This window comes from Pleurodeles waltl, chromosome 7 (genome assembly GCF_031143425.1).
Source record: "Pleurodeles waltl isolate 20211129_DDA chromosome 7, aPleWal1.hap1.20221129, whole genome shotgun sequence".
In the NCBI taxonomy this organism is placed as follows: domain Eukaryota; kingdom Metazoa; phylum Chordata; class Amphibia; order Caudata; family Salamandridae; genus Pleurodeles; species Pleurodeles waltl.
In genome coordinates this window covers 762,050,296-762,194,474 of record NC_090446.1, presented here as the reverse complement: position 1 = coordinate 762,194,474, position 144,179 = coordinate 762,050,296, and the positions used below count along the sequence as shown (strand labels likewise).

The 144,179-nt window shown below is 44.2% G+C and overlaps 1 protein-coding gene across 2 annotated transcripts; it reads right to left on the bottom strand.

Moving 5' to 3' along the window:
- Window positions 1-27,797: 27,797 nt before the first annotated feature.
- On the bottom strand, window positions 27,798-121,017 carry PITX1 (paired like homeodomain 1). 2 transcript variants are annotated; one of them, XM_069199239.1, is made up of 5 exons: window positions 120,750-121,017; window positions 113,661-113,715; window positions 51,789-51,935; window positions 46,373-46,578; window positions 27,798-29,676 (listed from the first exon to the last, which is right to left on the bottom strand). In XM_069199239.1, exons 2-5 carry the CDS (start codon window positions 113,704-113,706, stop codon window positions 29,128-29,130), a joined length of 948 nt encoding a protein of 315 aa, XP_069055340.1. In that variant the 5' UTR covers window positions 113,707-113,715; window positions 120,750-121,017; the 3' UTR covers window positions 27,798-29,127. The 2 variants fall into 2 exon arrangements, with proteins under 2 accessions (XP_069055340.1, XP_069055341.1); XM_069199240.1 differs by lacking the exon at window positions 120,750-121,017 and adding an exon at window positions 118,796-119,160.
- Window positions 121,018-144,179: the final 23,162 nt, after the last annotated feature.

Below are 144,179 nucleotides of genomic sequence, written 5' to 3'. Positions count from 1 at the left end.
CTGGATCGCCAATCGGTGGCAAAGTGTTAGCTTCCACCTGGTGAGAGAAAGAGCGAATCACATCAGCCAAACCTTTGCAGTAGTCCAACACCATATAATCTGTAATATTCACTAGAGCATTTGCAGGTACTGCTGGTAATCTCATAGCTCTACCCATGAGGATTTCATGGGGGGACAATCCAGTTTTCTTATCTGGGGTGTTTCTCATTGACATCAGCACTAAAGGTAATGCATCTGGCCATTTCATATTGGTAGCTGCGCACATTTTTGCCATTCTTGACTTTAGAGTACCATTCATTTGTTCTACTAGTCCCGATGCTTTAGGGCGATAGCTACAATGTAGCTTCTGTTTGATGTTAAGTGCGGCACACAGGAGTTTAATCACCTCATTGTCGAAGTGTCTGCCCCTATCTGACTCTATAGACACCGGAAACCCGAACCTTGGTATCAGTTCCCTAAGTAATAATTTTGCAACTGTAAGACTGTCATTCCTACGTGTAGGGTATGCCTCAATCCAGTGACTGAAAACACACACAATCACCAACAAGTACTTCAATCCTCCACAAACAGGCATCTCAATGAAATCCATTTGCATCTTGCTAAATGGACCGCCAGCTCTCCCAATGTGGCTCAATGTTACTACAGTTCCTTTTCCGGCATTCATCTGTTGACAGATGATGCACCTGTGACAAATGACCTCGGCAGCATGTCTGAATTTTGGATTAAACCAATCGATTTTAAATGACCTTATCATGGCGTCTCTCCCAAGGTGAGCTTGTCCATGGTATAGCCTGGCGAACTGAGATAGAAGACTGTTTGGCAAGACTAGTTTCCCCTCTTCTGAAACCCACAAATCAACTGCCCTTTGTACACATTGCATTCTCTGCCAAGAATGTTTTTCCTCTTTGCTTGCACGACTCTGTAATGTTTTAAGTCATCTAAGGTGTCAACTACCCGTAATGGAAGATTCAAGCATATGTCATTTTCAGTTTGTGTTAATAGTTCCCACTGTTCCTTGAATGATATACAGTTCAGTGCGCAAAACCTTGCGACTTGATCTGCATATCCGTTTCCCATGGACACAAAGTCTTGAGATCTAATATGAGCACTGCATTTCACCACAGCAATTTCAAGAGGCAACTGAATTGCATGTAACAAATCCTTTATTTGTTCACCATTTTTCACAGGAGATCCAGATGAGGTCATGAAACCTCTTTGTGACCAAAGTTGGCCAAAATCATGCACAATTCCAAATCCGTATCTGCTGTCTGTATAGATAGTAACTTTTAAGTTTACTGCTGCGTGGCATGCCTTGGTAAGGGCAATTCATTCTGCCACTTGTGCGGAAAACACTCTCTCGAGCCAGGAGGCTTCAATGATGCCAGCTATAGTGCATACCGCATAGCCAGCTCTCAGTGTTCCAGCAGAATCTCTTAGACAGGACCCATCGACAAACATGATACAGTCATTCTCCTTCAATTGTGTGTCCTGAATGTCTGGACGAGGTTTGGTACATAACTCAGTTACCTCAATACAATCATGTTCAAATTCTTCCTTATTTTTGATTTCAGTGTTTTCAACAGGAAGTAAGGTTTCCGGGTTCAATACATTACATCGCTTACGGGAGACATTTGGTGACCCCAGTATGATCGTCTCATACCTAGTGAGACGTGCATTTGTCATGTGCTGAGTTTTAGTTCGAGTCAACAGAATTTCAACTGAATGCGGAACCATTACTGTTAGAGGGTATCCCATGACTATGCCTTCACATTGTGTAAGGCTCTGACCAACTGCTGCAACTGCGCGCAAACAACCCAGTAAGGCTGCTGCAACAGGGTCCAAGGTGGCTGAAAAATATGCTACAGGGCGATTTGCATCTCCATGGACCTGTGTTAAAACAGACAAAGAACAAGCATCACGTTAATGACAGAACAACAGAAAAGGTTTTATATAATCAGGCATTCCTAATGCTGGTGCCCTGCACATGCATTCTCTTAACTCCATAAATGATTCGATTTCTTCCTTAGACAAAGCTATGATATATGGCTCGTCCTTGATTTCTTTGCCTGTCAGTTTTATCAATGGTTTTGAAATGATCGAGAAGTTGGGTATCCACTGAAGACAGTAGCCCACCATTCCCAAAAACATCCTGACATCTTTTTTTGTCGTTGGAGGGTTCATTTGTAAAATGGCAGTTATTCTTTCCTTTAATATTCTCCTGGAACCTCTTTCAATTAGGTGCCCTAGATATTTCACCTCTTTCTGACAATATTGCAGTTTCTTAGGCGACACCTTGTGTCCATTCTTTCCCAAATGATTTAGTAAGGCAATGGTATCGTATTTGCAGCTGTCCCTTGTTTTAGATGCAATCATCAAATCGTCAATGTACTGCACAAGAGTCAAATTAAAAGGCAGTACCAGAGTCTCCAAATCTTTTTTCAATATCTGATTGAAGATGGACGGTGATTCAGAAATGCCTTGAGGGATTCTGCACCAACTGTACACCTTATCCAAGAATTTGAAACTGAACAAAAATTGGCTATCCTCATGAAGAGGTATTGAAAAGAAAGCTTGTGACAAGTCTACCACAGTAAACCATTCAGCATCACTGGGAACCTAGAACATTATTACTGCAGGATTGGGTACCACAGGGCAGCACTTCACCACAATTTCATTTATTTTCCTCAAATCCTGCACAATTCGAACTTTCCCACAGGGCTTCTTCAAACCCATTATGGGAGAGTTACATGGACTGCTCAAAGCTTCTTTCAGAACCCCCTGCCTGAGAAAATCTGCAATTATTTGTGACACTTCAATAAGAACGTCTTGAGTCATGTGGTACTGTGGCACTTGAGGGAATACCACATTTGGCTTTATCTGGACTTTGACTGGTTCCACCCCTTTTATTAGTCCTACTTCTTTTTCGGTCAGATCCCACACTTTCTCTGTTACCGTTCCCTGCAGTTCAACAGGTAGGTCAATCAAGGTAAGCATTGGGAACAGGGTAATCAAAGGGTAATCTTCATTAGCTGTTCCTGTGTCTTCTTCTGAGAATTGCCCTTCATCTCCCTCATCGTCACTATTTGTCTGCACCTCGATTCCATCATTGGAACAAGTAATTGAGTATTTTCTCTTGCACAGTAAGTCCCTTCCCAGTAGGGATACCGGACTCGAATCACAAACTACAAACCTATGTAGCCCCTGGAAGTTGCCAATCTCAACCTGCACTGGATCTGTAATCGGATTTATCAAATACTGGTTTGCTACTCCGACTACTCTTTTGGTACGCCTTGATAGTGGCAATTTTGGAACCTCAGCACTTCTGACTGTAGAGCGTGTGGCTCCTGTATCAACCAGGAATGAAACCTTGTAACCCATCACCTTTCCTTCCACATATGGACCCCTCTGATCCACCTTTAAGGATGCTGCAAGCCTGCACTCTTCACTGTCTGAGCTATCGTCTGACCATTCATGCCATTTTCACCTCGTAATGGGAACTGTTGTACTGTATTATTTTGACTCATTACTTGACCTGTGACCTGTTGAGGAACCATCACCTGTTGCTGTCCCATCGTAGCCATTGGTAATTGCATTTGCTGTCTAGGTACCACAGGAATCTGCTGTTGCGCTGGTTGCATTTGCCTTGACTGAAAACGCGGCATTTGCATCTGCTGCATGGGCTGTACCCCTTGCATTTGTATCAGGTTGTTTTGAAAATTCGGGTTTTGATGTCTCATTTTCGGACCCCGTCCATTTTGTAATGTACCGACGTTAGCACTTTGCTGAACAACACCATCCTGCACCATATTCGGGCACTCCCGTTTCCAGTGCCCCACGCCCCTGCACGCGTGACATGGTGACATCTTTTTTTCCCTTTGCACGTCGTTTTGTACCACAACAGTATCCAAGTTTGGACCGCGATTTACAAACCCTCGGCCTCGACCTCTTAGCTGTGCCTGAAACACACCATTCATTTGCGGTTGTTGCTGTATCATCTGTTGAACTCCATTTCCCTGTATTCCTGCCTGAGCAGCCCTTATCTGCATCACCATCACCTTCTCTTTTAGCTTTTCTGTTTTAACTCAATCTCATCACTACAGTATTTTGCATACTGTAACACTTCATCGATTGGTTTAGCTTGCCAACAAATCAAATGATTCTTAATCATCTGGTTAACTTCTGGCCTCAACCCTTCAACAAATCTAAACACAAGATGATTCATGTCCTTCGGTTCAATAGTCTCAGTACTGCTGTAATGTTTAAATGCCTTTAACAACCTTTCATAGTAAGCATGTATTGATTCTTTAACCTCTTGAGAGGTCCGGTCGATTTTCTGCCAATCAGTCACTTTCGTGACACCTTTTGTTTCAAGAATTCAATCACCTTATGATAATATTTCATTACCTCTTCAGAGGGTGCCCCTGTCACCTTATCCCTTGCCGGTTCCTTCGTTGGCCAATCTACCCCTCTCTTGCATTCAAGCCACAAATCAGGCAGAACAATGATCTCAAACAAGGTATTCAAGTCTTCCCAAAGACACTTTGCAAGTTTCACAAACCTGTCTGTTTGTTAATACCACTCAATCGTTTTTCCTCTCAATCTGGGATAGTCATTAGTAAAGGATAGGATATCTCCTCTGGTCCATGGTACATGTGCTAAGACACCACCAGCAGTATCTCTCATAGGTAGTATCTTTACTGATTCTAAATCAGGTGAGGCTTTAGCTTGATTGGACCCTGGACTGTCACCCTTTCCTTTATCTCTTTTCTTTGCCCACCTGCCTTCCCATTTTTCCAGTGCACCCCAGATTTGCACACTCTGCAACAGTTCTTTCAAATGTGCCTTCATTCCCGCAGACCTCATGTGCTCAAAATCTTTTGAGTCAAAATCTAATCTGTAACTTCTTTTCAGGTGTTTAGTGTTTCCAATATCACTATTGTATTTATCTGCCAGGTTCGCTAATCTCTGATGCACCTTGCCTACTTCTCTGGTAATCTTAGGGCACAGGAATCTCAATTCTGCTTCCGTGTATGACTCCAATCTATTTACTCCCATTTTACCTTCCACTAATTCAGCAGCTTCTGCCCCTAGCCTTACAAGGTTCAGGTATTCGTCTTGTTTTTCTTTTTCTGGTTCGACCGTAACCACTGCAGCCTTTTGTGAAGTGTAAGTCTTTTCTAGCCATTCATTTAACTGCTGGACTGTGAAACCCTGTAGTGAAATGTTCCCTGCATGCACCATCGGGGAACGTGAAGTGTTCGTACTCATTGTCTGTGGAGTTAGAACCCCTAGCCCTGCTTGTCACATTGCTTCCATGAGTGCTCCCACTGGACTAAGGTCCATTAAAGACCTCGGCTGTTCAACTGCTTGCTCTCCTGGAGCCATTATCTGAGGAGTTCTCATGGACCCTCCTCTTATCACATCTTGAGTCATTACTCCCTGATCACATACACCAGGTTTGCTTTGCACATACAATGGCACTGGTGGACCGACAGTAATTGGCAATGATATGGCAGCAGGTGTCTGACCTGAACCCAAACTCCGTGGAGCAGCGACTCCATGGGTCTGTTCTAAAGTACCCGGGACAGGTACTAATGATGGGCCAGCTACTGGGTTGTATCCTGATATCAGCTGTGGTTGCGGTTGGGACATTAATTTCGGAGTTGACTCAATCTGCACTAACTTTGATTTTGTATATATCGGATCTGGCGGCACTATCAGATTTGTAGTAGTCTCAAGTACTGGGACGTCTGGGTATATTCTCTGTATCTGCGGTGGAGGTTGCAACTGTATCGGTATGTCTGGAGCAGTGGGTACACTGACACCATTCTATAGCGGAGCCATATCACTAGTCTGTGCCGTATCAGTAGCTCCCTTTTCCTGCGTCTGGTTTCCAGGATCCGTGCTAGTGCTTGGAGCACTGTCGCTCACCGCATAGGGTGGTGGGCGATCGTGCAACAACCTGTCCATGAATTCCTCATCGTCTGAATCATCTTCCTCTTCCCAAGATCTTTTATTTTCTTTAGATTTGCCTGGATCTTTATCTGTTTTACAGGAGGCTTTCTTTCCCTGCGTTTCTTCTCCCTGTGCTATTGCTGGAAACAGTTTTAGTCCGTCAACAATTCCCCTTCTTCACATTTTGCTCTCATCATCCCATCTAGCTTCTGCATAGGATTTTTCTGCCCTTCTCAATCTTTTCTGAAACTTTTCTTGCCTCTGTTTAAGAGCCATTAGATCCCAAACCGCTAACGCCTCATACTGAGCTGGCCTCGGAGGTGGTTTCTGTTCACTTAACATCCACCTCAATCTTGCAAGAACCCTCGTATTGAATGTTCCATATTCCGGAAACGCTAAACATCCCTCCTTTTCTGTTAATTTGCGCCACTGTTTCATCCATAAACATGGAGCAATACCTTTTTCTTCCATGACTATATAAGCTGGAGTACCCTCGGTGGGGTAGGCTCCCCATTAGTTGCTATGATATATGTATCTCCTTTCAGAGCACTTTTGAATGCCTTAACAAAATTCATTTTTCGATTTTCTCTTGCTTTGTATTTTAACCAGAAGTGACTTAGTTCCCAGGACACCCTTCACCCACCTTTGTCAACCTATTGCCTCTCACGGACGGCAGCCAATCCGTGCGCGACCCCTCTCGACAACTGACCTAGCTCAGCGCGGCACCACTGACGTCCCACTCACACACACTGCAGCTGACAAAGTCTTGCGGCTCGTCCGCTCCTCACTGAACCCACACGAACCCACACAACTAATGCAATTATTGCAAGCACCTTAAATAAGAACACAAATTTGTCGGTTTACTACAGGAAAGGTAACACATTCGCTTCAGAACTTTACAGAGATTTCACTTGAAGCCTCAGCCGCTACTTTCTCCTTGTCAGTTCCTGCATACGCAAGCAGAATTCGACCCGCAAATTCCACTCTCGACTTGTCAATGGCTTATTCTAGTGCACTTTAGAACTTACCAAATCTCCATCGAAGGTTTCACACACACATGTCTATTCAAACTTGACCTGTCAACCGCGCCAGATTGACCTATCAAACCGCACAGATTACAACATAAACCCAAGTGTCTTCTACACTTGTTAACATACTCCGGAGTCTTAGACCTCGACAGGTCCGTACATAACAACCAACCACGTGCATAATTTTGAGCATTAAGCGCCACAATCATATGAAGTACGCTGACTTCCCTACTCCCATACTGTGGAGTACGCCCACTCCTACTAAAAAACACATACTTGGCCTAAATACACACAATTTTCACAATCACCTGCAAAAAGGCATAAGCTAAGCAAGCGCAAAAACCCTAAACCACACACATTATGACACCAAGAACTTTCCCAACTTACTTAGGCAGGCTCCGAGATCCCGGGAAAGTCATGGTGAACTTAGAAACCCATCATACCTCCGATTTGCATTATCACAGAAAAACAAATTAAACAATGGTTCTCCGTCCTAGGGCCCCCAAGGGCCAAACCATCCTCTGCTACCAGAACTGTTAACGCGTCCGTTTATGTCAATTTTATACACATTAGGACTCGTTTTAGGCCAATGAATCTTGTGAGCCAGTGGTGAGACACCGTAGGACGAGCTAACTGATCAGTATGTCAAGCAATATATCAATAATTTCATCAATATTCATCACCACAACGTACCTTACGTTAGAAAAATACATTAATGAAGTTGTCGACGCAACCATGACCTTTCAGTCCTGAATAACCACACCTGTTGATAGAATTTTATGAATTCTATTCCCTATTGATTACAATCTACGAGCAGCAGAGTCAATCTTAAAACCAAGAAGCATAAGAGTATAGTCACAATATGGCCACTGTGATAAGATTTCATTAATGCAAGAATCACAAACTTAAAAATGTAGCACAGCGTGAACATAGATCAGACTACAAAGAATATCACTTGAGTCTTAGTTGAGCATAGTGTAACATCAATCATTTGTCTATTGCGTCAGTCAGAGTGAACTCCTAACCTAACCCCTAATTAGCATCAGCATGTTGGGCTTCATGCAAAACAATTTAAACACAAATTTGGAAAAACATCTGGCTATGGCCACTATTAAAAAATACAGCAGTTGGTACCTAGAAAGGAAAAGCAAACAGACAAATTATAATTTGCATTGTCATAATTACCCTCCAGAAATAGGTCAGCACACAGGATCAGTCTTCATCTTCAGGACATCAGTCAAATCACCATCAGTCTAACTTCGTCTAAAGGACAGGGGACACTTCCCTCATAAGGAGGAGAAGTGTAAAGGGCAGTCTATGGGTGAAGATGGTTTATTGAGTCTCAAATCACCAAACAGAGTGACAGAGTTTCTGGATGAAATCAATAGCATTCCCTACCTAGTTCCTGCGTCCCTTCTGTGACATGCGTTTTCATCCCTTTTTCGTAATACCTTCCCCCAAAATTCTATTGGACATTCACTATACCCCACTATCTTTAACCTATCAAATTATACATTAGGTAATTCCAATTGTCACCCCACGATAATTTATAACACTTTGATTGGTCTTCATAATTGACGTCTTCGGAGGTGGCACATCCGGGGGGTTTCATCACCATTTTGGCACGTTCCTCGGGTCATGAGTTCCTTTGTCCATGGTCAAATGTCGTTGTACATTTCTTTAATCTACTTTTGTTTCAAAATTGTATAAAACTCATACTAAGGCAGCTAGCATGCGGATGAGAACTGAATTGATATGGTTACATGAAACGGAGAAAAGGAACAAATGCAGGGTCATGGCCCTTTGTGAGTCAGCACACTGAAAAACAGAGAAAAATACTTTAATATGAGAGCTAGGTAGCTAAATCCACAGCTCACGCTAACTTAAGACCTATAGGTTTTAATGCAAATGCAATATCGTAAACGCTAATATAAGCTTGATTAATCATGGTGCAAACAATTCATTTCTCATAATTGGCATTAGTTTGTGTACACAATAGTAGCTGCACGTTATCATAGTTATAATTCGAATGCACGTTAAGCAAATCACTATTTATTGTCGTTTTCTATACAGCATTGCTAGGCACTTATATAAGCATTACACTTCTAGTATATGTAATATTTAAACTACGCTCTCTCAGCTCCTTATTGGGGTCTACTTTCATGTCCTTAATTTGCCTGACAAAAATATTGATTTCTCAAAAATGACTGTAAACCCCATAAGGTAATCCATGTAAGTGATGCGATCCCTGGTTACATTTTACTTGAAACTTCATCCCCTATTCCCCTGAAGTATAGTTTTTTTCAGTAGTTTTTTTTGTAATTTGTTTCATACAACATTCATTGGGGGAAAAGAGGGAATGACACTGTGCTGTGTGAAAAAGTCTGCTTTATTGAAGACACCTTACAATGACATACCCTAGTCCTTTGCCTTCACAAAACAAATGATCTCACTATACAATCATATATCTCTACTGCTCCCCCACCCCTACCCTACCCTCATGCCGCTTCCTTTCTCACAATTCTGAACTTCTTATTAACTGCATAGTTGCTGACTTACAACTCCTCTCACCTGCAATAACTCTGTAACTGTAACTATCATAACTTCAAGCTGAACATTGTACAAACTGGCTCGTCCACACACAGGCCAATCTACCCTTCTCCTTTTACCTGTGCTGCGGCTTAAAAGCCTAAAACTCTGCAAGTAAAGTTAACTGGACCCGGTACCCGCCACTGCACCTGCCTCCAAGCGACTGCAAACACTCTGAAATCCCTGATGCACTTGCCCCCAAGAAAACTCAACCTATTAAATAGCCAACAAGCACTTACCCCTACTCCTTCCAACCATAAGGGCGGGAGGGTGGGAAGAAAAGTTTGTAAGGGACACCCGCTACCATTGCCAATTAAAATGGTGGCATACCACACAAAATGTAGGGTTATATACCTGCAATACCGCCATAGCCCTCATAGCCTAAAGTAGCCCAAGCAGCCTCTGTGCTGCTTCACTTCCCTAAAGACCCCAGGGGGAGATTTCTCCAGGTCGGCTCCCCCCAAAGCTCCACTGTGCATATTTTTAACAGATTTTTTTCTGGGTGTTTGAGCTCAGGCTGTTGGTTATTTTTTATAATGGCACATAAAGGTTGTGCAAGTTTCTCCCAGGGCCTGTTGGTGGGCCACAAAGGAGTGCAGGCGATATCCACATCCAATCATTGGTCTCACTGCAGTGCACACAGAACGATGGCTGCATATATGCCAATTGTGAGAATGTGTGAGATAGGCAGCTTGAGGATCTCTGAGATTTGTGGGAATAAAAAGTGTGTGTCTCATAGAGTTCACATAGTTAGACTGCAGAAAGAAGTACTGTGACGCAGAGAACAGGAGTGTCCTAGACACCCTGTAGTCTACTGTACCTTCCACAGACCTTAGTAATGTTTAATTAAAAGTCGCTCATTTTCAGATTTGAACATTTGTAATTCTACTTCTTCACAACAAAAACATTGTTACTTATTATTTATTTGCTAAAGCTAACAAACACTGGGAAAGTCAACAGGGCTGGCTTGTATAGTGTGCATTTTTTTTTTGTGTTATATGCAGGGCCACTGAGAGGCAGGGGAGCACCAAATTATGCAGCAGGATTGACTAAATTATGCAACAAGCAAAGGTAAATTATGAGAAATAATCAGCAGTGGCTCGCGGTAATAAATAGGGGCGTTGTGGCACACACGCGACTTGGGAAAGTTCATTAAAAAAAAAAACTTGCCTGTATCGTCGCCACTGTTGCCGTCACCACTGTGCCACTCCTCTCCTGCGGGCAGGCTGCAGGCACAGGCTCCCAGACTGCTCTGTGGCCAATCCTGACGCTGCTCAGAGCAGCATTAGGATGGCTGGGATCACCCAGCCAGGTCGTTCCCAGGCAGACTGGGAGCCTGTGCCTCCTCTCTCCAGCCTGCCAACACAGTGCCGAGCTGGAGAGAGCCAAACATACATGCACAGTGAGGGGGAGTTCCGTGCACTCCCCCTCAGTGCCCATCACAGCCTGTGGCCCCCACCCCTTTTACAAAAAAAAAAATATTAAACTATGTTTATTATCTTTTTTTAGTAAAAGGTTTGCAGCTGCTGCTGATGGCCGGGGGGCGACACCCTTGCGGAGGAGCCACTCCTGGAAATAATGCAGCACTTATTTATAGTATTTCTTCATTATGTTGTAATTTTTACACATAGTACTACTGTCTGGGAAAAGATTTCACCCCATTAGTTACAGTGTGACAAAAAATACATAAACAACTGAAATATGACAAGTTAATCTTTGCGAAGGGTCCTCTAAACTGTGCAAACACTCATTGCCATTTTTTAAGTACATTTTGATCCATTGGAGCTAGAATAAATTGTGTTTGTTGGATTATGGAGATTATGCAACAGAGGATGGATTATATGGCAAATGTGGTGAATCCTTAATTATGCAAAAAAAAGCCACAGCCGCAGAATCGCATAATTCCAGTGACCTTGTTTAGATGTCTGGATTCAATAACAGAGAGGTCACTGAGAGACACTCAGATACTATTTAAGTGGCACATTGTGTGAAGTGCAGAATTTTAGTTTATGTGTTTTAAACCACAACCTCAATTACCAAGTCCATATTGTAGGCGGCTGGCCTGACTTATAGTGGGTACCAATGGTACTTACACCTTGTGCCAAGTCCAGTTATCCCTTATTAGTAGAGTGTAGTGGTGTTCTAGCAGCTTAGGCTGATAGAGGTAGCTATAGCAGAGCAGCCAAGGCTCAACTAGGAGATATGCAAAACTCATGCAATACCACTTATATCATATAGGTACTATATCATTAGAAAGACAATACTCATAGTTACTAAAAATAAAGGTACTTTATTTTAGTGACAATGTGCCCAAAAAGTATTTCAGAGGATATACTACCTTAGGAGGTAAGTAACATACACAAAATATACACAACTAACCAAATCAGGTAAGTAAAACAGTCAGAATGTCGTGCAAACCCTATAAAATACAATAGGATGCAATAGGCCTAGGGTCAACACAAACCACATACTAAGAAAGTGGAATGCGAACCATGAATGGACCCCTAGACTAGTGTAGTGTGTAGAGGGTCGCTGGGAGTGTAAGAAAACACTAAGGGTGTAAAAGATACCCCACCCCAAGAACCTGGAAAGTAGGAGTAAAGTACTACTATTTCCCCAGAAACACTCTAAAGTCGTGATAAAGGATTTTGCAAGGATCACAACAGACTGCAAAGCACTGAAGACAGATTCCTGGACCTGAAGACCTGCAAAGGAAGGGGACCAAGTCCAAGAGTCGCTAAAGTGTCCGGGGGGGCAGGAGCCCACTAAACCCCTGATGAAGGTGCAAAATGGTTGCTTCCTGTTGGAAGAAGCTGCAGGTTTTGCAACAACGAAAGGGGGTAGGAAGTTCTTCTTTGTGCAGAAGATGTCCCACGGCATGCTGGAAGATGCAGAGTTGTTTCCTTGGCAAAATACCACAAACAAGCCTTGCTAGCTGCAAGAGCTGTGGTAGGGGAAAAAGGGTACTGCCTGGGCCCAGGAAGCTCCAGTTCGTCACCACTTGGGAGAGGAGACAGTGGGGGCCCTCAGCAACATAGAGAGCCCACACACAGGCAGGAATCATCCACAGAAGTCCTTGGACATAGATTAAGAAGACTGAATGCGGAGGTCATCTCAACACTGCAAAAGGAGGTCCCACGACACCGGAGATCAACTCAGGGAGCTGAGCATTGCAGGACAGAGTGCTGGGGACCTAGGCTCAGCTGTGCATTCAGGATTTCTTGGAAATGTGCACAGAAGCCCTTGTAGCTGCAGAACATGAAGTGCACAGGATTACTGTCTGGGGAGGGGAGGGGAGGCAAGGACTTACCTCCTCCAAATTCAGACAGACTTGCAAGTCGTAATCTGAGGAAAAGCCCACTGGAGATACCCTAAATAGCCCTCAGGGGAGGATTGGCCACCTAGTCAGGTATGCACCTATCAGGAGGGTTCTCTGACATCACATGCACACACTGGCCATTCAGAGGCCTCCAGAGTTCCCTCACACCTCTGGAAACAAGATGGCAGAGGTCTGGGACACACTGGAGGAGCCCTGGGCCCCACCCCTGGGGTGGTGATGGACAGGGGTGTGGTCACTCCCCTTTCCTTTGTCCAGTTTCGCACCGGATCAGGAATTGGGGGTTCCTAAACCGGTGTAGACTGGCTTATGCAAGGAGGGCACCATCTGTGCCCTTCAAAGCATTTCCAGAGGCTGGGAGAGGCTATCCCTACTCCCCCTTTAATACCTATTTCCAAAGGGAGAGAGTGTAACACCCTCTCTCAGAGGAAATTATTTGTTCTGCCTTCCTGGGACTGGGCTGCCCAAACCCCAGGAGGGCAGAACCCTGTCTTTGGGTGGGCAGCAGCTGTAGCTGCAGAGAAAACCCCAGAGAGCTGGTTTGGCAGCACTGGGGGGTCCATAGTGGAGCCCCCAGGATGCATGGAATTGGCTCCCCAATACCAGATTTGGCATGGGGGGACAATTTCATGATCTTAGGCATGTTACATGGCCATTTTCGGAGTTGCCATTGTGAAGCTACATATAGGTATTGACCTACATGTAGTGCACGCGTGTAATGGTGTCCCCGCACTCACAAAGTCTGGGGAAATGGCCCTGAACTCTGGGGGGGCACATTTGCTAGTGCAAGGGGGCCCTCACACTTAGTAACTTAGCACCTAACATTCAGCAAGTGAAGGTTAGACATATAGGTGACTAATAGGTTACTTAAGTGCAGTGAAAATGGCTGTGAAACAACATGTGTGTTATTTTACTCAGGCTGCCATGGAGGTCCTGGGTTAAGGTGTGTCAGAGCTCCCTATGGGTAGCAAAAGAAATGATACAGCCCATAGGGATCTCCTCGAACCCCAATACCCTGGGTACCTAGGTACCATATACTAGGGAATTATAAGGGTGTTCCAGTATGCCAATTGAAATTGGTAAAATTGGTCACTAGCCTATAGTGACAATTCTAAAGCCAGAGAGAGCATAAGCACTGAGGTTCTCATTAGCAGAGCCTCAGTGACACAGTTAGGCACTACACATATATACACATTCAGGCCACAAACAATGAGCACTGGAGTCCTGGCCAGCAGGATCCCAGTGAGACAGGCAAAAACATACTGACATACATGTACAATTGGGGGTAACGTGCCAAGAAAGATGGCACTTTCCTTCACAACCCCCCCCCCCCAAAAAAAAGAGACAATAAGGCTAACCTTGCCCAGATGAGTCTTCATTATTTAAGCGGAAATATATGGAGAGTCCATCTGCATTGGAGTGGGTACTCCTAGGTCTATGTTCCACTGTATAGTTCATTCCCAGTTGGGAGGTGGACCACCTCAACAATTTAGGGTTTTCACCTTTCATTTGTTTAAGCCATAATAGGCGTTTGTGGTCTGTTTGAACAATAAAGTGAGTACCAAAGAGGTATGGTCTTAACTTTTTCAAGGCCCAGACCACAGCAAAGGCCTCCCTCTCTATGGCAGACCAACGCTTTTCTCTAGGGGTCAACCTCCTGCTGATAAAAGCAACAGGTTGATCCTGGCCCTCTGTGTTTAGCTGTGATAGAACTGCCCCTACCCCTAATTCAGAAGCATCAGTTTGAACTATGATTTTTTGGGAGTAACAAGGGCTTTTGAGGACAGGTACAGAGCACATGGCCTGTTTGAGCTCATCGAAAGCCTTTTGACAGCTAGCTGTCCATAATACCTTTTTAGGCATTTTCTTTGATGTGAGGTCATTAAGAGGGACAACAATAGTGCCATAATTCTTGATGAACCCCCTGTAGTACCCAGTGAGGCCTAGGAAGGCTCTCACTTGGGTCTGAGTTGTAGGGGGAGTCCATTCCATAATGGTTTGGATCTTCCTCTGCAGTGGTACAATCTGTTCCCCTCCTACCAGGTGCCCCAGATAAACCACTTTCCCCTGCCCTATCTGGCACTTTGAGGCCTTGATAGTGAGGCCTGCCTTTTGCAGGTCCTCCAAAACTTTCCAGAGGTAGACCAGGTGATCATCCCAGGTGGAGCTAAAGACAGCTATATTATCTAGATATGCTGCACTAAAGGCTTCCAATCCTTGGAGGACTGTTTTCACCAACCTCTGAAAAGTGACAGGTGCATTTTTCAATCCAAAGGGCATAGCTGTGAACTGATAATGCCCTCCAATGGTTGAAAATTCTGTTTTTGGTTTAGCATCTTCTGATAACTTAATCTGCCAATACCCTGCAGTTAACTCAAAAGTGCTTAGATGCTTGGCAGAAGCCAGTGTATCTATCAGCTTACCTGCCCTGGGTATAGGGTGAGCATCAGTTTGGTTACTTGATTGAGACCCCTATAGTCTACGCAAAACCTCATTTCCTTTTTTCCATCTTTACTATGAGGTTTGGGGACAAGCACCACTGGGCTGGCCCACGGCCTTTCAGAGGGTTTAATCACTCCAAGATCTACCATTTTCTGTACCTCTTGTTTGATACAGTCTCAGACATGGTCAGGCTGTCTATAAATTTTACTTTTGACAGGTAAACTGTCTCCAGTGTCAATTGTATGCTCACACCAGGAAGTTGTACCTGGAATTAGTGCGAAGAGGTCAGAGAACTGATCAAGGAGATTTATGCAGTTGTCCTTCTGCTCAGCAGTAAGGCAATCTGCTAGCACCACTCCCTCCTCTAAGCCATCAGCTTCAGTGGTGGAGAATAGGTCAGGGAGAGGGTCACTCTCTTCTTCCTGCCCTTCATCTTTGGCCTTGAGCAGGGTTATGTCAGCCCTGTCATATTAAAGTTTAAGGCGATTGACATGAAGCATACTAAGGGGGCTTCTGGCATTGCACAGGTCCACCAAATAGGTGACCTCACCTTTTTTCTCCACAATGAGATGGGGTCCTCTCCATTTGTCCTGGAGTGCTCTTGGTGCCACAGGCTCCAATACCCACACACTCTGTCCTGGTTAGTACTGTGTCAGGACAGCCTTCTGGTCATGCCATTGCTTTTGGAGCTCTTGGCTGGCCTGAAGGTGGGCTGACCTGAAGGTTTTTACTCACCTTTTTCATGTACTCAGCCATCCTTGATCTGAGGCCAAGCACAAAGTCCACAATGTCTTGTTTGGGAGCTTTTAAAGGTTGTTCCCAACCCTCCTTCACAAGAGCAAGGAAGCCTCTTACAGGGTGTCCAAAGAGGAGTTCAAAGGGGCTATAGCCCACTCCTTTCTGGGGTACCTCCCTTTAAGCAAAAAGGAGGCAATGCAACAGGACATCCCATCTCCTTCTGAGTTTTTCAGGGAGTCCCATGATAATGCCTTTGAGAGTTTTGGTAAATCAACCATTCAATGTTTCTGTGGATGATAAGGAGTGGTGAACTTGTAGGTTACATCACACTCCTTCCACATTTCTTTGAGATATGCAGACATGAAGTTACTACCTCTGTCTGATACCACTTCCTTAGGGAAACCCACTCTGGAAAAGATTCCTAGGAGGGTTTTTGCCTTTGCAGGAGCTGTAGTGGTCCTTAAGGGTATAGCTTCAGGATACCTAGTGGCATGGTCCACTACCACTAGGATGAATCTGTTTCCTGGAGCTGTTGGAGGGTCAAGGGGGCCAACAATGTCAACCCCTACCCTCTCAAAGGGCACACCAACCACTGGAAGTGGAATCAAGTGGGCCTTAGGTGTGCCACCAGTCTTGCCACTGGCTTGGCAGGTCACACATGAGCGACAGAACTCCTTGGTGTCCTCTGACATATGAGGCCAGTGAAACAATGGAACAAGTCTGTCCCATGATTTGCTTTGGCCCAAATGCCCAGCCAAAGGAATGTCATGAGTCAAAGTCAGAAGAAACTATACTGCAAAGGGATGACCAATCTCCTGGCATCTCCAGGTTTAGGGTCCCTTGCCTCAGTATAGAGAAGGTTGTCTTCCCAATAGACTTTGTGGGTATCAGTGACATCCCCATTTTGCTGTTTGACAGCTTGCTGTCTTAAACCCTCTGGTGTGGGACAGATCTGCTGTGCCACACTCAGCTCTTCCCTAGCAGCCCCCCTGCACCCAAAAGCTCAGCAGTGTTAGCCGCCAGCTCCTCTGGTGTAGGTTCTGCACAGGGAGAGGATTAATCTTCCTCAAAAGGGGAATCTTCTGGAGAGGGAGGGGTAGTGGGCAAGGACTTACCCTTTTTACCCCTAGCTTTTGGGAACACTTGTTCCATTTTTCCAGGATCCAAGTTTCCCTGTCCTCTTCGCTTCTGGGCCTGAGCCCTTGTGAGAGCAAAGATATGCCCTGGAATGCCTAGCATTGCTGCATGAGCCTCCAACTCCACTTCAGCCCAAGCTGATGTTTCCAAATAATTTCCTAGTAAGCAGTCTACAGGTAAATCAGTGGCTACCACAACTTTCTTTGGGCCATTAACCGCCCCTCCCCCACCCCCCAGTTGAGATTCACAACAGCCATGGGGTGGCTAAGAGTGTTGTTATGAGCATCAGTCACTTGGTACTGCTGACTAAGTAGGTGTTGTTCAGGGACAACCGGTTTCTCTATCACCATAGTGACACTGGCTCCTGTGTCCCTGTAGGCCTCAACCTCAACACCATTTATTAGGGGTAGTTGCTTGTACTTACCCATATTAAGGGGACAAGCAACTAAGGTAGCAAAATCAATACCATCATCAGAGACTAAAACAGCCTCTGTGGTCTCCCTGACTAGACCAACCCCCACTACATTATCAATGGTGAGCCCAGCTACACCCTTTGACTGGATATTTGTAGTGTTTTTCCCACCACCACTTCTATTACTAGGGGCACTAGTGGACACAGCTGGGGATGTGGTGGTGGGAGCCTTAGTGTTTTTCCTTGGAAAAGTGGGATCACTTGCCCAATGGCCTTTACTTTTACATAAATAACACCATGGCTTATTTTGATTGTGTGGAGAGGATTTGGACCCACCTCCCACTGAGGATTTTTGTGGGCCTGATGAAGACTCTGGATTATTTTTGTCTTTGTCCCCACCCTTGTCATGAGACTTACCATCCTTCTTCTTGCCATCCTTGTCACCCCCTGTATGAGCTTTTCTGCTCATTCTTGTTCTGACCCATTTGTCTGCCTTCTTTCCCAATTCTTGGGTAGAGGTCAGATCTGAGTCTACCAAGTACTGATGCAAAAAGTCTGACACACAATTATTCAAGATATACTCTCTCAAAATTAGATTATACAGGCTTTCGTAGTCAGTCACCTTACTGCCATGTAACCATCCCTCCAAGGCCTTCACTGAACAGTCTACATAGTCTGTCCAGTCTTGAGAGGACTCTTTTCTGGTATCTATGAACTTTATCCTGTATTGTTCAGTGGTTACGCCAAATCCATCTAAGAGTGCATCCTTCAGAAATTTGTAATTGTTGGCATCACTCTCCCTGACAGTAAGGAGTCTGGCCCTACCTTCGCCAGTGAAAGATAGCCACAATATCGCAGCTTGCTGCCTTTCAGCGACCAACTATACCATACAGGCCCTCTCAAGTGCAGAAAACACTTGTTTATGTCATCCCCCTCCTTGTAAGGGGGGACAATCTTATGCAGGTTTCTTGGATCTGTTTCTCTAACAGGATGACTATCAAGATTGGTGCTGTTGCTGCCACCATGAGGAACCAACCCCAACGTCTGTCTCCATTTCTCTGCATCTAAGAATTCCCTATCTAAGGCCAACTGCTGCTGTCTTAACCTCAGTCTGGCCTCTTCCAACCTCACCTTTCTGAGTTACCTGTCTAGGGTGTTATCCTCAGGATGGGAGGTTTGGGAATTCTCTGACACAGAGGTGATGTGAGAATGGGCAGAAGTGGGCCTTTCTCTAACTACCTGAACCCTAGTGACCTGGACTTTTGGAGTGAAAGGTGCCCTATTGGTGTGTGACCACCTCCCACTACCATCTTCACTAGGTGGCCTGACAAGTGAAAAGTATTAAGAAGTACCCTCCCCAGAGTTCTCAGGACCCTCCCCTGAATCTATCTGGGTACCCCCCTCCTCTTCCTCCTGATCCTGGGTTTGACCAGTCTGTCTCTGGTCCTTTTCAAGGAGAAGGCTAAGAAGGAGATCCTTAGTAGGGTTCTTTCCAATCCTCAAACTTCTTTCTATACAGACACCCCTCGAACCTTTAAAGTTTAGGGTCTCATAAGTTGTTTTCACAACTTTAGGAGTGGCCACTACTACAGACATGGTGAAAAGAAAGAGGTTAGGAGTGAGAGAAAAATGTTAAAAAACTTTTAAAGAAAAGGAAAAAAAAAATCAAACTTTTTGGAAACTTTTCAGAAAGTTTTTAGAGGGAAAGTAAGACTGTTAGGTGTACGTGTGTATATTTCTAAGTATTTGGAATATGGTTTTCTTATGAAAAGCACCAATGACAAAGTGGTAAAGCAGTTAGAAAGTACTTATCCCACCGCTGCACCACCAATGTAGGCGGCTGGCATGGCTTAAAATGGGTACCAATGGTACTTACACCTTGTGCCAGGTCCAGTTATCCATTATTAGTAGAGTGTAGTAGGGTTCTAGCAGCTTAGGCTGATAGGGGTAGCTACAGCAGAGCAGCCAAGGCTGAACTAGGAGACATGCAAAGCTCATGCAACACCACTTATATCATATAGGTACTATATCATTAGAAAGACAATACTCATAGTTACTAAAAATAAAAGGTACTTTATTTTAGTGACAATGTGCCAAAAACATATCTCAGAGGCTATACTCCCTTAGGAGGTAAGTAACATACACAAAATATACACAACTAACCAAATCAGGTAAGTAAAACAGTCACAAAGTAGTGCAAACACTGTAAAATACAATAGGATGCAATAGGCCTAGGGTAAACACAAACCATATACTAAGAAAGTGGAATGTGAACCCCACCCCAAGACCCTGGAAAGTAGGAGAAAACTACTATTATTTCCTCAGAAGCACACTAAAGATGTGATAAAGGATTTTGAAAGGACCACAACAGACTGCAAAACACTGAAGATGGATTCCTGGACCTGAAGACCTGCAAAGGAACGGGGGCAAGTCCAAGAGTCACTAAACTGTCCAGGGGGGGCTGGAGCCCACTAAACCCCGGATGAAGGTGCAGAATGGCTGCCTCTGGTTGGAAGAAGCTGCAGGTTTTTCAACAACGAAAGGAGGTAGGAAGTACTTCTTTGTGCAGAAGATGTCCCACGGTGTGCTGGAGGATGCAGAGTTGTTTCCTTGGCAAAATACCGCAAACAAGCCTTGCTAGCTGCAAGAGTTGCGGATGGAGAAAAAGTGTGCTACCCAGGCCCAGGAGGGATCAGAATGTCGCCACTTGGGAGAGAAGACAGAGGGGGCCCTCAGCAACGTAGAGAGCCCCCAAACAGGCAGGAAGCTCCTGCAGAAGTTCTTGAACACGGGTTCAAGAAGACTGAATGTGGCCGTCGTCTCAACACTGCAAAAGGAGGTCCCTCGACACCGGAGATCAACTCAGGGAGCTGAGCATCACAGGATGGAGTGCTGGGGACCTAGGCTCAGCTGTGCATGCAGGATTTCATGGAAATGTGCACATAAGCCCTTGTAGCTGCAGAACAAGTGGTGCACAGGATTACTGTCTGGGGAGGGGAGGCAAGGACTTACCTCCTCCAAATTTGGACAGTTGGACCACTGGACAGTCTGGGTCACATGGGTCCACCACCTGTGTTCCAGGGGCCAAGCTCGTCAGGATAAGAGGAGACCTAGAGTACCAGTAAAGCTGAAGTTCGGTGCCTGCTGAAGCAGGGGGAAGATTCCGTCGACCCACAGGAGATTTCTTCATGGCTTCCAGTGCAGGGTGAGGGCAGGCAGCTCTCAGAGCATGCACCACCAGAAAACAGTTGAGAGCTGGCAGGAAAAGGCGCTACAATGTCGCTGGAAGTCTTCTTGCTACTTTGTTGCAGTTTTGCAGGCATCCTGGAACAGTCAGCGGTTGATCCATGGCAGAAGTCGAAGAGAGAAATGCAGAGGAGTCCTGCTGGATTCCTGCAAGTCGTAATCTGAGGAAAAGCCCACTGGAGAGACCCTAAATAGCCCTCAGAGGAGGATTGGCCACCTAGTCAAGTATGCACCTATCAGGAGGGGTCTCTGACGTCACCTGCAGGCACTGGCCACTAGGAGGCCTCCAGGGTGCCCTCACACCTCTGGAACCAAGATGGCAGAGGTCTGGGACACACTGGAGGAGCTCTGGGCACCACCCCTGGGGTGGTGATTGACAGGGGAGTGGTCGCTCCCCTTTCCTTTGTCCAGTTTCGTGGCAGAGCAGTTACTGGGGGTTCCCTAAACCGGTGTAGACTGGCTTATGCAAGGAGGGCACCATCTGTGCCCTTCAAAGCATTTCCAGAGGCTGGGAGAGGGTACCCTTTCCCAGCCTTTAACACCTATTTCCAAAGGGAGAGGGTGTATCACCCTCTCTCAGAGGAAATTCTTTGTTCTGCCTTCCTGGGACTGAGCTGCCCAGACCCCAGGAGGGCAGAACCCTGTCTGTGGGTTGGCAGCAGCTGTAGCTGCAGAGAAAGCCCCAGAGAGCTGGTTTGGCAGGATTGGGTGTCCATAGTGAAGCCCCCAGGATGCATGGAATTGGCTCCCCAATATCAGATTTGGAATGGGGGGACAATTCCATGATCTTAGACATGTTACATGGCCATATTCTGAGTTACCATTGTGAAGCTACATATAGTGTGGTACACATGTGTAATTGTGTCCCCGCACTCACAAAGTCCGGAGAAATGGCCCTGAACTCTGTGGGGGCACCTTTGCTAGTGCAAGGGTGCCCTCACACCTAGTAACTTTGCACCTAACCCTCAGCAAATGAAGGTTAGACACATAGGTGACTTATAAGTTACTTAAGTGCAGTGAAAATGGCTGTGAAATAACATGTGCATTATTTTACTCCGGCTGCAATGGAAGTCCTGTGTAAAGGTTTGTCTGAGCTCTTTATGGGTGGTAAAAGAAATGCTACAGCCCATAGGGATCTCCTGGAACCCCAATACCCTGGGTACCTAGGTACCATATACTAGGGAATTATAAGGGTGTTCCAGTACACCAATTGAAATTGGTAAAAGTGGTCACTTGCCTATTGTGACACATTTAAAGGCAGAGAGAGCATGAGCACTGAGGTTCTGATTAGCAGAGCCTCAGTGACACAGTTAGGCACTACACAGGTATACACATTCAGGCCACAAACTATGAGCACTGGGGTCCTGGCTAGCAGGATCCCAGTGAGACAGGGAAAAACATACTGACATACATGTACAATTGGGAGTAACAAGAAAGATGGTACTTTCCTACACATATCTCTTGGTAAGGATTTGTACTTATGTTTATTTAGTCACACCCTTTCTAGATAGATAATCCACCCCTTAATCATCCCACTTAAACTACTGATTTTAGTGGTAAAGACATTAAGGTACTGACTCCAAAGACTGTAGTGCTCCAAAAATATCCTTGATAGAAGCATCATTCAGCTCACAGAATCTATTTGCCAATAATAATTGAATCATGTTTTGGGTGCGAAGACAGGTTCTGGATCCATATAAGTTCCACTTATGTCACTGCCTCCCTGAAGTAGCTTTATTTTCATGTCTCCTCCTTGAAGGCAAGGGGAGGCATCGAAATACAAATATTTGAAGCAGATCATTTCCTAATTTAACTTCAGTCTGAATATTTGGGAAAAATATTTTCAGATGTCCTTGCCATAGTCTCAGCAAGTTGGGATAGGAAAACTACATGCATACAGGCATTGTGTCAACAAGCTCAGTAAAGGTGGTTGGGCAATACATGGCAGATAGTTTGGATATAAGGAACACGACCAGCTCTGTTTCTGGCCTCTGGAGCTGACATTTCTGTTCAGATGAGGCTAGAGTTTTCCTCTAATATGTCAGTTTCACAATGACATTATCTTATTCAGTGAGATTCGAGGGGAAGGGGGTTGAAAATTGCATTTCCTGACTAAAAGTGTAATGAGCAGCATGTGGAGTGGTGAGACCAAGGGGTACAGTGCCATGAGGGGTTGGAGATCTGTTGGTGCAGCTTCCTGTTTTTTTAATCAGACACATGGCTTTTCATCCACTAAAAATGTTTGGAAATTTTGGGGCATATTTATACTTTTTGGTGCAAAACCGTGCTAACGAAGTTTTGCGTCAAAAGGTTTACCGTTGGCTTGTGTCATTACAAAGCGTCAGCCGGGCGGCAAATTAATGGAATGCCACAAATGGAATGCTAGCGCCGAAATAAAGACACTAGCCGGGTGAGGGTGGGGATGGGGGTGGCGGTAGAGGGGATGGAGGTTGAGCGTCAAAAAATGACACTAGGCTGGTTAGAGGCAAAAATAAATGCTACTAACCAACCTAGCGTAATTTCCTGTCGCACAACCATCGATAACACATGACTCCTGTATTTTGAAAGACAGGAGTCATGCCCATCACCCCAGTGCCCAGCACAGGGGACCAGTGTCCAGGGGGCCCCATTTCAGGACCTCCAATGGCACTTAAGAAATTCTTTACAAATACTTACCTATACTTTCCCTACTTACCTGGGATGGGGTCCCCCATTCTCTGGTGTCCCTCTGGTGTGGGTGGGGGTGTTCCTGGGGCTTGGAGTGGGCACCTGTGGGCCCATTCCATGGAGTTTAGCCATAGAAAAATGGTCCACAGGTCCCCTAATGCCTGGTCTGACCATGGCATTAAATAATGGCACAAAGCAAGCTTAGCCCCATTATTTGGGTCCGCCTCCCACCCACGCGTCATTTTAGCACAGAGGGATAAATATGGCGGTATGGGGATAGCGTAATTTTTGGGATTGGAACGCCTACCTTGCATCTCATTGATGCAAGGTGAGTTCACACATCCACGAAATGGTTCAAACTCCAATATTTTGACACTATACGTGACTAGCATCAAAATATAAATGTTGAGTTAATTTTGCACCGCATGTGCATATAAAATGACGCAAATGCGGTGCAAACAAAGTATAAAAATGCCCCTTTGTTGTCAAAAGAATTGTCTACGTCCAAATTTGTTTCAGATTTTGTTGATAGGACAACCCTGACCTTTGTGGAAAGGGCCGAATTGCTGGCTGGCGGCACTTCCTCAGTGTGAAAAGGGACTGAGGTTAAAACATTTTCGAGGCTGCTTTTAGCTCACACTTTCCCTCTGTAATATTAAGCATAAAAATACTGGGATGGTTGTTGTGTTCTTTTATCCTGCTATTGCTTGTTACACTCCCTCTTCCAATTAAAACAACTGAAATCAGAAATGGAGGCATATATTTTTACATTGCGCTTCTCCATCCCATAATATGTACATTTTGTAGCCCTAATTTACAAAGCCAAATTTACAGCTGAAAACGTTTGTCAGTTAACCCTCAAATGATGCTTAGCATTTCCTACTACACAACAATCTGGTACAATTAAGCAGTAGTAAACCCCATGCGAGGAGCGTGGAGATGGCAGATCAACCATGATCTGCCTTATGAGTTTGTGAATGCTCACCAGTTTGTGACTTTGTGGACATTTTCAAACTCCTCTCTGACTTTTTTCCACATTGGAAATCGTCAGAGTTTTGCTCCAGGAAAGTGAGGAAGTAAATACCCTTCCACTGTGGAAATGAGAACAGAATATCCTAACATTGCGGGACACATGGAAATGGGTTTCTCCATGTGGAAAAATATTTCCCCCCTGAAGAAAGAAATAGTACAATTGCAAAGCGACCTTTCTCGATGAGAATTCCACAGCTTCAACCTGATATTAAATGGTGGGTTTTCAAACGATTGCTATTTTTACAATCAATAATACTAGACAAACTACTGGCCAGTTGTGCCACTCCAAATGTCAAAGCACTTTATTCACAGAGCTTTTTTTGCAAGTCTGTGTTGTTAAGGTATGTTCATAGTTACAGTCATTCCGAGCTATAATATCTACACGAAGAAGTGTCATGTTTATATGTGGTTCAAAATTGAGTACTGAACTGCAGTTGATTTCTGGTTACACATTTGACTCAGGGGCGTAGCTTCAGGGGACATATGGTGTGTGACACTCCCCAAATAAATACATTCTTGGTGTGGTAGTTAAGTCTAGAGGTCACCAGCCAGGTCTGTGATGCCTTCGTTGGTTTTTCTCGTTGATCTTAGAAGTGGTTTTAACTTGTTACGTTTTAGGATTGGGAACTTAAAGATATACAGTGACCATTTCACAAAAAAGTAGTCAATCGACACCCCCAGAAGTAGTCATTGAATGGTTACAAATCTACTACTTTTGGGAATTCACAAAAATTGGCAGTAATAGGCTTAGAAAACTGCACCAGTCGCAGGTTTGCAGGCATATTACTGGCAATGTCATGTAACATTTTTGGCTCTTACTGTTTCCAAAACGTATATTCTTCAAACAGTACATTTTTCTGACTGTCTCATGCTTAGAGACCAATTTTCTTAAACTTAACAACGTTTGTGAATAATCAAAATATAAAAGCAGCCTATCAAAAATAATCACTGTCTCTCTATAATTTTGGTTTCTCCGCGTGAAAGTTAAACATAATAAAAATATTACATAAGTCAGGATATTGTTGTCTGACGAACATTGCAAAGAGTAGTTGCAAACCCTTCACTCATAAAGACAAAATATTATTTAAAAGAAGCAACAAAGAGTTCTCTAAACCCGAACCAAATAGCATAAATGTGCATTTCTTTTTATCATAGCCAACCAAAGTAAAGTATTCAACTTATTTATTCCAATAACCCTTTACTGTCTGAGAAAAGCACACTTTTTCATGCCAAAGAAACCAAAACAAATTATATATTATTAAATGAGGAAAATATCTCGTACAGTGTTAGCCTTCAAACACATTGTTTCAACGCACACTCAGTTTATTTTTCATTGAATATCTAGGGCTTTATTGTGTTATATTTTATTGCCACCCCATACTGCCCATCACATTCAGCAATGTGCATTGTGGAATGGTCACAAACAATGGTCATAACCTGAGCTCATGCTCCCTATAGCACACTGCATACTGCCTATGTCGTGTACTGTGATGGTTACCTCCAGGGCCTGGCCTGCTGATCAGGCCCTCCACCCAACCTGCTGCAAGTGCCCAATCCCAAAGTACACACCTTTGCCCGTGCACGGTGTGGGTTGTATACGTGGCCTGGCTAATGGCACAAACTGCTGCAGGCAACCAACTTCTTCAGCCGATTAAGATATAGGGAGTTGGCCACGAGGCCTGGCTTACAGCCAAAATGATACCCAATATTATGCCCGGGATCCGCAGTTCCTGCACAAGTAGTGCAGGCCTCAGGCACCATTTTGGGTGTTGTGGTACTGAGGCTCCCAAAATGATCTATGGACATCACAGCATCTTTTCAATTGGTCTGTTAAATCATGCAGTGGGCTTTGAGAGACTCTTGACCAAGGCCTGTGGTCATTGTGTGGTCACACTGCCCCAGTATGAGTCGTTTTCATTTCTTTTTCAGAGTTCCAAGTGCCCACTAGAGACATTTTTCTCCTGCGGCCAGCTGATCCGATCACACCTATACCCAGATCCAACTTTGAATCTGAGGATCTGAAATGGATGATGGGAAAATAACTCCCTTGTCCAAGGGGAGGTCTCTATTTTTAATGTAATAATTTGTGGCTGTCCGTTGATGAAGTCTGTGGATCGTCCGTGAATAAAATGGCCCAGATACAGTAGTGCGAAGCTTTTTAAACCCACCTTCTTTAAATGCTTCTGTCTAAGACAGGACTGAACAAATTGACATCAAGCCAATAAAAGTTCTAGTTTCGTGTTTCAGAGGTTTTTATTGTAGGTGCGAGAAAAGTTTACTGTGGGAGATAAACTTGGAAAACACAATTTTTGCCCACCTACCGCCTTAGTTTTTTTCCCTGCATGGAACTGCATAAAAATTGGCATGCTGGACCTTATCTGATTACACTTTTGAACTGTCATTTCTTTTGTAGCTTGGTTCATGGAAGCCATGATGTAGGCAATGCCATTGGAATTATGCGATAAGGTAGGACCAAATGATGCAGCAAAAGTTACTAAATTATGCATCAAGAAAAGGCAAATTATGTGGCATAACGAGGCATTTTGTGACAATATTACTTAATTTTTTATAATTTTTACATTCTAACACTATCTATCTTTAGTACTAGTGTGTCCCCCAAATACGCAAATGCAGCAAAAAGCGATAAAAATATGACCAGTCAACCTGTACGAAGGACGCTCTACTGCAACATTTTTGTTAAAGCTGTAGAATATGCAGCTGTTGATGGAATATGTGACAACTACTACAAATCATTAATTATGTGGAAACCACCGCCGCTGCAAAATCACATAATTCCAGGGCTCTTGGTTAAAGGCAAATCAAAAATATATTTTTAGTAGAAAGTGAGGCTGGACTATAAAAACACAGTGACAACTGCCGCTGTGATCTGTGTATATAACAGAGAAATCATGTTTTGTTCCTCATCCCCATAAATTTGCCTACCCCAGACCAATTTACACTATACTTTAAACCATCAAACAAGTGAAAAACGCTGGTTTCGTGAAGTTTCAGTAAGATATAACACGACACCAAAGCACTCAGCAAGAGAAAAAATGATTTTCCTATGTAAAGTGGGATTGAACGATAACTGGGTAGAAATGTTTGTCACCTTTAAGTGCGTGTGTGTGTGTGTGTTTGTGGGAAACGAGAGCCAGAAAAAGGGCACATTTGAAGGGCAGAGCAACATTCATACCACTAAATGAATATATTGAAATATTTTTGAAAGTCATTTTATTTCCCATGCTCTTAATTCCGAAAAAATATTCACAAAACATTAATCATAATTTATAGGACAATTACACTGCATCCTTAGCCACAACAGCATTAAACATCCAGACATCAACATAACGTTTACCACAGCTAAGAAAGGGTGCCAGGTGCATCTTATATTATGGTTCTTTGCCGTCAACATGTAAAACGCAGCAACAGAATAAGCAACATATATGCCTGCAATTAAACTTCATATGCGTTTTGTTTGCATGTTAATAATTAATGATCATTTAAACACATGTTTTTAACCAAAACCACTTGTAAAAACATGTCTAGCTTTACGTTGTAACACAGTGTGATTTTTTTTTGTTCCTTTTATTTATTTATATTTCTATTTTCAAACAAGCAACTCAGCATCCTGAGCTTGGCTTTCCTTTATAGATGCAGTGTCAAGAAATTTTACACAGGCGTCTACAGATATTGATTTTATTTTTACATTGTCATCTACATAGCATATTCCGGGGGTACAAGGGAAGAATAAAACTGCAGATAAATAAAAAGCGACCATACAGATCGAAGCATAAAATACAAATGTGTGTGAGGATCATCTGGGGTATAACACAGCTGTAAAGTTGTCCTTGAATTGTTGTTGTCTGCTGTTTGTATGGTTCCCAGAAGAACTGCATGGTCTGAACAGGCAGAGGTAGGAACCTTCTAGCTGCTGGACTAAGAATGGACAAATAGTACTTCTTTCACTGAAAAACATCAACAATCATGCATTTTCAAACAGTTTATCCAACTGTTGAGCACAATCATCCGGCACAACGTAATATGTACAAATCACCTTGTTAAAGTGGTTGACCCTTGTCTTTTCCTTGTTCCTATCTTGCAAACTTAGACCCCCACCCTCTTCTCCCCTTCTGGATTTCTATTTTGCAACTGGCTTTTAAGTGGCAAACATTATCCACACACGGGTATGTAGGCTGCTTCCCTGTGTCCCAAAATGGCCGCTATCCAGTCTTTATTTACAAATGGGTAAGCACAGGCAAGGAGGCGTGTGCGTACATCACAAGACTTTCCCGTCCATTGATGCCACAACACCATCCCCATATCCGTGACCACCAGCAATAGCTTCCAAGCATCCCGGACACTCACAGTCGACCGAGTGGGCAGGGGAGGCTCCTGTGCAAGTTCAAGTAAACACATACAACCCGCATAATCCAGAGACAGTATTGCAGCTCCTCCTCTGGTGAGGTCTGTACCGACTCCTGCTCTGTCCCCCTGGCCCAACATCCGACTAAGGCCTGCAGACACCCCCTCGTGGTGCAGGTGGGTCAGCTGTTGTACTGGCAGGCATTGAGACCGGAACCTGGGCTTTGCAGGCCGCTGTAGCCAAAGGTTGAGTGCTGCTTGGACTTGAGCCTAAGGCTAGCTAGGCTGGAGTTGCACGTGTCCCTGTACACTGTGTAGGGTGAGCCTGTGGGCCCATAGGGGCAGGCAGAGGAGGACATGGCTGAGTTCAGAGACGAGCTGCTGATGTTGTTGAGGTTGTTAATGTTATTTAGGCCGGAGTTGGGCATACCAGGCACAGCTGAGTGGCCCATGCCAGAGGGCATGCTCATGGAGGAGATGCTGCTGGGGGAAGAGAACATGGACTGCGATGAGAGTGGGCTCATGGAGTTGAAGAAGGTGAAGCCTTTAGTTGACAAGGGCGCTGGCGTCAAACTCTTTGTAGCCCAATTGTTGTATGGATAACCTGCATACATGTCTTCGTAGGGTTGCATTAGGCCACTAAACTGTGGCACATAACCATTCTTGCACAGGTCCATCTGCTGGTTGCGCTCCCTCTTTCTCCACTTGGCTCTGCGGTTTTTGAACCAGACCTATGAAGAGAAGTAGAGTAAACCATGAGGAAAGAACTTAGGGAGTGGAGACAAAAGACACACTCCCCAAGCAGGTCACATCCACACCTCTGAAAATCAGGGAACCATAGCATTTACTGCACATAAACCTGAGAACAACAAGCTACCACATATTCATCTCCAATCACCAGTAACCCACATGTAACAACAACAAGTACTGCTCTGCTTAGCAAGGGCTCCAAAAGCAAGAGCTTGCACCAACAATGCGAACATGCATTGCTAAGCAAATCAGAGGCCCACGAACAACCCGGGAACCACCATCCTACACACAAGTAAATGTCAGATTACCAGATACTGTATCACTTTGCCACTATAGAACCACAACAGTCATCACGGTTTGCACCAGGATACCAGCAGCCTGGACATGCATTCATGCCAAAGAAGTCAAACTACAAAATTGTAAACAAAAAGATAAGAGGACAAACTGTGCAATAAAAACCCACCTCCCAGTTTTGCATGCTTTAAATATCAGTTAAAAAATACCACACCTACATATACACCAATTTAAACCAGGCATAACACGTTTCTTATTGACAACTATATTAACAGTCACATCATTGTACGCCTATTAAAACAGTGATGCTGTTTTCTATGTCTACTTTGCTGTGTATTTTGGCTTGAGAACATATTTTAGTAAGCTTTAGTAAAGATTAATGAGGAGACCATGATAAAAACGAATGTATTTGAAAATATCTGTTTTGTGTCATGGAATTTGTATATATCTCTATAAATCCAAAAATGTCATAAAATCATTATCAACAGAGAGTATTTTGCCATATCTGGGTCTCAACTAAATATTTAAAAACTGGTGTTGTACAATGACTTAGAAAGGGATTATAATGTGGGTATGTGGTATTTGCGAAGTTGCCTTGCCAACTTTGCGACTTTTTGAGCAACCTTGTCAAGTTTCCCCATCATTAAGTTGACAAATTAAAAAAATAGCACATGAAATATGCAGTAAAAAGCCGTATTTGTAGGGGAAAAACAAGCACAACCTATTTTTATCGGAAACTTTTCATCCAAAAAGGGATCGGGGGGGTGTGGGGGGGGGGGGGGGGGACACTACCACAAAAACATTGTTGCCGGAAAAGTCACCTAGAGGTGAAGTTTGTGGCATTTGCTGGCAAAATTATAATTTCCATGAAGCAAATTCAGAAGGATTGTGTTGATTATAAAAAGGGAGTATTATTATTTTGGTACCTCTGTTCATGAAATCTTCTCCTCAGAAGGAGTTGGAGTTGGTGTATGTTTGAAAACATGTGTGAAGCCATTTTGCATGTGATTTTCAGCTGGTCTGGCTATGACCATGTTTTTCCATGACTTTTGCTCTCAACATGAGAACTTGTGCACTCCTTTACTTTCCTGTTCCCCCACACCATATGTATAATGTGCCTCAGAGAAGTCTCAGATGTCACCATCCAGTGATCATTCTATCGGCCTGACTTAAGAAAAGTTGTGCTGCACCCAGTGCAGCGCCGCTTTACTTGCGCCCCTTAGCGCCCACAAACTCCACCACCTGTACGCCGTATCTAAGATATGGCGCACAATGGCGGTAGTTAGGAAACTAGTGTCAGAATATTTTACTCTAGTTCGAGGCTTTACAGGATTAGCATCAAAAATGTTGACGCTGATCCAGCAAAGACCAGGAGGCACATTGTAGATAATGGTGTGCCTCCTTTTAATGCCTGCTCTGAGCAGGCATTAAAAGTGCTGAAAAAAGTGACGCAAAGAAATCTCTTAGATTTCTTTGTGCCATTTTTTCACCTCCCCTAATGGGGGAACGCCCCCCTTGCATACATTATGCCTGGCGCAGGCATAACGTAGCACAAAGGGTTACAAAGTGGAGCAATGCATGCATTGCTCCACTTTGTAAATTTGGTGCAAATTTGGTGCTGCGATTTAGTCCTCATTGGGTCACATTAGCATCAAAGAAAAATGATGCTAATGTGACCCAATGAACAGGGATGAAGGGCTGTCAGGCCTCGATTTGGGAACTAAACTCACAAGCACTCATGTGCCAAGGGTGTTAGCATTTGCAAACCCCCACATGCAGTAAATCAGAGGGTTTGCGAATGATAAAACATTTAATTTAATGTACTAAAACCATTTAACGGTTCGGAAAAGTTTTTCCCGAATCATTGGCACTAATAGCCATTGATTCACTGGGTAGTTAAAAATAACTCTGTCCAATTCCGCTCTCTCTTCTGTGCATACACTCCACCATAGACTGCGTATTTCTGAATCACTCCCGTTCTCAACTGCATCCATCCTTTTTGTGCTTTCCTTGTAGCCCCTGTTCAGAACAACAAAGCCTCTCTAGATGTTTCACTGAGTGGCAATCTGTTATTCCTATAAGATTGTTTTATGTAAATAGGGCCTACCACCAATCTATCCACTGTGCTATATAAAACTGTTAAATAAATAAAAAAATATCATAGCTGCCTGGAGTGTATTCAAATTCTCACTGTGGGATAACAGAGCCAGCACTGTATAGGGTGCTTGGAGACCCTACAAATAAAAGCATGGTCAATTTTCCTCCAACTCAACCAAGAAAATTTAGGGGAGGGGTCAAAAAATCTGTGAACTATGTTAGAAATCAACTTGGGGAATTGTGAATTTGCAAGACTCGTCTTCTAAACATAGCTGTCGAGATTTCCTATATGGGAAATGTAACATTTGGTAATAAGATCATTAAAGGCAAGCTGGTAAGAAATGCCTGTATTCCACAAAAGCAGCATAGGCGACTTTACATTGGTGTAATGTTGTCTATTGACCTGATGGGAAGAAAAGAAGCCTACTGTGAATGAACCAGCTTTAATGGATGAGAGTTGTCCATGTTCTTTAAGTAAAAGGAAACAACTCTTGTTTGGAATATTTTGAGTTGTTCAAGGTGAGGGAATATGGCTGTGCGATGTTATGATCCCTCATCTCCATCAAGACTATGAATAAGTGCACATCTATGTTAGGACTGTGTCATCTTCTCAGTTTCACACATCATTCAGGGTGACGAATCTAGATAACAGGTGAAATGCGCTGCGAATCTGCTCATGCGGCTGGACTTGCCCAAGGCCGGATAATAAGTGCTTCTGGAGCAGTTAGTTTTGCGCTGCCGCTTCTCAATATCAATCAGTGCTTAATGCATTGGTCCTTCCTTCATAAACGTGGCCTTAAATCGGATGATTTTTGCTAGTGCAGTAGTGAAGATATATATATGCAAACATATATATAATGAAAAGCTGTTATAACAAAACAGTACATTTTTTCCACTTGCTGTATCAGTTATTGTAAAGATGCGCGGATATAAATTCCAAGTTTGCCAAAATTAATTTTCTAGGGACTGTGACGAAGTGGAAGGTGCCATAGTCGTCTGTCTTCTGTTTTTCTTTTTTCTTTTCCTTTCAACCCCAGTTATTCACAAAAGTGTATTTGCCAAATGCAAGTGCGTTAAGTATGCTAATGTGCAGGTTTCTGGTTAATCAATATAGTTTTGTGAGTGGGTGAGGAAGGATTAGGCAGTATAGGGATGCAGAAATGTGTTGCCATTATTCTCCTCTGTATGCATTTTGCATTATGTTCGTTGTAATTGGTTCTTTATATATACAGTGTGCTTCGTTGGGTAATATTCGGATTCTCCGTTGTGCTCATTTGCTGGTACTTAATCTAAAAAAATGAAACTCATTATACCTCTGTTGATATAGACCGGGAAAAACGTCAAATGGAAACACCTAAGGTAAAGATTCAGACTGTTCTCCGAATGTGCGCTTCTCTTGTCAACTGTTTGTGCTCGTCCATCATTTAAATTAACTGCAAGCAAGGGAACTCCAGCCTGTACCATGTGAGGCGCACGGTATTTAGAACTCCTGGATGTTGTGCACGCGAAGCAGTGGTATCTAAGAGACCTGGTGGAGCCACGTACTGAGAGGGGGTATCTAAGGGGCCTGGCTGAGCCGCGTACTGGGAGGAGGTATCTAAGGGGCCTGGATGTAACGCGCACAGGGCGGTGGTATCTAAGGGGTCTGGGGTGCCGCGCACAGGGCGGTGGTATCTAAGGGGCCTGGTTGTGGAGCGCACAGGGTGGTGGTATCTAAAGGGCCTGGCTGTGGCGCACACAGGGTAGTGGTATTGAAGGGGCCTGGCTGTGGCGCACACAGGGTAGTGGTATCGAAGGGGCCTGGCTGTGGCACACACAGGGTAGTGGTACCTAAGGAACCTGGCTGTGGCACACACAGGGTAGTGGTACCTAAGGAACCTGGCTGTGACACACACAGGGTAGTGGTACCTAAGGAACCTGGCTGTGACACACACAGGGTAGTGGTACCTAAGGAACCTGGCTGTGGCACACACAGGGTAGTGGTACCTAAGGAACCTGGCTGTGACACACACAGGGTAGTGGTACCTAAGGAACCTGGCTGTGACACACACAGGGTAGTGGTATCTAAGGGGGCTGGCTGTGCGGGCACAGGGCTCGAGTGTCTGTCTGGTTTGACTGTGGCGCACACAGGGGAGTGGCTCCTGTGGGAGGTGCTTAGTGAGATCGAGTGGGACACTTCACACTCCCGTCTCACCGCCTCCTCTCAGAGGCCGGGATGTGTTTGTAACCCAGTGTGGGCTGTATTGTGCTCAGTTTATAGATTTGGGAGGGGGCGAGGGCTTGCGGACCGGGTCGCTTTTATTAGTGGAAGGGCCGGATCCTGAGCATGTTCATTAGCTTCATCATCAGATATTTACTTCCCTGCCCCAGGCTGCCCCTACCATCTGCCCACACACATGCGGATACCTGATCCATGGAGTGACTTCGTGAGCCCTGGCCACGGAAACCTCAACCACCAAAGAGCACATTGTGCCACTGGGGGAGTACAGTCCCATCGCGTCCCCTCGCACCTAGTTCTCTGCTCTTAGCCAATGCCTATATCTCTGCTGGTGCGAGACGCCCTTGTCTTTAGTGAAAACATTCAATGCTTTGAAAAGTAGTCTTTGCCCTGCCGTTGTCTGTGAGTGCAGAGAATACGCGATGCGGTGGTGTTAACCGACTTAAGCGTGTTGGAAGAGTGTGTTATTACAATATCAGAAGCCTGGATACTTAGCAGGAAGGGCCACGTTGCAGCTTGAACTACCAAAGGAACTAGCTAATAATATACTATAAATGTTCCCCCAAAATTCTGGAAATAATGATGACAATTTCAATATTTCCGTGTACAACACATATAATGACAAGAACAGGAGCACTCACATACACGATAACATACAGACAGACACACGCGTACACTCTGCAGATTAAAGTATGTTTACCTGCATGTGTATATGAGTGTAATCTATGACAATAACCACAACTATTGATATTACATATTATGTATATGTAAATGTTGTTAGAAATGGTTCTCGTAAATGTACTGGAGTTGCTGACACAGTATATAGCTATATTCAATCTATTCGAGATTATAGACGGGCATCATAAATACGATATGTGCACGAATATTTCACAATATTTTTATCTATTGCTGCAGTGCAAGCTTGTCAGGTTGGCAGATTTGGGACTCGTATTTATTTTATCTCCCGTTGACCAACCAGCACCGAACTTCCATTTTGCGGTTGTTCCCGACAATGGCGCACGTAGGACACGGCGTGGCTTGGAGCAGCGGCGGAATGCACGCGCCTGCCTTTGTCTAAGTGGACGTATGACTCTAGGTGGACGTATGTCAGTCCTTATATGAGGCTCCGTGTGTGTCTGCCTCCCGCGCCTGTCGGTGTGTGTCTGTAAAGACACGAAGCTCAGTTCACAAGCTTGGTTGAGGAATACAACGTACAGACAGTTGTTTTAATTTTTCTGTTGTTAACAAATATGTTTTAAATTTAAAACAAAAATAAGAATAGCACAAGAAAAGACCTTCATTCACTGGGGAGAAGGTATGCTCGAGCTTAGAGAATGCATATTTATTCCACATCAACCTCCAACCGTGGCCCAGCAGACTGGAGTGCCGAGAGCGGTTGAGGGACATGTACAGTTGTTGTGCCCCTTTGCTTCCAGGGTCTGCTCACTGCCCCCTGGTGCCCGGGAGGCGCTTCTCCACTGACAGGCTGAGATAAATACCCTCCATCCTCAGGAGCTCTCTGCGCCTCCACAGGTTGCTTTGTGCGTGAAGGGGACGTGAAAAGGGGAACGAAACACCACAATAACAGCAAGAGGCTGGATACAGAATCCAGCCAGACAAACAGACACCAGAAACCAAACCCCTCGGCACCTCCTCGACCCTGTGGCTTCCGTGCTGCGCCTTTACTGACCCGTGCTGCCCGTGCCTAACTCTGCTGCTGTGCTTCATCTGCCCTCTTCTCTCTCAAGGGCAACCTGTACGTACATTTTAAACACACCCACCCGGACCCTCAATGACCCGGCGCCAGGCAGCAGCCCTTACAGCAAACGGGTGCCATTGTTCAAGTGCAGAAGCCGGCCGCACGCACTGGTTGTGTTGATAATGTTCCCTCAGACAAACAGGGCTCACGAGAATTATGTGCACGTGCCCTCGAACGTACAGGGGCTCTAGGTAGGTGTGCCCTCGGGCTCACGGGGTGTGCGCACGCGCCCGCAGTCAGGCAGGGCCCTGCACGTGCGCAGAGAGACTCGGTGCTTTTGAGTTTATATGATGAAGCACAGAGGGGCCTGTGCACGTGCAGGAGGGGGCTCTGTACACGTACGTCAGACACACAGGAAGTCTGTACATCTACCCTCGCGCACACAGGCGCTCCATGCGTGTGCCCTCAGATACAAGAGACATTGGAACCCACGGGCACTCCTCACTCAAGGGGTGCCCCCAGGCATACCGGGACAAATGCTTCAGCGCCGGGCACAGGGGTATTAGGCAGCGCCCTCTAAATGTTACACTACAACACAAGTGCTCTGAGGCGCAGGGCGCGCATTTGTTCAGCGCCCCCGGAGCACCTTGGCACAGGCCGTAGCTTAATCTCATCTACTACATATGGTGTTCGGCACAGGCCAAGCAGAAGACTATTACATTTTAAAATCCCACTACGCCTCTCCATCGCCCCGTGATCTTGAACCGACGTCATTAACCAGAGCACCCGGCCCTCGGTTCTGAGGCATTTAACTTTGCTGACCTCACAATAAACTCCGTTCATAATCCGAAATGTGGCAGGCTCACGCCTTCTTTTTGTATTTACGAAACCATTAACCAAAGCTTTACAAGGTATATTTTTAAGATATTCTTGGTTGAATTTCTTAACCCTCTTTCATTTTTCCCATTTATTACGCTGGGTGACATACTGACCCCAGCCGCTCTCATGCTGTCACTCGCAGTGGACACAATGTACTCCAAACACAGACATGTAGCGGGCAGCCCTTCAGCTTTCTGTCACTGTTCTGGCAATACGTGACCCGGAAGAACAGAAGCTGTCGTCAGTGGCACGAGGAGAGCCCGCCCCAAGCTCTGTCAGTCTCGCCCTGTCTGTCTCACTCTCACCTTTCTCCTGGTCCTCTTTCTTGCTGTCTCTCACTCCGTGTCCGCCCCCCTTTCTGGCCCGTCCCTCATTGTATTCGTGTTCAGACCCCCCCACCCCGCTTTCATCAAACTCCATCGTGTTTCCCTTGGCCCCTTCTTCAATTTCTTACTCTCTCCATCGTTCTCCTTCTCTTTCGCCTTTACTTTTCCTTCTTCTTCACACTCTTTCCTTCTCTCCACCTCCTCTCTCTCGTTCCTCACTTTTTTTTGCTCTCTACCTCTTTCACTTTCTCTTCTGTGTCGTTCACTATCCCGGTCTCTCTTTCTCACTGTGTCTGTTTCTCCTTCTCTCTCCCCGTCTGACCCACAAACAGGGGGAAACAACCTCTCAAGGGGTCCGTGTGGCTCAACAGGGCTGCGGATAGCGCGAGACACCGGTAAACGTTTTGCTCGACAGAAACCGCCGCACACTCATATTCAGTGGCTAGCAAGGGTGTCCTGGGCCCTGGGAAGCAAAAAAAAAAAAAACTGTGATCCGTATTTCCGGTTTATTACTGAGATTAATCGAGGCGCTGCAGGAATTCAAACCCTTCGGTGGCACGGCACCTGCTGCACCACTGATAGATGCGCCTCTCCCCACCTACATTAAAGAAATGAGCAGACCCTCTCCTGGGCGGGGAAACGCCAGTCGAGTATTGCATCCTTCACGCGGTTACTCTGGTGTAACTCCCACGGACTATCGGCCGTTTCACGGGGCTTTGTGGGTTCTCAGTCACGTGCTGAGATTGCAGCGCTTGAGGAGCGACACGCAGTAGACATTCGAGTGATCGTGAATGTAGCCGAGTGTCTATCTGGCTGCTTATCGCGGAGCACAATCCAAGCCTGGCCTTATCGGCCGTGTTATTGTACGGTATGCAAAGAGACCCAACCACGGCAATAAAGATAGAAGTGTTTACACAACCGGAGCAGGGCACTGGGCTCTGTCTGCTGCTCTGTCTGGGTAACATGTTTGTGCGAGTATATATATGTATATATATATGTGTATATATGTGTATATATGTGTATATATGTGTATATATACATATACACAGACACTTCGTTTAAATCGACACGTATACGTGTATACCTATAAATATGTGCGTGTAGATTTAATACATGCTTTTGTGTGCGTATGCATGCATATATGTGCATCTTAGTCCGCGAACCCAGAGTGTGTGTACAGGTACAAGAAACTATTTGTTGCCTTTTTTTTTTTTTATTTCAACATTCTTCGAATTCTAACCAAACCCTGATTATGGAATTTATATCTTTGCATTTCCACAAGAGTTCCGGTAAGTTTTAATTCTTCTTCCTTTTCTTGCAAATATTGCACGTTTTATCCGTCTTTTTGTTAAAAAAACAACGTGCAAACTAAGGTTTACCAAGTGTTGTCTCCAAATAACGTATTTCCCCTCCCACTCCTGTAATATTAAAGAATTTAATTTGGAGCGTGTTTAAATTATATATATTTTTAAATCCATATCACACTGAATGTACATGCGCTAGTGTGCCTGGCACACAGTTGGACTACAGATCCGCGGGGCAATGATTTGGAAATCAGTGCGGTAGAACAAGGTGGTCCTAATGTGAAGCAACTATTCTACCCCGGGAAGGCATGCTTAATTCCCCCATTATGATCAGTAAAATGCAACTTTTCAGCTTTTGCGCTTAGGTCACCTACATAAACGTAAGGTATTGTTGTAACTTTATTTCTTTCGTACGTTTTGTATAATTTATTTTTTTGTTATATTTTAAGCGCTTTTCTTCAGATGCGATTTCTCATCGTTTTAGTTTAATTCTCCTAAGCATATTTTTACAATATAACTGCTTTCGATTTTAAGTTAATTTCCATAAATGTTATAAAAGGTGTAACTGTTTTTCCTAATTCTCTTTGTATTCTTAAACAATGTTACAGTTTGACTTTCTAAAAATGTGACTTCTTATTATTTTAAAGATTTATTTTACAAAAAAAGTTTTAAAATCAATGTAGTATAATCCCCCCGTATTTCCTTAAAGATGTTACGTTTTATCAATTTTACTGAATTCCCCAATTCAATCTGTAATAGTTTAACTTTTATCATTTTAGTCTACTTATCTGAAACAACATAACTTTTAAAACCATTTTCGCAAATACTTTTTGCATTTTTCAAGTGTCATTTTTTTATCCTTACTTGTTGAATCCCATGTGTTTTCTTTAAAGTGTAGCTTCTTATCGTTTTAATACGGTATATTACAGCAAGCTGACTTTTTATAATTTTACCTTAATGCCCCTTCGCTTCTGTAAAAAACATTTTTTTTCACCTCAAATAGTGTATTTTCAAATTCATTTTTAACAAGAAACCTTTCAGCGATTTTCCCTTAATTCTTAAAAACGCATACTTGTAAAATATACCTTTTTATTATTTTAGTTTAATTCCCCGAGAATCTTGACAGAAATATTTTATATCATTTTAACTGATTTTTCTCACACATTTTTAAAAAATGTAAATACTTTAGCTAGCTCCAACTATTTCTTTTTTAATGCATCATTTTATTCTAAATTATTTGTGCATACTTCTTCTATAATATCTTTAAAATGCTACTTATGAGAACTAGGTCGAATTTAAAAGGTTTTCAAAGGGTAACTTATTCTGTAATTTTGTTGTTTGTATCTGGATTTCAGATAAAGCCGTCTGCAAACTAGTCATCTTCTAGACTGGCTACATTTATATTTGGGTCTGAGTTTTCGTTCACGCCTATCTGTAGAAACCTAGATTTTGGAGTTCAAATTACCAGGGGCAGCCTACGGAAAGAGAGACTTACAGCTCACTGTACCTGGGGGTTATGAAACAGATCGCCCTCTTCACCTGCTCGCCCTCCCTGTCTTTTATTTCGCGTTGCAAAACGTCCGACCTCGAAAACTAATCTCGCTGTGTATAGCAAGCATGGGCCGAGGCCAGTGTTGGTTTGAGAATCTGCTCCCAGCCCCTCTGCCTCTCCCGGAAACGAATGATGCCGGAGAAGTCCGAAAAACCTTCTTGGAGTCTAACTTTGGACACTAGACCCCTCGTCTATATTTCTAGCTCCCAGAAACACTATAAAGGCGTCATGAATCACGTCAAACTTATTCGTACAAGTCTTTCAAACATTAGCAACATTTTTAATTTTATCAGTAGGAGTGTAGAGGAATAGCAATATCGCCTATACTTTGTGGTTTTAAATTAGGTAAAGAGGTTACATAAAAAGTAGAACCTGTTTCCTTTGCGCCCGGATGCAAATACTGTGCATGCAAATATGCTACGGCCGGGGTTTGCCTTGACCATTACCCCGCGTTATCAGCAGCACAGTTATTATAGCTGGTTACAGGAAAATAACCCGCGCCTTGTGCTCAACGAACGCGCCCAGTGACGCCACTGAGCGCGCGGCGAGGAACGCATCACCAAGTTAAAATGTCATTTGTAATTAGTCATGATAGCACAGGTACAGACGCAAATCTCTACAAAGTCATACATGCAGGGGGCCATATTCAAAAACACGGTCAAACATCATGCACCCTCACGCCATACAAACACACAGAGTAACTACACTCCCACACTGACCATCACAGACGCACGCCGTAACAAAAACACAAACACCACACACATACACCACATGTTAACTCACACGTACCGCACACACGAACGCAGAAGATGCACATGCATGCATATACCATAAACACGACACACACACTAACAGGGGTGCACAACAAACGCGCACAGCAGACACCACGCCCAGACTACTAAACACACACACACACAGACTGCCTAACATGCACACACACACACAGACTCCCTTACATATTGCACATACAATGCACACAGACACATAAAACACACACTCACATTTACACAGAGAAACACACCACATGTAAATACTCACGATGCCAAATGTTTGCATTGAATATTTGGTGATGTCGCTGTTGGTCATATAGTTGCTTCTAACATGTATGCACCATGAGCAATGAAGTAAATACTTAAAGCGTTGGTTTAAATGTGGTTCATACTTGTAAAATACGGCGTTGAAGTGTAATGTACACTGCGGTGTTTCAACCCTGGTGTACCCTTCCAGCTAGTGAACTTACTAGGATGATTGTTATTGGGGGTGTCTTCCAACAGCGTTTCTACTGTGCACCTTATGTGTGCGAGGCCGCCATTGGTTGACTCAGAAGAATGCCACGGATTTTTGGTTTGTTCGGGGCAGATCATTGTGCTACTTTATTTGACTTCGTACATAACTGCATGGTTTGTATTTAATTATAGTGCATTGAAGTGGCATACTCCTGCGTTACAGTGAATGGTACCTCGTCCCTGTAGCCCCTCACTGAAGCCGCCGCTCTGCTGTATTGCTTCTGTGGTAGGCCTCAAAGATCCCTCCCCGACCAGTCCTCAGCCCTCAGCCTCCCTCCCTCCTCGTGTTTATAAACAATGCATTTACAAACAGCGGCGTCTGACCTCATGTCACTGCGCCCCACCCGTCCTCAGCTCACTAAACACACATTTCACAATACAAGGCCTTTACGGCCGGTCATTGCCCTGTTTGACCTTTGTACATTTAAAGCATCTGCACTACAGTAAGGCTGCCATTTGTGCACTGTGCAAATAATGAGACTTTTAATGTTTGTTAAAGAAATATACTTGACAGATTAAATGTGAGTACCTTTGCTGTTTGCTGTTGCTACATTCGGATGAAGTTAACACCTTTCAAACTTGAAAACAACTCATTTTCACAAGCAGAGTCATCGAGCGTGTGTGCGTGTGCCTTCGTGTTTGTGTGAGTACACCTCGAGAACTGTGGTGGGTGCCATCATGTCTGCGAGTGCGCCTGTCAAGATAGAATACTGACTCAGGGGGTCGTGTTCGGGAGAAATCCACACTGATTTGCGGAGAAGAATCTTTTTCATCAATGGTCCGTTTATATAATTTTCTGTGAATACTGAAACGGGGCAGCGAGCAACCATCGGAAATTAGGATTAAGGCACTGTCTGAGGACAAATCATGTTACACGCCAGCCATTGAGAGCGCTTTTGTGTCTTCTTGCATGTTTCCCCTTGTGCGCAGACTCTGGCAGTAAATCGGAGTCTATAAAATCTACAGTGGCTAATAGCATTCTGTGGCCCTGGCGGTTGGGGGGGAAGAGGGAAGGAGGGTGTCTGTCCGTGTGTCTGCTCCGCTCACTGTCTCTAGTTTCTTTCTGCTATTCTAGGTGACCGTGTGAGGCATCAGCTTCCCAGCCTCACCTGGGACTGCTCCATGGTTTGTGTCTCATCTTGTTCGTAACTATGGTGCATGCTTACTCCTTTTGTGTCTCCCACACTCAGTGGATGTTGTGTGTGCCCAGTTTGTGCTTAGGAGTTGTTGTTTGCACCTGTAATTTTAAAGTGCCTGATGCTGTCCGTGGCTCAGGATTGTAACCACTGGGGCCTGTTTCCGGTGTTTCTGTCTGCTTCCCTCTGAGGACCTTGTGTCTGTTCCAGTTTGTGGCTATGGTTGTGTTTGCTACAGTGGTTACTGTGTGCCCGATGCTCTCCACGGGGGTGGATTGCACTCCTTATGTGTCTTTCTGATGTGTCTGTCCTCTCTCGCTGCAGTTTGTATTTGTTTCACTTTTTGGATGCATTTGCCCGTATTATGTGGGCCGTATGATTGGGTCCGGCTTCGGTGAGTGCCTGCACATCTGATGGACTGTTTAGAGTGTCCGCCCCTCTCAATAGTCTGGTGCGTGCCTACTCCTTTGTGTGACTATGGGATGAGGGCATTTGAGTATATCTGTCAGTGCCTGCTCATCTGCAGGGCGTCTGCCCTCTCTGCGGTCTCAGGTTTAGGTCCTTCTGTGGTTGAGTGGGGCCCTGCTCGTCTCTGGGCCTGTTCCTTTTCTTGGCTTCAGGGAATATACTCACTTCCTGCTGTGTTTTTGCCCAGGATATACTCTTCTCTCCAGTTTACTGTGAGCCGCCCCAATCTGTGGCGTTCTTATTATGCATCAGCACATTAATTATTTTAATTTATGCTTCATCTCTTTGGAAATGGGCTGTCGGTAGTCATTGTGTGGTTCGGAACCTGTCGTTACTCTCTGTTTAATTCTGGATTCAGTCACTTGTACCTTGTCTCTTTGTGTCTGAGATCTGCTTCCTTGCCCTAAATATATTACTGCTGTGCCTGAGTTACCTTCACCACTCCTACAACGAGTGGTTCCACAGTGTGCGCGTTTTTTATTTATGTAAATGGTTACTATTTCAAAGTGGCTCTGGACTTAGTGAACGTTTCTATTATGATCGTCTGCACTTTGTCTCTCTTTCTGGTCTGATTATGGGTTGTGTATTTATTTCTGGTTTGTTTTGGGGTTATGTGTCTATTCGTATGGGTTGTGCGTTTTGAAGCACTCTCCTATCCCTTTGCGAGGATGATTTACATTTACAAGCTTCAAAGTCACTAACAATTTGTGATAAAATGTGGTCACAAATCTCTTACTACAGCTATGCATTACCCAGCTTGGTATCTTGAGCTGCATTTAAGGAACCATTGCTTCATTTTAGAGTTGCGAATCTACAACCTGTTTTAACCCCCAAGAGTTAAAGAGTCTGAAGAGTCTGTAAAAGTATCACCCAATTTTTTAGTATTTCACTAATAGTCTAGTGCTAGTTTTAGTGCTCAATCAAAAATATCATGATTTGGCGCAAGTGACTTTATCTCTACGTGCCTCATGTTGTAACTAATTTCTAATGTAATTCATAAAACAGCAATACATTGTTCTATTTAGTATGACCCCGAGTGTATAATCACCTGGTTTCTTGTTGAAGATCCCTATTAACACTTTCCTTTTGAGCAAAACTGACAGCCACAACCTAGGTATCACGTAAACACAGATGATATCCAGGTACACACCAGGGTACACAAGCAATCATATACTTGGCTGCACATCATGGCATGCCACACACACACTTAAAGGTCTCTAAACTAGCTTTGCTTGAATCCCTCGCTGGGACCTTCTGATCGTATCTATTTGTGGTTTGATTGACCTTCCTGTCTACTTCTACTTCGATACCAACTCCAAAGACCCTGGCCTGGGCATAGTTCAGAACTTAAATGTCATTATTATTTCAGCTCAATAATGCTTTCTTTAATCGTTTGCTAGATCCTACCTCTTCCACTCATGTTTAACCGTGCACCTCTTGCACTCGCTCTCGCCGGCATTGGTTGTTTCAATCATATCTACCCGGGACTCCTACTTAAGACAATGCCCTAATAAACTCAAAATCATGTTGTCTGGGTAATAATTAGCCCAAAGCAAATGGATATTACTCCACATCAATCAGGGAACAGAATTCAAACCCCTCTGTCATATCCTTGAAATGCCGTATGAGTATGCCTCTGTCTCAGTTGTCCCTCTGAACTTCACAGAGGGACAAAAACCTAAGGCTAGCTGCTCCTAATGAAAGACCCTCCTTGTGGAAAGATAGAAATATGTTGAAGAAAGGACAATCCGCTCCAGGGCTCTGTCCTCTGAAACTGTTTTCAATGTTCCTTCAACGTCAAGGGAGACTTGTTTTAATTCTGACATATCCTAAATCGCCACCCATCCTGAAAGGCGTTTTGATTGAATGCATAGTACTTGGTTTCATTCCCTTATTCGTTATTTTTTCTCCTATGTCCTCTCCTTCCTCTTCCAGTGGAAAAGCTTAAAAGAGACTACCTGGCTTTATTGAAAGTTTAAAAAAACACAACTAATAAAACAGTTGTTCATCCCCTCTCCATCATAGCCTGGTGGCTATATAATTTGGCACTCACCTGGACCCCCACACACTGCAACATCCCATGTACAACACTTCATGGATGAGATGTTCATGGTGCGATAAAAATATTTTACATAAGATGCTCATGCACATTGGCGCTGGTCCTGTACTACATCAAACAAAAAAGGAAACCCGATGTATCTACCATTGGTATAGGAAGGGATTCCAAACCGTCACGTCTCCTGAAGCAACATATTCCTGTCAGCAAGTTTTTAGCTGCCCCTTGTTAGTTAGAACTCAGATTAACTTAGAAAAATGTAAAATGCTTTACTGCGATTCTAGGGCACCCAAAAAAGTTATTATGTGTGTGTAGGGGGAGAGGCTGGATAGTGGAGATGAACTGCTTCAATTACATGCTTGTGTGAGTTTTTGAGGCCAAAACATCCAAAGGAAATCATGTAGTTGTATATTGAAAATTATGTCTATTATTTCGCAGATGTGCTAAATACATTTTGAATGTTGCTATTATATACGTGTCTTAAGTACAGGGATTTCTGAGTTTTATGTGTATGTCAAGGAACGAAATATATGTGGTTATGGTGAAACTAAAATGTTTTCTTATATATAAAAAAAAAAAAAAACAGTTTTGCTGTGTGATTATTATTTCTTGCCTTGTGTGCTTAGTAATACGGCTCTGTGTGCTTAGCAATACGGCCCTTCTGCTCGAGTTTGTAAGTGTCCCCTTAACCCCTGCAGCCAAACTCTTGTTAGGGTACCTAGCTCTTTACAGGTCAATACCGACACTGCTCCCAGTTTTGGACTTTTGCGTCCAAAAGTCGACGGCGTAATGCAATCTCGTTGTATTTCATTAATTAGACTGAATCGCCTGAAAGCAAACACTTGTAAGCAAAAGGTTTATTACTGAAGACATAATCTGTAATAACGTGGAGTGCAGCATTCACCCTACGTCCTGATGTTTTGTTAAACTTTGGATCGTCCCCCCGGACTCAATTACATGTATGTTACTGTTTCTACCCGCTAAATACATTATGTAATTTGAATCCCATGTGCCCTAGTTTGTACTACATAGAACTAGAAATATTAAAGCCACAAAATCACTATAATTGTTGTAAGTACGCGCTTCGGCCAGTCGAGCGTGTAAAAAGTCCTTTGTGCTGGCCACACATGCTAGTAAACCCACCCAAGTCTGGCGGTAGAAATAAATGCGTCCCATGACCCCACAAGTACGTCCAAAAACCATCGGTCAACAAGGTCTCACTGATGACCACAGGAAGTAGAGACAGCAGGACACGCGCACGCAGGCAGTCACGCTGGCAGTCGTACGTTACGCGCAGACGCAGGCAGCCAGATCTCGCGCACGCAGCACGCACGCACACAGCTCCGGCAGCGTCGCTCTCACCCGGACTCGCGCCTCGGTCAAGTTGGTCCAGACTGCGATCTCCTCCCGCATGCTCATGTCCGGGTAGCGGTTACGCTGGAAGGTGGCTTCCAGCTCCTGAAGCTGCTGGCTGGTGAAGTGCGTGCGCTGCCGCCGCTGCTTCTTTTTCTTGGACGGGTCCTCGCCGGCGCCATCTTCTAGCTTCTGCTCCCCGCTCCGCTCCTTCTCTGCAGGCAAGGGAGGAAAGCAAGAGCACCAGAGAGTCACTCACTACCCGTCTAACACCAGAGCATAGGCCACAAATCCTGTTCCATGAGGGGCTGCGGGGGCAGGGAGGGCGGGGGTGGTCAGGAGGAAGTGAGGGGCCCCTGTAAAATACAACCCAGAACAGCAGCCGGCCACACTGAACCCACAGAGGGGGTATAAAAGTGGGACCAGCCTCTCGTTAAACGCGGACCAGATCCGTTTCTGCATCCTCCCCTGTCCTCAACAAGACCTCAGACAAAAGTTACTGTAAACACTGCACACACCCTGGCATTCAGCTGGGATTGGTAAATGTGGAACCTACATAAAGGAATTCCCCAGATGTGTGTTTTATATAAAACGTAATAACGGTGGCCTTTTGGTTAACCCTTGTATTAATATAATAGCGTGTGTATTTATTTAGCATGCAACACAAATGGTACTGTTTGTTTGCGCTTGAATAATGGGCGTTATTGTCCTTTAAAAAGACACATGCTTTTTCCGGTGCACCTTTCTGCTACAACAACAACTTTTTGCCTTGTATAACCAACGTGCGAGGCTATATTAACACAAACAAACACACACACGTAGAACTAAATGGACACACGAAGGTGAAATCGCGTAAATGGAAAGGAAAAGCTGCTCCGCTGTAAATTGTTAGTTGTTTTTACAAAAATTAAAATGAGCGAATAGTCTGGAAAGCAAGAATGTGCGGTGCTCTGAATGTTTTTGTTAAGATTATGTTTTTCAGAATATTCGAAAAAGGATGACTAAGTCGTACAGCCACCATCACGCCTGTTCACCGTTGGTACCATGAACAAGTTACTTTTTCGCATTTTATGCGTTTTCCATCTGAACACCAAAAGTGGATTACATGGGGACAGTTCCGCGCTGCTCAAACTATATTTAAAAGGTTACAGACTGTTAAAATACAAAATGCATGATTTTAGTTATTTTCTTTAAATGCGCATTTTGCTGGATTTTGCACATACTATATGTGCTGATATTTTGACTTCTCTTTTTCGTAATGTCTAGGGACCATGGGATCGCTGCGCTCTAGAATTAATGTTTCGCATTTGAGTGACTCAATAACTTGGTTTACTGCTTAATGTTCCTCTGGTTTGTTAAAACTGATAGATCAGCGTTTTTAAAGGAAAAACTCTATGATTTCAAACGTGAGTAAGAGTCCCCAGCAACCAAACTGAATTCTCAAGGACGATGCAGTCGATTATCTATCTATCTATCTATCTATCTATCTATCTATCTATCTATCTATCTATCTATCTATCTATCTATCTATCTATGCAGTGAGAATGATAGGTTACTGTTACTCAATGTATTTCTCACACACATGTTAATATAGGAACATCAATCAGGCTGACAATGTTTTGCACACCTATCAGATGCAGACGACAGAATAAACAGTTGCTATCAAAACTGTTAACTCTTTTGACCTTGTGTACAAGCTGTTAAACAGTTCAGTGCTCACTGAATAAGACCAGAGATTGTTACATCTGAGAAATGCTCTATACAGTGCTATATTTGCGTATGTCAAGACGAGTGCTTTGTGCACATTGAGCTTTAATACTTGAATTTTAAACCTAAATTTAAGATTTGATTGCGACTTATTATGGTTTTACTTATTCAGCGATGAATGTATAATCTGACTTTATTTATAATGCACGTTATTTCATAGGCCTTCAAGAATGCAAAATTAAACCCGAGGCCCCCGTCACTTTTGTATGGGCCAAATATCAGCGGCTAATGTGGAAACCAACATCCCCGGGCTGGGGGCTGCTTGTCTGCCAGGAGTGGGTGCAGGCTCGGGGATTCGGAGGGGAGATGAGAAGTCCGTGGGGCATAGGAAGACGTTTCAATCCAGAGTTGTCGTTTCCGCCGCTCACCAGTGTGTACTAGGTCTTCCTGTTTCAGCAGTAAGGGGCACTCCGCGGGTCCGAGGGCGGCGTGGAATGAAAACTTCTCAACTAGTTACATACACGAATGCAAGAGATCTTCAGATATTTTGTGAAATCGCTGATGTATCCTTTAATTTCTGTGGCGGTACTCAAGAAAATGCTGGGTGAAAACATATTTTCACAGTGTGATATAATTGCACTTCCTAGTTTTTCGTCTTGTTTTATCTTCCGAAATGCTTCACTTGTCGTCTTAATATTTCGCTAAAAGGGACTGTAGGAAATTACCTCCGGACACGTGTTTTCTAAAGGTAATGCATCGTCATTTCATAGATAGAGAATGGGAGGAGGCTTTAAGCGCTCCGAAGGTAGTCGAAGAGCTTGTTGGAGAGGACCTTGTCACGTGCCAGCCGGTGTCTCGCCACAGCAGAGCCCGCAGTAAATATACTGAGGCATATCCTCGTGAGCTGCTCACCACGGGAACCTATACCGGCGGACTCAACGGCAGTGCATCTTACCACTAGGGGTCGTACCGCCATGTACCCTACAGATGTTGTCCCTGGGGTGCCATGGCCCCAACAACGGTGCTTAATGCCACTGGGGTCCTGCTGCTCTAGACCCTACAGCTATGGTACGTTGGTACATAACACTAGGGGTCCTGATGCTCTGGACCCTACCACTGAGAGCCCTGTCGCTACGAACCCTACCATTGAAGGCCTTATGGCGAGGGCCCTGCCACCATAGACCTGCCTCTGTGTCCCCTACATGTGTGGATCTTTATTCCTTGGACCCCACTTCTGCTATGGGTCCTTCCATTGTGGACGCTTCACACTGCTGTTTGCAGGACCTTTGTGGGGAACGTTATCCAGAGGCCTGGACCCCTTTCTTCCCGGCCTTGCGTGTATGTGGTTAGCCGAGCCGAAGCGGACAGTAATGCCGCTATCCGTAAAAAAGGTACCCCACGGCGGAGTGAGAGGCCGACAGCCGGGAGTACTGTCCAGGGATGTCCTGATACGTGTCCAGCTCGTCCCGGTCGTCACCAACAGGCCTAAATAAAGTTTATGAATTGTCCCCGCTTCATACTTGTGAAACGGCGAATCCATCGTAGGGCTTCGCAACAAATGTGAGCCGTGGAAAATGAAATATTAAAGGGAATAACTCACATATGAGTACCACAGCGCTCCCTCAAGCTCGACTTTATTACACATGGATTTTAAATATGGCTGGATGAGTAACTGCAGTGCTGTCTGTCAAAAGTCCCTCCAGTGCTGCCGAGGGGCTCCAGTATAGGTGCAGGGGGCCTGTAGAGGGGCTGCAGTATAGGTATTGGGGGGCTTGAGGGGTACAAGTGAGGATGCAGTGTGAATGCACAGGGATTACAGAGGGGTTTACCCCTGCCCCAGCAGCACCCCTGGACGTGGCCTGTAGGGTCGGTGAGGGACGCATCCGAGGGCATCTGGGTTCCCCATGTTTGGAAAAGAAAGCTGATCTTTACAAATTGAAAGTAATAAATAACCCTCCGAACTCGAAACACAGAAAGAAGCTTCCCTCCTCACCTGGTCCTTATAAATAAATATTTTAAATATGTGCTTCAATGCAAAGTTTACGATGCGAATCTGACCGAAGCCGTCTCCCTGAGTAGGCCCCAGAGTGCGTGAATATCTGCTGGGGTGAGGGTCACGAGCAGAGCCTGTGAACCGCCCGCTGGACTGGGGCCCATCAGAGTCCAGGCCTTTGGGACGAGGCCGTATAAACCAGAGCGTTAGAAGGCCATTCTTTTATTATACCTGAAATGTTCAGCATCGTCGCTTCTTCGCATCTGAGGGTGAACTCGAAAATCACCCGTCCGTTTATCGCTCCGTTTTTATGCCTTTTCATTTCGACTTAAATGCATACCTTTTTATGAAATAAATTGCGGCCAACATACCCCGCGGTACAGACGAAATGTGCATCGCAAACAAGTCACCTCCTTGTGACGAGAGAAGGGGAGGGCAATATGTTAAGATTATAAACGGGAACCTTGGAATAGGTAGATAGGAATTCATACGCCTGTATGTATGATCAGAATTCGCGAACATATTGTGTAAAATGCAAGATGGCAAAGAAAGACTGAATTTCAAGGGTGTTTAAATTCCGAAGGCAGGATATATGCATCATCCCTGCCTTCTTAATTTGCCCCACACACTAAAATATTTTTGCTTAAAGTTAGCAGATTATGTGGCCGTGAGCTCACGTCTCCAGGCGAGCGAGGGCCGCAGTAGGCATCGAGATTTATTCCGCGAACCATTAAATTTTTTTAACTGATACGATTTTTAGTTTTGTCTTTGCAAAGCAGAACATACATGTGAAATATTTAGAATTAATCCATGCAACTCTGAAATGCATGTGAGATGTTTAGGCGTCTGCGTGTGAAGTATAATTTGCGATTCATTAGGATTTAGTTGGGGAAATCTTTAAACGTTATTTACGTAAGTTTTTTTAAATCAGTTTAAATCTGTGATTCAATCTGAACAAATATGGGATTTGCTACGATTAAAACCTAGAACCTTCAAAATGAATTTACGTTAGTTGTGATTTCAAAAAGGTTGTTTACAGCAAAGCAGATGATCGGTTGCCCCAGCGAACACTTAAAATGTATTTATTTTATTTGTTATTTCATGCGTCCTCATGTAAAAAGTTGAACTGAAAGGTGAGGTAATTCAAACGCTGCATGTAAAGCATGCATTGGGATCTGGTGCCCGAGTTTTTTTAAATCTATTTAGGCGAAATGTTTTTTTGAACGGCTGCGTTTAAAATAATTTACGCAATGTGCTGTTTTCGGCTGCTGTGGATAACGTTGCAGAAATATTTGAAGTTTGCGAAAGTGAAAGCAGCATTTAAAAGCGCTTTGTTTGGAAACAGATTTAGTTTACGCCGACTGTACCTGCGGACGGAAACGTGATATTAATTGTGTAAGCGGACGGACAGGCGTGGAGAAGCCTTGCGAAGATCCCCGGGACAGAGAGGTGGAATCTCGCACTGTCCGTAGGGGTTGTTAAAGCGCTACATTCCAGGAAGCACGCACCACTCCCAGTGCGCAACCCTAAGAGGCACTTACTGCTGGTCCCGTGCACGCTACTGTCTGCACACCTCCCTGGCTCCAGACATCGGGTCTAGTACACCCCCATAGACCAGACACCAAGTGTCACCCACACCACTCCTCACCTGCCCACCTCCCCGACAGACATCGGGTGCTGTACACCCCACAAGCCAGACACCAAGTGTCACCCAGCACTCCTTACCTGCCACCTCCGGGTCCGAGGACTCGCTGGCCGAGTTCTCCGCCGCCTCTCGGGGCTCGGCCGGCCTCTGCAGGTGGAAGGAGGCCGCCAGGTCGTGCGCAGGCGGCGGTCGCAGGCCATCGGGCAGCCGCTCCAGGTTCATGCCACCTTTGAAGGAATCCATGAGAAGGAGAGGGCTTTAGTGCGTGGCGGGCTCCTCGGACAGCAACATCCACCCCCTGGCATCCAGACCCCCTCGTTAGACGGTGGCCCCGGTCCCTGCCCTCCTCGGTGGCTCTGGTCCCTGCCCTCTTCGGTGGCCACTGACCCCTGCCCTCCTGGGCTCCACGGGCTCTGGCACGGGCTGCCAGTCCGGGCGCCGTGCTCAGCTGTGCACTGTCCGCCCGCTCCGAGGCCTGTAGTTAAGGAGGGCTCCTCCCACTCAAGGTGAAAACCTCCCCGTCTAGTAATGAGTGACTGCGCCCTGGGAGCGGCCTGCAGCCCCCCCGGGCCCGGGGGAGCGCCTCGCAGACAGGGACGAGCTCCCGGGCTGCCAGCAGAGCCCCTCTTAAAGAGACAGTGCCTGATCCCGGCCCTGCTGAAGTAAAGCCCCGTCAAACCCACCCGAGTGGGACTGTGGCAGAAGTGCCTGTGTGAGAGGGCTGGGGAAGCGCCTCGCGGGCAAGGCCGAAATGTCAGGCTGCTAGCAGAGTCCCTCTTAAAGAGACAGTAACTGCCCTGGCCCGGCTGAATTAAGGCCCAGACAAGTCCATCCTGTTGGCCAGGGCCAGAATGGGGAACTAAGTCCACCCCTAGCAAAAATATCTAAATAAGCACCTCTCCTTCCTCTCATCGCACAACCTCTCTCCTTCTACCCAGCCATTCTCGCTCTCTCTCCTTCTCTTTACTCTCTTTTGCCCCAGCCAGATCGCTTTCTCTCTACTCCCCCCTCCTTCCCTTTCTCTTTCTTTCAAAGCCCCTCTGCCTGCTGCAAGTAACCTCGGGGAGCTCGATAAAGTGACAGGTAAAGTGCCAGAGACAGCAGGAGCGGCCCTGAGTTTACAAAACTGACCACCACGGGTTCCAACCCACCGGGAATAGCCCCGAGTAATAAAGTGGCAGTTAGGCCCAGCAGCTGGCACTATGGTAAAAGCGGCGCCTAACTACGAGGACTAGGGAAGCGCCTCGCAGGTAGGGACGAGACGCTCGGGTGCCTGCCCAGAGAGAGTCTCTCTTAAAGGAACAGCGTCCCCCAGGCTGGTAGAGCCCAGTAGTGTCCGGCCTGTAGCCAGGCGGGCCTCTATGGTTATGACTGCAATGAGAGCGGCCCGCTTCCCTAATTAGGGCTCGGAGCTCCTCTCAGGCACGGAGGAGCTCTCAGTTTACCCCCGCAACACCCTGGTAGAAAGTTCCCTTAAAGCAACAGTAGCCCCAATTCTGCTTTCCTGACTGCGTAACCTAGGCCTGCGATCCCGCTCTGCTGGACTTGTATTTCTACAGCTGCCCTCGGGCTTGGGGAGCTCTCCGCACTCACGGGCGAGCTCCAAGGATGCCCGTGGGAAGGGAGTCCGTCTTAAAGGAGCAATGGCCGTTCGTGGTCCACCTCACTGCCCAAGTTAGTGAAGCCCCCCCAGAGTACCCCGCGCGTGTTCTCCCTCCCGGGGATCTGTATGTAAACATGCCTCCTGAAGGGGACAGTGCGGGATGGGTATTTTGTGAAACTCTGCTGCCCCTTATCGGGGCGCACACCCTGGACCTTATTAAAGTGTATGCCGCTTGGAGCTGTATTAGCATCGCAGCAGCCTGCGGAGCATAAATATTTATGCACAGTTCACCAAACACATACATCATTGTATACAATAGTCAGAAACTCTAGCCAGGCAATTCCACATCACCACGGCGTGCTTGGAGAAATCATGCACAGCAGACGAATCCATCTTCCGTAAATACAAGATGAAATCTCACCACATCAGATTTGATACATTTTACGGACACGACGAATGACACATATTTCGCACTAGCTAACGATAAAACGTGTGATCTATCTATCTATCTATCTATCTATCTATCTATCTATCTATCTATCTATCTATCTATCTATCTATCTATCTATCTATCTATCCAGCAATACAATATGCTTTTACTATCATTTCCTTTGTTATTTGCACCGTATTATTGGCCACTCACCATTTCCTGTATTAACCTCATGCCAGCTAGATAAATGTGGACCTATAATACTTGTTATTTAGAGCACATGTGGTAAAAAAATCTACTATAAACACGCATTCACATATTTATCATTACCGTGCTAATGTTAAATTCCATGTTATTACCATTGTACACTGTAACTAACACGAGAAAATAAAGTTCAGTGTCTCGGAAAGTGCACTTTGCAATAACATTAGAATGGAAGACTGCTCTGCCATATTGAAGGAGCGGGACTTTATCTCAATCAGCGAATTTAACCCCTTGAATCCTAGTTATGGTTAAATAATTTTGTTTACAACCACCACGCATGACAGAAGAGCACATCACCCATATGTTGTTACCACTGTCGAGGAAGAGAAGCGGCCCGATGAGGTATTTGAGGCTTCGATTCCCAAGAGTGACGCCTCCCCCACCCCCCACACTCAACAAAAGTCACAAATATAATAATACTCCCGGCTCATCGGGTATGTGGACCACATCTAGTATCTAACACGTTTACCTGCTTTCGTTGCACAAAAAGCAATGGTTTCCAAACCCATATTTTGAGATATGCTGTTCTAACCATCAATTGTTTTTTCGAAAAGCTTGGATATGACATCAGTGCGGTGAATTATGGCTTTCATTCGATGGGGGATCTGGACCTAGTCTAACATCCTTCTCCGTTCTTCTCAGTCACTAAGCCTGACATTACACTTAAAATATGACAACCACAATCTATCCTGCTGTGCTTAACCATCGTCCATTGTTTAAAAACAAAAGAAACCAAAAACAAAGGAAGCTTGAACATTCGATTGGAAATCGAGGAAGTTGTTAGCTGTATCTGGCAGACATGAACTTTAACACACAGTTACAAAGCCAAGTGGTCCGACTTGCATGTTGAGCCCTGGCAAAACGCTTAAAAAAAGCCTGATGCAGTGAAAAAGGAAAAAAACTAATTACTTTCTATACAAATGCATCTACTGGGTAAACCGTGTTAACGTGTGATGATTCAGTGTACTGTGTGATGCAAAGTAATCCCTCGGCATTGCAAGGCAAGCACTCCAAAGGTGGAAGATTAATACAACAGCTAATGGCATGTGGTGAGAGGGAAACCCCCAGGCTAGAGCCAAGGCCATTCTTAGACACATTTTGAAGAATTTAGGACAGCTGCACTGTTCAGTCAGAGCTAAACTCACCTCACTTCCACAAACAGAATGTATGGACTGTAAAGCATCTCTTCATGGGAACTGGCCTTTTGAATAACATATTTAAAAGTTGGTTTTCTTTCCAGGGCAGACAATCGAATGATATAGTCTTGTATTGAAAAGGTGCCATCGAAAAATATGTTTCCATTGATTTGGAAAAAAAACATGTTTTCTTCAAGACTGCATTGAAATATATATGATATAAAAATACACAATGTATAAGGTGTGTTTAGGGGTCCAATAAAGCCACTTCTTCATTTGGCCTCACTTTTCATTTTGTCACCAGAACCTCTGGATTAAACTGCTAATCCATAGGACACTGTTACACTTTAAACACCAAGTACAGAGTGTGCATATTTTTTTACAGGCACTAACTTTGGCATTTTATTATACTTATTTTTCTGTTGAAGAATTTTGAATGTGGCAAAAGATTTAACTGACGATGCATAAATGGAAGACATATGAGAGAGAAGGCGGTCACCGATGTTTTATTCTGAATTACCAGATCCGAAGGAGAAACTATATATATAATAATCACTGAAAATATCCAAGATAAAGTGAAGTAATGCTTAACTTTGGTCATAAAACATTAGCACATGTTTTAAAAAAATCCGACAACATTCTCATATAAAACACAGTTAAAGTGCAGTTACAATTCCTACTGCAAGCTGAAAAGTCGGAAATTATGGTTAGCTCGTTGGTCCATAACTCACACAACAGCCGTATAAACCATGACTCACACACCAAATGCAGTTTTCATTACCTCACCCTTAATGCGTGTGGTGCAATTACAAATGTAAATAATTATATGGATGAGACTCCATACCACATAATTCTTAACACTACGAACAAGACAGCTATGCCTTTTAGTTTAATTTAGTAGCTTAAGGGTGTGTTTTTATTTAATGTAAAGAGTTACGGTTTGTGTGTCTGTTGTGCCAACCCCGCCGGTGGGCAGTGTCGAATGGGCACATGGCAAGTGAATATAATGCATGATAACAAAATAGGAATTAACTGAAATAACAACAGTTAAATGTAAAGGTTAGTTATATCAAATAAAATGCAGGCCAAATAAACCCTGAAATGTGCAAAACTCCCAGTTAGGGAATGCAATAAACACCATAGCCCACACCGCCCACCATGATCAATACACCACGTTGCCAATGGCGCAGGAAAATAACTCATTTCCAAGAGCAAAGTATGATGTGTGGCTGAGTTCGGGTGTGTGTTCATAAGCACAACTAGCCAATCTCAGGATTTTTCCAGGGTTAGATTTGCTGAATCATAACTAATCTTCAACTGGCATTTATGTGCTTGTGTATGTTTATTCATATATACTCCCAAACATTTTGGGCATTGGCCACTTCTATAGGCGTAGACAGAAACACTTGTTCGAAAGGTGACGCGTCGGCGGGTGTGCGCCTGTCAAATCACTTATTACGTGCAATGAGGGCAGTCATTTAATACAGAACAAGGCCGTGCTCAAGGAGGGGCCGTCTCATTCTCTAAAATTAATGTTCTGTCCCATGTTTCCAGCTTTTTGTTGGTCACAATAAATGCCTCGGAGGCTACAATAATTACAATAAAGTACTTCAAGAAATAAATACAAAACAGCACACCTGTGCCCTTGTGGGCGTTGTGCGTAGGCTGTTTGCACGACACAGTTACAGTTAGCATTCTTGTGGGAGAATGTGTCCACAAATTGATATCAAACATCAACATTTCACACGTACATGACGGCTTGTTTATGTTTGCAGTTGTGTAAATGCATGCACACACGGGCACCGAAAGCAGGCACTAGACGCACACACCCTACACAAACCTCCGGGGTGGACTGCATTATCGGGTTGGCCTTTGGGGTGCCTGCGTACATATGTGTAACACGCTCAGAGTTAGGGTGGCCCACACGGGGCAGGGTTACACCGTGTGATTTCAGCAGGCAGGGCTCGACACCAGTCCTCTGTGCATGTCACATGCGAGGCCCGTGCATTGTAGCCAGTTACAGTAGCGAGCGGACACTTCTGCGGCTCACTTTGCTGTTCCACTGTGACCGGCCCAGGCTCCCGGCCTCCCCTCTGCACCCGAGGCAGAGCAAACCTGTCAGCATTAGCCTAAAACAATAACACGACTTGTCTCAGGGATGTGGAAATTAGTTCGAACTTGCAGTCAGTTAATCCTCTGGGAGCCGCGGGAGCGCCTCTGGAAGGCTCTGTGGGCAGAGACACAATGGTGACGTGTTAACTCCCGCCTCTTCGGTGCGGTGTGAACTCCTTGCCTCTGTAGTGAATCGTGCAACGCCTTGTTCACTAATGAGCCGCGTCAAACCCCCGCCTTACATGGAAGGTCTGAACTCTCTAACTCACTGGTGTGGTGTGAGCTCCCGACCTCATTAGTAAGGTGTGGATCCACTAGTGAGGTGTGAACTCCTTGCCTCTGTAGTGAAGCGTGCAACGCCTTGTTCACTAGTGAGCCGCGTCAATCCCCCGCCTTACATGGAAGATCTGAACTCTAACTCACTGGTGTGGTGTGAGCTCCCTACCTCATTAGTAAGGTGTGAATCCACTAGTGAGGTGTGAACTCCTTGCCTCTTTAGTGAATCGTGCAACGCCTTGTTCACTAGTGAGCCCCTTCAACCCCCCGCCTTACATGGGAGGTCTGAACTCTCTAACTCACTGTTGTTGTGTGTGCTCCCTACCTCATTAGTAAGGTGTGAATCCACTAGTGAGGTGTGAACTCCTTGCCTCTGTAGTGAAGCGTGCAACACCTTGTTCACTAGTGAGCCGCGTCAACTCCCCGCCTTACATGAGAGTGTGAACTCTAGCTCACTGCCGTAGTGTGAGTTCCCTATAAGGTGCGAAACCCATGCCTCTACTGCGGTGCACACTGCCTTCTGCACTAATGAGATGCCAACGTCCTGTCTTTGTGGCGAGCTGTTAACTCCCCAGCTCACAAGTGAAGTGTGAACCTAATGCCTCACTCGTGAGGACAAGCCCCTTGCTTCAGTAGAGAGGCGCGCACTGCCTTCCTCCTCTGTCAGTTGTGAACTTCCTGTCACCAGGAGGAGGTATGAACTCCCGCCTCATCGACAACGTGTGAACTGTCTGCTTCACAGGTGAGGTGTGAAGACCCTGGCTCAGCAGTGAGGCGTGATCTCCGTGCATCACTGACGAGTCATGAACTCCCTGTATCCCTGGTGACGGGTAAACGCTCAACCTCACCAGCGAGACGTGAAATCTATGGAATTACTGGTGAGATCTGAAGTGTTCTGAATCAAAATTGAGACATGCACTATCTCGAGTCAATGGTCGAGCGAACTAATGCCTCACTGTGATGGATGAATTTCCGGCGTTAAGTATGAGGTGTGAGCTCGATTATATCACTAGTGAGGCGGACCCTCCCTTGAATCATTGGTGTGGGCTAAACTCACTTAAAACACAGAGGAAATGGGAGTTTCCTTTCTCACCGGAGAGGTGTAAACTCCCTGTCGTGCTCCGGGCTCTGTAGAGTGTGGCACACCATGTGTTTAGGCCTGAGGTCCTTGAAGTGAGAGACACCGAGTTTGTAGGCGCCCTCTAGCCTGACCTTAACGTTAATGAACACACCTTGTGTGCATTGTATCACCACGAGCCCCCTATGCGTCGACTCTGACATCAGCAGGTTCGGGCAGGAAACACCAAGGATGTACTTTTGAGGGGGCGTATGCCCACTCGGCGCCTTAATACCCTCACGGGTGATTGGCCGTGCTATAAAAGTCCACATTGAAGATGATGAAAGGCACTGCCCGACTGCTTAATTCGCTCACATGCTCTAGCTTTGGATCCTAGCTTCAGGTGTTTACAAAAGCGTGTTTACTTGCAAAATCTAAAAGGTGTGACTTAAGTCCTCCAAGCAAACGTTTTCGTCACTACTCGGAGAAGGACAAACATACTAACGCTTTGGACCGACGGGGAAAAGTTCAAGTTCTCACGAAGCCCCGGTAGATGTTCACGGAGTAGTAAAATAAGAGGGGTACAGACTGAAGTGTCGGAGGTTTTCAATGCGTAACTCATTTCCACAAGAAAGAGGGGGGGTTACGCCAACGCGGGACAAGAACTTTCCGAATAGTTCCGCAAGAACAAGGGCAGGCTGCAAAAAGTTTAGCTAAAGGCGCTGCTCTCCGAACGTGTTCGGAAAACGGTAGGGCCAGTCCGACACAGCTCCTCAAAATGGTCACCTGGTCTCCTCGCGAACTAGGGCGGGTTGAGGAAAAGTCAGGAGTCAGCTTTCCGAACAGCTCCGCGAGAACAATGGCGGGTTCTGGAAAATCTGAGCCTTCCGAACAGATCCGCAAGAACAAGGGCATTTGCGGAAAGGTTTAGCCAGAGGCAAAACTATGGGAACCTATCCACGAGGTGAAGGCCATATTGTGGAAAAGTTGGACGAACGCTCCTCAAATGCACAGCTCATCTTGGGAAGAACAAATGCGGGTTGTAGGAAAGTTCGTCCCTATCTTTCCGGATATCTAAAAAACAGAGGCAGATTGTAGGAACGTTCGACTCGATCTTCCCAGATCTCTCCAAGGAAAGCTAATAGTATCAGGGATCTCTATGCAACACCAAGAGTGGACTGCGAAAAGTTCGGGGGCTGTTTAGGCCTCTTTTCATAGAAAGATGTTAAGTAACCCGCTTTACCTCCTCAGTACGGCTCTCTGGGTGACATGCCTGTGTAAAAAGAGTGAGTGCATTGCGTGCTCTGTACAGTCAAAAGAGCGTGAGATCACGCCCCTACCCACTACCCTTTCCCAGCACAGCTGTTTTAGTGCCTGTGTGGATCCCCCTACCAGGTGTCCTGTTCTGGACTTGTCCTCAGGCCAGAGCCTTCCCTCCGCCGGTATCCGCTTGGACCGTCGGATGGGTGGATGTGGGCAGCCTGATTGAGGCACACTGCTAGCAGGGCAGTGTCTGGCACACGAAGCTCAAGAAGGACAGAGCTGTGTGTGGCAGGGGGCATCAGGCTGGCGGGATTAACACGCCGCTACCGAAATCCCATATGTTTCCATCGTCGAATTCTCTGCGCGTTTGAGCGGGCGTGCCCACTTATCTGTTGTTGCCGCCATTAAAAGACGACAAATACAGGTGGCTGTGACTTTCACCAGGGTCACCTTAATTCCACCCGGAGCTCTGTCGTTGACCCGGGGTACCTCAGGGGAAGCATCGTTTCCGTCTCAGGCTCTTCCTCCTTCCCTCTCTTCACTGAATGAACTCCGAGTGACCCGCCCCACACACCGATTACCAGCCCCTCTGCCTCCAGTTCTCAGTGCAGTCAAGCAAGGTCAATAGGCGTCCCCGATTTGCCGGGACAGTCCCTGATTTGCCACCAGCCGTCCCGGCAAATTTCAGTAAATTTAGCTCACGTCCCGGTTTTTGAAGAGGGTCCCCTGAAAACAGTGGTAGGTGATTTTTTGTTTTGTTTCCCAATGCAGAGAGACTTAGCAGATATTATCAGAAAGCTTTTAAAATAAAAGGCCTTGCGCTGGCTTTAAAAATGCATTTTATTTATGTTCGTAGCGCCATTTCTATAATCCTATGCCGATGAGCGCTGTCATTATGTGCGATCGGTTGAAGTAAAATTTTAGTCATTCTTATATTTTGTGATATGTCGCGCTTTTAGGCTTTAAAATGCTGGTCACCTTGGCGTTTGGTTAAACGGGGAGTCACGCAGGAGTCGGGACGGGGGTCCAACAATTAGAGGATGAAGCCCCAGAGGTGAGCAGAGAACCAGGGTAAGCATAACCAGGAAAGCAAGAGGTTTATTAACACCGTGATTTGTCCCTGGGCGCGCCATGTTGTCTTGGGCGCATTCAGACCAGAACGCACGCTCCAGCACTTTATTAAAACTCTGTGTCAGCTCACATATGGCTGCAGAAGCAGCAGGCTACCGATGGCCTCCTCGCTAACCCGAGGTCAAGCCTTTAAGCGTGTCCCAATGAATAAAGTTAGGTAGACTAGATGTTTAAAATTCAAAACCATGACATTTCACAAAAATAGAAGTGGGGCTACAAATTCACCTTGCAGAAGGGCACAGAATGACTGAAAAGAACGCGCTCACCAACACTGAGGCACTAAGCGGCATAATTATGTACACCGTTTACATAGATTATCATAAATGCTCATTAAATTGATTTCTGAAAAGACTGATACCTATTCCTGAACCTGAAACTGATACAAGTTTGCTCTGCGCTACCTGTAAAAACCTGGCACAAGTACGTAATTTACTAAAATCCACTAGGACAGATAATCAAAAACCGGGACTGTCGGGGGCACGGTGTGTGCTTAAAACCGGAGCTAGCAGCGTGTGCACACCGTGGGTTGTGCAGCTTTCAGTCTCACCCTGTGCACCCCCACCGGGGGCTCAGCCAACAAGACCCCGGAGGCAGAGGCAGGGCCTGCGCTAGGAAGCCGTCAGACTCCAGTGCCTGTACAGCTGAAGACACCGACGGGAATGTCTGGCAGATGTCGCCCCCCTTGTGGAAAATGTGACTGGGGGAGATCCCCCACCCGTAGTGTGACCGCTTACCTTTATTAATGAGACCTCGACGGATTATGATTTAACATAACTGAATACTCAATGTAGTTTCCCTTTTCATATTTTAAAAGTCAACAAAATATATTTATTTTTAATCGCAACATACAAACCATTGAACCTGTTTGTTTTTCTCCCTTTTTGTCCTTGTGCAAAACTGTTTATGTAATGTGCACCGGTGCAACCTGTGTTCGCTCCTTCCCGTGATATAAAAGAGCAAAACCGAGGAAGCTCCGTGTTTGCACCTGTGTAAAATATAAGTAAGCTGGCTCTTTGGGGATGACGTGTGCAATGCCACGTACAACGCCCCAATCACCCATGAAGTATGTTGTAGCTCTTCCACACCCTTAGGCCGTATTATTACATTATTTGCAGTAGTGAGTAGGCCTAGGCCCAGCCCCCGATTACATGTGACCAGTCCTTCAACTAGTCACGGCCCTGTCGCCTTGATGACCCGCCTCGCTCGTGAGACTCTTTGCCCTTTCTTCTGCTTCTTGCTTTTACTCATTTCAGGCATCCTCCTCTGTTTTTCCTCACCTGCTTCTGCCTCTTTTTTTTAGCATCTTTCTCAGTTTTTGCACCCTGCTTCTTATGTAACATCTTTCTGTTTTTCCATCCTGCTTCTGCCTCTTTCTTTAGCATAATTATCTATTTTCCCCCTGCTTTTGCCTCTTTTATCATCTTCCTCCATTTTCACCCCATCTCAGGCCTTCTGCTCTCCTTTGCACCACTCGCCTCAGCCCCTGTGCCATCTCCCCCTCCCACTCACCTCACCTGCTTCTTTCTACCACATCTTCTTCCCATGCTTGGGTAGCCCCACCCATCACCACGTGCTCATCCCTTCTCGCAGGACCTACTTAACAGCGGCTGCTGCATGTCGGTGCTGCCGGTGTGCCAAAGGCAAGCTTGTCACCAAGTGTCCGCGCCTGGATCACGCCCAGCACCGCAAATCAAGGTCCAATTAGCCCCCAGCAATGCACCATAGCTCTCTTTTGATCGATCGACTCAGAATCCCTCTCGTCCCAATGCTGCCAATCCTCAACCTCACACCCCAACATCCACTCACATGCATACATGCTACTCAACACATGCTTGCTCAGAAAATATGCAACCAAAATCTGGGACCTGCTGAGCGGCGACACCTGGCTCAACTGCACATCAGCACCCTGTATCACCTCAGAAGTCCAAACTGGCTACCGAATTGGATGTCAGTACCACCTTGACAGCCAGACGGAGGACTCACAGCCATCTACAAAGACCCCATCAAATGCTCAACAACCGTGCAGGATGCCACCTTATTCATGGAATATATGCTTTTCAAGCTGCAAATCTCCCAAAACGTCACTCTAAACTGAACCTTCACCTACTGACAACCAGGACCATGAACTACCTTTCATAGCCTCACACTGACTTCATTACACCTCTCACCATGATGCCAAAGCCTTCAGACTCCTCAGCAACTTCAACTTCCACCTACAGGACAGAAACAACTTCTGCTTAACAGCCATCCTTGAAAGCCTGAACAAAACTGACTAACCCAGCTCATCACTGACCAACACACATTGCCAGATACATAGCGGACCCCTTCTTCACCATCAGTTACAGCATCAAGTACAGCTCAACCTCACCCTTCACACGGATGACCATTCTATAATATACTTCCATATCAACACACCACAAACCAACACTCCTACGACTCGAGCCAACCCAGGTGCAGCTGGGGCAAAATCTCAGAAGCTAATTGTCTGTACGTCCTCAGCAAAGAGCAATCCAATCCCACGTAGAACCTCAACAAGGACATCATCAACTTCAGCGACTGGATAAGTAACTGCGCAGACTTCTTTGCACCCATCAAACTCCCCAAGCAAAGAGGGACAAATAAGTAAGCCGACTGGTACACAGAGGACCTTTGGGACTCCAAACAACACTGCAAACAGCTAGAAAGAAAACGGTCAGCCACCTCAAACTATACCACCAGCTGGACAACACCCAATCAGGATTCAGTAAGAGCCACAGCATCAAAACAACACTCATCGCAGCAACAAACAACATTAAGACCATTCTGAGGAAAAACATAGGCCTTTATCCTGCTCGACCTGTCCATGGAATTCAACGCAGGCTGCATCCAAGGGTTCACACTCTACTGGATCTGCTCCAGAACCCAAAGAGTAAGTCTGCCACCCTTTGCATTGGAAACCTATAACCTGATCTGTGGAGTGCTCCTGGGATCGTCTCTCAGCCTTACCCTGTTCAACGTCTACATGGGACTGCTTTCCAACTTCATTCAATCCCAAGACATCACCTTCAACTCCAATGGAACCCAGCTCATCCTCTCCTCGACAGGCAAAACGACTAGCACCAGAACCAACTTCACCAACTGCATAACCATGACAGCAGAATGGATTAGAAACAGCTACTGGAAGCTCAACTAAGACAAGACAGAAGTGCTAGTCTTTGGAAGCAAGATTTCACCACTGCATGCCACCTGGTGGCCGACAGAACTAAGACCAACTCTGACACCCACCGACCACACCAGAAATTTGGGGGTCATCCTGGACAACAAGCCCAAGATGACAACACAAGTCAGCGCAGTGAGCCTCACCTGCTTCTGCATCCTACGTATGATGTGAACAATCTTCAAATGGCTATCACAGAACACCAGACAAACCATCACACAAGCCCTTATACAAGCAGACTTGACTATGGCAATCCACTCTACGCCAGAATATCCAAGCAGCTCCTGTACAGACTTGAGACCACTCAAAACGCCACTGCAAAACTCATACTCAGTCTTCCACGCCACACCCACATCACACCCCACCTCAGAGAGCTCCACTGGCTCTCCATTCACAAACACAGCCAATTCAAACTCCTCACACACACACACACCTACAAGGCCCTGCACAACACTGGACCAGCATACCTGAACAACCACATACACTTCCACCAACCTGCCAGACTCCTTCTCCCAGCCTCCCTCTCACTCGCACAACCCCCACCTACCCACATTCACAAAATCAAAGCAGAAGGGCACTCATTCTTCTAGTTGGCACCAAGAACATGGAACAAACTCCCACAACACATCAGAACCTCCTCCTCACTAAATGAGTTTCACAAGAAGCTGAAGACCTGGCTCTTTGAATAACTCTTCAGAGAGCATGCACTGACACAATAGCTCAAGCACCTGGATACCATCACTGGTGATTAGTGTACTCCAGAACATAACATAACATAACATAACATAACATAACATAACATAACATAACATAACATAACGTAAAGTAATTCCAGTTTACATTTAAGATGACAAAGTGGGAAATTGCTATTCATTGGAAACTCCTAACCAACATTTTGTGAGTCATGGTTGACCACCCCGCTGGCTCTTTTAGCACTGAGTAATTACCGTGGGGCCTGAGTGAAACCCACTGGGCTCTCCAGATGTAATCTTCATACAGCTTATTCACCTGCTGCCTCACAGGGAATGTTCCCCGTGCCAACATTAATCTAAATCCATAAATAACCATGCCAAAGGCTACCCATAAGATGGATTTTCTCCGACACCCTTCGGGAGATGGGCTTGGGCAACCAGACCATAATGTGGCCCCCTGGCACAAGCAGCAACTCCTAGCAACCCCATGCATGTGCATTAGAATATCCCAGAGGTCTAACCACATTCACTGTAGCATAAATCCCTGCCCCTGCCCTGAGCACTGTAGTACCATTGCCATGACTTGAACTAAAGGTTTACATTTATATCTATCTAGAATTTACGTACATTTGTTCCCAGTGCCAAGGAATATCGTCTGAAGAGATATCTGTACCTCTGACAACTTCCAAGTTATAGAAGCAGTAAGATATCTCTGGCAGTTGCTGGAGCGATGTGCAGCAATCTAGGCCCAGACCTGACTCATCATAAATTAACATAAAGGGGTATTATGTGTGCTGCAAAGAAGAGTGTGTGACATGTAGTACAGAGATTTGTATTTTATGTAGATAGCTCAGCGGGTTACTGTTTTTATTGCAGAAAACCTTGTTACCTGCAGGTAACACATTTCAATCCTTTTAATGTAGCTTAGAGAGTTATCAACCAGCATCAAAGAACTGCATGCAAACTCCAGAGCACAGGGTTAGAATATATTGCGTTTTCTTAATCTTTTGTTATGCTAAGGTTGCTAAAGAAGGGTTCCTTTAGGTAGTTATTAGCACTTCTTCGTAATGTTATATCAGTGGTTAGTAGTATAACTATTAGTTTGTTAGAACTATCAGGCATTGCATTTTCACTTCAGTTGTAGCTTTGCATTTAACTCCGAAGTCATTGAATAGTTTTTATTTAAAAATGTGACAACTGAAGTGAAACTACGAAAAGCCTCTTCATTGTTGATTGCACTACAATGAGAGCGTAACAGTGTTATGGGGGCGAGAAGAAGGAATATTAAGTATAGGAGAGAGGACTGTTTACTATATCACTGGATTTGTGTCACTTTATAAAATGATTGCATATCCTTGTTTATTTGTGATATGTGAGTTGTTTTCTCATTTTCAATAGGCATTTACTCAAATATGTCTTTATTAGCCTGTTCTTTCATGCACTACAAGAAATAAGACATTTCAATCAATATTTTTAATTGAAAAAATATGAGAAAATACATCTCTTCAATATTAGGTAAATAAAGTGAACGATAGGGTTTAGAAAAGGATTGTGTCCAGGTTTAAAATTAGGTCAAATATTAGACAGTCTTTATCATTGTGGTTACTGCTAGTTTAGACAGCTATTTCTGGCCTTCCAACATGGCAAGCAAATATCCCCACATACAGAGCTTGGAAAAGTAAAAACCTGCCTCCAAACCATGGTGTACGGCTTAAGCTGTTGTGGAGTAGCAAGCTGAGTGTCTTCGTTCCGTCTTTGGCATCAAGGTGTTAGGCTCCGACTAGCTCCCAGCCAGATTGAGACTTGAACAAAAGGAACACTATGGGTCCTTTAATTAAGATATTAGTGTTTGATTAATATTGAAATGAAAACCTCCCTTACCCCTGCAGATTTCTGATAGGAACGCAAAGCGGGCAATGTGTTGGCATCATTGATTGTGTTCTGCTCTTGACGAATTGAAGCGGGACACCATCAGCGCTTGCCACTGGTCACAGCCTGAATCCCAGTTCTGGCTCAGAAATAGTTCCAGAGTCCATCTAGACCCCTATGCAGGCTCAGAATCTAGAAGCACCACTCAAGCTAGAGAGACACCATGCATGTTTAGACTGTACACCTTTCTGTAAATCTACACCATCCTTACATGCCCTGGCCTTAAACTGCAGCAAACATGTTAATTTTATAGAGGTTTGTATCAATATGTATCAATAGACATACCTACATAATTCCTAAAGTATCAGCACTAAAACACCTGCTAAAAAAACAGCAATAACAAGCTTTCACAAAACAGCATGAACTATCACTCAAATATCAGCTTTGAATTTATTCTGTAAGTGCAATAATTGGGCCTCCAAAGATCAACTTGGCATTTCCTGCACAGTCCTGTACTACATTCTCTTAGTAAACAGTAGCAGACTCTCGAAGCAAAAGTTTGTCTTTTTAAAAACACCTTTTTGTCACCTTTACACCAGCACTTCATTTTTAGACAATCTGCTAGTTTGATCCCCAACTACATCAAACACATGAAAGAGTCTTGAGTATAGAATTAACAATATTCTCAAATTTGCACAAGACATTGCTTCTTTACTTTGCTGTGCTGTTGATATGTACATGCTCTTGTGTACAAAGTACACTGATTTATATTCCGTTGATTTTATTACTCATGCAAAACAATGCCCATGTACATATTAATTTGTATTATGCTACCTCTAAAGCATGCGTATTTGAGTACACATCTCATAAAATACTTTTCCCTATGGCATATCATCATCTTTGTTTTTTTAATAAAGTGCTTCGTACCCAAACAAGGCATGAAAGCACTGAAGCTCAAACTACCAATATGTGGTAATCACGAGAGGCAAGTTTTAAGATGATTTTTCTAGGTGGGCAGACACCAGGGAACATACTGCTTAGTACATCTGTTCTGCAAGACATACGGTTTGTTAGAACTGTCAGGCACCGAGTTTCCACTTCAGTTTTAGTTATGCATTTAATTCCAAAGTCTTTGAATAGATTTTATTTCAAAATGTTACAAATGAACTGAAACTACAAAGGGCCAGTTCAGTGTCGATTTGGCCACAATGAAAGCCTGACAGTGTGATGGGGACGATTAGAAGGGAAATTAAGTATCGAAAGAGAGAAGCCTGCTTACGATATTGCTGGGTTTGTGGCACTTTATAAAGTGGTTAGCTCTCCTTGTTTATTTGTGGTATGTGAGTTATTGCCTCATTTTCAATAGGCATTTACTTGGGCATGTCTTCGTTAGCCCGTTCTTCAAAAGCTCTAAAAAAGTAACATATTTCAATGAATGTTTTATTGAAAACACATTTAATTGAAACACAATGTGAGAGAAATACATCTTTTCAATATTAGGCAAATCAAGTGAAATATAGGGTTAAGAAAAGGGTCGCGTTCAGGTTTACAATTAGGGTAAATGTTAGGCAGTAGGTATCAACATGATTACTGATAGTTTAGAATCAGGATAAATGTTATCTGCAGGGTTGGGTTTAGGGTGAAAGGTCACTGTTAGGGCTAGGTTCAGGGTTGGATTGAGGGCATGGCAACACCCAAGGCAAAATTCAGGCCTAGGGCAAGAGGAATACGTTTAAGGGTAGCATCTGGTCTACTATTAAAGGTTAGGGTAATAGCAGATTATGACTGAGTTTTAAAGTCTTTCTAAATGACTGTACAAAAATACAATACAAATATGCAGAGTGAGGAGCAACGTCATGGAAAATAGTTTTTAATGATTTTTTTCGTGATGAAATGACTATGTACTAGGATGAAATTATATAGATTTTTGTCAGACGTGTACTACTATGAAATGATATAGATAGTTTGATATATAGTAGGATGAAGGTCATAGATGTTTTGACACGTACTAGGATGAAATATCAGGTATTTCTCTGACATTATCTACTCATGAAATTACATATATATTTTGACATGTAGTGTGATGAAATGACATAGATATTTCTCCGGCATATTCTAAAATGAAATAATATACATTAATGGTGTACTGCATCTAATGATGTGAGAATGCAAAAGATTCAATGCATGTGTTAGAATGTGCCAAAATTATAACTTGATTTACATACATTGCAGGCATTGCAATGTATACTCTCCGGCTCATTTATTTAAGTATACTAGGATTGAGCTGGTGTTTGAAATTCTAAACTTGTTTACTAATCAGGCAGCATTTTCACACCATAGAAGCTAACTTGTGTACCTGCACTTAATAAATGTTAGCTTCACAGTTGGAAGCATTTATAATGTATTTCGGCCAGTAACCTTTCATTTCATTACTAATACTCAGATGTTTACAAAATAGGGTGTGCGTTCCTAAAATCTTTTTTTAGGTTTTTGGAAACTTCAAAAACGTTGTGCGAATGTATACAAATGCTTCTGTTTGGTGTGAATCATAAAGAAAATTGGTTGCTAAAACATTCTGCATGACAGACCAGCATACTTTGCAATGTTTAGTACACACCAAAAATCTCGTGATCCTTCTGAAGCAAATAGGAAATCCAGTCTACATTTTTCCAGGGATAACATCTCTCGGAGCTCAAGCAGGCAACACTTGGCATGTTTTCCAATTTTAACTAAGAAAAGCCAACGTGTCTAGCACCAACTTGTCTAGCGGCAGCTTTTCGATATAGTAACAACACTATCAAATATAGCACGAGTCACAGTGATGAAGGGATACTGTGCAAGGAAACTCACTGACAGGTACATCCTAAGGTCAATACATCTAACCCAGGCCGTGGGTATATTTGGTCCACCCACTACGTGTTTAGACGTTTTTGCTACACTTTTGAATTTGATGGAAGCTATTGGACGCACCAAACTTCAAAGGTGGTGAAGTTTTACACTTTCCGCAAAATGGCTGATCAAAAGAGGCAGGACTTTAAGATCAATGTTCTGCCAGAGTCAGTTCTAGGTAACTTGACTAAATGCAGGGACTAATTGTTGGTGGGCAGCAAACATGTACAGGGACATGCTGGAAGGTGAAGAAGGTTAGTCATCTAGAGCACACATCATTCTTAGAGGAGGACCGTACATAGTAGGCCTATAAATGAGTTTTTCCTTGAGTTCATTAGGGAGCAGAAGGGAATTCTGTGTTCCAAACAAATGCTAACTAGTCTTTATTGCAGTGACATGATCTTCAAAAGAGGACCGTTTTCTTTTAATAAACTCTTATTTGTACTTTCATTGTTGTTCCTACTGGGTTGTGTCTTACTCAGCATTGCATCCGTACATTTAGTTCTCTTGATGTGATGATAGAGAATAATTTTTGACTTGCTTGGCGTACTTCATTTTTAGTTATGTTGAACGTTTAGGTGTTCTTTTTTCACTTTGTTTGACTAAATTCTCCTTTTATGTAATATTTCTTTGTTTCATTTTTCCTGGTTACTTTATTATTTTTGTATGTGCTGTTACTTCTTTTCTTGAGTGAGGCTATAATTAACTCCTGTTAATTTTTGGAATAGGCATTAGCAGTCCCTAGGTAGCTATTGCAGTGTCCCTTTGGTGGTTCTTTTGCAGAGTTTTTGCTTGAATACTTTGTTTCTGTCTGCTGTGTCTTTTCCAGTCTAATTACTTTTTATCACATGGTATGGGTTGGATCCTCACAGTGAGCAGTGCGTAAAGCCACATGCCAAATTTCTGGAGGGGTAGAAAGCTGCGATTTTGAAAAGCAATGCACAGTCAGCAAGGAGGGCCCTACTATTGTGTCTGCACACCACCGTTTTGAACATTGCATACAACCTGGTTATGTACCTGATGTGTGGAGTAAGGTAGATGCAGTGCAAAATGTTATGTGACACAAAGGTTGAAAATAGCAACTACAGCCAATCAGCTCTGATATACAGTTTAGGAAATAACATGGCATCACCATGTGTACATACACCATAATAGCCTTTCTATACTCCAATACATCTCCACATAGTGCCATTTTGAGAATTATATTTTAGTGCGCCTAGAAACACAGCAGTTAATTAGTTGCCATTAACATGGATCTCAAGCTGACCCACGGAAGGTTGTTTTCTAGATGCTGAGCAAAATGTGTATCTAGGGAGTAAGGTGGATAGAATATACTTGTACTTGTACTTTGTCAAACTAGTTGATATGCACCCACACCAACATATACTTTCCACAATAGATTGAATAAATACTTGTGACCTTATATGCAAAATGAATAATTTCTGGCTAGGAGGTAGGTTTCTGAAGGTGGTAGTCTACGTCTCATCTTTATCGCTAACACACTGGTGTGCAGGACAGCAATAACTGAGCAGCATGTGCTGATGATAGAAATGTGTACTGGCTATTGGCAGATGAAGTGTAACATCGTTAGGCAAATGCGGATGCACACAGGCACTAGCACACGTGCCAAAGGCAGTGTAACTGTGGGATAGTTCGGAGCATGCGCCAAGAAATGGATTTGGGTGTGCTCTAAGTCAACAATCTAAACAAGAGTGCTCATTGGCATGCTGCTCCTCACAGAGCATAGTGTCCACATTAAGGCAGAGCTACTGAACTCTTTACTTAGCTACTGTGCAAGGCCAGAGTCAGGTCATGCTTAGAATATAGCATTTAACCCTACATATTAAAACTATTATGGGTGAATTGGACAAAAGTGGAATGATGCCTTGTGATCCCTGGTCTCAGAGACCCCTGGCACTGCCTTTGCAACCCGTGGCTTTAGAGGTGGCAAAATCAGTACCAGGATTACAGGGACAGCTCTAATTTACTTGTTCTTTGTTAATTTGTTATCACACTTATCGGGGATTATATTGTATTCTTTACCATTAGTGTAATAAAGAATGGAGTAAAACTAGCTGGAATATGACCCTCCCTGTCTACTGTGGTAAGTAAGGAATGTTTTTAAATGCATGTTGTGGGTGAGAGTGTGTATATGTGTGAGTGAATGTGTGTACGTGTGAATGTGTATACATGTAAACATGTGAGTGTAAGTGAAAGTTAAGACAAAATGCATATGATGTCACGTCCACTACCCCTGGTATCTTGGTGGATTGACGTTCAGCACTTTCTTATGCCATCTTATTCGTGCTGTGATTTGGATGTGCAGTAGATTGTTTCCCACCGCAATATATTGTGGACATTGTAAAGATTAAATCAAGTACAGTTTGAAATCACAAATCCCCATTGAAGATTTGGATGTATAATGAATAAAGTCAACATTTTCGAAGTGTGTGAAAGGTATAGCAGGAAAACAACTAGGATCCATGCCATAATATTTTATTGTTTCCTTGGAGATTTTATTTTTAAGACAGTTTAAAAGGGGCACAATATTTACTCACTACTTTGTCTTTCCAATAACCGCTTTAATGGATCACATTAACAGTATTACAGTTAAGGTGGAAATTATTTCAATCTAACCCAGCAGCACAGTCTGAAAAGACATGGAGCTAGTCATCAAAATGCAGTATCAACATTATGATGGGATGCACAAACTATGTGAAGTCCAAGGGCAAAATGCAATTACTGACAGCACCACCAAATTATATAACGAACAGGGGTGGGCGGAATGTTTCCTTCTGCCCGCAGAATTGGCGTAATTTGGTGACTCTGCGTTAGTCTTGTAACACCGAGTTCCATCCAAATTCGGCCACTCCCTGCGTGGATCAAACTCTGCTTTTATGAAAGAAACAATTGTGGGATGTCTGACAGGATAGTAATATTTGAATTCGGCTTGCTCAAAGTCTTGGGGGAAATCTCTGGTGTATTTCTTATTAAATATTATCATTTTTTAAAATTTGGAGGTGCCCTTCCAATTAACCACTCTGCTGCAGTTTTTGTTTGAAGCATTGCCCTCGATAAGCCAAACAACCTAATACATCCAATCTCGATGCACTTATATCAATCACCACTGCCAATCCCAAAGTGAAACATTCATCATATTTAAAGTTGCCCGCCATGAAAACAGGGCTTTCTTCCTCTGTGATTTCTTCAGTTGCCAGTGCAGGAGCTGCCTCAGGTTAAAAATTCCAACATGACATTTCCACCATTTACGGCAAGGCAGACTTGTCTGTAAATATATAGATGTGGAAATGTACTTCATGGTAGGTTTTAATTTCTGGTATAGCCATTAAAACCCACCATGGTCACTTGCATGGCTCTCTGGGAAAGATCTCCACAGTCCACATTTATTGGCAGGAGTACTGTTAACAATCAACTCTAAACCAGACGTTCATTTGTTCTTTAATGAACCTTCCTGAGTGATCATCTAAAACATTCAGAGCATGGTGAATTACTATTAATTCTGCAAATGCAGACATTTAAAAATGAATGATGCTGTCATCTATCTTCAAGGCATATATTATCTAGAAATAGTTTCATGATTTAATAGTTTATGAGGATACACCAGTTTTAGCTTCTTTCTCAACTAATCACTACTAATCTAATTCTGCAATGTTGTTATGATGCACTGCCATCTGTGCATATATCTAAGCTCACTTTAGATATGTGATCTAATTTGCCAGTGTCTTGGGAAAAGAGTGAGACATTTGTTGTTGTGGGATTACTTTTAGGTTTGGAGAACATTCTGGCCTTTATGGAGTTAACAAATTTGAGAAGTACCAGTGACAATCAATCGCTCATTTCCAAGAGTAATCACTTGGAAAAAATGTACACATGCATAATGTCTACTAGGTGAAAACATTGTATGAGTAAATTACATGGAAAAGTGAATGCACACTTTACAATTTTTTTTTTATCCATGTAGCCCTATGGAAATGTTTACCTTGATGAGAAAATCCCTGATTTGCACCCCTATGAGACATGAAGGGGTTCCCATTCCCAACCCTGGTGGCAGGATACATTTGTGTTCGTTTTCAGAGTGCTGGCACTACTTGTCATGGGTGTCTGGATATCCGCAATGGTAAAAGTTTGTGGGTGTTCACAAACGCCAAGAAATCTTTACATTCCCACCCTTGCACCTGCATTTACGAATAAAAAAAATTAAACATATTGGCACATTTTCTGTGTTTGTAATCGCACTTCGGAAGGGTAACATTTTACACACCCTTATGTCATGTTTCAGAATACATGGTATTTGCATTCCAAATTGCTATTTTTGCACATGTAAGTAGCACCGAGGTGTGCAAACACCTTTGTCAATTGGGCCTTTCATATCTACAATGATGTGCCTGTACGCTCCTCAGAAAGATTATTTCAGAGGACACAAATTTTGTAACCACAATTTTTTTAGACATTTGGAGACTGCCACCTAATCTTCCGCCATTAACACAGGAACAGAATATGGTTGATGATTACAAAACAATTTACAATGTTCTAAAAATTAAGGAGGACATGCACTTTAAAATAACACATATTCTTTATTATGCTTAGTGTTATAACTGTTGCTTGATTTCAGCTTTAGATAATTTCATCTATGTAATTTGTAAATTCTTTTGATTCTTTCTTGATTTGCATCCTACCGTTCATGAATTATCTTCAACTTTTGAAACAGAATGCGACGCCAGAGAAAGACTGGGCGTGACAATTGTGTAGAGTCCTTATGTAGCAAAGGTACAAAGTAAAATACAGTGCCTTCTTGTTGGTGGAACGTAACAGAAAATACAGGCTTTTACTTTGCATTTTGCTATTACAATAGATCAGAACAGTACTTATTGTCTACCTTATGTAAGTTATGGCTTTCCAAAAAGTTTTAAAATATGATACATGAAGGGGGTTGATTAACAAATAAGACAAAATTAAAAACATAACTATAAAGAGTAAGACATATGGGTATATATTCACTGAAAAACCTAAGGTTAAAGTGTCATTGTAGGTATGTGAAATTAGCAGTGCACGGCGAGGGAGTGAGTTATAGTTTCTTTAGGCCACAACTAATAGTTACTTTATTGATTTCAATGAATTCCTAGGTTTGTTCTAAATATACAGAAAGATGTCTAGCACCATTTGTGGTGTGGGCTGAGCTGCGCTCAACTCTCCTAAGCACCCAAATTCTTGCTGTTGCTCTCAGCTAAATATATGTCATATATCAATATAGAGGGTGCCATTTTAAGTAAGGCAGGCCTACTGGCTTTGTCAAGGGGTTAGAACACCAAAGTATAAAAACAGGCCTAATGGCTTTATCAAATGGTCAACACATGAAAATATGTAAAGCAGACCTATTTTCTCTGCCAAAAAAGTCACCAATAAGTATAATCAAATGTTTTTATAAATACACACATTGCAATGTTTAATAATAGTGATCAAAACAAGTAATCTTCAATAAAGCATTTTTAAAAACATCACATTAACATGTTCTTGAGTCTTATTTTAACATTTATCAGACACAGAAGCACAGCCACAGAACCAGCCACAGAGGGCCCTGCACTTCAGCTGAAGGTCATACAGCTCCACCTTGGAGTGCTTTGAAAATAAAAATAAGCTGGGGTCATGGATTCAATCACCCAGTAGACTTCCCTGATTTTTATAATAATGTTGTTAGAGTTGTTGCTGTTTTCCCTGCAGCTCTATAAGACATTTTTAATAAAGCTTTGTGGTGTGCCTGTCCCCTCCTAAGGGCACCACAAGCTTAAAAAATATTCTTTATAAAATCCCTTGCAAGGCATTATGGAGTGCAACTCAGATGGAGCAGCAAATGTGAAGTCAGAGGCTACCCTGCTCATTTCACAGTCACTGTTTTATTCATGTTTTTTTTATTTTGGAAGGGGCATGCAGCTCTGCTCCCAAGCCAGTTCATGGCCCCAGGAACCTCATCGTCTGTGAATGATCTCTTTTATAAAGGGGAGCTAGGTGTGTGACCCACCCCACTAAAGCCTTTTCAAGACTCCATGGACCCTGAGCCTTGTCAAGGCCTCATGAATCGTTTCCACGGGGCTGATCACTTTTCTTAATGGGATGAGGGGAATTCAGCCGACTCCCAGAGCCTTCTGAAGGCCCAGGGATCCCCTTCCCCGGGCAATAGCTTTTTTAATAGGGAGGCGGATGTGTGCCTCCCTCCCAGAGCCTTTTGAAGTCCCCAGGAACACTATCCCATGGGGACAAAGTATTTAGTAATTGAGGAGGTGGTGTGGCAACCTCCATTCAGTGACCCTGGAGAAGCCATCCCCTAGACGCTCAATGGCAACAGTGTATGGGACTCCCCATCCCCCAGGACACTGCTGTTCCCTGCAAGAGGGCTGGCATGAGGAACCTCTCCCTGTCCATGCTTTTGCGTTTTGGGAACCCAGGTTTGCGCCCGCCTGGTGGTGGAAGATTGAAAAGCTGCTTCTGCTGCATGGGATCTAAAAATGCAGCTAGCTCCCATCACACCCAGGACTCCTACTCTGCCTCTTAAATGTTTTTTGAATCTGTGTGCAGGACCAGAGACTGAGTCCCTGAGTCCTAAAATGGCTGCTGCTACATCTTTGTTGAGGTGGTGGCCGATATTATCTTTTGACCTGTTGGATTTGTGGATCTTCATCCCTATCTATGCCTACCTTTTAAACCAAAATCACAAAACGCTTGCTCTGGGTTACGACCTAGCTTTCTGCCAAATTTGCTTGTAATTCCAATCAATCCTTTTGGATGTAGCTATGTCTAATTTTACCTAGGTAAAATTGCATGTGGGATATTTGTTTTAGGACCCACCTTTCTCTCGATCCCAGCTTGATGGATGACCCTGAAACTTTTCAGGAAAGAGCTGATGTAGATGAGACAATTTTTGCAAGGTTTTGTGAAGATTCGGTGAACCGCACCACAATTATAAGCAAACCAAAAAATCTATTTCCTATGGGAATATGGAAATCTATCTATCGAAATGCACCCCCTTCAAGTACCTTACTTATCTTCTGAACTTTGAAAGACAATGAGTAGGGGGATTTACTACATAGGTTTCTCTAAAATATCCGTGGAACTTATAAATGAGAATATCAAGAGGGTATCTGAGGATACGAAAATACTGAATTGGAGTATGTCACTCATTTTCTGACTTCCCTGTTGGCTTGCATTCAGCAACATATTAACAACATCCCGATTTAACCTTTTCTTGGCAATTAAAATTAATTTCCTGTTTTTTGTGGCATTGGCAATGTACCATAGAATCTCTGGTAGAGTGCGCTGGTGACCTCCTCCACCTTACCCCTTCTGATTTCTTCTTGTTTTTCAGTGACCGCCTACCCTGAGATGCCTTCTTCACTGAGCATTTTTACCTAAAAGCTTGGGAACTGTTGTGCTTAAAAGCCTCCCTCCAAGAAACAGATGCTCGGTCTCTGATTAAATTTTGGCTCATATAATGTAAGAAAAACAATGGTTCAGCTGTTTCTTTTTTCTTTCTTTTAAAGACCAGTTTTAATTTTATAAGCACGATATCAACCAAAAGAGATCGGTGTGCCGTGGACCACCCCTACAGTTAACTAATTCAAAAGAACACTGAAAAGAGCCCTAATTCTTTGGAAATAGATTTTCTGTCTGCCAACAGATGATGAGCGGAGGGAATGTCGACTAAAATTGAGCATTGTTACAACAAGCACACACACATGTTCAAGGATATCACACAACTACGTTCACCGCACCACAAGCACATCAGCGAAAGGGAATAAATGTAGTCATGTCAGTCGGATCCCCTCGTAAGTGAACCCCACAAATACACATGCACAGATATAGTCATCAGTCACATACAACACACCCACAGATACAAAATAAGCATAAATGCATAGAAACAAACACGCAAAGACCACACCAAATATACACAAAAATGTGTAGAGACTCGCATCAACCTCAGTCCTACCACCTGCCACGCACACAAACGCACATTAGGGTTAGGTCAAGTTTTCGAGAGGCACATGAGACTGCAATCAGCCAATTTTTGTATCCATAACTTGAGTCAAATCTGACGTTAATCAAACTGGAAAGTCATTACTTAAAAGATATTGAATTTAGTAAAATGTTCAAAGGAGCTTAATGCCACATGCCAGTGCATTGATGTTCACATGCAAGTAATTACACGTGCACGCAGTAAATAATATTGCACATTTTTGAAAAAACTTTTTTTGTTGATTCATTTTAAATGCACCTCTACACGTTTTCTTCCTGGAAGTTCACACTGGTTGAATCAATTTTGCTTAGCATTACCTTCATTTCATTGTATATGTTTTCTGTTTGTCCCGGTTTGCCAACTGACACCTTCTGGTTTGCTCTTTGGAGTTTGAAGGCCTGTACCCACAGAACATGTGCTTTGCATTTAATTTCCATTTATTTATTTAGCTAGTCACCTATCAACACAATATACCTGAAAAATCTGCATCAATATGTGCTAGACTTTAAATTTGCATGGGCACCACCATGTCCATTACATTTGGTGCGAGCTGATTGAGATATTTGTAGAATAACAGCCACGATCTAGAGGAAACAGGATACACGGATTACATTCTGACTCAGAAAATTGGATTCTACTTATTCTGGTTCTTATAACACCTGTGATACTATTAGCTTGATGGTCAACTTCTGCATGTGAAGAATATTAATTCATATGTTTACAGTGTCCTTGGGCCACAGGAAGGCCATACCAAGCATAAAGATTAGGATTTTGAGAATATGGACACCTCAGTTCCTTGCCTTGAATTTCATGTTACTCCGGAAACACAGGAGGATATGATAAATATACTAGACTCACAAAGGGCAAGAGTGAGAAGACATGGACTTTATTCTTTATTCAAGGGTGGGTGTTTCAAAGGGGGAAATTAGCAACTATTGAATGGGACCCTGTTGCTTGCAAGGAGTGAATGAATATCCAGGCTTGTAATAGAGGGTTGTGATAATTTGAGGCCGGTATTATTACAGTCCACCTCACAGGCTGCATTGCTACCTTTGACCTCAAGGCATTTTTAAACACTCAGAGCCTGATTACAGGTACAGTGGCCCTAAGACCACCGTACCCATGGTGGCGGACCGAATGTCGCATCCTTGGCGGTCCGACTGCCACATTTGGATGCTGACTGTTGGACCGCCACAAGACCACTGCCACCACCAGGATCATGGATTCTGATGCATTGGCAGTAAAGAAAGCCATGGCTAAGCATGGCAGTGCCGATGTCAACACTGCAGTGCGAATCACAACTTGCCTTTTCGCCGGCCTTTTCATGGCAGGGTCACTGCCATGAAAAGACTGACAGAAAGGCAAAGATGGGGGCACATGGAGACACCTGCACCGCCCATGTCCTTGTCATGGGCAGTGCGGAGGCCCCCTTGTCAGCACGATCCTGGCAGTGAAGGTAGTCAACCACCATCATCCACATCAGGTGGCCGGACCGCCAAGGATGCAGTGGTTTGACTGCCGCACCAGGTACTGCAGTCTTAGACCGTTGCACTCCTAATCAGGCCCTCAGCAGAGTTTCCTAGTGCAGCAACACGACTTAGATATTACCAATGAGTAATGTGAACACCACCCACACTACACAAGCAAAGCAACCCAGTCAAAGACACTGAATGATCCCAGAGCAGGAATAAAAAGAGGTGAACAAGAGACCCAGGGGTCTAAAGGCAGTTGAAGAAAGCATGGAAGAACAGGAAGGGCCAAGGAGGGACGTTCACAATCATAAACATTCCAGTTTGATGGCAACACTTAAAGCAGGACTCCTCAATGGAGTAAGCACACCATCTTAACATGTTCTTGCTTCGACATCCTCAATTTATCATGTTTGAGTGATATGAAATGTAGACTAATACGACCTCACCTACAGATTGTAAGGATTTAATGAATACCTGCAGAATTCAGTGCCATTTGAGCACAAAGATGCAGGGTGAAATTTTTATATAGGCACACATTTCTAAGATGTTTTATAATATTCTTTAATATATGATGCATGGGTACTTTATTCTGCATAATAGACAACTGAAATAGTTTTCTGCTTTTAATAGGCAATTTGATGTTTAGGAAGACATTGGCTGCTAAGTGTTAAACTGCTCTTTTTGCTTTTGCAGAATGCAACATGGTACAAGTTAGTGTGCATCCTAGCTATTTTCTTCAGACTGGGGGACACAATTGTTGTTTTTCTTCAGTGATTACACTGTCTTTTAGTAAAAACGAATTGGGACTTGAAAAAGTTGTGACTTAGGAGTTTTCCGATTCGGGGAATCATTGTTTAAATGCTGTACTATCTAAGCGAGCTGTTGGTGACATACCAATTGTGCAATTATAGCATAACCCCTCATTGATAGTGGAAAAGCTATATAATTATACATTTGATACATTTATAATCACAAGGTTATGTAGTGTGGAAAATGTAAACATATTGCCATAAATATCTCCTTTGTGTTGATCACTGTTCAATTTATAAACACAGATCAGAACAAGAAAATACAGTTCTCATTTTTAGTATTTAAACTTGAGCTGTATAATGGACTGTGACCTGCCTTTCACCTTGGCTGTTGGCTCTGGAAGCAGCCATTTTGATATCACAACTCAGCTGTAATACCTTATTACAGTTGAGTGGCTGTGCCACAGGTGACTCGACTTGTCACAATTCAATTGTAATAAGGAAATTAGAGGGATGAGATGTAATACTGGGATTATATGATTCCATGTATTATAACAGAAGCATGTACTCTTGCATTCAGTCTTACATGCAACAAAACCTAATGTCCGAATTCTAGAATTTCCTAAAGAACAAGCAAACACTAGGAACAAACAATAGGAGTAAATGCCCACTACAGCTGCTGTAAAAATGCTTAGAATGACGATAGACATTACCCTTTCAGTCAAGTTCATTTCTGCAGCTCTATCATGGAAATTCATTTGCATATTAGTGCAACTACAAGCATGACCAATAAAAACAAAATAACAAAAAATATTTGTGAGCAACACACAGCATGTGTACTGGAAACACTCACCTCACATATTTTGTTTTTCAAAAGTATGTTTGATCCATATATGTGCTTTAAAAAAATCTATTGAGTTAAGATAATGTTTGGCAGCCCCTTTCCTTCATGGCCTCTGGTCTCCTCTTTATTGGCGGGCGGAAAGTGCTCCGGCCATTCTGTAATCTCTCTTTGGGCTTCAAACCACGCCCATGTCATGTCAGTCACTTACATTGGTTTGTGGGCTTGCCTTTGAAACTCCACTTGCTTTCTTTTGTGAAAGACATGCATACGTCATGTCTTTTCCGGTGTTTAGCCCACCTACACAGCACTGGTAAACTACTAAAAACATGCGAGGATCGATGTTTTCAGTCTAGGTTCCGGACTGCTTTATCTGCTTATTTTCCACGCAGTGCGATCGCGCTGCGGTTGTTTTTCTTCACAACGCTAATAACGCTAAATCGAGCAAATGTGAGACCCGTTGCATTAAAAAATGCTTGTTCTTACATTTCTATCACAATGGTTATCTTTTTAGGATTTTAGTTTACAGCTGTCATATTTGTGACAGAGGGTTGCCTGCCACCACTGTTACTTATTGAAAGTGATCACTGAAGCAGGACGTTTGTGGTACTGGTGATAGCTCCTGTGTTTGATTTTTTTCATATTTTAGTATCCTTTTTCGCAGTTGCTGTCTCTTATGCAGGACAGCATAACACATCAGAATGTTTCTGTCAGTTCTATGTGCCAATGCCTTATGCAAGACTGTGTTAGCTTCAGCACCTAGCATGATCACTATATTCAGTTGGACGGAAATGTTTGCAGTGCTTCCCCAGTGCCAGTGCCTTACATTGTTACTCATCAAGATTTTATTTTTTTAAAAAATTTCTTAATTTAGTTGTTATCATTACAGGCCTTCCAGCACTGCAGTGGGATGGATAACTGAGCAGATGCCTTCAACTGTTACATTGTTCATTTTCTGTAAGTTTATTGGTACGTTGGAAACTCTTTTCAGTGTAACTCTCTTGATAGCTCCCCACACTACAGCATGTTTGTCACTTAATACTCACAGTTGCCTTCTCTATTCATCTCTTGTCCCAACTTCTACTCTGAACGATGGAACTCTATCAAATCCCACACTCACCAAAGACACGATCCCTATGCTGACCACAGAATCGTGCAATTGATGTCATTGCTATGCTTCTGAAATATTGGAAATTATTGTTACTGAGTGCGTCAAAAATTACTTTTTTTGTATGGTAGATTACATTGACTATAATTCAAGGATGTATGTTATAAAACCAGATAATAAGCACTTCATTTCTTCCAAAGCATTCCTTTGATGTATCTGGTAACTTGCTGCTTTCAGGAATTCTACAATTTCAGATCTTTACACTAGAATACTCTTGTCTTTGGCCTTTACAATTTTATTTAAATGAGTCCACTGTTTCTGTAATGGTCTCTAATAAAAGTGCCTTGGTAAGTATCCGTGAGCGTTATTCATTGAGGCAAACTTAAGAACAGTTGCAGAGGCAGTCAGAGTCTGTTTCACACTGCAAACTAATTATTTTATTAGTAGAAATAAAATGTCTTGATTTAGTCCTCAAAATCGTGTAATTTTATACTAATGAATGATGATTATGAATTGATAAAGCATCCACAATGGTTTAACATATTATATTGGAATATTAGGCTACAGGGGTGACAATATCTAATGTATTTTATTGCTGTTTAGATTATTATTGTATTATTTGTATTATGTTATATATATATATTATTGATTTATTTAAGCACAATAAACATATACTACTACAACAAAGCTGTCTGTTACATTCTTTAATGATTTGGTCTTGAACTCTGGGTATTCTGTCTGACTCATGCACTGAATCTTTAACCCTCTTTCGAAAGATTAATGCCTGTAGAGTAAAATTTATGAAATCCCCTTCTTAGTTTAATCCCTGCACCATGATTTTGGAGTCAGATTATTGAGCTATTGGTTTCTCTGGCATTACTCCTCCAACTTAATTTGCTGTAAGAGCATCACTTGTTCTACCTCTTGAAATAAAGTAATCCACAAACAACCAACTGTGGCATTTGATGTTTAATATTTCCTTAATTACCTAATACACTGGCAACAGCTCATTATGCATATCAATTACATATATGTTAAAATGATCAGAAGCCAGAAGACTATTGTCTTTCATCTCTCTCTTTCTAAAATTTTAGGCAGAGTTCAGATTTGAGCTGCTGTTACTGATTACTGGACACTGATGATGCCAAGCATATATGGACTGCTAGGGTTTTTAGTTTCTGTTATTAGTATTCTGACAACCATTTCAATGGAAGCTCAAGCAAAATTTATATTTTGTAGTTGAAGCTATTGTTTGAAGTTATTGTATGTCTCCCTACTACAAGAATGTGATAGCCATAGTTTTAAGGGCCATTACTGACTCAAACCCGCTCCTACAATGAAGTGCTCACAGACAATACTATGAGATACGTCTACTGTTTTACATAACAAATATTAGTCATTTTAAATTCTTTGTACTCGATCGATGCTCTGTGCAAAAGTCTAACACAAGGGGCCCTACTATGACTTCGGTGGACGGAAAAGCCCGTCCGCTGAAGTCTCGACAGGTTGGTTACCGACAGTGCAGCAGCCTTCCCGCCGGGCCTGTTATGAGTTTCCTGCTGGGCCAGTGGGTGGAAACTGTTTCCGCCCACTGGCCCAGCGGGAAACAGCCTACAGCATTGTCTCTGGCTCATATTAGAGCCAGCAGCAATGCTGTAGTGCATAGGGGGCAGCAGTACCAATCACAATGTTCACTGTCTGCAAAACAGACAGTGAACATTGTGCTGAGGCTGGCCACGGGGGCCCCTGCAGTGCCCATGCTAAGTGCATGGGCAATGCAGGGGCACCCCTGGAGCACCCTGCACCCCGTCTCCACCAGCCTTTTCATGGTGGGGTTTCCGCCATGAAACCACTGGCAGAGAAGGGGGTCGTAATCTCCAGAGAGGCCTGCTTACAGGGCTGCCCTGGTGGATTAGGACTGCCAGCATCACCACATCGTCATGTCAACGAAAAGTAGCGGTGCTGGTGGTTGGAACGTGGTGCTATTGGCGCAGTTGTAATGCGGCGGTCGGGCCACCACAATGGCAGCAGTCCTACCGCCACCGCCTGGACTGCCAGGGTCGTAATAAGGCCCAAAGTCTGCCTTGCTAGGATTCAAACATATGACCTCCAGAACACTGCATTTTTATCAATATGCACTCAACCCAGTGTGCCATCTTTCGAACTGATGTATTAGGTGCAGAAGCAACGCACACTGCCAATATACTGGGAACTGGAGAAACAAGGAAATGTGCACAGGAATCTTTGAGCAGATGGAAATGTTGAAATGTTGAATCTCAATAGTATATGCACAGTTACCAGGTCCAGCACTTTGACGTGCCCATAATGCAACATACTACCACACTGCATGATTACTAGTTTGTTTTGGATTGAATTAATCATCAATCAGCCTTTGACTCACCAACTCCAATTGTTAATTTTTTTTAAGTCATTTGTAAACCACTAGTGATGTGCAATTGGTGTGTGAGATATACATAGCCCTGGAGCTAAGTAGTACACCTGATATATATCAGAGATGAATTGTGCACTAGTTGAATCAACCATAGTTATTTTGATATATTATCATTTTAATGTTTTCTATGTACCTGGTCCTGAACGACAAATTATATGTGTTCAATTATATTTCAATATATGACATAACTGCTCACTTGATGACACATAGAAAATGTGAGACTGTAATATTTGTGTGAATTTCAATTTTGAATTTCTCCATTACACTAGAAAAAAATTACCGTCTCACACAATTTGCAACTCGAAGCAATCAGTGGGATACTGGTCAACATACTAAATCTGGTGAGGTTGGGTTTGATGATTGTTAGTGTGAATGTCTGAGAGATATGGAAATCTTTTTCATTGAACGATTTAGATCATTTAAGTAAATCTGCATATGAAACAATTAGGCCCATATTTATACTTTTTTATATATAAATATGGGCCTTAGTGTGTTTCAATGGCTCACACTTTGTGAACGTTTTCGAAGAAAAGCACAACGACATGCCATTTGTTCAGGTTCACTCAAAATGGTCAACTTGAGGACGCATGTTTGGAATCCTGGTCGCTAGTTCACATCTCCTCCCCAATAAAGTGTAAACTGTTATGAAAGGCACCTTTAGAGTTCACGAAACTAGCATAAGTGATCTGATGCAACCTTACTGTGCTCGTATCGTAGTACATACCCTCTATGCACACTGGCATCTCTGCAAAATGGAACTGCTTTTGAAAATGTCCATCACCATCATGACTGCACTCCTAAAGATCTTATCATAGAACTTCATTTTGTGGAGAAAGAGCAATTACACCCACAAATGCAGAAGATCAATATTTTTATAATGACAGCTGACTTACATTGAGCATGTCATCATTGCATGTCTCACTAATGAATACAAATATATTGCGTAATTTAAAAATGATATCCCGAATATCATTTATAAAAATATCATCTGATTGAGTGTGGATTTTCAGTTATAAACTCCAAGTGGGTGGTATATCACTGACAATACTGAGGTAAATTGGCGCATTATATAGAGCATTAGGTGCATTCTATGCATTAGTTGCCTTTCTGGCGTGCTTTATGTAAAATTAACAACAGAGAAATTGTGGCTCCAATCACATATACATCTGAAATTTAGGTCCTGATTTATACTTTTTTAGTGCCGTATTTGCGTCATTTTTAGACGCAAAAGCGGCGCAAACTTACAAAATTCAATTATATTTTGTACGTTTGCGCCGCTCTCGCGTCAAAAAATGGCACAAATGCGGTGCAAAAAAGTATAAATCAGGCCCTTAGTATATTATATATATTCTTATTTAGTTTATTCAATTTAATCCCATATGTAATACGAAAAACTATTTTTAGAAACATATTACTAATTCCTATTAGAGCTAATTCCTTAATGATATATTACATTGCCTATTTTCCAATTATAACCTTTGAAGGTGATTCACTGTAATTCTCACAACTTAGAGATATGTAAACAGATTGATCGGTGTCGGGCAGCATGGTTCGATATAATGAGGCAGCTTTCTTTAAGTTGTCAGATATTCTGGTTTTTTTATTTTTCAGATTTACCAAGTCATGAAGTATAATGATCGTACTGCATTTAGTGGTCTTTCTTTAACTTTGGATACTACTTTAGACTTGACTCTGTGAAAGATAAGCAGTCTTCCAATACTTGACCTGTGTATTAGGTACATGTTTTAGAGGCCGTTATTAGTCAAGATTTATTATAGATTCTAGAATTATTTCCCATCTATGCCAAGAAACCATTAATCTTGTAATACCTAATGCTTGCTAGGATGGTATAACTATTATCCATAGCGGAGGTCTATTTCAGGCCTTCATTGGGAGCCTTTGAGGTAACAAATAAGAAGTTAGGTGAATGATATAGCTTGTACTATAATACATTTTATATAATTAATATTATTTTTTATCTCAAGTTTGTTTGTACCATATTTTTTGGTACGTTTTGCCCTAGTTTTTGCAGTTTATTCCTATTTTCATTTTTCACCTGAGATATAAAGAATGGAAGCTGCTAAATTTTCAATAACATTGTTTTTGTTAACTGAGATTTTTTGTCGAACGTCAAGATGGCATCTGAGACATTGAATTTTGGAGCTTGAAGATATATTAGTTGTGTGATTCAATTATGTAATATGATCAGGTTAGATTGGTATGCAATTCTGTTCTGCTCATTCTAATAAAAATAATATCTATTCATATACACCTTTCCATGTGACATATTCATACTTAACTGTGATCATTTCAGAAAGTTGTCATTATATCGCAGAAACTTATTCAGACAGAATAAGTCTGAACTAAGTAAAATGTATTGCCAAAGTATTTCATTGATAAATCACATTAACTGGAGTGTTCTGTAGACCAATAGTTTGATGTTGTGTCGAGTGTTTTAATAACATCATTATGCTGGGTGTTGATTTCCTATACATTATATGGACTTCCCACAGCTGGCTGAATTCTGGGTTAAGGAGGTGGATGCTTTTTGTGCAGCAATTGGCACTCTGCCCATGAAATGTATGCAACAATGCCTCTTAAAGATGTTCTCAGTAATTAAAAACTTCAACATGAAAACTAGATCAGCATCCCTGGGCACGATTCTAGCAAAGAGATGGATACTAATACTTGGACAAGCACAAATGCTCCAAATTTAGAACAGTGGAGAATAGACCTTATTGAATTGGCCATAGCAAATGAAAAATGAATGAAAGATTTGAGAATGGATTCAAGAATGCATGAAAACCTTCTTGAAAACCTTCTTTTAGATCTGACTGACTCGCTGAACTGTTAGCTAGATTTTTGACCCTCTGAACAATAGACCACCTTGAATAAGAAAAATACCTTTCACCATTACATTAAAATGTTTCAATACTTGGAGAAGAAATATGTAATCTGGCCTGGGAGATTGAGGTATGGGAAAGAATAATACTGTATGAGGCAATGTAGCCAAAATAGTGTGGGCATATATGTACTTAATGCTTTTGCATATATTTGATGAAAATCAGTAAAAACTGTTTAAAAAAAGAATACCGGCATACACACCTACTTCTGTTTTTCTTATCTCTTTTTTAACTTTCTCTCATTCAGTTCGAAAAAGTGACCTTGTTGCAAAAATACATGTTGACTGAAAGTTAAGACTTGATGACATCGGTATTTGATGCCAACAGCCACATATGTTTCCATATATTACTGACTCAAAACGGAAATACCTTTTGAAATTTTCAACAAAGGAGTATATCTATAAACAGGGCCACTGTAATGATGAGATTGTGTGCAATTTTTGCATAATTACAGATTTGTCGCATTTGCCACATAATCCATTATCTCCTGCATAATCTGTAGATTTTAGCAAAAAAAAGTTGTTTCTACCTCAAACGGTTCAATCGTTACTAAAAATGCGGCGCATATGTTGTTGCACGGTAAAAGGTCTTTTGCAAAACTGGACTGGTCACCTTTTTGTTGCTTATTGCTATATTTTGGTGTTAAAATTATACTTATGAGGTGCAACCAGTGGCCAGTGTTTTTGAGTTTATAAATGATGAAATAATGAAGTAATACTAATACCTGTCTATAAGGAATTTGCTTCGTGTTGTGTTCCTTATTAATAGTTTGCATATAAATATTATAAGTATAAAAGATGGAATTCATTTGCATAAAATAAACAGGAATATCTATTTTACTAATTTTCTGTGATGTGTGTTATTGATGCCTCTGTTTTTCTATTGTCAAGGTAGATGATATTTTTGTAAACAATATTTAAAAATAGATATGTATGCCAGACAATATTTTGACTCCTCTATTCTGGTACCATACTATGTAACCAATATTTATTAAGGTGATACATGTATCAAAATTGAATCTTTATTTATAATTACAACACCTATAAAAATTGGAACCTCACCAAATGAGACAATACAAGAAGCACTGATAACTGTTCCAACTATAACCTATATTTTCAGATCTTCCAAGTATTGGCTTCAGCTCTTGAGTCCAGTGCCCACAAACTGACTTCAAAATGTGTGAGTGATTAATTAGGTCTAATTAGGTTAAGCAATATTCTGATCTCTTTAATACTTTTAATCTTAGCCCTGTGTTGATGGCATCATTAATTGACCTATACTTGTTCAACCTCAATATATGTAAATAGGCTGAACGTTTTAGTTCCATTTAGACTGAACTTAAACTATTTGCAATAAACATTTTGTTTAAAATTGTTAACTGTCCATATTTATTACAATTAGTAAAACATTTAAAATTGTTGTCTCTCCACGTGTATTGCAATTGGTTAAAACATTTAAAATATATTTTTGATGAAACATTGAAAAATTGTTTTTACACCCTTTCCCTACTCGATTTGGGCAGGTTTACTATTCTGACCCAATTCTAAACCAGTTCGGATGCTACTGCCAGGATGTGCAATGTTGAAATTTGACTTTTAAATCTTTTTCCAACCTACATTTTATTTCTGCAAAAAGGTTCAAACTAAATGCCTTTTGAACTATGACTCATATGATTTGCCAAACATTAACCAATTACCTTGAAATCTGAAAAGAAACATATTTTTAGGGTAGCACATATATGCGAAAGTTAAATGACTAGTCAAATTGTGATGACCCTGTTTTTTACATATCTCCTCGCTGTTTCTTCAGATCACTAGGTCTATTATTTGCATTTCCCAGATACTGACATGGACTTTTAGCAACAATTAGTCACATTAAAATTGGCCCCTTCACTTTTGATGACAGAGGCTTTCATTAATCTCATTTTAAGATGAATTATTGATGTTATCTCCAAATGTATGGCCCGGGGCCTGCTTCATGGGTATTTAGATTAGGGTTTGACTCCTAATTTAGGTGTGGCTTAGTTCTGAATTTCCAGGAGTATGTTTTGCCTACTCATAGGAAGAACGTTCTGAATAAGGCCTGGATTTTCTAAAGGATTCAGCTAAACCACTGAAACATATCACTGTGTGGTCTTTGCACAAGGTGAAAATGTAAAGATTTTTGGTTATTTTTTACATGCAATATCTGTGTACCATATTACATTTGCACAAGATATTTTTAGAATATCCTTTCCAGTGTTAGAATCGTGTCTTGCTCTCACAGTGTTTGGTTCAAGTACCTGTATCAAGTAACTCTGGAATATAATAGCTAATAAAAAATGCCATATTCAAAGACAGTCAGTGTTTAGATGGCAAAGTGGAAGTTAGGAATCAGTCTAGGGGCGGGGTCATTTTTCAAGTTTAGAAAAAGCAAAAAACGGTGTGAAATTTAATACACGCCTTCATTATGATACACTATTTTTCACTAACCGAAGGTTATTGGATTCATAGGACAGAGGCCATACAGTGCCCTCCTCACAGTCCTTTAATGTAAGACAGCTAAGAGGCTCTATCTTAACAACGTTTGCTGAGTAACTGGACATTTCAGTGGCTCTTCAAAGATAGGATTAAATCTTCCCATTTTTTGGGCATGCCACGTCATCTACTATGCTATTAGTGGGAAATGTCATGGATTAGTCTCTTTGCTCTGTTCTATTTGTTGGAAATGTATCATTGGGGAAGACAGTGTGTTGAATTCAAGTCATTAACTGACACACATACCTAACTACATTAAAAAAATATATATATGTTTTTATTATAATTTTCTCAATCTTATGCATTCATCCATAGCTCATCATTCTTGAACATATATTCATCTTTTTCAGTTGATGTTACTCTGAAATCATATCATACATAATAACCTCCTTTAACCATCTTTTCTGTCAGCCCACAGCAAATATTCTGGGCAAACATGATTGGAAAGCTTTATCACAAGGCAGTGAGATCAATGATGTGCTGAAGCTTGTCCATACCCAGCATTTAAGTTACCTAGATTTGAACAGCTAACAATCAGAAGAGTATACAATTTCCCCTTCTCTGCTCTGTTTTGTAATCTTAAAAATGAAAAAATTACGATCTCTTAAACAAGTGGGACAGGACGCCTTGCAGCAAAAACTCCAACAGTGGACCCAAGATTTTTTCAGAATTGATGTATGTATAATTAACAGTGCTTTTACGTTTTTCATAGCTAGTAAATTACAGAGAGGATAATACCATTAACAGGTGGGTACACCTACTGCATAATATCTTTTTCATAGTGGCAAAATAATTGACCTGTAGTTTTTAATCTGTGAATAGTCCCTCCAAACATGTTTAAAGTCTCCCTTACACCTCATTCTATCCAACACAATTTCATGGGGGTTGAATTTATTTAGTAGTAGGCCAAACCTACTTATTAATGTGCTTCTATTCCTAATATACTGTGAGAATGTTTTAATATGTCCCTCCACACTATGCCCCACTGTTTATTCTCTACATCTATACCATTTCGCTTAGAGAAATGACAAGTATGTGAATGAGCAACAGAGAATGTATTATGTAGAAGAACGCTGTGCGGCGTGAAGAAGCCCCCTCTTGTGCTCTGGACTGTTTTCAGAAAGTTTCTAATGGGCCCAGGTCCTGTGTCAGTCTCATTATTTGCTGGGTACAGTTCTCAGTGCCTCAAATGGGTATAGTAAACACTTTTCATCTAGGGCAAAGTTACATTTACATACCTTAAACGAAAAAATGTCCGGACATTGGAAAAGATCTGAATTAGCTAGCCTCCTTGTTTCCACAGCTCAAATGAACCAGGGTGAAGAGCTGGTAAACAGACATGGTTTCAGTGAATCAGATTGTGTTAAGAATGGAAAATAATTCCTTCGGAGTGTCTTGTAATGGTGGACTGGATTTCTAAAGTAATGCTGGTTGGTGTGCTTAGGTATGTTTTGTGATATTTGGGCTTCCAAATTAAATATCATATTGTTGACTGCTCTAGGCATGTCTTTCCAATATTTATCAATTGATCTTATGGATCAACCATTAAGACTCAGAAATGGGATGCCATTTAGTATACTTAGAAATCTGAAAGGGCTAAGCCACCATCTAAGTTATGCAAGCATACCAATATACTCGCTACACTTGCTCTCCATATTCTACAGAGAAGTTTTGAGTTCAGTAAAATAAAATGCTTATGGACTCAAAATGCAAGTGCTTGAAACAGATATAAAATTCTTGGCTCATTTTAATTGTGTTGCTCTCACGTTAAAGATATGAATAATGCGTCCCAACTGCAGTGGTTTACTCTTTACTGATGCCAATAGTTGTAGTTGTCTATAGTAAAGATCTGTGAGATTTGGTGTGAAGTGAATGCTTAAATATTTAATGCCTGCACTTGTCCATTAAGGAGTGTTCGGGCTGCTGGGGTAGTTGCTTCAGGTTGGACAGTATCAGGTTCAATATTTTGGGTTTATTAATATTTCTAATGCAGCTAGCCACTGCTTCAAATCCCTTTGATTAGATTTGCTGTTTTGCTATTGAGACGGCTGGAGATGTTAATGAGAAGAGGATATTGTCTGTAGACAACACAATCTTACGTTCTTCTTGACCAATAAGGATACCCTTTATCTCCTTATCTACTCTAATTTTAGTTGCAAAGGATTTTATACTGAGCATGAACAACAGTGAGAGAGGGTTGCCTTGACATGTGCCTCACTCAAAAAGAAAAGGTCTGGAGAGATTGCCATTAAGTGCAATCCTGGATGTTGGTTGTGGTGTCCTGCCATTATCATTAAAATGAAGGTAGGGAGACATTTAAAAACACGTAGTGTTTCGTTAAGGAAATGTCAGTTCACCCGGTTGAAAGCTTTCCCAGGATCAAATGATGCTAATATTACATGCAATACTTTTTTCTTCGCTTTCTCAATCAGGCGGACTATCCTTGGAATGTTATCATGTGTTTGCCACCCTTGAATAAAGCCTGAATAATCAGGATGGTTGAGAGTGGGTAGTATGATCTCTAACCTGGTAGCAGCTCATATTTTACTATAGAAGTTGGTGTCTACAGTATCCAGTGCTATGCATCCATAAAAAGAGCACAGTGTGGAGTTTTTACCAGTTCTTCTATAAATTACATGTGGGCTTCACTCATTGTGGGGGCCCACCTTTCCACATCATGCTATCCAGTTGAAGAGGCAAGTCAGACTGATTAATGCATTTGCATCAACTTTGGCGCGATGAGCTGTTAACCCATCTGGCCCAAGAACCCTTTGCAGTTTGAGTGCCCCAATAGTTTAATTACTTTTCAATTGCACATCATGTAAGGAACTACCCATGAAAGCAGTAACCTGAAATGTAATGTCTAATTTACAAGGAATGGCTCTATCTTTAGAGCAATATCCTTCAAAATGTGCATTGCAAAAATGTGCTGTGTGTGTGGATTGGTTATGTATTGATTAAGATTTAAGCAAAACAACAATTGCCCTCTGGCCAACCATGTCTACAAGTTTAGTTTATTTGGTTTCTGCTTCGAGTACCTGTATACAATCTCATATTTGTGAACAAAATAGGAAACCTATTCAGTTGATTCACAGTAACTTTCTGTCACTTATTTCGATCTGTAACAAGGTTTTGTGTGTAAGTGTTGTAAAAAAGATACTTGCTTCTTTACTTTGTATTTTATAATTGTTCTTGCATGGAATTATCTGTGCTAGCTCTAACCCAAGTCAAAGGGCTTGGCCATGTTAGGACCAATTGAGAACTTATGTGCCATTTTTCTTGCTGAAACATCCTTAAGATACCTCAATGTAAAATGTTTTAAAAAGTGGTTTTATCGGTTACCCTCATTCTACCCGGGAACTCGGGCAACAAGCAGCAATCTGATGCACAGACATGTGCCCCTTTGTAGTTTAGGATGCAGTTTGCTGAAGCTCTCTTTTGGCCTGCTGGGACTCATTATCAGAAAGCAATAGTTTCCCATGGTCTAGAACTATGAACACCCGGGTCTTCCAAGTAACATATTTTAATAAATCACAATCTGGATCAACATCATTGTGAACACAAGAAGATCATCATTCATTCTTGCTGGTAATAGGAATCAAGTGGTAGAATCCCTTAGTACCTAGTCACAACACCCATGCTATGTAAAGTCAGAAAATTGCCCCAATAGAATCTCTCTTTCCTTTACAGCAAATTACAGACTTGTCATATATTCACAAAGACATTTTAAATTTCTGTGATAATCTTAGAATTCTAAGTACTAAAATGTGTAATATTAAGCATCTAAATTGTCTTTCAGGTGGAAAAGTCTATATGAGATACAAATATGCATCAGTATATGCAACGTGTTTCTCTCTTCTCTCAAAAACATATTGTTTCCTGTGCAGAAACCTTTTGTGGAGAGTTGTCAAGTGTATTATTAACTTCTATGAACATAGCGTACATTAAGAGTATTTTGGTAATTTAAGTTGATCTTAACATAATTACCTACATTGCACTTTGATGTTTATAGAAATTTAAAATAAAATTGCTATGAATTAATTTTATAGAATACTGAATATATATTAATTTTCTTTACCATTGTAAATTGGTATTTATTTAGTGAATTATAGATTTATAAGATGTTTGCAAAGGAAACCGATAGCACAGTTTGAAACTGAACAATGTAGAAATACACATGCAAAAGGTTTAATTGGAATAGAATTTTCTATTATTCTATTATCATTTCTATTATTTTTTTTAAATAAAAACGCTTAAAAGAGAGGTATGTCCTTATTGAAGTCCTTACAATTTGATAGGATAGGGGCGCTGAGGAAGAAAGAGAAAATTCGATCTGCCTAAAATCACACAAGTTGGTCGAGTTGACTGTTGAATTGGAACCCAAGTCTCCATTTCTGAAAAAAATGATATAAATGGATATAATGTGCAACTCTATTATCTTGTTTATGCTTTTGTATGCCTTTGGTGGAAAATTACATAATCAGTTGATTATTGCTGATTGTAATTTGTCTGCAGGGTCACAAATCACCAGCACAGGCTCCGTTGTGGTGAACCACTGTAGTTAGAGTGGTAGATGAAATATTGCTGCTCTACCTTCTTATGATACATGCCTAACTATGTTCATTGACCTAATCTGAGAAGCACTGCAATAAAATATGACAGACAATCCCTCTTACACAAATACACTTGAGCCACAAACAATTGATTTGAATAAAATGTTTCTTAAGAGAGTTGGTGATGTGAAGAAAACTGAATGTTGGCCTAATTGCAAGGGAGTCTTATCTTCTTTAGCACTGTGAAGATATATACGTGACTCACTTGACATAAATATCACAGAATGCATTTGAAGTCTCTGCTACAACAAATACATACTCTGAATGTGGTAGGCATCTGGACCAGTATGTCTGATATAAATAGGCAGAGCACAATATGTGATGCTCTTGTGGAAGCTGTAACAAAGACTCCTAGTCTGTCCTGGACTTCTGTCTGAAAGAAGGGCCTACTTTAGTCTATTTATTTTTAGAAGAAAATATTTGCAGTCCACATGAACAATTCTTACACTGTTTCCAGGGTGGCGTCAGTGAGATCTGCTAGAGGATTCCAGATTCTTTACTCTGTCAGGCAAAAACACTGAATACATCTCAGGCAAGCTATTAGTGACTGACAAGATAAAAGATGGGAACATGCTCCTTACACCTCTTCGATATTTTTAGGGCCTCAATGAGTTACATTCTATCTTCCATGATTACAGATGCTGTATCCTGCACTAAAGTAATATTGTTTTTTTCTGTGGGTGGATATCTGTTAAGTGTGTTGAGTTGAGGAGTGTGCAACCATGATCCTGTGAGCAACTAACCTTTATCATATTCAGTTCCCAAATATGCAGTGTTGCTTCAAATGTTTAATTATATTTTAGTCCTTATGTTTTGGGAATGTTCGAGAAGATGAATTTAGTAGAAATGAACTTGGTGATACAATTCTCACTGTCCCTACTGAAAGACCAATCATTGAAGACAAAGAATTCCTGCCTGTGGACAATTACAATGCAATCATTATGTTTGGTAAAACTGTAATATTCACACTACTCACCCATTAGGGTCTCAAGGAACTGTACACTGTGGGACCCCTCCTGGCTTTTCCCTATGAGGCACCCACTCCTGGACAGCCACAGGGTGAAGCCAGGCATCCAAGAGCTGTGAGGGCCCTTGTGGAGATTAAGCAAGCTATTGCCCAGAGTGGGACCCATTAATTAAATTAGACACCTGAGGTGAGAATTATCTGGTTCAATTAAATTGAGCCAAAGATTGCTGAGGTGGGAATTGAACCCTGGTCCTGATCTCTGCATCAGGGTCTGCAGCTCTAACTATTGTGCCACAATTCTCCACTCTGGTCCTGGGGGCTAAGTATGGCCTGTCTTTTGATCTTGATTGACAGCTTAACACAGGTGTTTTTGTTGTGTACGAACAAAGGACCCCACTTCCCTGATTTTAATATAGAACTTTTTCCTATTTTATTTATGTGTTTATTCTGTTTGTAAATATGTAATCATGTTTTGTAAATGTGTTATAAAAACAACATATATATTTCACTTGCAGCTGCCATTTTGCCCTGGTATAGTACAGTATACAGTTGTATGTGTTATTACCCAGTCTAATTATATTTAGTTCATCAGCCTCAAAATAATGACGGATGGAGTCAGACCTGCCAGGCTTCATACTAGTGGACTGCAAGTTCCACGCAGATGCCATCAGCGAGTACTGAAGTCGCTGTGCCTGCTCTTGCTGGCTTTGTACACACTGTGCATAGTTACAGTCAGCAACACAAGACGCTGGGCTGTGGCTAAAGGGAGAAAAAAGACTATAGTACCAGCGAACGGAAACCCCAGGGTACGGGTAGGGATGGTGCAAAACCCAATGAAATACGAATAAGGCATGGACGTCCTTTAGCAGCCGTCAGCTGCGACCCCTGGCTTGCCCCTTCCAACTCCTGACACTGCTTTTTCTGCCTCTGGCCTCAGAGGTGGCAACATCAGTGCCAGGAACACAAGAGATGCTCAGGGCTCCAATCTCCTTGTTTTTTTGTTCGGTTTTTATTACATTTATCGTGAATATGAATAATCACTATTGATGTAGTAAAATAGAGTACAAGTAACTGAAATAGGACCATCGCTGTCAACATGAGTAAAAGAGTGTTTTTTTGTGATTGTGTATGTATGTGTAAACATGTGTGTGTGTGACTGAAGGTAAAGGTCAAAGGCATGTGATGTCACTTCCGCTTCCACTTGCCTTTTGGTGAATTGACGTTGATGGAATAAGGTTTGGGGATTCCATTTTAGTAAGAAATGTCCCATCAAATATTGAACTGGCAGCAGTACTTTAGCAGGCTTTAGTGACTAGAGGTGTTAGAGAGTAACTGTAGCTGTGTCAATTACAAAAGCACGAACCTCCAATCACATTAGGGAAGTGTAAAAAGTTGAACTTTTTTTCCGAGGAACATGTGTAATCAAGATTAATTGTGAAAGCGTCACCTCCCCCGGGGGTGCACATGAAATGTATGACTTGACCAACTCTTTCCGGGTCAAAACGAGACATAAAAGTGAACGCTGTTAACCCATTAACATTAGACCCAATTTTAGAATTGAGGAGCTTACACCTATGCCAAGTGTCAGTTCCAAACTCCAATAAATCAGTATTGATCTGCAATAATGTCTTCGCGGTAAATGAAGTGCTGCAATGTAAGCCTTCCTCATCACCAGCATGGATGGATACATGAATTAATACACTCGATTGGCCTTATTATATGACTACTTTTAACTTCATGCAAAAGTGACAAAAGAGTGCAGAAACTGAGCAGGGAAAGGCTAAAATGCAGTTTAATTATCTCTCGTGGGGCAATGAAAAGGCAAACAACACACGTAAATGGGTTTAGTGGGTCTGAAACAAAAACACACCAGAGCATTACTAAGCATGGTTTGGTTCCATTGCTAGATCGGTGTGTTCCGTTGCAAAGACGGTAGTTTATGGGCAAATGAAACAACAAACTACCCTGTACTTTGAGCACACCAACATGGCTATGGATGTTTAGAAAGTCTTGGCAGCCCATGGGTGAGCCTGAAGACAGCCGAGAAGAGCCATACGGTTCAAGAAGGACCTTCTGATATATGTAATCAGCTACTGCCAAGACACCTAGTTTAGTTATTGCCAGCTCCCTGAGAGATCACAAGAATAGCCCAGAAATCCTGGCAATACCAAGGGCCTGGTTTAAGAAAAATTGTTCTGCATCCAGTGCAGCGTCACTTTTCTTGCGCCCCTTAGCGCCACTCTAATGCCACCATGTGTACACCATATTGGCACACCAAGGCCGTAGTTAGGGGAACTAGCGACAAAATTATTGATGCTAGTTCAGAGCTTTAAAGGATTACCATCAAAAATGTTGATGCTAATCCTGAAAGCCCATTGAGGCCCATTGTAAACAATGGTGTGCCTCCTTTTAACGCCTACTCCAAGCAGGCTTTAAAAGTGTCCCAAAAAAATTACGCAATTAAATCTTTTAGATTTCTTTGGTGCCATTCTTTCGGCCCCCCTAACTGGGGACCGTCCCCTTTGACTACCTTATGCCTACAGCAGGCATAATGTAGTGCAAAGGGATACAAAGTGGCACAATGCATGCTTTGTGCCACTTTGTAAATTTGGCGTTGCGATTTTGGCTTCATTGGGCCACATTAGCATAAAAAAGTGACACTAATGTGGCACTAGGGGCTCTTAAATCTGCCCCCAAATTCTTTAGGAAAGATTGACTGTAATTCATCTTCTTCAAAAGTGCATTTTGAACCCTAGACGGGTTCTCCCAGATGGTTACATTTTGACACCACTTGCTGAAAGCCACAATCTTGTTCCCATGCAGGACTGAAGAACTGCTGTACTGAGAACCTTAATTCTTGTAGTTTTCTGACCCTTACCGAGCTAAAAAGCCCAGAGAAAGGTCCCGGTTGGCGCCTGGCTGACATCATTGAGCTGTGGTAATATATTTCTTTAGTTTTAATGTTCACAATATTCATGACAAGCCACAGATGACGTGTATGCTAGAACACACCAAAAGTCACATCCTGCTAGAAACAGATTATTTAGTTTTACTTGCAGTCATCTGCCTTTAAAGTAAATCATAACAAATCCAAACAAAGATGGCATAAGGGAACCTTTGAAAAAAAGGCAGAACAAATATATCAATCTACAAACTGTGGAACTAGAAAAAGTCAGATCATTCACCTTAACAGTAATCATTTTTTCATTGACACAGAACTTGGACATTCATTTCTCAGGACTTTTGTGAAAGCTGAAGATGCAACTGAACGTATTGCTAGCTTTCCCTACAGGAGACTTTTTGAAGGTTTACCATAGATCTCGGTCAAGGTGAACTCCACTCTACTTCTAGGATCTCAAATCTAGACTGTCAAGGTTCGTGCGGAGCAACTGGAATATTGCAATGGAGAAGGCAGGGAAAGTTTTTAACTCGGCTGCAACCAATTCTGCCAGTGGTCTAGGAATTAATCATTGTTAGAAGGTCCATTTGTAAACCAGAGCACCAGCAAAGATCTCAGCAGACTCTCAACACCTGAAGCAGGCGTGCTATAATCATATTCTCTGTCAGGCCAAAGTTTGGCATATTTATTTCCACAAAATATTTTACAAAATAAATATGATCAAAACCAACTTCCTGAAGAAAAATCTATTAAAGGCAATCTACGGGTACTTGCTTAGAACAAATAGATGCTTCAGCTAGAAAAACTGTCAATCCTCTAGAAGGATTTTTGTTCTTCATTATCATAATTGCTTTTATAAAGAACCATGAAGAAAGATGCATATTCACCCCGGCTGTGGTCAACACTTTAGAGACAAATCGGTAAGTGAACAAAATGGATACGAGAATCTCCCCCGTTTGCAATCATAATGCTGTGGAAGCCAAGAACCATCGCAGTGACCTTTTTAACTGATCTTGGTGTCTCTTGCAGAAATATTTTTTGCAATACATTTTAAGATGTGCTGGTACAGAGGATCCAAGTAAGAAACTGTTTTATTTTTTCATTTTATGTAGCTGATCTCAACCCTGGGCTTGGAAAATGAGGAAGACAAAATAACCACTGATCTCATGGGCAGTGCAGGGGCCCCCATCTGGCCCCCTGCACTTGTTCTCTGCCAGCCTTATCATGGGGAGGAAGCCGTCACGAAAAGGCTGCCAGAGAACAAGGTTGTAATCATCAGAGCAGGGCTGAGTTCAGCGCCGCCCTGGCTGATTACAACCAGGACCGGCATCAGCCCATTGGGATCTTGGATCCTGGCAGAGACAGCGATCTGTTGGTGGGTCCGCCTGCCAAACTCGTAATGTGGCGGTCGGATGGACACAACTGCGGCGATCGGACGCCATCACGGGTCTGGCAGTCTCATGACTGCCAGACTCGTAATCGGGCCCTTTCTTTCTAAAGTTGTTAAGACTGTCTCTCTCTCCTGGCTTCCAAAGTGTGGGCCCTCATTCTTTACCAGTACAGTGAGGGATTTGATGCAAAGAGGCAAGTGAGGCCGGCAGTCGAACCCCAGATGTGACTAGTTTCAGAAATGTTCAGCATCATTTACTTTCGGAAACAATGGCCTCCATTAAAAGCGAACAGGTAAAAGGAAAATGATTGATCTGCTATCTTAATGCTTGGATTTAGGCTGAGTACTAGTTGTCTTGTACCATGCAAACACCACTGCTTTTAACAAAGGTATCCCCTTGGAAGGGATGCTTGTGTAATGCTCAAGCAGCTTAAAACTAGACAGCTGTGAACAAATCAGATATTGGAGATGATGAGGGGAGTTCATTCTAAAAACTGGACTCTTCAGCACTGTTAAAGGCTGCAAGAGTAGTATGGCGTACAACTGAACTTCATCTAGCAGTGCATTGAGCCTCCCAGCTGGACAGGTTTCAATGCAGGTACATTGAGTGTACAATGATGGGCATATGTGTCCAGCATGTTTGGGACTGGGTGCTAAGTTCATGATACTCGTTATTAAGTAATACCACATCTCCTGTTTAAATTCCACCCTGACTCCCAGCCATGACTGGTTAACAGTGGTGCAAATGGTGGTTGGAGTGACTGCCCCATGGTGAAGTCCACTTAAAGCTACCTCTGCTGGAGAAATGGCCAAATATCTTTCATGTACATGGACAAAATTCACTTGGAAGATCAGTGCATGCACAGCACCATATGGAGGTGGCACCACTGATATATGTGTTTTAATCAACCAGCTTCTCAGAATGTATGTCCATTTTCATAGCCATCAATTTAGAAGAGTGCTTGAACAATGAGAACCAGAAACAAGGAACTTTGATAAAGGAATATAATGATAGATTCTATAATAAACGGGAGAAGGATGAAGCACTGGAAAGGGTGAAAAGGACTTCAAAATGACCAATGCAAATAAATAAATAAAAAATAAATGACAGAAATTGCTAGTGATGGGTCACAGTCTCCTTTCAGCACCTAGGCACATTGGGGAGCACACTTTATTTGCTAGATAGTGCCTTAGATACAACAAATGGCCTGGCCCAGAAGCCCAGTGCAGTGTGCCTATAAGTTATACTACTTCTACTTCAGACAGTTAAGGGTTCAAGTCCCAAAATCCATGTGGAAAATTAGTCCCCTAGATTTACTTTAAAGTCTGAAGTGAATTCCTCAATTTTTCAAAATTCACAAAATTTTGCACAAGTGCTTCGGGGAATCTGCAACAGTTGCAGTTTTCACATTAATATTTCTGGATTTTCTTTTGCAAATTCAATTTTGGGTGAAAAAATATATGTGTGAATATTTTCTCATGGTTAAAGACCCAGATAAGTAGAATTGTACTTGCCATCTGTTTCTTTAAATTCATTCTACACAGAGAAAATATTTTCCCCTCTCAAGAAATCTTTGCATTACACCATCATCGGGTGAAGGATATTCACAATCTACTCCCACCTTCGATACACTGGGCAGGAACATGGTGTGCCCATACCAACAGTAGGAATAGGGTGGGTTAACATTTGGAAATAACCAGGGCACAAGTCCTAGAACAAGAAGTGACATCACAGCGTGTGCATTGCACGTGGTTTTACAGGAAGTGACATCAGAGGAAGTGGCATCACAGCCCATAACTTTACAGGAAGTGACATTAGATTGTAAGACCGCTCACCTATGATTAGCAGTTTTATCAGATGTACATTTGATCGCATTACGAGTATACATGCAAACACTCCTGATTTAGACAGAAGACTCACATTTTTGTAAGCTACACATAAAACAATGTTGCCTTATTCAGCATATAGTTCATTTACCTAAGGACTGAACAAATTATCTCTGCCAGGCATAATAGCCCATGTGCAGCACATTTCCATGTACATAAAATTGCTTTAGCTGCCTGCGCATGTAACGCCTACCTGACGCAAGGTAACACAACGCAGGGCTATTTGCTGCCTTGTGTTTGTGTTTTATTTTTTAACAAATCAAAGCAACTGGGATTTGTGTGGCACTGTAAATCCCAAAATAGATTTTGAATTAGGGTTGTGCCAGAAAAATGATGCAACCCTGACTTAAAATCTGCGCCTCAACTTATACATTTGTTTTTTAACATCTCTGCCACAAAATAGGCAACAAGGAGAAGCAGGACAGTACAGTCATTCTGCGTAATTGGTTGCAAAGTCTGAATTTTAAAATATCTTATGGGGTTAAGGCACGTGCTGCAGAGATCTTTGGGCTCCCAGTAAATATGAGGGAATAATAAAATGAGTAAGAAAACTTTGGTGGTTAACACATTTACTGGAAAGATCTGCATTTTTTCTAGTGCCCATTTTGACCTAAAGTAGCATAGAGGGTTAATGTGAATCCTGCAAAGCACATTGTGTAACATGCAGATGATAGATTTTTATTTTATGTAGGTGAGCTACTGCTTTTAACTCAGATGATTTTCTTACTTCCAGTTCATAAATTGTAATCCTTCTCATACTGTGCAGCGAGCTATTAAGGATGATATATGACTCCTACACCTTGTAACTTTCAGTGTTTAATGTAACATATCTTGACCATTGATGTACAAACATGTATGATTTATTGTGAAGGTAATTAGTATGTGCCTTGTAAAGCTCCCAGATACCCTGCAGTTTAATGAATAGCGCTGTAACAGAAATAAAAAATAGCTGTATTTAAATTATTTCGTGTAAATACTGCAACAGGCCAACACATCTGACATTCTTACAGTGCATGCATTTCTCTCATACACAGTGACTGAACAGTCTCAAAAGTGGTGTCTCTCTTAAGTACATGTAAAGAGGTGTGTGCCTTTGTTTCCCCTCCACTGCATTTGCATCTAGGTGTGAGGTTCCAGGTAGCTTCTAACCAAGGATACTCCAACAAAAGGTGTCCTGATGATCCCATAATTTCGCCCTTTGTTAAGGACCCTGCTGGAGTCTGAAACTGGAAAGACCCCCTATCCACCTGCACAGTGTTGCTCATCTCGAAAGCAGACAATGTGCAGGCGCTGCTGAGCGCGTTCCAGTGTCTGAAAATTACACCAGGCCAAGTTCAGCATTTTACTACTGGGCCACACTTGTTGGCAGGGTAGACGTGGTCCACCCTGTGAACATAGTGGATGGACATCCTTCACTGCGTGTACCCCTGACACGTGCCCTGGAAATAACACAAACAGTGCACGTTTGTGGGTCTTTAGAACCCTCAAGGATTTCTCACTTGGAGCGTCCACTCACTGCCCCGGAAGCAGATTTGACTCACAATACAAGTTTGTGTGAATAACCCATTTGTGTGTGTAATTAGATGTTTCGTTAACCCCACTGTGGAATTACACTCGTAAAAGCGACCGTTGCCCGACTAAGTTCAAGTATAGAGCACAAAACAATTCATTCTCTACATACTCTCGCCATGGCCGGGTAGTAAATCTGCCATCTTAGCCTTCTGGCACCACACGCTGAGTAGCCTCACCACCATCCCTGTCCATCTTAGAGGAGGGCTCCCTTCACCAGTCTGACGTGGTCAGGGCCCTCACCAGGGAGCGTCAACTCAACTGCAAGAGCCCCAGCCCTCCCCTCTCTGCTAGGAAAGCGCTCCTTTGCCCCTGATGCTCGGGAGCTCAGTTTGAAGGTGCGCTGAGTGTATTTAGAGGTCGCTTGTCCCGTAGGGACAGACATACGTAGGTACGTATGACTCAGGGCTCTGCCATTTTCAGCGCGAGGGGTGCAGGGCCTAATATCACAAGCAGCGTCCACTGCGTCGGCTGCGAACCCCCCCCCCCCCCCCCCCCCAGATACTTCCATCCGTCATTTCATTGCTCTGTACTGGGTGGACTAAGACACGAGCAGGGCTCCTCTCATGATCCTCTGGTGATAAAACCTTAAAGGCCGCAATGAATTCAGCGAACTCCTTTAATTGTGGCGGATTAGTACATCTTTCAATGGGGCATCAAGTGCATGATGCCTCTGAGATGGGGTAATTGCTGTAAGGCTACGAGGAACACGTAGCGCTCTCGGGATTAATTAGCCAGGCGCTATTTTTACCCCACTGGAGACTCGTTTTAGTGAGCTGTACTTCAGGTATGACTATCAGATTGAAGTTAGGGCAGGTGTTTACGTTGGGAAGCAGTTAGGGATATTGTGGCCAACATGACTGGAATGTGGTAAGGATTTTCGCAATTTTGTGATGTGTATGCCATGTTTACTGGTGTTATTTACTTTTTTTAATTAATGATTTATATTACTTGTGGGCCACTTGTTTTTTTTACTGGTAGGCTCACTTCTGCCCTTGCTTTAGAATTCTGCTTTGCATTATCTCTAGGGGTTTACACGCCCAAAACCAATGTGTATCTAATTCTGCTCGGAAATATTATGTATTCCAACTCGCATTAAGGATGTTAATTTTAAGGTGTATATTTATACGTGTATGAGTTTTATAACCTTTTTATCGACTAATAAAACAGTCACTTTGAAAATCAGCGTAAAAAGATTCTAACTCTGTCTTCCCTTACCCAGAAAACAACCTGACAAATGGTAATCACCAAAGGCACTATGAAATAAATTTACAAAAATAATACAATTTTCACGCAAATGTAGGAGTCAATCAGTGGGAAGGACAAAGCAGGATACTCCTGGCAAATCCGAGAGGCACGGGAGATAAATAAAGCATTAGCAGCCACTCTGTCACTGCTGAAACACCCGCAGTGACAGGGCTGTGCCCCTTGTGCCAGGGGCGCCATGCCCCCTCAAACCTCAGTGCTGGGCTCACCCGAGCCTATCTGTTGGACTGGACGAGAGGCGTGCTGACCCTTGCTCCACGGTTTATTTCTAGCTGAACATACAATTTGGATACACTTTCAAATGTAGTGTGTTTTTTTGTGAGTCACAAAGCAAATCACCATAAAAAATGCAAAAATCAATCATATTTAAAATTACTGTTTTTGCTAAACTCCGCTGCCTGCTGTAACAACGCTTTTCGCTAAAAAGTGCGTGGCTGCTCCGAGGTCCTGTAATGCTTTTTTGGTTAAAGAAAATACCGAGATAAAACAGAAATTCTGAATGAGGAAATCTATGAAAATGTAGAACTACAAAATTGTGTTATCACTTCGCTGTTGGTGAACGTTTAACTAACGCTGTATTTGTTTAGTGAATAAAATGTACCTGGATTGGGAGCTGGGGTGGGCTACGGTTATAACTGAGGTGAGACAAATGCTCGAAGTTGGGGTGAAAGACAGGTTTACACGTGGCGTGATTCACAAGTGGCACTTACCTACACAAGTAAATCCTTTCATGTTCACAAACTCCGCCTACGGATTAACAATAACAGGTTAAGAAGGCTTTATAAACCCAAAATGCCCTTAAAATGGATGGACATTTGCCAGTATGGTGGTCTTAACCCAAACTGTGAATTTGGAATTAATGGTTAAATAGAGTTAGTGGCAAGTCTGTGGGTCTTCGCTAGCATTTCACTTGGATTTTACGATGTTTACAACCACGCAACTGAATTAAAAATGAATCAAGAAAGTATTCTATTGGGCTATGACATTTTCCCAAGAGCCCCCTATTTACAAGACTTTGGAAGAAGAGGTTTTTCAAAGAGGAAAAAGATTTTCTGTGCGGGGAAAAACTAAATATTGTATCGTTATATCAGAGTCTGTATAGCGCTCACAAACACTTGTCTGGCTTCTAAGCACTTTGTGCTGCACTTGCACATTAGAAATGGCCGCAAACAGGCAGGTATCCCACAGCAGAAAGCCTGCGGGGATAGTTAGTGCTAGGAGTACGCACTTGCACATTTCTTTTACGGGATCTATGCGTTGGGATTTTTTTCAAATGCCATAATGGTGATGGATATGAAATGAGAGGAAGAAGCCGATAGGGAGCATTCTGAGGACTTGTAGGTGTATTTTGTGAGTCGGTCCTGCTGTTGATGCTGGGCTCTTGGCTTTATCGGCGTTAGAGGGAACATTAAAGGTTGGTCCGGGGTTAATTTTAGGGTAGACTAAAGATAGGTTGAGGTTTATGGCTACAGTACGGGTTAGGGTTGACGACTTAAAAGCATTTCTTTTTAGTATTCTTCAAACTTGTTTAATTGTTGCCAACTGAATTCTACATTTCTTTTTTTCCTTTGGGGGCGTTTTTTTCATTCTTGGGCTCCTCCGCACTTCTTTCTTAATTACCTTATTTATCATTTTCACATCTGAAAGGGAGGTGGATGGAAGCCAGGAAGGCGATAGGAACTTTGATTAACCACTGGCACACGTCGGTGCCGTAATGAGGTCAAAGGGCATCCAATATCATTCCAGAATGTGTTTTCAATGCACTTAGTTATTAGACTAACTGAGAGGGTGATAAAAAACGGTAAGTACAGAGCACACGTATTCAGGGCCCCTTTCAAAAGGCAGGCCATGATCATAAACACTGAAGAGGGGACTCTGCGAGCCTGCGCACTGCACCGGCCTCAGGGCTTTAAGTGGGGCGGGCTCCTCCGGAACTGAGGTCCATAGTGATTAAAAATGACACTCAAACGGGACCGTGGCGGGCCCTTTGCGTGCCCTCTTAACTCTACAGGCAAAGTACTGCTCCATTATGGACAGCAGCTGGATTTCTGGACAATAACTGTACAAACAGTTAAGGTGATCTGTGTCAGTGATGCTGAGTCTGTTTGCATTTCACTTGTTTTACTTAATCTTGCATTATCTAAGAGCGTTTGCTTCTTCCAGAATACTGTTTTTCTATAGGTTTTTTTCTGCATCATATAATTCGGATACAGTGGTTTGGCAAGTGAGTCACCTCTAGGCGCCTGCGTGCGTTCACTGTGTGGGTGGGTGTACAAGATGCGGCATAACTAGCAAGCTTTGCCTTGAGGTTGAAGATAATGTGTGTTTCGGAGTGTGTCCGTCGGTTGCAGTTGGTCAGAAAGTTCAGAGCACCTGCTCATCCAATCCTTGGCCTCGCTGCAGAGCAAACAGAGCAATAGCCGCCTTTGGCAATAGTAACTGTGATCTTAGTTTACATGTTTTAAGTCAGGTCCTTAATTACCCAAGTCACACCTCTTAAAAAGGATTGACATTTTCCTTTTTAGGCCACGCCCCTTTCAGGGACGCGCCCCATTTGTCCGTCCCACTTAAAACCCTGGCCCTCTCAGCAAGTTTTTATATTGAGGGCCTCTAATAAAATATCACAACCTGGAGATTTTGAGGGTTAGAGTTGCCTTTGAGGGCATCAACTCTTTCTGGTCACTTTTACTCAGTAAAGTAAAACTGACGCGTTCTCTGATTAGAGCTGACATGTATCCGTTTATTTGTAACCAAAATGCCACATGCCATTCAGCCAATCAACGTCTTCTAGGTGGAATTTCGAATATACGACTTGATAGGGAAAAAAGACAAATAATTGCCCCGAAGTATTTCTAGCACCTTTGTGAAATGTGGTCCCCTGAACACCGAGGAGGGTGAGTCAGGCAGACCCGGATTTGACGATACTTTTCTCATGTTCGTGCGGGTCTGCCAATGGCAGAGAGCGGCAGAAATACACGTGTGGATGAGCTGATTGTACTGCTATGGATCTGATGCCCTTTCACTTTTGAACAGACCCACGAGCCACATTGGCTTTTGTTTGACTGGACTGCAACAGAGTGATATAAATGCAATGTATGTGTGCATCGATCACACAAGTAATCTGGAGCCATGAAAATAAACGGAAACCGGCGGTGCGGCCTGATGTGCTTGGGTTTCAGAGGGTTTAACGTTGTGGGGCTTCGCTGGATTATACAAAATCAGAACTACATAAATGAAAATTACTAAATAAAAACAGAGCTGATGCAGAGTTAAAGAAAAAAATGGGAGGGGATGGGGGGGCGGGGTGCTGAAGAGAGAGGCAAAGCCGCAAGAATGCAGAGCTGAGTGTAGGTGCCTGTACTGTAGCTGAGTGTAGGTGGTTGCAACTGTCAGTGGGTGCAACTAAGTGTAGGTGCGTGTAGATGGGTGTCGGTGAGTTCAACGGAGAAAGGTGCAGCTGATTGTAGGAGGGTGTAGCTGGGTGCAGAAAGGTGCAGCTGATTGTAGGAGGGTGTAGCTGAGTGCGGGTGGGTGCAGCTGAGTGTTAGTGGGTGTGGGTGGGTGCAGGCCGGTGCAGCTGATTGTATGAGGGTGCAGCTGGGTGCAGAAAGGTGCAGCTGATTGTAGGAGGGTGTAGCTGAGTGCGGGTGGGTGCAGCTGAGTGTTAGTGGGTGTGGGTGGGTGCAGGCCGGTGCAGCTGATTGTATGAGGGTGCAGCTGGGTGCAGAAAGGTGCAGCTGATTGTATGAGGGTGTAGCTGGGTGCTGCTGGGTCACGTTGGTGCAGCTGAGTGTAGGTGGGTGCAGGCCGGCGCAGCTGATTGTTAGTGGGTGTGGGTGGGTGCAGAAAGGTGCAGCTGATTGTATGAGGGTGCAGCTGGGTGTAGGCGGGTGCGGCTGCACCGTCAGTGAGCAGTGCATCGCAACAGCAGAGGCCGCCGGGGCTCAGACCGCACTTTGCTCTCCCCTACCCCGAAGCAAGCCCCTTCCCCGGCACAGACCAGGTCTCCGCGGAGATAATTGCCGGAAAGGACTTGGAAGCACTTTTAAACCGTTCAGTCTAGAGGTTGGAAATAGACAATTTTGAGTGTCATAACACAGGCCTGTCTGAAGGGCTGGTCAAATGACCTCTGTAATTTACCCGTCGCGCAGGCAAGGGCGCAGAAATCCACTCTTTCATGCTCGCTTTCTTTTTGTTTTTCATTTCATTTTAGAGGATTATGATCATTAAAAAACACTGACTTCTCTTGATTTCGGTATTTCAGGGGTAAAGAGGTGTCAGCGTCATTAGCAGGCCAGTTGTTGATAACTGCTAGCTGTAAGATTGCAGAATTTTCATGAATTCGGCTATATGGCATACATTAATTATCACCAACATCGCACAACACATTATAAAAGAACAAAACACAAACTAACCTAAGGCGGCACAACAAAATACAGCGTATTACAATACTATGTAACATAGCAGTACAAATTAATGTACATTTGCAACCAATATTAGCGCAATGTCATATTCAAAAGACACAGACAACCGGACATAAGGGCACCCTCTCACGCACACACACGCCCTCTGTATCTGGACACACTTCTAATGCACGTCTCTTTGCTCGGAGTTGTCGTGTTTGTTTATGGCCACCTGAGGTGAACTTTCCGACCGCTGCTGAGGACAGAGTCTTGGAAGCCAGGGGGGTCTGCTGCTAAATGCGCAGCTAGCCCCCACCCCTCCCCTAGCCACGCCCCTCCCAGGCTCCCTCCATCTTGTTGCCGTCACCTCGGATTGTGGAAGATTACGCAGCAGCCAGCCCGGCCTTGCATTACCACTTTCTAGAGCCATGTTTGTGCGGGTTGACAGTTGCCATTTTGCGCACTCCTTTCAGGAGAAAACAGGCAATTTGCTTTAAGAATTAAGCCTGCGAAGGTGCCTCCAGGGCCCAGCGCTCATCCACGTGACATTCCAGGCCTAAGCCTCTTAGTGAAGTGGATAGCTTTTAACCTGAAATCCCAGTCTAGTGAAAGAAGAGGCTGGGACGACCTACCGCACAGCGACCCCCCACCCCTCCATAGTCCCCTCCTATCCCCCACTAACCGGTAGAAAGTTCAGACGCACTTTGGAGGTGCGCTGCCAGTAAAAACGCATCTGATTGGAGGTAGGGCCCTTTTTGGAAAGGCCTTGTACAGGCCTTGTTAGGAACAGGCCTCTAGGAAGCCTGGCCCATGCCACAAGCGGCCTGCGTCTGAGGAGGCCTAGCAGGCTAGGGTGTGTCACAACCTTCCATGGCGTACAGACTCTGCCCACTCCTGCCCGAGACGCTGTCCGATGAAGTGAACGACCCTGCCTCCGTTTCACTTCAGTCCGTCACATAACTGGGCGCACTCTCCGATAGCCCCGCATTAGAACCAGCCTCAACCCCACCTCAAAGCACGAGGCGAGAGACTCTGCCCAGCCGTAGCCCAGAGGGATCCAGCTTTCCCCCAACCTTACCCCGAAGCCAGTCAAGCGGGGGCCTCCTCCCTTCCCAGGCATACCCAAGAGGGCGACTGACATGGGGCACACCCTCTGCCCTAGCCCTACCCCTGAGTCAGGCACATGGTGGGGACTGACTATTTCCCTGCCAAATGCAGGCCCCACTAGGACCAGTCCCCAAACCCAGTTTGTAAAACGAGATATTACATTCATCATACAAGGGGCTTGCAGTCTGGAGGGTTTGCAACAAACAAAGACTGGATCAGAGCGAGGGAGTAAGGCCTGACAGTAACACACGGCCCCAGGGCTCTGCCGGCTGCCGTAGACCCCGTGTTGAAACCCACTCCCTCCGAGAGCGCACTTCTACGGAGCCCGTGCATCCAGGAAGTGACGTAGCGCTGTCACTGTGGCACCCCCCTCTCCTCATCCCCAAGAGCGGGGGCTACCACCGTCCACCTGAGGGAAATGCTCCAGAATTGTAGCGTCCTGGGCAGAGGTCGCTTCCTTTGCCTCTAGCCCCTTCAGCCCCGGGTCATGCCATAAAACTACGCACCAAGCAGGCAGAAAACAAATACCAGGCGCGGGTGTACATATTTGCATCACATTCTTGAACACAGGCGCATTTTTCCCTGCGCCCCTCTACAGGCAGAACGTGTTTTTAGCCAATCAAAAGCAACTGCCAGCCTACTCTACATACACCCCCAAAGCCCGCCAGAAAGGCTATACAAAGAGGGAACGATTAAATATTGCCCTAGTTTGGCATCGATAAGTTCTGTTGACATCATAAGTGGTTTCTAGATGTCACCAGAACCGCAGTATGGCATTATAAGAACTTGTCACGCAAACTATTCATTCTGAATTTTTATATTACGTTTATATTATATTTTGGTGTAGTTAACACGAAATAATGATTTTCATGCAGGGAAGTTTTAGCGACAACAGTAAGTGAAATAGTGGTCTGTCGTCTGATTGTAGGCAGTAAAAAACGAAAGGCATTTAATTACATATAATTAGGAATATCGAGTTTCATATAAAACAGTGTTTCCTTTCTTTAAAAAAACACATGAGAAAAGGAGCAATAGCTAAGCGTAGAGATGGCTGCAGCGTCTCCTGCAATTTTCAGATGAAATGACCTCTGATTGCAAATTGAATAGAAGAAGGTTCCGCTTTGCTTTAGTTTTCATGGAGATTCCACTAATTACACAATGGGCAAAGGTTAAGCTCCGCAGAGGCTGCCATTTTGTAGTCATTTGTTGCGCAATGTGGAACAATAGCCCACTGCTAATCCTGAAATATATCTTTTTTTACCACTGCATTTTGATTTTAATCACAAAAGCACCCAAATATGTAAAATCAAAATGAAGTGGTCTAAAAACATATATTTCACTGCTATCAGTGAAATAGTTTCAATTATTTCAAGCAAATGACTTCTAGTGATGTACTTGGGCACTTTTATTATGCGGAATCAAAATGCAGTGATCGAAAACAAAATCACAGTCTGCAGTTACCAGTGGAATATTTCCCATATTTCATGGGTAGGTTTCAATGTGATCGCCTGTGCAGAAGTTAACCATTGTCAACTATTTAATTAGTGACCTCATATTTATGTGTATCTTTCTCTTCTTGCTTGAGTCATGGTCTCTCTCCTGACACTAAGCAGTGGTAAAAAATAACTTACATTCTTCACATCTCTCTCTCTCTCTCTCTCTCTCTATATATATATATATATATATATATATATAGAGAGAGAGAGAGAGAGAGAGAGAGAGAGATGTATGTATATACCTTACCCTTTCAGACCCTCAGACTGCTGAAGAAATTATGCAAAAAAGAAGCACAGAACTCTGGGTAGTTCCCAGGTTTAGGCGGAGATGTGCATATATAAATTGACACGGTGAGATATGCAAAAACATCAGGCCTGGGTTATAAATGATGTACCTTGATTTACGAGCATATCAAACACGTTCATTTGCCCAGTTCATAAATACCGCTGACCCCCAAGCTTCTTTTCCCCTTATAGACCTGTCGGTTTCCTTTCATTTCCGCTCAATCTAGTACCCAGAAGACCTCGATGATGTTATAGGAGCGAAAGCTTCACACGTAAACCACACTGCTAATGTGATGCACTCTCTTCTAATCACTGCCGTGTATTAGACTGTATGTGATCATTCGCAAATTCATCGTGATCGTCAGGCGTTATAGGGTCGAATTTTTCCCACTAAAACTGGAGGGAGGGCCCCAAGGAAGAACAGACAAAACATCCTTGTTATGTCGGCGTCCAGATTCTGAAAGCGCTTCAGGGCCATAAAGATAGTGCGAAGGCGCTATACATATTCAAAAACCATAAGAACGTAAACTTCGGTTGGGGTGGCGCAGGTGCGATGCAGCGACTCAGGTGGGCATGCATAGAAGATCTGATGAGGGAGTCCTTACACCAACACAGACAGCCCTTGGCCAGCCGGGGGCTCGGTCACCCTGCCCCGACCCCCCTCCAACCACCACCTTGACACTTAGGCGCTGCTCACACTCCGCGCAGCCGTAGACTCTGCGGTCATCGGAAAACGGTCTCACACACCTCATATTAGCCCCGAAGGAAATGCTGGGGTCGGGATCACGCAGCGCCCCCGTCAGTGTGCACCACAGTTAATGCTCCCTGTAACTGACTCTATGGGGCCTATTTACAAGCCCCTGTGTATTTTATCTCGAGATCCATAATTGGGGTTCAGATTTTTCTCTTTCACGGAGGCGGCAAGGGCTGTTTCCCGTCTGTGATTTTAATTCGTGTCCTCCTCCCTCGGCCTGTTTTTCACCCAGAAGACAGTTTGTCATGTTAAGCGCTGTGTCCGGAACGCACATTCACTTCTAAGGTTTACTTGGCGTTTGCCGGACAGTGCAAACTTTTCGTGTGAGACCGGGTCGAGCTGAGTGTGGGAATGCACAGCTCACACGTTGTGACAACTCTAGGTGAAAGCACAGCTCACACAATGTGACAACTCTAGCGGAAAGCACAACTCACACAATGTGACAACTCTAGCTGAAAGCACAGACCACATTTCGTGACAACAGTAGCTGAAAGCACAAATCACACACACTTTGTGTCAACTCTAACTGAAAGCACAGACCACATTTCGTGACAACCGTAGCTGAAAGCACAGATCACGCACACATTGTGACAACTCCAGCTGAAAGCACAGATCACGCACACATTGTGACAACTCCAGCTAAAAGCACAGATCACGCACACATTGTGACAACTCCAGCTAAAAGCACAGACCACACAATGTGACAAATCTAGCTCAAAGCACAGACCACGCAATGTGACAACTCTAGCTGAAAGCATAGCTCACACACTGTGACCATTCTAGCTGAATGCACAGCTCAAACATTTGGACTCTAGTTGAAAACACAGATCACACAATGTGACAACTCTAGCTGAAAGCACAGCACGCACATTGCAGGGAGTCGCTGCGCACTTCCTGCTGCACTCTCCACGGCGCTGTGGCTGTGATGCACACGGTATAAGGCACACGCCACAAGGCGCCACGAGAAGAAATACACTGGTATTTGTACTTCTCTACATTTATTGCAGAGTAGCGAACATATCTCGTCCGGGTGCATCTGCCTGTCATTGTCCAAGACTACTCATGCTTTTTTCGTGGTTTTACAAGCGCTAACTGCGTAATTAATGTTCTTAACACAACATATACAGTCACTGTTTTGGAGGTCTATCATTTAAAAAAAAAAAATTATCCATCTATATCATTTAAAACAGAAAATATATATATACTCTTCACTTGCTTCATTTAAACGCCCCTGCGGCTGAGCTGCGCGTCGCTTGCTGCCTTTTGATCCTGAACAAAAAGTAGCACATTTGTGTGGGATTAAGTGCGGGTGTGACGGGCGTTTGTCTTACCTAAATCCACGTAGGACGGCACGCTCTTGGACAAGCCCAGCTCCATCTCAAAGCCCTGTAAAGAATACGAGAGAGGCGGCATTAAACATGTCACTTTTTACCACATACCTTCCTTCCGTCACAACAACACTGTAGTATCATGCACAGGTCTCGACTACTACGCGAATTGAGAGGCAACGATTTTGCCGCCTTCGAATGTGTCCTCTGTGTGGAGAAGTTGCGTGCGTGTGAGGGATGGTGGATGAGATATTGGAGGTTTGAGAGTTCAAATAGTGGGGAAAGTGTGCTCTTTTAAGGAATTCGCTCCCATCACACGCATGTTCGTGTAGGGCAATGTCCCTCTGAGCCAGTTTTTCGACTGCAAAAAGGCACCTCTGCGTCGGTTCGCGCACCGCACAGTTTCGCGAATAGACCAACCAGGTGATGTTTGACTGAACCTCACCTCGTTGTTCCGTTCGTGAAACATGCGTTGCAAGAATACATGCTTTTTCATTGCTGCGGGGGGAGTACAGGCTTTCAGGGGGTATAACTGGCTGCGAAGGGAGGACGCATTTCACTTGGCTTCATGGGGACTCAACAAGCCTTTAAAAGACTGCTTTGGGATGCCCAGAGACTGCGAAGAGTTACACTGTGCTGCACTCTATCTCGAGGCTGCACAGGGCTTTAGTGGTTGTCAAGACCAGGGTAGGCCTAAACAGCAGGGCACGGAGCAGCGCAGGACTGCACAGCACTACCCATGACCACACCGGACTGCATAGGCCCGGGAACATTTGATTGCTTGAGGTTAATCGAGGCTAGCCTAGGCTGCTCACGGATACACGGGGATTTATAGCCCACACGGGCCTTTTCCGGAGCACACAAGGTCACACAATATCACACAGGGACACACAGACGTGCACAGGACCCGGCAGGGCAGCAAATGGCTACATTGACAGAAGCCCGGCTAGTCATATTCGTAAGGCCGTAGGGCAGAGGTCTTCAAACTGGGTGGGGGGAGGTGGGGGCGAGCCCAGGAGGGATCCCAGGAGGGATGCCAGACCTTGGCCAAAAGAAGCAGTACACAGATCACAGTCCTTTTTTTTTTTTTAAGCAGAGGCATGTTATTGCATTTTTAAATAGGTAACAGTACTTAACTGCAATGTTGAAATAGGTCTAGACATATTTAAACATTGCCATCTTTATAAAATAATTGTGAAAAATTTGAGGGGGGCAATGATTTTTATTTTGCAACTGGGGGGCGCGGCATTAAAAAGTTTGGAGACCACTGCTGTAGGGTCTTGTATGTGCCCACGACCGCCTCTAAAGAGTGTGTCACTTCGTCCGACCTTGTAAACATGAAAGTCTGTGTAAAACCACATGGGCTTCGTACCCAGTAAACAGAACCGTCGGTCTGTCTCCGAGATCGAAGACTGCAATATACAGCGCCAAAGGCCGCCCTCCCTCCCCGTGAAGTGCGCCGGCTTCTGGGGATGGCTTTATTTCCGACTGACTCTGAGATCTTAATCCACTGTCGGCCCTTTTCGTGTAAATTCACGGCCTATATTGGCGTAGCCGCGGCTAATAAACCCCGGGTGGGGCCGCAGCGGAAGATTAACCCCCGTAAAACGGATCGGGTTCCTTTTAAAAGCCGACTGTATTACAGTTCAGCGGGAACTCGCAGCTAGCTCCTTGTCAGAGCTGTCATTTTGTGCACAGGGTGGTATTTTCAAAGTCAGGGTCGCGGCTCCGCAGCCCTCACAATACCATCCGAACCCCCACCCCACGCATTATCCGCCATACAGCAGCCCCCTTAAAGACGGCACAGCTGCCTTCCCCTTTAGTAAGCCCCTCCCAATTGTAACCAGGGTCGTCTTTGTGCACGTGCAGGACCCGCTTTCTATGTAATAAACAGAATATTACAGCATTCAGTCCATACCCTGCACTCCGTGCAGAACGCAATCCATATCTGACACAAACACGTGTCCATATTTCACCGAAATCAGTTGTATATGGAAAGCATTTCATGGGTCCCTAAGTAATGTGGACATTTTACAATTCACCTAAAAAGCAGGTTTTATTGTGATACTGGTAGTCCAACATCACTCTGCAAAGTTTACCACTGCTCGTTGTTAATTCAACATAATATTCAGGAAAGGTAAACATAACGTGAACATTGTAATTCCAGTTAGTGTACATTATTAGCAGATATTAGTAGCAGCAAATAGCAGAAAACAGCCCGAACAACCACTCCCTTCCAGGCACAGAATGCATTTTTGTAGCAAAACAAACGGTGTTTTCCCCCCCAAAAAATCTATATTCAAAACGGTATTCTCATGAACGCCAGTTCACCAAAATGCCAGGGGTAGCGATGTGACATCACACGCTCTTTGACCTTCAACTTCATTCAAACACGCATACACACACTCTCTCTCACATAAACACACACTCACTCGCAAACATGCACACAACATACATTTAAAAGCATTTTTACTTACCTCTACTGTCCAGGAACATCATATTCTAGCTAATTGTACTCCATTTCCTATTACACCAATAGTGAAAAATGCTTCATTATTCACTACTAATGTAATAAAAAAAACTGAGAGAAAACAAAGCGAGTGGAGCTCCAAACAACATCTATAATGACGAGCTGGCCCGGTGTCCTGGAACTGATTTTGTCACCTCTGAGGCCAGGGGTTGCAAAGGCAGTGCCAGGGGTCTCAAGGGGCAAGCTAGGGGTCGCTGTTGAGATCCCTGGCGACCCCTAAATGACGTCCATGGTATACTTTCTTTTGTTTTAATACAGACAACCAAACAGTAAATTACTGTATTTCACTTACTGTTTTCAGTAAATTATCCTGTGAAAACATCACACTTTAAAAAAAAACCAAAAATGCAAATAAAACATACATAATGGGTAGTTTGTTTAATAACGACCTATCCCACCATCTCTTGTTTCTGGCGATATTTTCAAAACACTGGGCCTATGGCCTTGTGGTCTGTGATGCCACCAAAGCGCATGGATTGGGACCACGTTAAATGATGACATGCTATGTATCCTATCTCCACCGATTTACATCTATCTATCTATCTATCTATCTATCTATCTATCTATCTATCTATCTATCTATCTATCTATCTACCTATCTATCCCACACACACAGAGTACAGCAACCACACAGCCATTTTATATATATTTTTCACATAGAGCAGCAGGACCATTAATATCGTACGCGGTACAGCCACCGTGTTATATAGAGTCTGCACCCAGTGCAGCACTACCACTACCGTAATATCGCACACGGTACAACCACTACCGTAATATCGCACACGGTACAACAACTACCGTAATATCGCACACGGCACTACCGCCATTTTATATGGACTCTGCACATAGTGCAAGAGAACCATTAATATGGCCCCGTACAATCACCCTTTTATATAGAATCTGCACACAGTGCAGCACTACCGTCAATATCGCACACGGTACAGCACTACCGGTAATATCGCACACGGTACAGCACTACGTCAGTATCGCACACGGTACAGCACTACCGTTAATATCGCGCATCGCACAACCACAAGAGCATTTAATATGTAAACCCCGCACGCAGAATAGCTAGTCTATTACAATAACATATAGCACAGCTCAGGGGGACCATTAAGTAATCTGCACGCACACTAAGTACATGACTTATATGTGTGAGCTGGTTTAGTACAATCGCCCTCCTCTAAACAAACTACACATAGTTCCGTACATATAGTGCACACATCACAAGTGTAACGAAGACAAAGCGCAGACGTCCTATTCTGCAAACTGCACGAGTACAGCACGGCGGCCAGCACGTGTGCACTACAGAGACTGTGAAGCATGCCGTGTAATCTACACGCTGCACGGACGTCTCGTGACTACATCTACTCGTGTCACACACAGCAGAGCAGATATGTGAGTACACGGAGACAGAAACTGATAGTCGTAGGCAGAATATCCCCTCTTAACGTGCACACCCTAAAGCAGATCCTTGACAATATTACACACAGCACACAAGCGCTTTTATTCGCAAGCAGCAGAATAAATACGCGGTGGCGCTGCCCTTTATGTTTAATAAATTCAAGATGTAGCAGGTCTTTTCTATCGGGAGCACATATCACAGAAGCCCCGCATGGATTTAAAACACTCATAGCAAAGCAGCCTCGTATCTTTAAAATGATATATAATATGCACACATTCCAGCAGCCGCTAACACGTGATACATGCAGAGTGGAGCAGTGCCCTTTCATGTTACATACGCACAGGTTCGCAGGCTCTCGCATTACGTATACATGAAGCACAGCTGCGACTTGCATATGATAAACACCCAGTACAGAGCACCGTAGTTTACAATATATACACGCACACCACAGTAGTTTCTTACATGTAATATATATTACAGCTGAACTTTGTATGAATTATGAACAAGTACACGAATAGTAGAGCTGTATCATATATGTGTGTGTGTTGATGTATAGCATGATATATATTTTATGCGCAGTACAGCTGCCTCATGTAACTATTATACACAGGTAAAGTTCACTCATATATAATTTACATATATTCACACACTTGCAGACTACATACAACTCATGTGATACACATGTAGACACACACACACTGCAGCTTCCTTTTGTACAGATATTATTATAACACGTGGTATAGTGGCTCGTGCATAATACGTGCACACAGCCCTTCCGCTCCATAAACACACGCTGCTTCTTCTACATGGTGTACACAGACACATACAAACCCCCCAGGCTGCTAATAATCACACGGCGGAGTCGCACTCTCAGTGCAGCTGCTTATTTATGCTATATTACCATATGCACACACGGTACAGCTGTGTGTATATATACATATATTCACGCGCGTAGTACAGTTCGTCCGTATATATATAAAATATTATACAAACACACACACCATGATTTTTTTCTTATATGTAAGATATGTAGACAGAGTACGACTGTTTCTTCTAGGATATATAGACACAGTACAACAGCCTCATCTCAATATTTAATACACGCACAGTCTGCAGCTGACCGTGTATATGATACATGCACACACACACAGAGCAGTTCCCTACATGGACAGCTCCTACGGGGCACCGGTCCCTCGTACCTACTGAGCACAGGCCGAGGCAGGCACACCTCTTGGTCCTGCACACACACTCGCTTGTAAACCCACATTGAATCGGGGACCAGCCACCAACTCGGAGAAGAGCAAACAGGCCCCTCCCCTCGGCCGGGTACGCTCCAGCATATTTGTCAGCCCTGACGAAGTGCAGGGACCCCAAAGAATTTACACAAGGTATAAAGATGTCAAGGACGGGGGCTTCAAGGGGAAGGCCGGGCGGCTCCCAGAGGAGGGGGCTGTCTGTCTGGGGCGGCCTCGCAGGTACCAGCAGCCCTGCCCGGAGCCCCCTCTGCACCGGAAGCCAGGGCCCTGTGCCGGGGGAGAAAAGCTGCGACCACTCGATGGATAACTCGAGGCCAGGAAGTGACATAGGCTGACATTTAAGGGCAGATGGCCGTAAAGTCTTTGCTTAGTTCTTGTTTATTAACCCCAGAGTTTGGCACCCAGTCACCTCCCATGAGACGGACACACGTTTAGAAGGCGGGCACGTCATTAAACGAAGCTGGCCCTAGAGTGCGGGGAAAGAAGGCGAGACAGCTCGAGGTTTGGCACATAGGGCACTTAAAGGCAGCTCGCCCGAGGGCTGCGATACCATTGACACAGCCAACGAGGTCGGGAGGCGCAAAACTTTAAATGCGCCTATTAGTAATCGGATGAACTTCACCAAATCTAAGTCCCACAAGGCCCATCTTCCCCAGTTGCCATGGTCACGGTAGGCCCCGCACCCCGGGACCCACATGTTCATGGGGGTGACGAGCCGCAGCTGGTGCCGGGTTTGTGTAAACTCCACACGGGAGGTTAAACAGCTCGTCTGAGAGGCGCTATCATCATTAATAAACGTGGCTGCGGGGTCGGGGGGCGCGTGTGTGGCTGTCAGTGAGAGGGGACTGAACGTGGCCAGCTGCCCCTCAAAGAGTCGAGAAGGCCCGGGGGGCGGCGGGGAAGGAAGCCGGCCAGCCGCGCTGCAACTAAGGGAGCGAGCAGGGAGCATGAGGCGAGGCTTCTCTACCCCGAGGAGGGCGGGTGCTCCTGTGTCTGTCTCCCCCGGCCCGTGGGTGAGGGATTGAGCTCCAGTCATACTCCTGCCTCCCACTGCTCGCTGCGGCTCATGCCCCGGTGCCACTGCACCTGCTGCACTAATGGAAGCTACACTCCTGCTGGCAAAGCTGGGAGTACTCACAAACAATTTGAAGACAAACATTCCTGCTGCACTGTATAAGGAAAAAAAACATACAAAGCCTTCTCGGTGACTCGGCATTCAGTGCGAGTGTTGGGAATCGTGGGGAGGGGTCTAGACCCAGGGAGAGCGGTTGGGTTGTTTACTTTTTCAGGCCGCGCTGTCCCATTAGGGTCAGAGGGGCCATTCGGTGAGCTGCACAGCCTCATGACATGGAGGGAGTTGTGCTTCATAAAGACTCGGGGATCCGTGCTCAAGAAAAATGAAGAAATAATGCAAGAGCCCAAACAGCCAACTTTCTTAAACTTCGCTATAGCTTTGGAGTGGCTTCTGGCAGGATGTTAGCGCGCTCAACGGATCCACCAGGAGTCAAATATGTTAACATGCTTCGTTGCGCTGCAGAGCTCGGCGCTACTTTGCTAAACGTAGTGGCTTTTCTCGTCTCACCAGGAAGGAAGAAATGCCGAGCACCCTCCGAATGTTCAGGCTTCGTGTGCTTCTGATTTTAAACTTACGCAGCAGACGCATTAACCTACTGAGTTATCCGGGTCTGAATTGGACGATTACTGTTCCAGTGGTTGCGCTCTGCCAGCATTGCTCGGTTAGTATCGCTCTAGGGTGCGCAGCGGCGGATACATTAAACCAATGAGCTTCCAAGGTCTGTGTTGTAAATGTCTGTCCTGGGATCTCGGCAGCAGTGCTCAGTAAGTGTCGGGTCGTAAACGTTCTGCCCTCACCCATGGCCAGGAGGCAGCTGACAGCTTACCTCTGAGGTGCTGGGCAGCTTACGGCGTGTCCACCTCCAATATCCTCAGATCCTGTCCTGAAGTCGGCGCAGGTCCCGCACAGCTTCTGTCCTGCTGTGTGAGCTGCGGCAGATCTCTGGCTCCAGGAGCTTCTCTCCGGGAGAGTCCTCGGCTCGTGCTGACGTCACTGGAATCCCAGGGTGCCCCAGAGAGAGAGAGCGGAGCCGTGTGTTTGTGTGAGGGCGGCCTGTGCAGACTGAACTAACCTGTCTTGCACCCAGGCCCGCTCTGCGCTTCTCCAGCCCTCCCTCTGCAAACAGTGAACTCGGCAGTGACTAATCGCACACACATACACACATCGAGCTGCCCTCTCACCCCTGCGAAGTGTTTTGTGTCTCAGTGAAAAGGCAGGTATTTTATGTGTGCAGGGGGAGGGGCTGACCCCGACACACCTGCATGCTTATTTGATGCAGGACCACACATTTACAGCTCACATGCTCTAAAATAATTGATCACATCACTCCCAACCCCATTTGCCTATATATCCTTCCACCTACATATACATTAATCCAAACCAACACCACCTATTTACTTACTCATACATCCATGGCCCAGTATATAATCTCTACATTGACAATTCAATTCAACTGTGTCACACCATATGTTTATCAGTCGATTTCTAAAGCAGATGCATATTCACCATCCCCTTTATCCATCCGTGATTCGCTGTTCCTTACTTCCTCCCTTCGGGCCATCCATCCACCCCTCTCAGTTTGTGACTTTCTGCATGTATTATATTTTGTGCTGACTCCTATGGCCTCTAATATATAACAGAAACAAATTAAGTACCATCTGAATGTTTAACAGTACTGTTTTACGGGGGGGAATTGTTTTTACATAAAGTCATTCCTTTAAAGCGATTCATTGAGCCCCACACATTGACAAGGCGCTGGCAGGGGAACACGCACGTGCGTCTTGTGGTGGGTATATGGGCACTTATGGACGGTATACGGGGAGCCTGTCTCTGTGCTCTGCACCCGAGCAGTCAAGCCCGGCCTGTGCAGACGCACCTACTGAGAGCCCCCACCCCCTGCTCCCTTCCTGGCCAGGAGGGCTAATAGCGGCGGCCGCTGCTGGCCGCAGATAACAAGCCCCTGCGAGGGGATTTGCGAACCATCTCTTTCTGCGGCCCGGCCTAATCCGGCGTCCCAGAAGCCAGCCCGATTTTTATTAAATCACTAAATAACAGGATGCAAGGGAAGCGGCAAATGAGCTCTAATGGGGCCAGTGCTCAGGCTGGGGGTCGGTGGATGAGGGGAGGAGGACGGTTTACTGGCGGGCGCTCGCGTAGCTGTGGGGGGAGGTGGAGCGGGGGTGTCCCGTGGCGTACATTTCCCAGCTAAGATCTGATAAGGGACCAGTCGGGGTGAGCCACAATAAACACACCTTTGGCTGCAGCAGGCTAGGCCCGAGCGCGCCCGGGGGGCAGGGCTCATTAGTGCAATAAGATATGTTTGCCGTGTGTCAGACTTCTAGCCCCGTCACCATTCACAGCTGAAGAGCCTTAAAAACACCCCTTATTTGTGTTCAACACGTCAGTAGTAGTACACGACACCACCAGGTGAAAAGAGCAGCATTCAAGGGCGGCTGTTCGTGCAGGGGGTTGGCAGAGGTGGGGGCGGGGGGGTTGAAAGTGGAAGAGCAGGGCATCAATGATAATTTATGTCTGGAGCTCTGAACAGCAGAGTACTAGCGTCCAACAAACACGGGCCGGACTAATATATACAAACAGAGCAGAGGCAGCAACAAGGCCTATCCCCACTCGCCGACTGACCCCTTGGTTCTGTGACTAGCTCATAGTGCAAAGCACGCCAGGTGCTCATGTATACAATATTACACACTCTCTTCTACTAACCAGTGTGCGCATGTGCAGAGACTGTGGTCACCAGAAGGCAAAGCAACGCGTGCACATTTCATTGTCACATGTGGGAAAAGTATACACTTGCACTGGTACTGCAAATCTTTTTTCCAATGACACTCTAAAGTGTGTTTGCGTGAGTGCACATGTTTGAGAAATCTACATGAACAGCCTTATTTTAAATTTAGTCTAAAACGGCGGAAGAGGACACCTTTATTTGGGGTTTAGTAAAAATAGTGCCTTTTATGTTAAGCTCCACTCTTTGCCACCAACCTCTGTGGAAAACTGCTTCACGCAATTATGTCAAAGGTGGCATCAAGACAAAACTTTGCTCAGAGTGGTACTTTTTTGCACATTATTGTAAATCAACATAGTAGTTTGTGAGATGTTATCTGTCAAAAAAGTGTCAAGTGGTGTTTGGAAAGTTAAGTTTGCATGCGTCTTCAGCATTCATAAACTATTTAGAAAGCTGGATGTTTGCAGTATCCAAGGGCAATATATCTGAAAAAATATTAAGGGCTTGATTTAAATGTTGGGGGTAGCAGTCCAGCCTTTGACTTTTGACTGGAAACCCACCTGCCACCGTGACGGTCTACCTGCCTTATTTAGTTGTCAGCGAAAGCACAGGCGAAAGACCGCTGTCCGCCCGCCGTCACCGCCAAGAAAGTTCACTTGCGTTGATGGTGCTATAGGCAAAAGCGGCTGGTGGTGGGACGACAGCCCTTTTTACCACCGAGCCAATCACGATGTGCATTCCTACCAATGTAACTGTGGCAGCTAAACCTCCACACTTGAGCTGGGAGACTGGGAGATATATCAGGGCGAAACTCACCTTTCCGATGCTTCCATGTATCCTATCACCATGAACCTGCTGCTACCAGTCCTGCCGTTGCTCCTGGTCCAAGATGGAAATCAACCCCGTTGTCGCCGGAACAGATGGTAAGTCATGGGTATTCCTGTTATCCTCGGAGTTGTAGCTTCACAGTAATACTGGACTCATGCATGGTTTAATAATTTGTACAAACACCACCATAATGCTGCACAATGCCGAAGTGTGTAATGCTGTAGTCAGACAATTTATCAGAACAGACCTCAAGATATAACTAGCGCCCACCAATCAGGTACAAACTGCTTTGTTGGCAATGGACACCTACACAAAATGTCTCAACAATCACAAATAGAAGTGTGCTGCCCAGGTGTGTGCAATAATGTACCCAACATATCGAAAGCATCAACTGAAACAGTACACCTAAACTTAATCAAATAATCCCATGATAATGTAACAAATACACTACAATATGCAACAGGTGGGTGTACACAGACTGTACTACACATTCTACTGGTAAGATGCAAACATGGCAGAGATGTATGAAGGTCACATGTCCCCTTGGTTTGTGCAATGTATTACTAACTTAAGATCCCATTTAACTGAAAAGTGACAGGTTCCCCGTGTAATGCAAATATGCATATTACTGACACATCATGTCAAAATAAACACACGTGCAATCTACAGTCACAAAAACAGAAACATAAATAATTTTGGTTTAAGTGTCCAGTAATAACATACATGCTTTCACCAAAATTAATATATCCATTACAAATGTACAACACTAATGTATGTTTTGAAATCTTTTGAATCTAAAATATACAACCTGGTCTTGTCACTGTCATAAAAGAGAGGGGCCAGGATAGGCCAGGACAAAGGCATTCTCAAAGTAAAAATGTTTTACCGAAATGAGATAACTCTCTCAGAAGTCACTTAAATTAAACTGTATAGAAAAAAAACAAAGGCACAAGACCATTGTGTGGGAGCATGCCTACAACTTGCTTCCTAATCTCACTGCCAAACTAAACCTTCTCTAGAAGGGTCATCTATAGGGTAGAGAGCAGGCACCTCAATGGTCTCACTGGAAGGAGGGTCCAAGGGGGTCCTTGGGTTTGGGAGGGTTGCTTTTGGGTTTGGGAGGAATGGGTTTGGTAGGGGTGGGTTGGGATTTGGAAGGGGTGGAACGACATTTGGGAGGGGTGGATTTAGATTTGGAAGGGGTGGGATGCGGAAGGGGTGGTTTGCAACATGAAGAGGCTGGAAAGATGTTTGGAAGAAGTAGTTTTGGGTTTGTTAGGGGTCAAGGAAAAAAGTAGGTCTAAGTAAGAAAATGGGTAGGGTGGTTTTCAAAGTGTTGGGGTTGGGAGGTAGAGGGGGTGGCTGTGTCTGGTGTGCGTCTGTGTTGAAGGTGTTGGTTCTTGAGGGTCTGGTGTATGTGCTGTATCTTTTGAATTGTGTCTCTTATTTATTGCCTGTTGGGTGGGTGAGTGTGGGTGTTTGGGTCCAAGATGTGTGTGTGGATGTGTGTGTGTAGTGGATGTGGTCTGTGGGTGTACTGGTGCATGTGTGTATGTGGTGGTTTTATTGACTCAGGATGTGCTTGTGGTGTGTGTGGGTGTTGGTGTAGTGGTGGGTGTTGTGTCAGTGGATGTGTTGGTGGTGGGGGTATGTGTTTGTATCCTGGTGGGTGTAATGCCTGTGGGTATGCTTGTGGTGGTGGCGTGTATTATGTCTGCATGTGTGTGTCTGTGTTTATTGCTGTATTGGGGTTGGGATGTGCTGCTTGTGGTTGTTATTGTGGGTGCATGCATATGTTTGTGTGTGCTTTGGATAGGGCTGGGTTGAGGAACTTGGGATGGGGAAGGATAGGGAGTGTGGGCACAAGGGTGAGGTTGGTGGGAGGCTGTAACAATGAGAAGGCCAGATCCTGGAATGACTGCTGTAGGCCAGACAGGGCGCAGTGAATGTCACTCAGGTAAGCCAGCATCTGGGTGTTCTGGCCAGCCAGTCCATGGATGGCATTCAGAATTGCAGTCTGGCCTACAGCGATCTTCCGTAAAAGGTCTATAGCTTCCTGACTGAGCAGAGCCTGGGACACCGGGACAGAGACAGAGGTGTTTGCAGCAAAGGTGATGCTGCCCCTTTTAAGGGGGCAGCTCCTGCCAATGATGGGAGGTGAGCAAGAGGGAGGGTGGAGATTGGAATGAGGAGGCGGACATAGATGTAGGTGTCACAGTCACTTTAGAGTCAGCAAACACTAGGGACTGGCCTTCATTGGAGGACTCTGAGAAAGATGTCGAATCACTCGTATCCTCCTGGCCAGATCCCTCATCTCCCTGCCACTAAGTCCCTCGGTGTCAGTCGTGTCTACACCCGATCCCCAGTGGCCAGGTTTATCCCCACCGATGTGGCTACTGTGACCTTTGCCTTGACCAGTTGATGCTGAAAACACAGATACAACAGTTTTAGGGTTTCTGTGAGAATACATTTGGGCATCAGTGTACATCTCACAACGTACATCTCACAACATTTGCACTAAGTTATTTGCTTGCATGCAACCATGTGTCTGTCCACAACAGTACTTTCCGTTTAAGGAGGTATCTAGTGGTATCCTTCAGCACAACTTACATCTCCAGAAATCCTCCTGGGCTTTGGATGTGTGTCAACCTCAAAGTTGATAGCAGACAACATAGCTGGAAAGTAAAGAGGTAAAAACACAACAATATCTACAGACAATGACTTACTCCCTTGTTGCCTCTGATGGGCTCTCAACTGCCGTCAAGCTCCGGGAAAGCCACTGCAAGGGTGCAGGCCATTAGGTGGCGGTCTGGGTGCACGCACCCGCCTGGATCGTTGGGAGGACTGCCCATCTGGCTGTCAGCAGACCTCCATGTCATGCGATGCAGGTCCTCCCACCTCTTCCTACAGTGCAGGCTGTGCCGGTTGTGGACCCCCAGGGTCCACATCTTCTGTGCTATAGCTTTTCAAATCTCCCACTTCTGATAGGCGTTGACCTGTATGGATGACAGAAAAGAACAAGAAAATACATTTAAGTGTTTTTGTTTGGGGGTAATGCTGTGACATTACATTTTGCATATTCACACGCACACTCACCAAACAGTAACTAGATTTTCTTCAAATAAAATATTACAGGTAGCTTGGAAATACTGATTTGCAGTGATCTTATGAGCACCATAAATACGTGCTAGCTCCTCATGGTATCTAATCAGGCCTACAACATATGCTTGGGCAGAGTTATGCAAACTATCCTGTTGTGAGAGCCACCCCTGATAACCGTGCAATACTAATCCAAACAGTACAGCTCTACAGATGTTGTTGTTTTCTATGCAAGCCTTGCTTCTCATGAGTGTATCCCCTTCTATTCTCACACATGGTTTTGGACATGAGTACCGGCTGTTGTATTGTACATGGGGTGTCAAGACCCGTATGGCCACTTTTCATAGCATATGCCCTAATTCGTATTGCACGGCTAGTTTTTATATGTGACATCTTCACAGGCACCAGCTTTTGCATGTTTTCATGTACACATGCCTTTTGTGATTATGAAATACTTCTTGTTTTCCAAAATAAATGACTTAGGGGGTCATTACAACATTGGCGGTATAAGGCGCTTACCGCCGTGCAGAAGACCGCAAAAACACCGCCGCGGTAGACCACCACAGCTATTATGACACACATCACGGAATCCGCCGAAATTCAGACACCCACACAATACCGCCACACCAAAGGTCAGCGAGAAACTTGCGGAAACACATCCTCCACCTCCACGCCAACAGAAACACGCCCATGCCATTACGACCCACGAATCCACGTGGCGGTCTTTCAACCGCAGTATTCCATTGGCTGTACACACCGCCGCACTCAAAATACACACACATATACAAAACACCGCCACATTGGACATTTTGAAATACACACACCTGACACACATATACACACCACTCCCACACACCCAATACTATATAAAACACACACCCACATCACACACAAACCCCTATGACCAAAAATTCAGAAAGAAGGCCAGAGAGACAGCACAGAACAGACAACCCCATCACACAGAGGCACACAACACCATCATCCACGCAACATCCAAGCACAAAACACCACATACCACTACACTCACCACACTCATCAACACATACACCACCCCACACATCACCTACACCACCCCATGTCACGCCAAAGACACCCCGCTTCTCTGAGGAGGAGCTCAGGGTCATGGTGGAGGAAATCATCCGGGTAGAGCCACAGCTATTTGGCTCACAGGTACAGCACACCTCCATAGCCAGGAAGATGGAGCTATGGCAAAGAATAGTGGACAGGGTCAACGCAGTGGGGCAGCACCCAAAAAATCGGGAGGACATCAGGAAGAGGTGGAATGACCTACGGAGGAAGGTGCGTTCCACGGTATCCAGGCACCACATTGCGGTACAGTGGACTGGCGGCGGACCCCCACCCCCTCCCCCACAACTAACAACATGGGAGGAGCAAGTCTTGTCCATCTTGCATCCTGAGGGCCTCGGAGGAGTCGTTGGAGGAACGGACACTGGTAAGCCTAATCTTAACCATCATAACCCCCATCCTACCTGCATGATATCACACACCCCCCCCATCACACCCTCCCCTATCACCCCAAATCCTCACCTATCTACCCATGACACCAACCACCCATCCCAACCCTAAGACCTGCATGACATAACTAAACATGGACACCCATCACCAAAGCATGCCCGCTGCACAGACCCACAACATCCCCCAACCATCAGCACACAAGCCCCCACACAGGAATGCCTGCACTGGGGTTCACGAACACCCAACCATTGCACTCCATGAAACACACACATGCAATAATCATGTACTTATACCCCCGCAGGAACCCGAAGGAACGTCACCACACCAGAGGGTCCAGACAACACCACTCCACCCCCAGAAGAGGCCCACAGTGTGACAGCAGCACTGCCCTACTGGATCTTGATGACCAGCCCGGACCATTGTGGGCCTCAGGACAGTCGGTTCCCCTTGCCCAGCCACAGCCCAACACTGAGCTTACACCCTCTGGTAACACCAGCACAGCACCCACCCAGCGGGCCCAAACCTCCCTACCCAGGACAGGTCAATCAGCGGTGTGTCCACCACTACAGGGCACCCAGGCTAACCCAACACCCCAACAACAACAGGGACCTGGGGGCAGTGGTAGTGGGCACACGGTCCAGGGGACGGAGGCACAGGAACACAGGGGAACTGGGAGGGCTGCTGTGCGACAGAGGGAGGACAGGCCAAGGGAACCAACTCTCCACGAGGCCCTCTCCTCCATCATGGGAGCATACCACCACTCCCAGGAGACGATGGCCACGGTCCTGGACAAGTTGCAGGAGACCCTGCATCTGCAGGAGGAACAATATTTGGGGTTCAGGGAGGAGCTCAGGACCATCGGCTCCGCCCTGGGCACCATCGTAGGGGTGCTGACGGACATTCAAAAGACCCTGAGGGACACCGTGGCACTCCAAGGGGCCCCTGACACTAGCCAGGACGACGAACTGCCCACCACCTCTGCCGGCGCTAGTGGACAGGACGCCTCGCCACAGGACCAACACACCAGCACCCCATCCCCTGCAGACGGACAACCACCACGCAAGCGGGCCCTGAAATCCAGGAACAGGACAGAGCAAGATGGCAAGACCCCCGCCAGGAAATGAGACCACCCTGATTGTCCCCCCACTGTCCCTCTTTGTTACCCTGTCCAAATCGGAACTGACCTAGCTCCACTTCCAATGCCCAGATGTGCAATGTACCTGTGAGACTAATAGACTGGACTCTGCCATGGACATTCCTCCACCATCACCCATCACCAGTTCACAACCCCCCATCTTTTTTTTTAGCACTTAAATAAACACCCTTGAAACACTAAAAACAAATGGAGTCAGTCTATGATTTGTAAATCTGTATTATCAATTACAGTTGCATAATGGGTTACCCATTGGAAGGCTAACATACCTATGTCACACATCACAAGCCCTTCAAGGATGCAAACAGTTGACACGTAGGTTACCACATTTGTGAAACTGAAATGGAAGGGGACAACTCAGTTAACAAATAGTGAGTGAAATGGAGCTACAGGATAGAGGTAGATGTGTGAAAGTTAATGTCATGGTAAAAATGAAAATGTTCTCACCTGTGTCTCACTGGAAATATTGCTGTATGACTGACTCCCTGTTGTCGTTTTCTTCTTCCTCAGCTTCATCCTCATCACTGTCCACAGGCTCCACAGGCTCTACAGCTGCTACAACACCGTCATCTGGATCATCCTCCTACAGAAAAGGCACCTGGCGTTGCAATGCCAAGTTATGGAGCATGGAGCAGGCGATGATGATGTCGCAGCCCTTCCTCGATGAGTAGAATAGGGACCCACCTGTCATATGGATGCACCGGAGCCTGGCCTTAAGGAGGCTGAAGGTGCGTTCGATCACCCTCCTAGTCCGCCCATGGGCCTCAGTGTAGCATTCCTCTGCCCTGGTCCTGGGATTCCTCACTGGGGTCAATAGCCAGGAAAGGTTGGGGTAACCAGAGTCCCCCAATAGCCATACACGGTGCCTCTGGAGTTCACCAATCATATCAGGGATGCTGCTATTCCGCAGGATGTAGGCGTCATGCACTGAGCCAGGGAACATAGCATTTACCTGCGAGATGTACTGGTCTGCCAAACAGATCATCTGGACATTCATGGAATGATAACTCTTCCTGTTCCTGTACACCTGTTCAGTCCTGCGGGGGGGGGACCAGAGCTACATGGGTCCCATCAATGGCACCTATGACGTTGGGGATATGTCCAAGGGCATAGAAGTCACCTTTCACTGTATGCAAATCCTCTGCCTGAGGGAATATGATGTATCTCCTTACGTGTTTCAGCAGGGCAGACAACACTCTGGACAACACGTTGGAAAACATAGGCTGGGACATCCCTGATGCCATGGCCACAGTTGTTTGAAATTACCCACTTGCAATGAAATTGAGCACTGACAGCACCTGCACGTCAGGGGGGATTCCAGTCGGATGGCGGATTGGTGACATCAGGTCTGGCTCCAACTGGGTACATAGTTCCTGGATTGTAGCACGGTCAAACCGGTAGGTGACGATGACATGTCTTTCTTCCATTGTCAACAGGTCCACCAGCGGTCGGTACACCGGAGGATTCCGCCATCTTCTCATATGTCCCAGCTGACGGTGCCTACGAAGGACAACAGCGAAGAACCAGTCACTATTCCTCAAGGTATGTACCCACAGTTACACACAAGACTACAGCAGACACAAAACCCTTCCTGTATGTGTGTTGAGTGTAGGCCTCAGTATGTGTGACGCAGTTGAAAATGAATCCATGTGGGCCCCTGAGATGGCGGCTGCCTGACCTCTAAACTGGGACAATGGGATTGTGGGGTAACAGCGCTGGCGTTGCACACCGTCGCGGTAGGCGGTCGTAGACTGCGGCGCAATGCTGCATTGGTTAACTTTGGACCCTATGGGTCCCAGGAGCCAATGAACAGGTGCGCCGGCGGTGATGATGCGCCCCGCCGCGGACGTCACCGCCGCGGACGTCACCACCATTTTCTATCTGTTCAATCACTAGATACCTGACCTTCGACAGGAGAGGACCTACACTGCTAGTGCTGCTGTGACCTCGGTCTGGAAGCGACAATGGCTGCTGCGTCTGGGGAAAGGGCCCCTGCCTTCACTGCACAACAGTTGGAGAAACTTGTGGATGGGGTCCTCCCCCAGTACATGCTACTCTACGGTCCTCCAGACCAACAGGTTAGTACACAGGGAGCACGTTGTAGGGGCTAGGCCTGGGTGGACAGGGCTGGGTGGAAGAGGGAAGGGGGCAGAAGTCATACTACAGTAAAGCATGGGAATAAATGGGCCACATGGTCAGAGTAGGGAGGGGGCCACTCACATTGATGTTGCAGTTGGTAATGACTGTTCCTCTTTCCTTGTGCATGTCATGTAGGTCAGCGCCCACCAGAAGAGGGACATTTGGCGTGCCATCGCCAAGGAGGTCCGGTCCCTGGGGGCCCACCAGAGACGGGGCACCCACTGCCGTAATAGATGGGAGGACATTCGCCGCTGCAGCAAGAAGACAGCGGAGGCTCAGCTGGGGATGGCCTCTCAACGTGGGAGGGGTGCCCGTCGCACCATGACCCCCCTGATGTTTCGGATCCTGGCGGTGGCCTACCCGGAGTTGGATGGGCGCTTAAGGGCATCACAGCAGACACAAGGGGATGAGTACAACCTCATTCTGCGGACTTTGCTTGCAATGGAGGTGTCTGGGTGGGGGAGGTGGGCTGTGGGTGTCCCTAGGCCAGGGCGAGTTAGTTAGGCAAGGCCCCTCCATAATGTAGGCCATGTGGCACTCTACCCCACCTCAGTAAATTAGCAAGTTGAGGTACAATTGCCCCTGTGGCATCTATGTGTGCAGATTTCCAACAATGCCATGTAGGCCATATCCCAGAAATTGCATTTGCAGAGGGCAGGAGCGCGGCGTTGTGCATGGGGCTGCTGCGTCTGTCTTGTCCGCCAACGGTAGCGGTATGCCATGCACTAAAACTCTCTTTCTTCTGTCTCCCCCCCTTTTCCTGCTCTCCCTGTCCTTTTGTACATCAGCATCAACAGGCGGATGTACAGTGGCACCAGAGCACGAGGGAGCTGCATCCCACATGGCCATGGAGGGCCACACCACAGACTCTGAATACACCAGTGGAACGGAGGGCGAGGGGAGCTTCACGTCGGCCACCGGATCACCAACCAGCGACACAGACTCGTCCGCCGATGTGAGCACCCCTGTGGTGGCGGCACCATCTGTGCTCACCACTTCTACAGGTACAGCCGCCACCCCCCCTACCAGCACCACCCTCCCAGCAGCCCCTCAGCGTTCGCCCCGTGCCCGCTCACCCAGGAGGGTGGGCATCACCTTCGCCCCAGGCACCTCAGGCTCTGCCCCAGTCACCCCTGCTGCCCTCAGTGAGGAGGCCATTGACCTCCTCAGGTCACTCACTGTTGGGCAGTCTACCATTGTGAATGCCATCCAGGGTGTAGAACGAGAGTTGCAACACGGTAATGCATTCCTGGAGGGCATTCATTCTGGTCAGGCTGTCCTTCAGCGAACCCTGCAATCTCTGGCCTCAGCACTGATGGCAGCAATTGTCCCTGTGTCCAGCCTCCCCCCTCCAACTTCCTCCACCCAGACCCAATCCCCTGTACCCCAGCCCATCCCAAGCACACCTACAGACCAGCATGCACACAAGTCAACACACAAAAGTAGCTCAGGCAAACATAGGCATCACACATCCCACAGGCACTCACACAAGCATCACACCCATACAGACACAGCAACATCCACTGCCTCCACTGTGTCCCCCTCCTCCTCTTCTCCCTCCTCCCTCCCAGTCTCGTCTACACACACACCTGCATGCACCACATCTACAGGCACTAGGACTCGCACCAGGACACCCAGCACCACACGCCGCTCACCTGCACTCACCACCCCCACTACCATTTACACGTCCCCTGTGTCCTTTCCCAGTGTGTCTGTGACGCCCCCTCCCAAAGTACCCAAACGCCGGCAATCACTCAGCCAACATCCATCCACCTCACGACAGCCTCCAGTACCTGCACCTGCACCCAAAACAGCTAAAGTGACACCTCCTACAACCACCTCCTCTTCCTCCACTCCCAGACCCCCTCCAGCTACTCATCCCACTGTTCGTCAGAAACTGTCCCTCTGTCAAATTGACCTTTTTGCCCCCACCCCCCCCCCTCCAATTCATCAGTCCCGTCGTAGCGCCTCAGCCAAAAAGCCACCAGTACCAGTGGTGCGTGTTCCAAGTTTTTGGGGTGCACCGTCCACCAGGGCAGGCAGTAGGACCCGGAGCCAAGGCACTGGCAGCCCACCCCCTGTAAAGGCTCTGAAATTGGAGAGTGGACGACGGGACCGTGTCAAGACTCCTGGTGGGACAACAAGTGAAATGGGATCGAAGGCGATTGGTGAGTCAGCTGTAACTCCAAAAAAGGTGGGGAAGGTCCGGAGGAAGTCTGCCCAGCCTGTTGTGAGTGTCACGGCGGAGAAGTGCGCCATCATTTCCGGCGGTCCAGACACAACCGCCAGCACCGTCGTCACTGGTCCAGAGCCCACCGCCAGAGTCACTGCCCAGGAGGGCCCAAGTATCGTAACGGGTACAGAGCCCACTGCCAGAGTCAGTGCCCAGGAGGGCCCAAGTATCGTCACGGGTACAGAGCCCACCGCCAGAGTCAGTGCCCAGGAGGGCCCAAGTATCGTCACGGGTACAGAGCCCACCGCCAGAGTCAGTGCCCAGGAGGGCCCAAGTATCGTCACGGATACAGAGCCCACCGCCAGAGTCAGTGCCCAGGAGGGCCCAAGTATCGTCACGGGTACAGAGCCCACCGCCAGAGTCAGTGCCCAGGAGGGCCCAAGTATCGTCACTGGTCCTGAGACCACCGCACAAGACACAGCCCAGGAGGGCCCAAGTATCGTCACTGGTCCTGAGACCACCGCACAAGACACAGCCCAGGAGGGCCCTAGTATCGTCACTGGTCCTGAGACCACCGCACAAGACACAGCCCAGGCGGGGCCAGGATGCCACAGCCCCGCTGGGCAATGATGGAACGTCATGCCACACACCAATGTCCAGTGTGGAGTTTGTCATGCCACACACCAATGTCCAGTGTGGAGTTCGTCATGCCACACACCAATGTCCAGTATGGAGTTCGTCATGCCACACACCAATGTCCAGTGTGGAGATCGTCATGCCACACACCAATGTCCAGTATGGAGTTCGTCATGCCACACACCAATGTCCAGTGTGGAGATCGTCATGCCACACACCAATGTCCAGTGTGGAGTTCGTCATGCCACACACAAATGTCCGTATCTGAACCGCCATGTCAAAGCACCGCTGAACAGTCCAGAACCGCCATGGCAAAGCACCGCTGAACAGGGCAAAGACCGCCATGGCAAAGCAATGCTGAACAGTCCAGAACCGCCATGGCAAAGCACCGCTGAACAGGGCAAAGACCGCCATGTCAAAGCACCGCTGAACAGTCCAGAACCGCCATGGCAAAGCACAGCTGAACAGGGCAAAGACCGCCATGGCAAAGCACCACTGAACAGGGCAAAGACCGCCATGGCAAAGCACCGCTGAACAGTCCAGAACCGCCATGGCAAAGCACCGTTGAACAGGGCAAAGACCGCCATGGCAAAGCACCGTTGAACAGGGCAAAGGCCGCCATGGCAAAGCACCGCTGAACAGTCCAGAACCGCCATGTCAAAGCACCGCTGAACAGGGCAATGCACCGGGTAGGAATGAATGGCCCACCACATCAGGCATCCTTATCCCATGTGCAGCTGGGACAGTGACAGGACACTACCTTTCACGGGGAGACTCATCCAGTCTGGGCACCAGTCACCCCCCAGTACCAGTATGGACCTGCATCGACTTGAGAGACTGTGGCTTTGCACTCCCCAGGATTGTACAGTGGGCAACCCACCCACTGTAGAGACTTGAGAGACTGTGGCTTTGCACTCCCCAGGATTGTACAGTGGGCAACCCACCCACTGCAGAGACTTGAGAGACTGTGGCTTTGCACTCCCCAGGATTGTACAGTGGGCAACCCACCCACTGTAGAGACTTGAGAGACTGTGGCTTTGCACTCCCCAGGATGGCACAGTGCGCAACCCAGCCACTGTATAGACTTGAGAGACTGTGGCTTTGCACTCCCCAGGATACATCAATGGGCATGGACCCCCGTCGTGGATCTGGCTTTGCATTCATCTGGCTGAGGTGCCCCCGCTTCCCTTCCCCCTGAGGTGCCTGTAGTGTTTCTATCTGATGCCCCGGCAGTGCTCTCTCGGATTTTGGTCAGATATCTATTGTGGGCCTCGCCCATGCATTTTTGGACTGTTTGTGCACGGACATTGTTGTGTACATATCTGCAATACTTATCGGATTATTTATGTAAATAAGAGTGATTTTGGAATACATATATTTGTATATTTTTGTATGACATGTATATTGGCACATTATAATGTTTGACCGAAATTCGCTTTGTCTTTGCATACTTCCGGGGGGATAGTGGGTTGTTAATGTGATATTTTGGACTGCATTGGTGTGTATGTTGTACTATGCGAGGGTGGGGGTGGGGGTGTTTGGTGGGTGTCCCCCTAACTTTTGCCTCCCCCCTCCCCTGTGTCGTAGATGCAGTACTCACCGGTATGTTCTGCGCCTACGTCGCTGTTGGTCGTGAAGGAGCAGAAAGACAAGGGCAGGTAGTATTTGGAGTTCCGGCTCCATGGAGTCGTCGTTCCTCGTGGGATGTGTTCAGGTGAGCGTTTTCCCATTGCAAAAGCTGTTTCCGCCGTGTTTTTATCCACGGTGAATCCGCCCCGGAAAAGGTGGCGGATTGGCCTGTTGTGATACTGTGGGCGGTACATTGTCTCCCGCCTGTCTGTTGGCGGTAACCGCATCGCTGCTTGTCTGTACCGCCGTGGCAGGCGGTGTGTTAAAGTGGCCGTCTTTGTTGGCGGTTTCCGCCAGGGTCATAATTCCCTTTTTTTGTCCGTCTGAGTGTTTGCGGTATTACCGCATCTTTAACACTGTCCGCCAGGGTTGTAATGACCCCCTAAGTCTCTTAAAAAAAAATCTTGGAAGATTCACATTTCTTCTGTTGGTCTTGCTATTCTCTTAAGTTGATCTGCCTGTGAATTGAACACAGCTCGCTGAGGTCTTTTATCCACATAAGTCCCTAAGTATTTTTCTCATTTGAGTTTTTCCTTTAGTTGTTGTGAGTACACGAGGAATGTAATAAGTCCGACCGCTAATGTTCTTTTTCATAGATTACCAATTCGAACAGACTCTTTCTACAAAAGGTCTGTAAGTTACCAAGTGAAGGTTTTCGGTTCTTAAACATTAATGTCAACCTTTAAGCGCATTAGTGTAAATGTATGGCTGTGGTGCTTTGTTTATTTTTCCTCGGTGCTATTCAGTTCTGTGTCCAAGGTGAACCAATGAGCTGCTAAAGGGTTCGAAACGCGTTGACTTCTTACACCAGAGAGCACTTGCTAATGATAGGGTGTGCACACAGGGAATACTGAACTGAAATTATCTGCACTTTGTTTTGCTCTCCCTGGTGTTATCTTATTAATCAGGAGCTTTGAAATGATCTAAATGAAAGACCCACTTGGATTGTGAATTTCAGAAATAAAATATTTGTTTATGTGATACAAGCTGTGTACTGTTCATGATGTCTTTTATGTTTTAAGGTTTGTGGGCTCATGGAATTCTTATTTGTCAATATGTTGATGATTGTGGTTGTATTGTTTATGACAATGCAGCTTATGAACACAGTATAAAGTATTTTGTATATTACATGTTGATCACTCTTAGATTAAGTCATGTGGTCTTGTATATAAATATAATTTTTCTGAATATTTGGTCAGTACTGGCATCTTTTTATTAGCATTATTTTTTATTATTATTATATTACTTGCATTATTTTTTGTGACTTAGCTTTGCTGGTCCTAAAACGAGCCAAACCCCACTTGTGTTTAGGGACTTTCTAAAAGTGGCATTTTCAGAACTGTAATGTAAAGTCTGACTTATCCATGATTTAGGACTTTACGTTGTGATTCCAGAGTCACCAAACACGAAGGGGTACCTGTTCCCATTTGGAAATGACACTTATAAAATGTAATAAGGAACTCCAATTTTATCCTATGAGAGTAGTAGGCCTTGCAGTCGTGAAAAACAAATTTAAAAGTTTTTCAATACCAGGACAAGTAAACCTTAAAAGTAGTTGTTCTGCTTTTTAAATACATTGCACTCTGCACCTGGGCTATCCAAGGCTTACCCTAGGGGTGACCTATACATATTAAAAAAGGAAGGTTTGGGCCTGGCAAAAGTTTTTTTTTGCCAGGTCAAAATGGCAGTTTAAAACTGTATACACACACACGCTGCAATGGCAGACCTGGGTCATGTTTAAAGTGTTACATGAGAGGGTAGCATGATCAGTGCTGCAGACCCACTAGTAGCATTTAATTTACAGGCCCTGAGAACAGGTAGTGCCACCATTCTAGGGACTTCCAAGAAAATTAAATATGGCAATTTGGTATACGCTAATTCCATCATGTTTTAAATGGAGAGCACAAGGATATTTGCACTGGTTAGCAGCAGTAAAGTACACAGAGTCCTAAGGCCAGTAAAAATGAGGTCAACAAAAATAGTAGGTCAGAAGGCAAAAAAGGTAGGGGAAAGCCATGCTAAGAATTCCAGGTCTAACACATGGGATATGTAGCTCCAAATGTGTTCTGCTCTATGATTTCTGCATTCTATTTTTATTAATACATTTTTTGAAACAAATATGAGTGAAGTCCTAATCTTGGAAAACCACTTGCAAATCCAAAATATGTTTGCAGTGTAACGTGACCTCAGCCCTGGAAGCAGAACCAATAATAAAAGAAAGCACTGCAATCCATTTAATCAAAATGTACTCTTATTAATTACATTTTAACTGAAAATAAATATCCAGTTTCTTAAAATAATATCAATTTGATTAAAACTTTTCAAAATAATGTATAACGCTATCAAAAGATTTCTTTACAGTCAACTAAACAAAACCAAATACAACAACCAAAATTAACACCCATTTTGTGATGTTAGTTCTGGGGATTATTACCCCCTGCATATTTATCTTATCTACCAACCAATACTGGTAGTGTCCTTCCATCAGTTTTACTACAGTTGGTTGATCTTGATTATTTTATTAGCATGCCTGTGTGTGTCATAAAGGTGAAAACCACCCCAACAGTTCTTTTCTGATTTTGACTTGAAATCTGGTCATTTTGTCCGTAATCCTTTGTTCTTGATCTTGTGGGAAAGCTTGGCTAACTTTGTTAAATTTCAATTGTAATTCTTTAGTACTCACATTCTGTGAACTAGAATAACCACGATCCATGTCTGATCCCCTTTGTGTGTTTGTTCCATTTGTATTTACTTCAGGCAGCTAGAGTAAGGAAGTGTTTTATTTAGACCAAAAGGTTTCAAAGCTTCCAGATAATCAATCCATCATGCCTCTCTTTTGATAAGAATGTTAGTGATGCTCCCCCCCCAATTCAAAATGAAAATCTATTTGCAGAGGTCGACTCGTAATTACAGTTTAGCTTAATGATATTCCATAAAATGTTTTGGAGCACACAATTTGTAGTATTGTATATGCCTTGTGTCCATTTTTGCAGATCCATATGTTTTACAATGTCTGCTCAAAATAATGTTTGCTGTATGGTCATTTAAGCTGGTACATGACAATATCCCAGTCACATGTTTTCACCTTCTCGGTTTCCAGATGGTGGGGTGAGAATACTTTGAACTTGTTCCAGTAGTATGCTAACATAACTAAAATATTTGGAAACTTAGGATTCCTCCACAAATCAGGGAAATGGACAGAGTATTTAATTTGCTTCCGGTGATCTTTTCACCTTCTCTTTTTCCAGATGGTAGTGTGAGAATATTTGAGAACTTGTTCCAATAGAACTAATATAGCTTAAATGTTTGGAAACTTGTGGTTCCTCCACAAATTGAGAAAGTGGCCGGAGTATCTGATTTGCTGTAGATGTTCTCGCTTTTGGTTTCCAGATGGTGGGGTGAGAATATTTGAGAATTTGTTTCAGTTGCATGCTAAGATAACTAAAATATTTGGAAAGTTGGGGTTCCTCCACAAATTTGGGAAGTTACCTGAGTATTTGATTTGCTGTGGGTGATAGGACTGAGCTGGAAACAGATGGAATTGCCGTAGGGCATCTACTGATACCACAAATAATAGAGTGGTTTGCTGTATTTAAACACGAGGATGGTGCTTTCCCTGCTGTGTTGCCTCCTCTTGCCATCAAGCTATTTTCCTTCTTTGTTTTTTTAAATTTTGTTTTGTGTAATGTGTTTGGTTTGTTTAGAAAGGAAATTTGGTGAGGGTAATGTGACCCATTTTTGGTGCATATAGGGTCAATTTGTAACTGAAATATTAAATTGATTATAGTGACATAAAATTAATTTTTGGTAGATAATCTCTTAAATCTTAAATTTTATTTCTTCATGCATGACAGAAAAGTTGAATTGTTTAAACCCATGGATTTGTTACAGTTGAGGTAAGGGAATGTGCACATTGTCAATTACGGTATTTGTTTTCTTCTAATATTATACATTTGTTCTGATTTCTGTTTTAAAAGTTCATTTCTTGTGAATACAAACATTGCTATTCCAGGTTTCAGTTCAAAAATACTTTCAACATTAGAAATAATGTCCCAGTGTTTCTTTACAGCTTTAATGATTTTACCTGCCAGTCTGCTGGCAGGAAGAATATATTTCAAACAAATTTTCTTCGTGCGTAGACTTGGTTCTAGATATTCCCTTGTTCTAGTGTTTTTTTTTATACTTTCTTTCATTTGTTAAAATAATCTCATATGGTAATTTGTGCTGTTGAATGTATTGATCATTGCCCTTTCCAAAGATTTCATCATCAGAGGCAACTCAGCTTAATCTTAATAACTGCCCAGAGAGTAAAAACATATTTGGGGTTTGAGGATGAAAACTCAAATCATGTAGGAAACAGTTTTTTATCTATACGTTTGCCTTTGGCTAATTTCTGCTTTTCTCTAACAACTTTTAAATCCCCAGAATGCTTCAGTTCCATAATGCTCTCTAAGGCAAATGTTTTCCTTGCGTGAAAATGTGCTTGCAAGTTTTCAGATTCTTATAGTTCTTGTTTTTGTCCCTACAGTATGGCAAATGCATTAGCTATAAGTAGCAACTTTACTTTTTGCTTTTGTACTTTTATTTTTATTCTATACATATATGTTTGTTTAATCAAGTGCATATGCACATATATTAGCATACCATGAGGACATATGCCTGCCCATTGCAGTGTCAACACTTTGTAGATACAATTCATCATTGTATTTAAAGTACCTGTGAAAAAGGATTAAATGTGTGTTAACTTTCTGATAAATATTATATTATTGTACAATCTGTTATAATTAAATATCAACGTTTCTAATGCATAATGCACCTCATCATGTGTATGTTACCATTAAGTGATTCTACGACATGTAATTAGGATGTCAGTTTCTTCAATCTTTTGTGATTCAAGTTTTAATAATAAATCTGTTGTATCTTCCAAGTACAATGGAATATATTACATCAAAATTTTGAGCTTGTGGGTAAAAACAGAATTGAAACTCAAGACTGTAATTCTCAGTGGTGAATCCGTTATCTTTTTGTTATTTTGGTAATATAAAGAACAGTGGCTTTAACTGAACTTTTTGAATCAAATAAGTCTTAATGGATTTCCCTATCCAGCTCTTTTGAACTTCCCAAATCAATAATGATGTATATTTCAAATGTTGGATCATCAGATAATTTCAGGTATCACTTTTCTCAAAATAGTGCTTCTGTTTTTCTTGGTATGATTTTCTGTACAGGACTAGAGATCCCTCTTATATGCTGGTTTAAAAAGAATAATCTAAATCTGTATCTATTCAGTTCTGATTTGTTTTTAATTTCCGCTTTATGTTTATATGAAATTCATTCCAGTTTACACTGTATCACAATATCAAAAATCTAATTTGTTTTGCTACATTCAGGTGGTTTCAGCATGCTTTGTGGTTTCAAAAATTGTAATTCTTTCATTGCCCCATTCATTTGTTGTCTACAAGAAAGCTCTCCAACATAGTTTATGAATGCATTTATAAAACATGATTCTCATATTTTAGAACACCTTATGAATACAATGCATGAAAACATTTTACCCCTTTATTTTGTTGTGTCTCTTGTGATGAAAAATGAAAAACCTTTTTGTAAGACTGAATACTCACTTAGAAAGTTTGATGTCTATTAAGTTAATTATTACGTTTTGCTCATTTGTATATATGACTCTAATTGTGTTTTGGGGTTCTTCAATTAGGTCCTTATTCTGAGCCTTCCATTGCTCCTTCAGTGTGTTCCAAAGTTCTTATCAGATATATCAGTAATGGATATTCTGTACAGATTCTCAACATTTATGATACCTTAGTATATTTACAGATTGGTCTTTTTTCTACCAAATGGTAAACACATTAAGGGGGTCATTCTGACCTCGGCGGTAAAAGCCGCTTACCGCCGGTCAGAAGACCGCCACAATACCGCCGCGGCCGCGGTCAGCCGCCACGGTCATTCTGACCCACAACTGCCAAACCTCCAAAAATCCGACCTCCATTGCAGTCCGCCACATCAGCGGCCAGCGATAAACTGGAGATGACTAAACCTCCACCGCCACGCCAACAGAAATACGCCCATGCCATTACGATCCACAAATCCACGCGGCGGTCTTTCAAACGCGGTAGCCTATTGGCGGTACACACCGCCGCGGTCAAAATACACACACCTTTACAAAACACTACCACATTGGACAATTTGAAATACACACACCTGATACACATACAAACAACACTCCCACACATCCAATCAACTATAAAACACACACCCACATCAGCCACAAACCCCTACAACCAAAAATCAGAGACGAAGGAGAGAGAGACACATCAGAGAATAGAGAGCCAGACACACAGAGGCACACTACAACATCACACACACCACATAGTAGCACAAAGCACCACACACCAACACACTCATCACCACATACACCACCCCACACCTCATCCACACCACCCCATGGCACCACAAAGACACCCACGCTTTACGGACCAAGAACTCAGGGTGATGGTGGAGGAAATCATCAGAGTGGAACCCCAGCTCTTCGGCTCACAGGTTCAGCACACCACCATAGCAAGGAAGGCGGAGCTATGGCAGCGGATCGTGGACAGGGTCAACGCGGTGGGACAGCACCCCAGAAATAGGGACGACATCCGCAAACGATGGAACGACCTACGGGGGAAGGTGCGCTCGATGGTGTCGTGACACAACATCGCGGTGCAGAAGACTGGCGGAGGACCCCCACCCACCCCACCAGAATTCACAGCATGGGAGCAAGAAGTATTAAACATCCTGCATCCTGAGGGCCTCGCTGGAGTACCCGGAGGAATGGACTCAGGTAAGTCCTATCTCATATACTTCATCCCCCCCACCCCACCAGCATGCCAACCCACACCCCCACCCTCACCCCCAACCCACCATCACACATCATCCCTGAGAATGTTTCCCTAGCACAACCCACCCAACCCCTCACCAACCCTTGCATGCCACCACAAACATTGGACACCCATTACCTAAGCATGACCACTGCACATACCCATCCCCCCCCACAAACCACCCTCACAACACCACCCACGAGGGAATGCCTGCACTGGGGGACAAGGGCACCCATAAATCGCACGCTATTTCACACACAGAAACAATAACCATACTCTTTCACCCCATGCAGGACCCGAACGCCAACACACCGGTCAGGAGGGTCCTCAAATGTCCATCCCACCCCCGGAACAGGTCCCCAGTGAGGACAGCAGCTCGGTCGACCTGGAACCTGATGACCAGCCCGGACCATCGGGAACCTCTGGGCAGTGGGTTCCCCAAACACAGACACAGGCCACAGCAGACCCGAACCCCCCTGGGAACAACAGCACAGCTCCCACCCAGCGGGCCCATGCCTCTGTCTCTAGGACAGGTCAAGCAGCGGTGTGTCTGCCACTACAGGGCACCCAGGCCAACCCAACACCCCAACAACAACAGGGACCTGGGGGCAGTGGGAGTGGGCACACCGTCCTGGGGACAGAGGCCCAGGCAAACAGGGCAACTCGGAGGGCTGCCGTGCGACAGGGGGGGGAGGAGAGGCCCAGGGAACCCACTCTCCAAGAGGCCCTCACTACCATCATGGGAGCATACCACCACTCCCAAGAGACGATGGCGACGGTATTGGCCAGGTTCACCGAGATCCAGGCACAGCAGGAAGAACGCTACATGGGGTTCAGCAACCAACTCACCACCATTGCTACCGCCATGGGGAGCATGGTCCAGGCCCTCAACAGGATAGAAGACACGTTGTGGGACCATGTGGCACCACACAGGGCCCCTGTCACTAGCCAGGAACAGCCTACCACCTCCGCCGGCGCTAGTGGACAGGAGGCCCACACACAACGACAGGCCACAAGAACCCCACCTCCTGCTGAAGAACAACCACCCCGCAAGAGGAGCCTAAGACCCCAAAAAAAACCAGAGTAGCATGCCAAGACCACCGCCAGCATGAGATACCCCCAGAAGTCATCCCACTGTCCCACCTTGCCACCCTGTCCAAACTCAAACAGCCCCTGCTCCATCCTTCCACAGGCATATGGACAATAGACCTGTCAGACTGAGAACTGGACTCTGCCATGGACATCACTCCACCCCCACCCATCACCGTTTTACTATAATGTACCATTATCTAAGCACACAAAATAAAACAATTATTGCACCGAAAACCGTTTTGAGTCATGCTGTATTCTCAAAAAATCGTACAACCCATAACAGTTCACAATATGTGATGTCAGTTAGTGATGACAACATACCAATGTCAATACGCTGTAGTACATGGCCAAACCAAGCAGAAGTCGGGCTATGAGTCATTAAGCACTGAGAAGGGAAGGGAAAAAGAAATGTTATTTAA

What these genes read in the sequence shown, in the direction of transcription:
- PITX1 (XM_069199239.1), bottom strand. Translation starts at nt 113,706, where the DNA reads ATGGAGCTGGGCTTGTCCAAGAGCGTGCCGTCCTACGTGGATTTAG. An exon ending in GCCGTCCTACGTGGATTTAG is followed by an intron (nt 51,936 to 113,660) that starts GTAAGACAAACG and finishes ATTCCTTCAAAG; the next exon opens with GTGGCATGAACCTGGAGCGG. An exon ending in CTCGGACCCGGAGGTGGCAG is followed by an intron (nt 46,579 to 51,788) that starts GTAAGGAGTGCT and finishes CCTTGCCTGCAG; the next exon opens with AGAAGGAGCGGAGCGGGGAG.